The following is a 144,179-nucleotide window of genomic DNA, read 5'->3' as shown; positions in this document are numbered from 1 at the left end:
AGTAAAGGAGCATTTTTGTCTAAATGGGAATTTTCATTTTAAAAATCATGAATGGTAAATGAATATCTTGGGTGTTATATACTTCTTCCAATTTCCGTTCAAACCAGTTTTCAATCTATCCTTCAGATTTTGTAAATTATCAGGTATTACTTTTCGAAGTGCTTCTCTAATAGGAATGAAAATGGGTTTTGATATGACTGGGACAATATTGAAAATTGGGAAGTGGCCCGATGTATGAGACAGAATGATATTCGATTAATGGAGTTCTGGAGGTTTGACATTAGGAGGCCGGATTTAGGAGAAGGCTTGTATGTTGGATGCCAAAAGCTATAAGTACATTTGTTGGTGTTGTTGTGTTCTTTTTGTGTGTAAATATTATCATCTCCATGGACTGCACTATTCTATCTGCTGACTTAGTGACAGACATTTCGTGCATGGTCAATCATTGTAAAGCCGTTTAGTAAGACAAGACGCCCTCTGCGTTGGATAACTAATGCGCAAGCGCACTTTAATATTACTACCTGAAAAATGACGTCACACAATCTGAGAAATACTTAGTACACCGTAGTCAACTTTGCTTAGGTCGACCTCGCATAAGCGCAATAATCGCCTATAGACGTAGGTATTTTTAAGTCCTCTTCTCTTTATATTATGTTGATTTTAATCCCAAATAAATGGAATTTTCTCTAAGTCGAAGCTATTTCTTCAGTCCAGATTTCTAGATTCGACTTAGGCAAAGGTTGACTGTATATACCGGCATCATAAGCGAGAAAAATAAAAGATTAGAGACACGAATGCTGGAGAGGCCATTCGATTGATTGATGATATGATTTTTTTTCTTGCTTCTTTGTTTTTTTTTTTTTGTGTGTTTATTCTCTTTTAGTAGTCCACCGATCTATAGCTTATTTGGTTATATGTTTGGGGTTTTTTACGCGTTCAATTTCGTACGTCCGATAACGTTTGCTAAGGTTTTTAAGGGACGCTTCATTTTGTAACGCCCATTGATTATTTTGGAAACGTTTTCAAAAAAGCTGCATACTGTGCGCTAAATGCCAAGTCCGCTTTGGACGACAGATGTACCGAACAAAAAAAAAATGGAAGAAGAAAAAAAAAAAGAAAATGGGGGGATGGAGAAAACGTTCTGAAAGTATACCACATGCACAGAATTCCTTTCGTGCACTAAAATCTCTGCATTATTTTTATTCTGTGAATGCACAAATGTACAGTTTTGGCCAGTGATTCACAATATTAATGTCGAACGTAAAGCGAAGAAAAATCGATGCACTTCTCTCGACCAATGAGACTGTAGAAATTCCTGTACTCGTTTTGTATATTCTGATCTTTCTCCGTCTCCTGAATCCCTCCCACTCGTTTCACCTCTTTCTCTTTCTGACCATTGTCCCTTAGCCACATTTCCACCCTCCGGGAAATATGGCATGTCAGAACACGTCAAACAGGAACCATTATGTGAAACTATACAGCAATGTCTATGTAAATACCGTATCCAAGTATCTTCGTAGGTGTGTTATGAAAATAAAAATATCACGTAGGTGCGTGTGGGTTAATATACATTCGCACGACAGGTATTTCACACAAAAAGAGAAAAGGGCATGTATCCACAGTAGGCCCACTACAAGCAAGCAGACTAATACATAAAAATGCGATGTAATAATTCAAATAAAATGTGATTTTCATTGAAATTATATAAAATATCTAAATAATGTAAGAGTAATTGAGACATAAGATTAAAAAAAAAAACTGACATAGTAAATCGCATCATTTGCATGCGGTGAAAAAGACCCGCACGATCACGCACTGATGAATAATGGCGATGATTCACCTTCCTGGTATGAGCATGATGTGAGCTGCTGCCTGACCTTCGTCAAAATCAGGTAAGATTTTCAGTCACACTATTTCTTGAGACAAAAATAGTTGATGCGATTGCAGTATAGGAATGTAAATTTCGAGCACGCACAGGACTGCAGCTTTTCGTTACTCCCGTATACAGGGTGAATTACACACGCGTTGCAATGATTATACACAGCATCCTGTCGTCAATCGTCAATGCACGTACCACGTATACAGTCAATAACGGCAGCTGGAATATACTTCGGGACGGTTAGAAAGAGCGCGATTGCTGTTGGAGACATTTTGTGCCATTCTGCGTACATAAGCTACTCCTATTCGAAAATTTACGTGATCTTTTTTTTTTTTTTTTTTTTTTTGCGTATTAACATTTCTCGATCAAAATGACGGTGGGACGAAGTTTAACTCGCTTGAACTAACAATGTATTTTCGCTTCGGCACAAATCATGAATGTGTATGATTTTCCTATGGACGCCATAATTGATATTTTTATGAACACAGTGTCTGTCTTTGGTTTGGCTCATGCATTATAAAACTTATTTACTCTGTTAATATGATGAATATTGTTAGTGTCGTGCGGAGAGCCTCAGAGCGACATAAAACGAATGATATATACACGAGACCCTCCTCACGTTTTGCGGAATAAAAATATAAATTCCAACAAATTCATCCTTTTCAGCCGATATTTTATAAGTTGAAGAAAAAAAAAAATACCAAAAAGAGTTACAATCGAAAGTATAGAGAATGTGGAACAGGACCCCACTTCGACACACCCTGTATATATATTGTGCTCTTAAATTAATCGTGACCGGAGTGAAGGTAGTCCAAGTCCTTTCCGGATGGCAAGAGAGGACTATCTGAAAACGAACCTGCATGGTGCCCAGAAGTCACGTTGACAAAAATGGCATTGATACTCAACTGCATATGAACATGATAATATCACCACTGTTCCTTTTTATACATAAAATGAAGGGAGAAGATCAAACTAGCTAATGATGATGCATATTATTCAAAAGAGCCAGTGCCAGAGTTGGGGAGGGGGAAAGTTGTAACACCATGAAATCGCATTTACGGTCATGAGATTTTATGAATGATTCCTTCATCACTATTCGAGTCAACATCCGGGGTTGTCAACTATTGAGTGGCAGCGGCAGTCCAACGGGATGCCATAATGAGGAATTGGTACGTGGAGGGGTGTGGTCAGTGATCGAGGATCGGTGCCCGACTTTCTAAACCACTGCACTGGAATGTCATTGGGAGTGGGAGTTTAGAGGAAATTAGTGTAGGCCTATGTAAATATGCATATCCAATCACATTATATATATATATATATAATTATATATTATATATATATATATTATATATATTATATATTATATATATATATATATATTATATATATATATCATTATATATATATATTGTATATATATATATATATATATATTATAATATATATTATAATATATATATATATATAATATATATTATATATTATAGTATATATATTATATTTATATATATTATATTATATATAATATATAATATATATATATATATATTATATATATTATATATTGAAACAAGAGAAAGGAAAACTGACCAGAAACAATTGTAATAATAGATAGCGAAAACTTTGAGCAAAGAAAATGGGTTTTTCATCGATGAAAAACCCATTTTCTTTTGCTTCAAAGTTTTCGCTATATATATATATATATATAATATTATATACTAATATATATATATATAAATGGGAAAAAACGTACAGGCTTGTACCCGATTGAGCGTTGCACTAGCTTAGCTAAAGAGAGTGTCACGTGCAGCAGAAGAATATAATTATGTTTAATGATAGTTTAATGAGATGTAATGATGATAAGTGAATATAAAAAATAGTAACAGGTGCTATTACAGTATAGAGCAAAATAGTATCTTTCAGCCTACAGCACTGTAACAATTAAAAAAACCAACATATGGAATATATGATATTATTTATTTCACTAAAGATAGACTCAATTTTTGAACATGATTTCACAGCAGTTGTCAATTTGAAGCTCGCCCTGTCCCACGAGCACTAATGTGCACTGCTCATGAATTTCAGAAATACTTATTAACAAAGGAAGTGCACTGTTTCCTACATTCGAAATGGCTTACAGCTATATACGCCCTCCATCACAATCGTTGGAAATATATGTCACGCATTGTTCATGCATGGTTCCGTGTCTTATGGTGCTGACGTGTTCTTACCCGTAGGCTATACCATTGATCTGTACTCATTTAAGTTTGCCTTTGTCGAAGACCCTTTTAGAGAAATATATTTCCACTCCAAACAAAACCAGTGGAGGGACAAGGACGCGTGTTCACTTTGCTTCACGTTGCTTCACTTCAGAAAATTCCCTTGCAGTAAAAGCTGTTGGCATCGGACGGTATACTCAGTATAGAAAAGAAACCTCTTCACTGACATCATAAAAAGATTACAAGGGTTCCTTGAAGAGACTACCCTGTATTGTATACGACAGTTGCTCGTTGTCATTGTGTTTTTATGCTTTGATGTTTGTTGGGGAAAACCAGAGTCATGCGCGTTTCGTGGGTGAAACCGGCACTTATGAAACGCCATGTGTTGCAAAAGTCGGGAAACCCCTGATCGGTGAGTTTAAAATCTTAAGTTATGGAACACCATGATGAAAGAGTCAAGAAAACCCATGATCAGAGGTTCTTCAATACTCTCAGTGGAAAGTTAAAACTACTGATCAGAGATTTATTTATTTATTTTCTTTTTTGCTCGTTCAGTGTTGGAAACTTCTGATCAGTAGTCATTACTTTTCATGAGCATAGAAAAAAACCTCTGATCAATCCATGGTTTTGAACCTCTGATTAGCTGTTCTCCCGACTGTTGCAACACATGGCATGCCCTACAGGACGTTTTTACTCTGTGTGTGCAAAGTAAACACAACTGATCAGGGTTTCTAACGTATTTGAGCGAGCAATAATCTCTGATCAGTGGGTTACTCACTGCATGCACAGCGCAAAACATGACGTGTGATCAGTAGTTACAACCCTGCACAAATATCATGATTCAAATGATCCAAACTTTATTTTCACTTTTTTTTTTTTCGACAGAGCATACAAAGAAATATGTGAAATTTGACACGCGTGTCGTTGAAAATATACATAACCCGCCAGAGATAAAAGCATGTTCATATTCATGTCTATGTGATCAGTACAACAGAGACATAATGTATTTATACACTCTGCGAAAAAAAGGTTCAGGTACCCACTCCAAAGACTATAAAATTATGCTTGTATTTTGTGGGTACCTCTGAGGGAAGGGGGGGAAAGAGAAGTGAAGAGCTTACATCTACAAAAAGTGTGGGAAACTGAGGAAATAGGGAATAGAATATTTGTAAAAAAAAAAAGTGTAAAAAAGGGAACAGAAAATATGGAGAAGAGAGAGAGAGAAAGCCGAGATCAATTGTTTCTGTGGGCTTCGGCCTAGTTTGGTGTATGCCTTCAACTGATTTAGGTTGTTTCTTTTTCTCTCTCCCTCCTCTTCTCCCTATTTTCTGTTCCTTTTTTTCACACTTTTTCTTTCCCCGCCCCGATTTCCCCAGTTTCCCGCACTCTTTGTAGTTGTATATAAGCTTTTCACCCCCTCTTTCCCCCTCCCTCAGAGGTACCCGCATAATACAAACATACTAGTCTTTTGAGAGTGGGTACCTCCACTTTTTTTTTCCGCAGAGTGTATAAAAACGATTGTATGTCTCGTTTGTGTACTGATCATGTAGACATGAACATGCTATAGGACGTATGGCACTATCACAGCAGGGGAAAACAAATAAAATACAGTTTACGTGTACATATTTTGTTTTCTTTTTTATTTGCACCGAAGCACATTAGATTATGAAGCATGATTTTGATCCGAAAAAAAATCAAAACTATCTGGCTCGCCTTTATGTTTGTATTTCTTTCTTCTTCTTTTTTTACCACTGGTGAAATGCTTGCAATAATGTTCTGGTCTTTGAGCATACGAATCAATACTCCGAAAAACCCAAAACATATACACTGACGAAGAATGACACATGTATATATGAGGAAGTTCAGACATTCAATAATGTTAGTCATCGCCTTTACATCACTTGTGTAGAATACATTATGCATGCATGCTTTCTCCTTTTAAAATCGATATCCCATCAGACAAAAGGCGATACATACAATGCAAAAGGCGATATACATAATGCAAAGTGTATAAGCAAGAAGTAAAAAGAAGCAATCTTACGTAAAGCTGTATTATCATCATTTTTGTTCATTATTCATATAAATTCCTTAATGCAGTCACTTTTAATTTTAAAAAAACTCTGTACACATGTCCGGTTTCATACTCAAATTAAAAAGTCTGTTCAAAACCTTTCCTGACATGAAAAAAAAATTATAAGAATTGGCATTCCTAAAATCTGCAAGACAATAAAATATTCAAAGTGCAGTTATTGTTATCTGATGGCAAGCGCTGATCTAAAGCATGCTCATCAAGTTTTAACATCTTGAGAAGTGTGCCATATACAATATCTCACATCATGCAACATGATGATCCTTGTGTCAATCTTTGTAAATAAATGTCACATTGTTTTGCATACTTACAAACGACTTTTCTTTAGGTGTGAAATTTCAGTTAATATACATTTAAAAATGGAATTTGGAACATCGCAAGTGCTGATCTGTAATTAACCAACCTGTTAGAAAAAAGGAACCACGGGATTCGAACCTAGTGTCATCTACTGCTTTCATGCCACCAGACTATCCCTGCTCATGGTTGCCGGCAGGGACACGATGAACTCGGAGCAAACAAATATACCCAAGCTCCTAAATTCCGACATTGTTATTTTAGGTCCTCTAAGGCGGACAAGGCATTATTGAAAGCAAGATAATGTTAAGTAAGGGGGGGGGGGTATACAGGGGTCATCCCACTCGACCGACACCCACGAGTCGTACAGCTCACGAGTTCGACATTGAAAACGGGTCCATGAGTCATACAGATCTCGAGTCATGAAGCCCATTGAGTTCGACACTATAGGCAAATAAAACCTATGAGTTCGACACAAGGCGAATAAAGCTCATGAGTTCGACACTATAGGTAAAAACAGCTCACGAGTTCGACAGATACAACACGGGGCGTAATGTGTTGGCCTCGTGGGCCTTGTTAGCATAGTGCAGAACTTATGAGCTGTATATGGCCCATGGGCTGCATGAGTTGTGAGCGGTATGACTCGTGGGTGCCGCGGTCTGGTGACGTGCACCAGTTATAGGGCCTACTGCAGTATTGAACATTGGCGTTAGGAAGAGGGACATTAGTGAAGAACATTAGGACCATAGGAAGGAAACTAAAAAAATCAGACTGATCTGCATGCTGATAATGAATATATTTCACAGTCAGATACAAATTCATAAAGTTATGAACTCTGTAAGTTGTACATGTTTCTCACGTAACAGTGATCGTGCGATGGTGGTGACCGTCTTCAATTCAATTCAATTCAATAGTTTATTTATTTCCATCATCACAAAGAAAAGAAAAGAAAAAGTTGACATAATCCAAAGTGATACAATTTTTTTTTTCATTTCTCTTACACTCGTCCGATAAAGGATTTTTTTTTTCAATACAATATAAATTATACACGAATGATGTCGTAAAAAAGAAACAATGCACTTTGTCATGGCAACAAAAATAGTAAATAATCACAATGATGGAAAACAGTGTTCCACTAAAAAAGCCACGCTTGTAAAACGTGGAACACTGGAACAAAACAACAACAGCACCAATTTGTTATACCAATAAGACATATTCATTTTAAATTCTTCTATATACTATTGTACATTTTACTCATTGATATAATGATGTTGATACTATGAACAATACTTACTAGGATTTTAGGATGCAAACGTATAAACTATATAACATATCACATTTGTGGCACAGACACTATGGGGCCAGGTGTGCCAGGAAAATTGAACGGAAAGGAAGATATGCAATCGGCCACAAAAAAAAAACGTAACGACGACAACAACAACAACAACAATAACACAATACACAGAAACAACAGAATTTGAGGAAATGCACTCAGACAGATACTGGACAACGAAGAACGAGGAAAAAGGAGCAGGGAAGAATAGAGAAGGAAAAGGAGAGGGATGGAAAAGGTCTGTGGACACACTACAAAATCTCAAGGAAAAGTGAAACATGACGGGTTTTTTCATTGAACAGAATTAACTGGTATATTTAGAAAACAAATATTTTTTGAGTTTATACTTAAATATAATTAACTTCACAGATTCTTTTAGATCATTATCTAAGCTATTCCAAAATCTGGGTCCGGTATAAACAAATGTATTTTGAGTGTGTACAGTTCTAACTAAGGGAAGATGAAATTCTTTAGATTGTCTAGTGGGATAGTTATGTACGTGGCTGTTACGGTGAAATAAAGAATAAAATATTTTGGGTAGATGATTGCAGTTGTAATTAAACATAAATTGACCAAGTTGAAACAAATACAACTCTTTTATTTTCAGAATTTTGTGCTCAAGGAAAAGCTTGTCAGTATGTGCTCGGGTATGAAGGTTAAAAACGATTCTGAGCGCCATCTTTTGCAGAAGAAAAAGTTTATCTAACAATGTCGAATATGTATTCCCCCAAGCAAGAATTCCGTAATTCAAGTACGGCAATACCAAACTTGAATAAAGCGTAATCAAAGCCGAAGAAGGGAGATAATATTTCAATCTATTCATTATGCCTATGTTACGTGCAATTACTTTACAAATATTGTTTATGTGACACTTCCATGATAACTTATTATCAACACAAACACCTAGAAATTTAATAGACGAAACCTCTTCTAGGGGAGTAGTGTCAAATATAACATTACCTGGTAATCTATCTAAAGAATTACTGAAAAACATATACTTTGTCTTCTCAATATTCAGTGACAATTTATTTGCATATATCCATTGTGAGACATTCTTCAATTCATCATTCACTGTACTAATCAAAGTATTAGGGTCAGGGTGGGAATAAAAAAGATTGGAATCATCCGCGAATAATATGAAAGAGAGTTTATCTGAAGATCTATAAAAATCATTAATGTAAACTATAAATAACAGTGGGCCTAACAAACTTCCTTGCGGAACACCACATTTTATTTTCTTCATAGAAGAATCAAAACTGTTCACATGTACATATTGAAATCTGTCAGATAAATAACTCGTAAACCATTGCAAGGCTTTTCCGCGAATACCATAATGGGATAACTTAGAAAGAAGTATACCGTGATTAATCGTATCAAAAGCCTTTGAGAAGTCCAGGAAGATGCCTATTGTATGAGAAAATGTATCAAGTGCATGTGTAATCTTTTCCACAAAGGTAAGTAAAGCGTGGGTGGTGTTGTGATTTTCTCTGAATCCAAATTGAAAATTCGTAAATATATTACTCATATTGAAAAATTTTACAGTTCGGATATATACTATTCTTTCCAAAATTTTAGAAATTGAAGTTAATAACGATATTGGTCTGTAATTATTTACATCATTTTTCTCCCCTTTCTTATATATAGGTATAACTTTGGCAGTCTTCATTTGACTTGGTACAAGCCCAGTACTAAGTGATAGATTAATAATATATACTAAAGGATCTATTATTTGAAGAATTATATTTTTCAACAAATAATTATCGATTCCATCACAACCTGGGCTTTTCCCTTCTTTCAAATTATTAATAATATCAATAACTTCTTCATTATACGTAGGGTCCAAAAATATAGTTTTAGGATTAGGTATATCTAAAAAATCAGAAAACACTTTATTAGATGAAGGGATACTTTGTGATAAATTTTTCCCAATCGATGCAAAAAAAAATCATTAAAAATTTCGGCCATACCAGCAGGTACATTGCTTGAGGTATTACCCCATCGTACTTCTGAAATACTAGATGCATCATTAGATGTATTCATAACATCTTTTATTGTTTTCCAAGTATTCTTAATATCATTTTTATATTTCATTATCTGGTTGACATAAAATTTTCTCTTTTGTAAACGCAATAAATTAGTAAGCGTGTTTTTGTAAGTCACATATTTTTGTCTGTTTTTATCCGTAGGGTTACTCCTGTATTTATAAAACAAATTATTTTTTCTACTAATCGATCTTAAAAGTGATTGGGTTATCCACGGGAGTCTTGGAGTTCTTTTATAAGAACTTTTCCTTGTGCAAAACGGAATATGTTCATCAATTTTAGAAGTGATAGTTTTCATAAAATAATCATAACACAAATCAAGATCGGTATTGTTGTATACAAAAAACCAATCAATATCTTTTAAACTATTTTGCAAATTAATAAGATTATTGGCCGTAATCTTACGACGTCTCTGATAATTATTTTGCCTAGGAGATAACTTAATTGGCACTTGTGTAAAGATTGGATAATGATCAGAGATGTCAGATAAAACAATGCCAGACTCGGGAATTGGGAGAATATTACAAAAAATATTATCAATCAAAGTGGCAGATCGGTCAGTAACACGGGTTGGCTTAGAAATTAACGGTAATAAAGAAACAGACATTAAGGTTTCTACAAATTCTTGCGAAATATGTTGGGAGTTACATTTCATAAGATCAATATTGAAATCACCCATTAAATATACATGTTTATTTGTAAAGATAGAGTTCTGCATTAAATTTTGTACATACAACAAAAAATCATTCGGATTCGATCCAGGGGGTCTGTAAACAACTCCAATCAGTATGTTTTTCCCATTCGGGTTTACCATTTCAACAAAAAGAGATTCAACTACATCAGTCATGACATTCAATTCTTCGTGGATAGAATATTCAAATTTGTTGGGGATGTATAAACCCACGCCACCACCCATTCTTTCTTTTCTATTTCTGTACACGAAATCAAAGCCGGATATAGAAAATAAATGACTTATATTGGGAGTCAACCATGTTTCGGTCAGACCTATAACAGAACAGTTATTACCAGAGTTTTCTAAAAATAATCGCAACTTATCAAAATTTCTACTTATGCTTCGTATATTCAAATGAGCTAACAAAAGATTGTCATCATCACTATTCATAACATATTGTTCATACTGATTTACAGTCAGATAAACACATGATGAACTTTGCACAGGATCTTCAGGATCAAAATTATATTCAAATTCTTGTGCTGAAGCATTAAGTTTGTTCGATATGTATGCTTCATATAAGGTGGAAGTTTTGTTTTCCTGCGCGGACGTAAAAGAGCGCCCAACTGTATCATAAAATTCATCATCGTTCACAGAGTTGAAAACAAATGTTGGATTAGCCATAAGTATAAAGAAAATCACACCGGAATCGACAAAAGTTCCACTTAGACCTAGACCTGGAGATTGTAGTTATGTAGGAATGTACAGACCTGGAAGAAGAGAAAGAGAAACGCATATACACAAACATGAAACACATACAAGAAACACACACATGAAGCATAGACATGAGACACAGACAAGACACGAGAAACAACAAGGACGCAGACAAGACATAGCCGATGATATCAAATTGGGCACACACGTCCGTGGCCTGTGTCTGCTCTGCCAATACAAAACGAGGCATAAGCAATAATATCATCATGGATTTAACAACAGACTGCATTTGAGTGAGGGGGCTCCCTTGATATTCAAAAAATATCATTTTCATACGAGATATATTCACGTGCATAATTCAAACTATCAATATGAATTTTTATAGGTTATTTGGGGATCAGGAGAGAAGGAGAGAGACGAAGGGAGACACGAATAGAACTTTGATGTTTACTGTATGCACCTACACTGTAGTTTCTGATATTAACAGTAAGTGCCTATTGGCCATAATAAAACAATAAGTGTCATATCTTCACAAGTCATGATAGACAAACTACGATGTAGAAATCAATTCTGAATATTTGTTCGCTGGGAATGTCATGAAGGAGAAAAATGGAAAAGAAATCAGAGAAGAACAAAGAAAAACAAAAAACAAATACAGAACATCTCATAAGAGAGTTTAGACAATAAGCGTATAACTGATTGATACTATCAACTTTCCCGGATATCACCTCATCGTAAGCTTTCTTCAACCCCATCCCTACCATTACAACACATCAATTGAAGTTAAATTGAAGAGAATGAAACAAATAATTATCTGCTTAACGTAATAGAAGATTATTCCATATTATTATACATAAGTGTTTATTTTTTTTTTTATATTCATTTCAAGTTTGCAGAGAGAATGAGAGCGAGATGAGATCAGTGAAACAAAAAATGGTATTGACTTTTTTGCTCAATCATTGATCATCATAAGCAGCGTCCGCAGGATTGGGACGTCCCACTCGCCAAAGTCGCGAAGGGGGGGGGGGGGGGGGGGGGGGAACACGCAACAAAAACAAAAACGACACCATAGCGGGAAGCGCACCCACCAGGGAGGTGCACCTATCGTACAGAGCGCACAACGGGTCGAGTGCACAGAATACTAGTACATTGTGCTATGTTTTTGCTAAAATTCAGTTGAAATACAAAGATCATTGTATGCCCCATGGACTCCATACAGTATAGGAGCACAGCCGCCACAGTGGCATTGCCACTACTCCTCTTATACCCATCAGCAACCCCCAGCACGAGGCGATCACACCATCACAGAAAACCACGTAAGGGGGGGGGGGGGGAGCTGAAAAGGGATATTTTTTGTTTGTTAAATAAATTGAAAAATGAAAGTGAAGATGAAAACAAGGCAGCTGTGGCTTGAGAAGGAATGGGTATAACGTTAGTCGTGACCTGGATGAACCATACAGGCTACGCATGGAAATGAGGCCCTGAGGTGTCAACTCTTTTCTTGAATTGAATTGTACATGAAAAGAATGTTACAGCAACCAGCGTTATCAGACTGCCGGGAACCATGCAGTATATCACACCTGCTAAGTAAAGTATTTCAAAGTATAAGCGTGAGGGGATACAGAGACTTTCAAAATAAAAAATTAATAAAAAAAAAACACACACACACAAACAAAACAGCAATTTAACTTGCGGATTCAGATTCTTAGATACTAAAAAATTGAGACAACTGTTCATATCAGTGCAGGTGCAAATGAGAGGGCATGCTGCTCGTAAACAACATGCCAAACCTGTGGCCAGTCACCCCTCAAAATCTTTTATAGACGCATTTGACACAGATTATTATTCAGATTGAGAGACGGAATTCAGCATGCATATAGTTGATGTCATATCGGGCAAGGCTCAGGTAAAACGTACCCATCCAGCCCATGAACGACTATATCGCAGGACAGGCATTACATTAGCAAGGATAAAATATTGTGGGTAATTATACTGAGGCTCGCCAAAATCTATTATGGAATTACAGAGCCTTATACAAAGCGAATCATAGATGGGGTTCCAATAAACTACTTGAAACGCAACTCCAAATACTTATCACACCAAAATCATATTAATAGATTGGGTCATAAAACGATACTGAACGTTTTAGTGACATGAATGATCACTATCGTTTGCAGGGATAGTCAAATATGGGATAACCAGCGATTATTGGCTTGAGTGTAGCGTGAAAGAAAGAAGAAAAAAGCCCTCTGGTAATACAAAACCAGTAATAAATTTACCAAAAGCAGGGTTGCATAATCATTCTCAAATGTTTGAACTATCGGAAACACTCGATAGATGTGTTTTGATAGATGTCTTGTTGAGGCCTTAAATAACAGTTGCATGTATTTTGCTTTTCGTTAAAACTTCTAGATTTTTCTTCTTGTGGACTGTACTACTCAGTATTTGGTTCTGTGGTTCTATGGGCCCACTAAAGTGGCATGTACTGAGTATAATTCATTAGACCCATTCATTGTAAAAGAATGTTACAGCAACCAACATAATAAGACTGCCGAGAACCATGCAGTACACTACACCTGCTCAGCAACAATTTCAAAGTATTAGCGTGAGGGAATACAGTGTCTTTCACAATGAAAAAAAAACAAAAACAAAATCATTGATTTGACTTAGAGACTCAGATTCTTAGATACTAAAAAATTGGGACAACAGTTCATATCCGTGCAGGTGTAAATGAGAGGGCATGCTGCTCGTAAACAACATGCCAAACCTGTGGCCAGTCACCCCTCAAAATCTTTTATAGACGCATTTGACACAGACTATTATTCAGGTTGAGAGACGGAATTCAGCATGCATATAGTTGATGTCATATCGGGCAAGGCCCAGATAAATGTACCCATCCAGCCCATGAACGACTATATCGCAGGACAGGCATTACATTAGCAAAGATAAAATATTGTGGGTAATTATACTGAGGCTCGCCAAAATCTATTATGGAATTACAGAGCCTTATACAAAGCGAATCATAGATGGGGTTCCAATAAACTACTTGAAACGCAACTCCAAATACTTATCACACCAAAATCATATTAATAGATTGGGTCATAAAACGATACTGAACGTTTTAGTGACATGAATGATCACTATCGTTTGCAGGGATAGTCAAATATGGGATAACCAGCGATTATTGGCTTGAGTGTAGCGTGAAAGAAAGAAGAAAAAAACCCTCTGGTAATACAAAACCAGTAAAAAATTTACCAAAAGCAGGGTTGCATAATCATTCTCAAATGTTTGAACTATCGGAAACACTCGATAGATGTGTTTTGATAGATGTCTTGTTGAGGCCTATAATAACAGTTGCATGTATTTTGCTTTTCGTTAAAACTTCTAGATATTTCTTCTTGTGGACTGCACTACTCAACATTTGGTTCTATGGTTCTATGGTTCTATGGGCCCACTAAAGTGGCATGTACTGAGTATAATTCATTTGACCCATTCATTGTAAAAGAATGTTACAGCAACCAACATAATAAGACTGCCGGGAACCATGCAGTATACTACACCTGCTCAGCAACAATTTCAAAGTATTAGCGTGAGGGAATACAGTGTCTTTCACAATGAAAAAAAAACAAAAACAAAATCATTGATTTGACTTAGAGACTCAGATTCTTAGATACTAAAAAATTGGGACAACAGTTCATATCCGTGCAGGTGTAAATGAGAGGGCATGCTGCTCGTAAACAACATGCCAAACCTGTGGCCAGTCACCCCTCAAAATCCTTTAAGAACACATTTGACACAGACTATTATTCAGAATGAGAGACGGAATTCAGCATGCATATAGTTGGCGACACATAAAGCAAGGCCCAGGTAATGCCCTATGTCAGTTGTCACGAAAAGAAATGAAGAGGAAAAGAAAAAAAAAACTTCAGGAGAGGAGTAATGCATAAATCCGAATAATGTCTACCAATCGGGGTTTTTCAGTATTTTTTTTTTGTTTTGTGCGTTATAAGGTGAAAACGTACCCATGCAACCCATGCATGAGTATAACTCAGAACAAACATTACATTAAATAATATAAAATATTGCAGGTAATTATACTGTGGCTCGGCAAACTCTAGTATGGAATTACAGAACCTTATACAAAAGAAATCGTGGATGAGGTTTCAATAATTGTAGTTGAGGCTCTACTCCGAGTATTTATCACATCAAAATCATATCAATGAATTGGGTCACAAAACGATACTGAACATTTTAATGACATAAATAATCACTATCGTTTACAGGGATAGCCAAATCTGGAATAACTAACCATTATTAACTGCAGTGTCACATGAAGAAAGAAGAAGAAGATTTAAAAAAAAAAAAAAAAAAAAAAAAAAAAAAAAACCTCTGATAATATTCACTCAAACTGGTAAGGGGTTAACCAAAAGCAGGGTTGCGTAATCAATCTCAAATGTTAGAACTGCCGGAAACACTCGATAGATGTGTTGTGTTTTCTGATCTGCACTCAAACTATTTCTTTTTGAGGCCTTAAAGAGCAGTTGCATATCTTTTCCTTTTGGTTAAAACTTCTAGAAATTTCTTCTTATGGACAGCACTATGCCGGGTTCTATGGGCCCGCTAAAGTGGCATGCACTCAGTATAATATTAATTTGTTCCATTCAATGTAGATATATTTATACAAGATATTACATATGACACTGGTTCATTGAGTGATGGAACAACTAGAAACTACTAACATCCGTTACGAGAAGCAAGATGCACTAATGAAGTTTGTGGGGAGTTATTGAGTTTCTGAAAGAAGAGAAAAAAACCCCAAACAAACAATCAATCGAAACACATCTAGATTACCACAAATCTGAGTCATATCAGTGAATGTATTCAGTTGTTCAACAGGCAATAACAATCGTCATTGGAAATACGTGTAAAAAGTATGTAATATAAATCATGTATACATTACAAAATGAGAAGGAGGGTTGATTGTTCCTTACATTCTGATGGCTTGGATGGAGGTATCGGTTGCCTTCCAATTACCGCATGTCATGGTACTACTCGTAGACTGGATATGGAAGAATCTTGGTTGATAAGAGGTAGGGACTGAGCAGTTAGGTTACAACGGCTCCGTATGGCCGAGGCTCTCAGGCACATAGTTGCTAGATTTCTGGCGATGGAGATCGGTGGGGCATGCGGGGCTCTCACTCATCGTTGTGCAGAGTAGTCGATTTCAGGCGGTAAAAAGGGAAAAGGGAAAAAACAACAACAGAAAAAAAAAAGAGAACCGGATTTATTTATTTGACGCTTCCCTGGAGAGATGAATAGGATACTGGCATTTCTCACGATAACCAACGACAAAGCGGTCCCGGAAGTGTTGTATGAGCGGGCGCTGGAAACCTGGGAGGCAGGGCGGGTGGATGTTGCGGAGTCTGGAGCAGTGAACATCATTCCATGGACACCAGGAGGGTCAAGGCAGTTGAAATAATCGTATAATGATGAGCGGAGCTGATTTGGTTCTACTCTAGAGCGATCACTGGTGGGCCTTTGAATGGGGGTGGATGGGGGTGCTGCACGGGCGCTTAACAACTATCATGAGCAATAGGCCTCTGTTGTGGAATTAATTTTCCCAATTGATCCAGCTTGACAGGGGGGAACCATTTCGTGCCGGTTTTCGGGTCTGAAGAACGAGTTTGGTCCCATTAATGCGAATCCTGGTGGACAGTTGTTTTTCCTTGCGAACCGTCTTGATCGACCAATATCCTTTAGAATTATTATCCTGGTCACTACATCGCAACAATAATAAGACTCGGATGATAGTGTAATTAGCGCGCGTTAAACAGGACAATATCTTAGTGACGGTTTTGGTGCAGGTAATTGACATTCTTTTGAGGCGAAACGAATGCGGAGATTAGTACTATTTTATCAATACATGTGAAACTTTGAAATCCAACGATATTCTGAAATCACGTAAGGTTTTGATGGAGGTATATACTATACATATTTTCTGTTCTTTATAAAGAATCATTTTGCACCTTTAGAAAACGTCTCATACTACAAATATCACCCACGCGCTTTTTAGTCACTGGATTCCACAACTCCAATAACAGACTGAGATGACACACCGGCTTATGAAAATGAAGTTCACCCTGTTATTATTATCATTAGCTTTTACAGCACCGCCTACATTGCAAATATATTTTCAGTCCCTTATATAAAGATGGGAAAGCAGAAAAGACACACTCATTTGGTTCATAGCTGACCAGTATTATCATCAACGCGGCGTACCATATATCCCCGTAAGAATTTAAGGGTTTCCACTCAGTCAATTTAGAGTCTTTTCAGTGAGCATTTGTAATCGCCTAACGGGTAAGTATACCACTTAATTTTTTTTCCATTTATTATTTAGTCAGTACTCACAAACTTTGTTAAATCATAAGCCACTACTGATAATCATCGGCAGCTCTGACTTTCATTTAATTTGTTCTGAGTATAATTTTCATATATCATGCGTTGGGTTAGAAATTGCCTGATAATGTACGGGGAAGCAAGATACTGATCAACTATACTGTATATCTCTTTACGGCGTCAGTGCAAATAGATTTCGTACGAAATAAACGTAGGCACCTATATGCACACTGAACTTTGTACTATGTCACTACTATCACTACAGTATATCATATACTTCCGTGTTTACTGTGTATGAACTCCTTCCATAGTGTCACAGTCTGAAGATCACATGTGTACGTGTGTGTGTCTTCGTGTGTTTTTATATTGTAACAATATCTTCTTTTCTTCAAAGAGGTACTGAGAAAAAAACCGAGAATATTCGATAAAATAAATTTCACGCCAAGGTCAACTAAATATCTTTATGTATCAGTTTATATCACTTTCGTTGTACATGTACTTCTTCGCGACATGCATGATCACTATCTAACTTACTGCCACAACCCAGTCTGAGTCACCCTCGTTTGGACGTCGTATCAAATTGAAGTGTTGTAAAACTTTCTGTGAAGACAGAAACGACGAAAATTGCAAAAAATACAATAACAATTTGTAAAAATATTTTGTAATCTGGGCCAAAGGGCCAAAAGGGCCAAACTCTAATCGACGCAAGCTATTTTAAGGGGCCACAGGTTTTTATTACAGTGCACTCCCGTTACAACGAACACGGTTATGAAGAAATTTCGTTATAACGAAGTAAAACTTCTGGTCCCAAAATTATCCCCATTAAAGTCTAAATGGTGAAAAATTCGCTTATAACGAACACGGTTAGAGCGAAATTTTCGTTATAACGAAGTCTTTTCCGAGCGCCACTGACAAAGAAAAACAAAAGAAATATGTGCTCCGTTATAACGAAATGCGGATCGCTTTCGAAAATACGTAGCGGAACAAGCACTTATAGCGTCTTTGCATGGGCGGAACACTTCACATCACTGTGTGTTCGCTCTGTGTGTCACGTACAGTTTCCTACGGGAACTTGCGTTATTGTAATACAATAATCTGAAATTAAAGGTTCGTTTTATATTGGTCCGAAAGTTCTTTATAACAAAACAAACAGATTCTGATACACCTAATGTAACGGACACAAATGTCCGTTATAGTTCGGAAATGAGGGTTTGTTATTACGAACATTTTGGCGTTATTCCAAAGGTTCGTTATTAATAAGGTTCGTTAATCCGACAATGAATAATGGTTCTTATTACGACGGTTCGTCAGTCCGAAAATGATAGGAATTCCAAACGTTCTTTAATCAGAACTAAAAAAAAAGAAGTTTTGTTAATCCAAAAGTGAAAAAGGTAAGTCCACTACCAAAACTTCGGAATTACAAACATTACAATTGTCTTAAGATAACTGAACCTTCGAAATAATTAACCTTTCTCATTTCTTTTTTTTTTTTTTTGGGGGGGGGGGGTGGGAATTAACAAACCTTCGGAATAACGAACCTTATTTCATTTCCGAATCATAAGACCTTTAGAAAAACGAACCTTCGGAATAGTGAACATTTCTCATTTTTTTCTATTTACAAACCTTCGGAATGACTAACCTCATTTCATTTTCCTATCAACGAACCTTCGGAAAACGAACACTACAATTGTATATTTGTATCTAAATCATGAAGTTTAGGAATAACGAATCTTCGGAAAAGCAAAGCTTCAGATGAACAAACCTTCGGAATCCCGGGAATGGTGAAGCTTCGGAATAAGGAGCCTTCGGAGTAACAAACTTTAGTAAGAAACGAACCTTTGGAATAGCGAACTGTAACCGAATCCTAAACCATCATTTTCTCTATACGTGTGCAACATTACAAACAACTTTATGCTCTCTTTTAAATGACACATGTAATACATGTATTTAAACAAAATTAAAAAGGTACTATCCCATTTCACATAGCTTTCCAGTGTATAATGAGTATTCAACCAACAGAATATGGCATATGCACGAATTCCTTGTTTTCATTATATGATATATTGTTCGGTTATAACGAAATTTCGTTATAACGAAAGAAAACTACCGGTCCCGAGCATTTTGTTATAACAGGAGTGCAGTGTATCATTTTTGTCGAGCCCACCGGAGGTGAGGGGAGACAAAGGGATCGCCTGCGGCATCTGTCCGTCCGTCGTCCGTAACGCTACAAAAACTTCAATAAGTCTTAACTCTTCAATTAACTCTTTAATTGCAATCAAATTTCGAGGGAAGAGGGGTCATACAAAGTTTCACATTTTACCATGAATGAAGGTCACCTCAAAGTCAAAGCTCACAGGCAGGGGTCAATGAACTTTAGGGCCCAATGTTAAGTTTTTATGGCGCGTTTCTATTATGGGCAGTTATGGGTCATAACTTTTGATCCATAGGTCCGTTTGTGACCAAACTTGGATGGTAGATGTCCCTTGAAGCGTGGATAGTCACCACAAGGTCAAAGGTCATAGGAAGGGGCCAACGAACTTTAAGGGCCCAATGTAAATTTTTTATGGCACGTTTCTTATTTGCCATGAATTTTTACCCTTTTATATCTCTTTTTATCTGTTATATCTCTTTTTTTAAATCTGTTTTATCACATTCGCGTACAATTTCTTTTACGCGAATGGGCGAGACAATATTGCACTTGCCTTGTATTTTTTTTTTTGGGGGGGGGGTGGTGGGGGTGGGGGAGGGGAGGGGGAATGGTCAAGGGTCAGTGTATCAAAATGAACTATATTATATTGGATACCATGAATTAACCGTTATTAAAGGGGAAGGCTAGTAACTGATCAGTGGGAATCAGTGGAAATGCTGGGAGATGATTGTTCCAATCATTATGGGATTCATTCAAGAGTTCATTGTATATCTATTGTTGTGTGAAAATGATTTGCTTCAAAATGGTCTCATATTCAAGTAATGTGCAGTTTAATGCTTCCAGGTTAGCGTCCCTGGTCAGTGACGGAGCATTAATCTGCACATTACTTGAATATGAGACCGTTCTGAAGCAAATCATTTTCACACAACAATAGATATACAATGAACTCTTGAATGAATCCCATAAGGATTGGAACAATCATCTCCCAGCATTTCCACTGATTCCCACTGATCAGTTACTAGCCTTCCCCTTTAAGATCAGTGGGTGTTTTCTATTCCCTTCCCCTTTGCATTGCATGTACATGCAACTAAGAAAATGTTCAGCTGAAAATGTTCAGCTGTAAAGAGTCAATATCCAAACTGAAATCAATCACATGGTGACAATTAAGTTTCGATAAAATATATTTTGCCTATATTTATCTTTTTTAAACTTTGCGATACTGTACTATGCGCTGTAACCAGGAACAGAATCACCAGTATGTGCCTTATAAGCGGTATACAGGAGTCTTTGTTATCTTCAAACATTCTTTAACAAGATGAAAAGAACAGCAGTGCTATCAGATGATATCATAATTACGCTTTGTGCATGTGAAATATCAGGCTGCATGATAATAGGCCTACCCCTCGTACTTGGATTGGATTGCACGTAAATATAAAGGGCGTGCGACAAACGGCAGACGGCAGACTGCGATTTAGGCATAAAAGCCTGAACGTGCTGAGTCACTTAACGAATGTAAATGTATGACGAGATTCTGGCATGTCATGCATTATTGAATCTCCGCTACGGAACTCTGCATGTCTCACAGGTGTCCATTGTATATAAAATACATAGTATGCTCGTTGGTGCACAGTACACATTATACGTACATTGTATTTCACCGTAATACAATGTCGGCCTAATATGTATACTGCCACTCAACTGGACTTTGCCCTGGTTGCTTATAAATGCCGCCAACGCTGTAACAATAGATATACATCTCTCTAAAAAAAATCGAGTGAAAATTTTCACTCTAAAAAGAGTGAATACAAAAAAGAGTGAATTTCGAGTGAAATTGGAGTGAATTTTGAGTGAAAATGCTCATTTTCACTCATTTCGGAGTGACGTCGGGATCACTCGAAGATTTTGGAGTGATCCCTGACGTTACTCCAAAATGAGTGAAAATGAACATTTTCACTCAAAATTCACTCCAATTTCACTCGAAATTCACTCTTTTTTGTATTCACTCTTTTAAGAGTGAATATTTTCACTCGATTTTTTTTTAGAGAGAGACTTTACAAAACAAGAAGAAAAAAAACCCCATAAAACCCCAAAACAACAACAACAACAACAACAACAATAGCAGCAGCAACAACAAAACGTTTCAAAGGTTTGTAAGACAATGCGAGGTCGTGCAGGTATTCATTACATTAATCAATGCGATTAAAGGACAAGTGCACCTCAATAATAGAGATTGAAAGAAGGCAGCAAAATTATTTTCAATTTTCTCGCATAATGAAATATCACTTGAATCCTGGACTTGACTTGCCTCTTTCAAGAAGCCGGGGGTGTAATTAATATTACTCTAAACATACTTTAATATTTTTTTACTACATCACAAACTGTAGTACTCTTCTAATCGAGCAGAAATAAAAAAAAAGGCCGAAAGAGTTTTCAAATCGCTCCACCAAAGGTGATAAGATAAAGCAATTAAAGGGAGAACATAGGTTAACGCGACTTACATAACGCTTTAATGTCTCTTGATGAATCATCATTATTAGACGTTATCATTACAATTTTTATTCTTCATTTCAGTCGTTCGCTTCACAGTAATTTCGAGTCAACATTCGAACTGGAAACCAAGAAAAAATGGAGAGGTATATTGTAAGAAAATCAACTGGGATGCTAGGAGCAAAAAAAAAAAAAAAAAAAAGAGGTAACTTTGTTACCATAATATGCTCAGGAGGTTTCCTGCCTCATGGTCGATCTTCATTAATTCACAGAGTTAATTGTTCATTTACAAGTTCATTATTTCAAAACAAACAGATTTTCTGCTCCCAGTGGTTCGTCAATCCAAACATTGTTGGCGTTACTCCGAAGATTCGTCAACCCATTCATTCGTAATACTGAAAATGAGATACGGTTCAATATTCCGGAGACTCGTAATTAATCCGAAAATGAAATATGACTCTAAATATTTTTCGTTCGTAATATCGTTCGTTCATTCGAAAATTAGAGAAGTTTCGTTAACCTGTAGGTTCGTTTATCCAAAAACGAGATAATGTACGATATCCCGAAGCTTACTTTTTCATTTCAGACGTTTCTTCATAGAAATTTTGATTCTTTAACATATTGATAAACAAACATAAAAACAAGAAACCAAGAACAAATGGAAAAGGAGGCTGTTACAAAATTAACTGTAATATTAGGAGCCAAAAAGGAAAAAAGAAGGAAAGAAAGAAAGAAAGAAAGAAAGAAAAGGAATAGATAAACTTTGTTACCATATATGCCCGGTAGGACTTCTACATCATGTTGATGTTCGTTGATTCCAAGGTTCGTCAGTTCCCAATGAAATAAGGTTCGCTATTCCGAAACACAAAATTTTCCATATAGAGGTTCGTTAATTCAAACATGGTATGGCATTATTCCGAAGGTTCGTTATTACAGAGGTTTGTTTATATGAACATGTAAGAAAGTTCGTTATTTCAAATGGTTGTTTATCAGAACATGAGACAAAATTCGGTATTGCGAAGGTTTAATACAAATCCATAAATATCATTAAAAAAAGTTTATGTCATTATTTGAAAGGTTCGTTTATCCGAAAATGAAATAGAATTTGCGTTCCAAAGGTTCGTTAATCTGAAAATGACTTAAAAAGACTAGGGTCATTATTCTGAAGGTTTGATCATCCGAAAATCACAAATAAGTTCCTTATTCATTTGTCACGTTTTCTTCATAAAACATTTGATTCAACATATTCATAAACAGAAATAAAAACAAGACACAAAGGAAATGTGAAAGGGGACATTGTTAGAGAATCAACTGTGATGCCAGAAGTAAAAGAGGTAAACTTTGCTGCCATAGAAGCCGAGTGATTTCCGTTGATTCAGAAGGTTCGTTAATCTACAAATGAAATGAAGTTCATTGGTGATCATGTATTAGGGATAATTTTCAATCAAAAATACAAGAAAATTTTCCACATTTCGGGAATTATTAGGGAAGGGAAATTCTATATTTGCCCTCCCCACGTCGAAGCCGCTGCTGTAAGGACGAAATATATGAGTGCATCATAGGTTTAATCATTATGACGTTGTTACCCACTTCATTTGTAGTTACAAGGCCATTAAGTAAGCTTATATTTCGAGATTATACCCATGAAACACGCTTACTCTCAGTTCGGCATCCATCTCTTTATTCATCTATTTGTTTCTACCTCTCCCTTTCTTTCATGCAGGCACTGTAAACTGTTTTTACCATTTAATTATTGACGATATTTTGACATTTCTTCCAGGTTTCATTCGGACAGACCAAGGACAGAACATATTATAGCACCTACCCATCTATTCCAACGAGATTTTGATCAATCTTTGGCAACCAGTGCATCTTGTAGTTATTCGAACCGGCACAGAGAAGAAATGCAAATGTAACCAGAGACTGCGTGAAAATATTGAGGTAAATTTATAAACAAAAGGAATATTATATGTATATATGTATATATATATATATATATATATATATATATATATTTCATAACATTCAGAGGAAGCTGCAGCTAATCTGTGTGTATTTGTGTCTGTAGCGTGTGCGTGGGCGTATTGAAACAGGTGACTAAAAGTCTTTTGCATAAAAGTATACTTTGCGACGTGATACATCAGGAGTATACTAGTACCTGCTAAGCTGGGATGTGTATGGTGGTAACACGATGGACGCTGCCAGCAAGGATTTCTTTTTACGTAAGTCTGTTTATTCCCCGATATTCTAGACCATCATCAAAACTCCGAAACTAAAATGACGATAAAATGTCTAGAAATGTCAATAAGTCATAAACAGTCCACAAACTACACAATGTATGTCTAGTGTCTAGCTTGTGGGTTGTATGACATGTGAGCTGTATAAAGCCTTGGTTACATCGGAGCCGAATCAGCTGCGAATCCTCCCGAATACACGTATTCTGTTCTCCTTCCCCGAATGGGCAAAAATTCGGGAGGGATTGTGAAACATTCGTGGAGGGATTTTGCTCGTTTTGAAATGTTCATAACCAGCCGAATATCCTGCAAAATACTCCCGAATGTGGCCCCGTCAAATTTCATTCAATTTTTCGATTTACGCTTAGAAGATTTAGGCTTCGAATTTAGGCTATTTCGATTCAGGTTTAACGCGGCCTATAGGCCTACGACTGTGCAGTATGTAAAACCAGGGTTACACCAGAACCGAATTCTCCCTAGTAAAGTCGCACCATTTTGCCCGAATACGGCCTGAAACCAGCCGAATATCCTCCAAAATACTCCCGAATGTGGCCCCGAAAAAGACAAATTTCATTCGGGCCACATTTGGGATGTATTCGGATGGAATTCGCCTGGATTCGGGGAGGCATTCGGGGCATTCTGGGAAGAGTCGGACCCATTCGTATCATTACACTCTAAAAACAGATTGGTTGGAATAACCAATAAATTGGTTAAATTTAACCAATCTCGTTGGTAGATATGTGTCCAACCAATCTCTTGGTTACAGTAACCAATCTCGTTTGGTTCAATATCAACCAATCTACATTGGTTGCACATTTAACCAACATGGATTGGTTAGTTTAACCATAGATTGGTTAATCTAGTATGGGCTATATATGATGCAACCAATCCACATTGGTTGAAGGGACCAGTGATATTGGTTGGGATTTAACCACATTTCATGAATAAAAAATACGCCTGGTGAGTGCCACACGTCATATTTACGGCTAATTTCATATCGTACTCTTTAACTAGTCTAGACTATAGTGCACAATGAACCAATGTAATGTTAGCCTATTGAATATAAATGACCTATCCTACACACCCTAGTACACTAGAATCTATGTCTATGTCCTATTCCTAATTACAATCACAATGCAACCCATGGTTTATATACCCTCGAAAAATTGTAATGATTGAAGGCATGGTTACTGAACTATATTCCATTCTTATCAGGCCAGCTGAAATATGAAAATATTTCCTGAAACACAAGTTGAAATTTGAATAATGAATATCACAATAAAGTATAAAATTTTTCTACACATTTAAGATCGAAGTCAATATGAATACCTTATAGATTAATGTATTTACTTTTTGCCAATAGCTTTTGCATATCAGATCATCTCTCATGAATATTCATGATCGATATAGAAGCAAAACGTATGTCGACTTTTGACGACTTTATGGCGTCTTAAAGACGTCTTTATGACCAAAACACACATATTTAGACAAGCAAAATTTATGTCTTATGGAAACATGAAAGTTGAAAAAAAAATAGGCTTTGATATTCGATGTTTAAGTTATTTTGTACATTATACTCTCTAAATGAAAATGCATGATTGATATAATAAAAAAGACCCCGACAACAATCAAGCTCCAACTGGAATCACATTTTGTTATTTTTACATGGTCTCGTAATGGAGATGCATGATCGATATAAGAACCAACAGAAATTATGTTCAAACTGAAAAAAAAACGCCCTTTATTCCCGCACACAAATGCTCGCACACACACACACACACACACACACACACATACACAAGTTCATTTTATTCATTTAATTTCATTTTCGGCCTATAATTGTATTTTGTCAATGCAATCATGCATAATATGTAACTAATGCATTGTCTCATTATCCATCTGCACTAAATTCTCGTATGAATGAATTAAGTTCCAATTAAGTTGATATGTTTAACCATTTTTGAATAGTAGCGTCTTATTTTCACAACTTTCTTACAATTTTCTGTAAGAAAATCGAAGTAGTTCAAGTATGAAGCATCTTTTGATATCGCGCTCGTATAGGTTATTCAGGAATGGCCGACAGCATGGGTCCAGTCAGGTGACCCACTTCCTCACTTCCCGCGAGACAAAGCTTTATGCAAAACTTACTGAGAGTGTTGTTGTTGTTTTGTTGTTTTTTAACTGTGAGAGGCATAAACCGGCCTTATGGTTAAACTATTTAAAACAAACTCTGCAAAACAACAGGAAATGTCGCTTACAACAACAAAAAAAATAATAAAGAAATAAGATAACTGCATGACTGTGAGCGCGGCAACCAATGTGGATTGGTTACAGGCCCTATACCCGAATAGCTAGCCTAACCGATTACATTGGTTACTGATTGACCAACGAATTGGTTAGTTTATAACCAATATAATGGCTGAAACAACCAATATAGCCTAACCAATTACATTGGTTACTGGTTGACCAACGAATTGGTTGATTTTTTAACCAATCTGTTTTTAGAGTGTACGGGAGTAACGGCCCAATTTAGGCCAGATAGAATAGAGCCGAATCTGCCAAAGAATACCTCCCCGATTCTATCAGAATCGTTACCAGATAGAGAGCAGATATACAGGCGAGTGAACCGAATAGGCAAGAATACGGCCGAATAGCAGCCGAATAGGTCGATAACATATTGAGCGGCCAGAATGACCCGAATAGTCTCGCAAATATAGCCAGATCGGCGATTATGCTCTGATTTGGGACCTGTTCGGAACCTATTCGTCTCCGATTTGGGAAGCTCCCAAAATCACAGACAAATAAGTTCCGAATCCACCGAATCCATCCGATTCAGGCTATATTTGGGCAGAATCAGTCCAAGTTTATTCGGAAGAATTCGGCTCTGGTGTGACCCTGGCTTAACGCGGACCTTAGGCCTACGACTATAGGAAGTATGTAAAGCCAGGGTTACACCAGAACCGAATTCTCACGAATAAATTCGGACCGATTCTGCCCGAATACGGCCTGAATCGGATGGATTCGGTGGATTCGGTGGATTCGGAACCTATTCGTCTCTGATTTGGGGAGCTCCCCGAATCAGAGACGAATTAATAGGTTCCGAATAGGTTAGAGCAGAATCGCCAAAAAATTGACCCGAATCAATTTTTGGGCATCCCGAATAAAGCCGAATGTCAAACCAAATAGTGGCCAGACTCGAGAAAAATGTGGCCAGAATCGAGCCGATGTGGCCCTATTGCCCCGATTACAGAATACTCGATTACCGAAAAGAGTCAAATGACGACCCGAATTGGGACGAATATGGCCAGATTCGCCGAATACGAGGCCTCCCTTCACGCGTATAGCCAATCTGGCTATATTCGCGTGGCTATTCGTCCTTATCCTGGCCTATTTGGCTCACTCGGCTGTATTCTGCTCTGTATTCGGTTAACGATTCTGATGGATTCGGGTAGGTATTCGGGGCATTCTAGGCATATTCGGCTTTATTCGTGATATTCGGGTCTATTTGGCTAAACGATTCGGACCGTTACTAACCCCTAATGATACGAATAGGCCCGAATCTGCCCAGAATGCTCCGAATGCGTCCCCGATTCCAACCGAATTCCATCCGAATACATCCCGACTGTGGCCCGAATGAATTTTGTCGGAGCCACATTCGAGAGTATTTTGGAGGATATTCGGCTGGTTTAGAACATTTCAAAACGAGCCAAATCCTTTCAGTAATGTTCCAGAATCCTTCCCGAATTTTCGCCCATTCGGGGAAGGAGAACACAATGCTCCCGAATCGTGGGCTAGTGTATACCCGGTGACGTGTAATTGTTAATGCTTCAACGCTACAAGTGTAGTAAACACAATATGAAACTTAGCACCCTTAATACTTTGAAAACGTTACCTAGAAACATACTTTTTGCAATATCTGCAAATTAAAGGAATTGTCTAGTTTTGGTTGACATGGGGATTCAGCTTTTGACTTTTTGCAAGACAAATAAAAACCACTTATAAGATCAAAAGAAATTATACAATTTGATTTTATTTCATGAAAAGGCTTAATTTGATGGAAAGGTTCTGAAAAGGCTGAGATATCCAAAAACAAAGTAAAACAAAGCGATCCTAATAAAACTTGGGTCCCACATTAACAGAATCACTTTGTTTGGGATATTTCATCCATTTCAAAACAAATTTCCATCAAATAAACTTTATATTCCTCTTAAAATTGTATCCTCTTTAATGTTTCTCGATATCTCAAAAAGAAAATTCGAAACCATAAGCCTCACCTCAACCAAAACTACATCATTCCTTACAAATAGACAGTTACGAAAGCTTATTGAACGTTTGTCACTATACATGTACTAATTTTCAATCCGTAGAACACATTCATGCTGTTTTGTAGCGAAACGTCCTTATTTCATAAAGTAGTAGCCAAGTTGCTCTGAAACTAAAAAGTAGACCTAATGTAGAATTTGATTTATTTCTAGATTCACGCATATCGATATATTAACATAGTCAACGGTAAAACCAATCAATAATCAAACCAAAGTCAATCAATGCTATGAAGGCAAGGAATTAGGACGAGAGAGAAAAATGGCGAAAAGCAAAAATGTAGAATAACTATAGTGTTGATAATCAGCAAAACTTTGTAATGATGATCGTGATGAAAACTACAATGTATCATGATATACAGTAAGCAAAGTTCATAAACCTATAGAAACATGCTGGGCGCATTTAGACAATTGTTAATTAGCAATAATAAAACAGTTTACAAGCCAAGAGGTATATCGACGTCGGGGAAGTCATCACGTCCGCAGAAGATGTCCAAGGTTTTCTTCACTTCGGCTGTCGTTTCACTCAGATGGTGTGAATAATTGAACAGGTACGTAACTTTCTACATGCAACCTTTCCGACACCACACAGTGTCAATTTGCTAAAGCAAATAGAACAAGTTAATGAAAAAGAATAAGAATGACCATAAATACATGTAGACCACTCCTGTCCTCGTGATCGGCAGTTTTCTTTCGTTATATGAAAACTTCGTTGTAACCGAACAAATAGAATATAATTATGAAGAAAACACGCAAACGCTGCTAATGTCATGTGTTATTTATTGAACAATCATAAAGCTGTTTGTACTTTCATGCTCTGTTTGAAAATACATCTATGAATAGTGATGATTTAGGACTCGGTCACAGTTATTCCATGTGTCCGTTATTCCGATGATTTGTTATTTCAAAGGTTCGTGTGTTTTTTTTCAAAGAATTGCTGTAATATCACGAAGATTTGCTATTCCCAAGATTAGTTATTCCAGAGGTTCGTTAATCTGAAGTTTAATAAAAACGTTTGTTATTTTGAAGGGTTTTTTATTTTTTTTTTTTAATCAGAAATGTCCAGAAACATCTTGCACTTATCCGAAGGTTCGTTAATCCGAAACTGGAAAAAAAAAAAAAAACGTTACTCGGAAGATTCATTTCACAAAAAATGAAATAATGTTTGTTTCGAAAGGTCATTAATCCGGAAATGAAAAATGTTCGTCATTCCGAATATTTGTTATTCGAAAATGACATAAGGTTTTTAATTTCGAGTGTATGTTAGTAGGCCTATACTCACATTTCTTTTTAACTTTCGGATTGACTGAGTATGTTATTTAATTTTCCAATGAATGGACCTTAGGAATAAGGAATCTTAGCAACAACACCAGCCATGCTGTAATAACTAATTGTATTTCATGTCGGATTAAGGAACATCGTTAGGTATATACAATTTAAGTGTTTGAGAATAACGAACCTTCGAAATAACGAACTTTACTTTCTTTTGGATTAACATAATTATTGTAGAGGAAATTTTCCTCGGATATGGAGTGTGACACAGGAAACAAACGCAAATTTCTATTCACGATTTCTTTATAAGGGAATACTTTTCTTCTATATTTCTTTGTGGAATGAAAACACGCAAATCATGCATAATTATATTCTATGTTTTTTATATTAAAGACAGTTGTTTCGAATGTTTAGTTTGAAAGCGACTGTATGAAAAGTAACGGCCCGGTTAGAATGGTTTGTTCCGAAGGCCCACCTTTTCGAAGATTCGCTATTCAAAAGGTTTGTTTATCCGAAAGTTCTTAATTCAGAAAAATGAAATAAGGTTCTGTAATCTGATGATGAAATAATGTTTGTTATTCAGAAAATTCGCCTATCCGAAAATGAAAATGGAAACGAAGATCGTTATTCAGAAGGTTCATCGTTTCGAAATCGACTCGAAAATTTAAGGTAATTTGATATAGTTCGTTATTCTTAAGGTTAATCCCAAAATGAAAATAGGGTCGTCATTCCGAAGATTCATTATCAATCAGAGAATAAAGAAAAGTTTGATATTCCGTAAATTTGTTAATCAGAAGGTTCGATTGCAAATTCCTTTTCACGAAACCTTTTCATTCTCAGAATATCGAACCTTCTTTTTTTCTCCATTTTCCGATAAACAGACCTTCACAAAGAACAAACGTCGAAATTCATATTCAGATGAATAAACCTTGTCATAGCGAATCTTATTTCCTGATTTACAAACCCTAGAAATAATGCCACAAATGTTCGAATTAGCAAACCCCATTTCATTTGGATGCACGTCACGAAACTGACACCCTCGAATCATACAGCCCGCAAGTGATACGACCCATGAGTCGTAAGTCCTAAGAGTCGTACACTCCACGAGTCATACAGCCCACGAGTTAGGCACTATAAGCAAACAAGGCCTACGAGACGGACATATCAAACCACGTGTTGTAATGTCGAATTCATGGGCCTTCTTTGCCTAGGTTTAAACTCATGGGCTATACGACTCATGATGGACCTTTCTTTTAATGTAGAAATTGTGTGTTGGGTTGTATGACTCGTGGGTGTCCGTCCCATGGGGTGACCCATTTCATTTTATATTTGCGAATTAACTGCATGGGTAAATAGAGCACGTGTGTTTGTGGATTAACGAGATATCGTCAGAATAACGACGTCACCGTAGGATATCTCGCGTATTTCCTTCTCGCTTCTTGCTTTACTTCATATAAACCAATGAAAGGGATCGTACAGTTTTGGTTGAGACCTAATTTCAGGTTTCTAACATTTTTTGGTGAAATAATGAGAAACCTCTATGAAATATGAAAGAGCATGTAATTCTATAAGGAATTGAACGCTTATTTGATGAAAATTGGTTTTGAAATGGCTGAGATATAAAAAAAAGAGCAAATGTAATAAGGTGTGGGACCCACACTTTATTACGGTTTCTTTGTTTTACTCTGTTTTTGGATGTTTCAGTCATTCAAAACCCGATTTTCATCAAATAAACTTTGAATTCCTCTTAAAATGGTATTCTCGGTATTATCATAATAAATAGAAAATTTAAATGAGAACTTACCTGTTTGAAATTTAAATTGTATTTTATGAGGAAGGTGAAGGAAGAGACTACAGTCCCTCCTCTCCCACCCTTCTTCATAATTTCAGGTAGTTCTCAATAGCAGTAGGATGACTGTTTGATTGGTAGTCACATTTTTCGGAGCTACTAATATTGCTGGATGCTGAATGAAATAATGTTTGTTTCGAAAGGTCATTAATCCGGAAATGAAAAATGTTCGTCATTCCGAATATTTGTTATTCGAAAATGATATAAGGTTTTTAATTTCGAGTGTATGTTAGTAGGCCTATACTCACATTTCTTTTTCACTTTCGGATTGACTGAGTATGTTATTTAATTTTCCAATGAATGGACCTTAGGAATAAGGAATCTTAGCAACAACACCAGCCATGCTGTAATAACTAATTGTATTTCATGTCGGATTAAGGAACATCGTTAGGTATATACAATTTAAGTGTTTGAGAATAACGAACCTTCGAAATAACGAACTTTACTTTCTTTTGGATTAACATAATTATTGTAGAGGAAATTTTCCTCGGATATGGAGTGTGACACAGGAAACAAACGCAAATTTCTATTCACGATTTCTTTATAAGGGAATACTTTTCTTCTATATTTCTTTGTGGAATGAAAACACGCAAATCATGCATAATTATATTCTATGTTTTTTATATTAAAGACAGTTGTTTCGAATGTTTAGTTTGAAAGCGACTGTATGAAAAGTAACGGCCCGGTTAGAATGGTTTGTTCCGAAGGCCCACCTTTTCGAAGATTCGCTATTCAAAAGGTTTGTTTATCCGAAAGTTCTTAATTCAGAAAAATGAAATAAGGTTCTGTAATCTGATGATGAAATAATGTTTGTTATTCAGAAAATTCGCCTATCCGAAAATGAAAATGGAAACGAAGATCGTTATTCAGAAGGTTCATCGTTTCGAAATCGACTCGAAAATTTAAGGTAATTTGATATAGTTCGTTATTCTTAAGGTTAATCCCAAAATGAAAATAGGGTCGTCATTCCGAAGATTCATTATCAATCAGAGAATAAAGAAAAGTTTGATATTCCGTAAATTTGTTAATCAGAAGGTTCGATTGCAAACACCTTTTCACGAAACCTTTTCATTCTCAGAATATCGAACCTTCTTTTTTTCTCCATTTTCCGATAAACAGACCTTCACAAAGAACAAACGTCGAAATTCATATTCAGATGAATAAACCTTGTCATAGCGAATCTTATTTCCTGATTTACAAACCCTAGAAATAATGCCACAAATGTTCGAATTAGCAAACCCCATTTCATTTGGATGCACGTCACGAAACTGACACCCTCGAATCATACAGCCCGCAAGTGATACGACCCATGAGTCGTAAGTCCTAAGAGTCGTACACTCCACGAGTCATACAGCCCACGAGTTAGGCACTATAAGCAAACAAGGCCTACGAGACGGACATATCAAACCACGTGTTGTAATGTCGAATTCATGGGCCTTCTTTGCCTAGGTTTAAACTCATGGGCTATACGACTCATGATGGACCTTTCTTTTAATGTAGAAATTGTGTGTTGGGTTGTATGACTCGTGGGTGTCCGTCCCATGGGGTGACCCATTTCATTTTATATTTGCGAATTAACTGCATGGGTAAATAGAGCACGTGTGTTTGTGGATTAACGAGATATCGTCAGAATAACGACGTCACCGTAGGATATCTCGCGTATTTCCTTCTCGCTTCTTGCTTTACTTCATATAAACCAATGAAAGGGATCGTACAGTTTTGGTTGAGACCTAATTTCAGGTTTCTAACATTTTTTGGTGAAATAATGAGAAACCTCTATGAAATATGAAAGAGCATGTAATTCTATAAGGAATTGAACGCTTATTTGATGAAAATTGGTTTTGAAATGGCTGAGATATAAAAAAAAGAGCAAATGTAATAAGGTGTGGGACCCACACTTTATTACGGTTTCTTTGTTTTACTCTGTTTTTGGATGTTTCAGTCATTCAAAACCCGATTTTCATCAAATAAACTTTGAATTCCTCTTAAAATGGTATTCTCGGTATTATCATAATAAATAGAAAATTTAAATGAGAACTTACCTGTTTGAAATTTAAATTGTATTTTATGAGGAAGGTGAAGGAAGAGACTACGATGCATAATGAGTAATAATAGGAGAGCCCGCACGCGCGTCCAGCAATATTAGTAGCTCCGAAAAATGTGACTACCAATCAAACAGTCATCCTACTGCTATTGAGAACTACCTGAAATTATGAAGAAGGGTGGGAGAGGAGGGACTGTAGTCTCTTCCTTCACCTTCCTCATAAAATACAATTTAAATTTCAAACAGGTAAGTTCTCATTTAAATTTTCTATTTTATTTCGGAAGTCTCGAAAGAGACTACGATGCATAATGAGTAATAATAGGAGACTTTAAAGCCCGTAGTCACATTTTTTGGCCATACAGAACTGTACCAATGACCGTTTTTACCACTGAGGGGTAAGGCTTTACCTTTTACGATAACACTGCTTGGCTGAAACCCCCATTCTCATCCCTGAGGGGTTTCGCGTAATAAGTTTGAAATGTCTTCTCATTACTCCAGCCTGCCTGTGCCAAAATCTCATGTACAGGCAGATCTTTCCTCTGGGCAGCAGACGCTGCAGCTGCTCTTGTGGAGTGTGCCGAGAACAAGCTGGTGTCAATCCCAGCTTCTGCCATAACTGTCTTAATCCAACGAGACAAAGTTTGGGTAGAAACCCTGTGATAAGGTTTACGAAAACTTATTAACATATACTTTTGGTCCTTCCTAATAATCTGAGTCCTTCTCAGATACTCTCGAAGGTATCGTACAATGCAAACTCGTCTGTCTGGAGGGTACGCTCTTAGACTCACGACATGGCCTGTATTACCAGGTCTGTGATGTTTTAACAAGTCATCAATGTAGAATTTGACGGAATTGTCTTTGAACATCATCTTGTCTATTCTCAAAGCATTCAATGACTGTACCCGTTGTGCTGAGAGAAGCGCTAACAACATTGTCACTTTCAACGTTAGCTCTTTCAAGCCCAATTCGCCTGCAGGTGATTTCCTCCTCAAATAGTTGAGGACAGTTCTAACGTCCCACACCTCCGTGTAGCGAGGTCTGGGGGGTCGTAAGTGAAAAACTCCCTTCACAAATCTAGTTATTAGAGGATGTGCGCTTATGGAAAGCGAACTGTCTGTGAGAGTCAGAAAAGAAGCCAGTGCACTTCTAGCAGAGTTTATGGTACCGTAGCTGGCTCCCTTGTGAAACAAGTCTGAAAGAAATTCTAGTGCCCATTCTGATGATGTCTTGAGATAGTTAATGTTGTTGGCAGTGCAGAAAACTTTCCATTTGCTGATGAAGCTATGATATTGTTGTCGTGTAGATTTCCTCCAAGAAGCTACGATGACCTTGACGGTCCCTGCACTCAATCCCTGCGACCTGAAGGGTTGGCCGAAAGCCTGCAACAGAGCAAATCCAAATGTTTGTGTAAGGGGTGGGGCATTAAAGACACAGGTTGAACAAGAAGTTGTGCATGCCTGTCTACGTAGAACAAGTGGTTTTTCAGTCAGCATGTCCTGAAGTGCTGGGAACCATGATTGTGTAGGCCAGTTTGGTACTACTAACAACCCTGTGGCTTTATCTGCCCTTATCTAGCTTTTGCAGACATTTAGGGATAAGGCAGAAAGGAGGGAAAGCATAGAACCATAATGGACCCCAATCCACTGTAAATGCATCTACATTCTCTGCCGAAGGATCAGGCTGCCAAGTGATATACCTGGGTAGTTGTGCATTAAGTCTGGAAGCAAAAAGATCTAATTCAGGGAGGCCAAAATATTCTACGACTTCAGTGAATTGAACTTTGTTAAGCATCCACTCTGTTCGATCGTTAAACTTCCTTGACATGAAGTCTGCTGTGGTATTGAGCCGTCCTGGCAAGTAGGCGGCTGTGATCCAAATTTGTCTTTCAATGCACCATTCCCAAATGTCATGTGCCAATTTGTTGCAGTCCTGTGATCTGAAGCCCCCCATATTGTTGATATATGAGACTGCAGTAGTATTATCCAGTCTAATGAGAACATGAACATTTCTCAGGCTAGAACAAAAGGACTTCAATGCCAATCCTGCTGGAAGGGTTTCTAGATAATTGATCTCATTGTTAACAGCCTTTTCTCTTTCCACTTCATTCCATCGTCCCCCTGTGTTTGTGCACATGTCTGTTGCTCCCCAACCAGACCCACTCGCATCTGTACGCAATTCTATTGTGTGCCTAGGTCTATCGATAGGATTAGAGGTGTACTGTATGTGGTCAATCCACCACTTAAGTTCCTGTTTGGCTCTATTAGACAGGCTCATTTTCCTATCAAAGTGACCTTTATTGGCCTTTAATGCCAAAATCTTCTCTTTTTCCAAGAGTTTGTAGTAGAGGGGTCCATATTGGGCTGCGGGAAATGTAGCAATAAGCTTCCCTATTACTCTAGCCACTTCTCGAATAGAGGACTCTGTGGCATTCAACAGGTCTACGCACTCAGCAGTGATATCTTCCTTCTTAGATTCAGGGAGAGTAACTTTCATGTTCACAGAGTTAAGGACAAATCCCAAAAAAGTGATTTCTTTAGTGGGTTTTAACACTGATTTAGACTGATGGACAAGAAACCCCAAATCTTCGAAGAGATCAGTCGTAGCATCGACTGCTCTTTGAGTGCAAGCCTCATTCTTCCCAATAATGATAGTATCATCAAGGTATCCCACTACCATATGGCCTGCTCTTCTCAGATGAGCAAAAACTGGTTTGAGAAGCTTTGTGAACAGACGCGGTGCTGTACTAAGCCCGTTTGGCAGTGCACGATATTGCCAAAGTTGGCCCTGCCACACAAATCGCAGGTATTTCCTATCCTGCAGATCAACTGGTACTGAATAATAAGCATCCTGAAGGTCGACTGAGGCTAGAAAGCAATCTGGTGTAATGAATTGCATTGCTGTATGGATGGAATCCATTTTAAAATGCTGGTAGACTAGGCTTTTGTTCAACTCTGAGAGGTCAAGAATGACCCGAAGGCTGCCATTCTTCTTGGGGCGGGTAAAAATGTTAGAGATGAACCCTCCCGCTTCATGTGAACAAGGTTCAATAACATTCTTGGCTACCAGTGAATCAATTTCAGCTTGGATATTGGCCAAATCTTCATTCTTTACTTTGTACTGAACCAAAGGTTTCAGCCTTTCAGGTGGAAAACATTCAGGTTTGAAGTCAAGTTTATAGCCATTCACAGCTTGTAGTATTGTGGGATCTGAAGTTAACTTCTCCCAATTACATGCATGAAGCCTCAGTCGACCTCCAACTGGATGGTCATTTACACATGAAGTGGTAGGTCTAGATTCTATAGATCTAGTAAATCGAGGAGTAGATCTAGAAAACTGTTCTTCTAGACAAGATAGAAATGCATCATGGTCAGTTACTGACATGTCAAATGAGCAATCTGTTGAATCATTGTCTCCTACCTCTTCAGAGGAGGGCTGTTGGTTTACTTGTTGTGGGGAGCCTTGCTTCTGGCCTGTGGATGAGCTCTGCTCTGCGGCCGTTGCTGTGGGGGAGGTCGCGACTTCCCCTGGTAGCGCTGGTCTAAAAAAGGACGATTTGCCGTTCCATGCACGAAGCGTGAGGCTGCAGCACTACGTGCGCCCGTCCAGCCCGCATCGCGAGCCTGCGCGGCGAGCTCCGCTGTAGAAGGGTCGTCTGTACGGATGGAAAGAGCCGCTCGGGCGAGAAATGTGTTTCTGCTGGGTCCTCATGACCCCAGCAGAGGCCTTGTGTTGTTCTTTTAGATCTTTCATCTGTCTTGTGAGATCATCACCAAACAAGAGCTGCGTGACTGGTGTTGAGGGCTTACAGAGATGCACGTATTCCGAGTTGATGTCAGGTTTAATCAGATCTTTCCGCACGCAATTCAGTTCGAAATGCGCATTACTCAAAAGAGCAAGTGCGTCTTGCTGAGACTCGGAGATATCTCGCGCGTCGAGAGAGCGCAGAAGAGCCCCAATACCGCGAGTCAGACATTTCTGCACTCTCTGTAGTTTCAGATCACGGTTACGCGTGACGGATTGCAAGTGTTCCCAAATGGGAGCGTTCACTTTAGGTGTATCGAGGTGGGGGCAGTTGCTCGGAGGGGGGTATTTTCCAACCGTTTCCTCGATGGCTTTATCTTCCAGTTTGTTGCCAATGAAGTAATTCACCGATTTTGCGATTTCCTCGTCAACTGCCTCCCCTATTCCGATGGGGATAGCATACTTGGCTGCCAACGGGGGTAGCTGTGCAGCAGGGGGAACCTCTTCCACCCCTTCGTCAAAATCGAACGGTCCATCACGCTCTGTGTCGTCGGACGTATCAAAATCGTCCCCAACAAAATGGCGGACGTCAGCAGGCAAGCGGGAAAATTCCTCCGCAGTAGATCTAGATGTAGACGCGCCTGAATGTACCACAGCAGCACGGCTAGTGGTTTTATCATGCGATTGGGGAAGGTGTTTCACCACTTCGGCGAGGAGATTTTCAAGTTTGTCTAGACGAGAACTAACATCCCCGGAGGTAGACGCCCGATCCTCGCAAGGGGCTTTTGATACCGTATGAGGTGCTTTTTTAGGGATTTTCTTCATCGGCTTCTTCCCTGAATCTGGAGCCTTAGTCTTACCGATGCTCACATTCTTCTGTACGTGCGCCGTACCGGCATCGCCGGAGGGAGGCGCTGGTGGTGGTAACGTGGCACAGACCTCCTGTCCACGTGTAGCTCGTAAAGCGAGGGATGGATCGTGCTGCTCTTTAGAGCTCATATTTGTCGAACCACCGTCTAGTTTCCCTTACAAAAAATAACCATGAAATTTACGGTATTACCATGGTAAAACCTCAATTGCCATAGTAAAACCATGGTATCGATGGTATTACTACGAGTACCACAGAAAAACCATGGTGATGCATGGTGATACCACAGAAAAACCATGGTAAAACCTCAATTGCCATAGTAAAACCATGGTATCAATGGTATTGCTTCGAGTACCACAGAAAAACCATGGTGATGCACGGTGATATCACAGAAAAACCATGGTAAACTATCAATACCATGACACGACCATGGTACTGATACGTATACTATAGAATAACTGTGAAGTCTATGGTATTTCCATGGTTTTACCATAGGCGACACAAAATAACCATGGTAATATTATGTTATAATTTTTATACCATAGCACTACCATGGTATTACTACCAGTACCATGGAAAAACCATGCCATCTACTGTATTTGCCTGGTATAACTATACAGGTACAATAAAATAACTATGGTGATGCCGGGTTATGGCCATCATACCATGGCATCACCACGGTATTACCACTTGTACCATAAAATAACCATGGTATATAAGGAATTTCCCCAGTATCGCTGCACTAATTAACCATGGATATACCATGTAATAACCATCATACCATGGCACGGTTCTGGCACTACTAGGCCTACTTGTACCATAGAATAACCACGGAGATACCATATGATAACCATCATACCATGTACTACAACCACAGGGTCTTTAATCGTACCGCAGCATATATAACCATAGTCTTTTTGTCATCTTCTGTATTTCTAAGGGTACACAAAAATAGCCATGGTGATACCATGGTTCAACAACAACATATCAATTATGATATATTCTTATAGCTGAAAGGGACTGTACAGTAGGTACTGGTTGAGATGAGGATTCAGATCTACAACTTATTTTTTCTGTTACATGATAAACCTCTCATGAAATAAAGTGTATGAAAGAGCATATACAGCTGTAATTTCAAGAAGGATTCAACGTTTTGAAGAAAATTCGTCTTGAAATGGCTGAGATTACCAACCCCCCCCCCCAAAAAAAATGAAATTGACAGGCCCCATCTTTCATTAGGAGCTCTTTGTTTTAATTTGTTTTTAGATATCTCAGTCATTTCTCAGCCTGTTTTCATTAAATAAACGTTTGAGTCCTCTTCTGCTCTTTATCATTTCAAAGAGTGGTTTCTAAATATCTCGCAAAATGTTACAAGCTGAATCCTCATCTCATCCAGTACTGTATACTCCTTTTAAATGTCAAATAATGACGAAAAAAGGTACATTCTCTACTGGTATCACAAGGAAAAAATGGTCCCATTATAGCTATCCGTTTGACCCAACTTGTTCAAATAGTTGCAAACTGGAAGTAGGCCGATACTCGTTCACATTACCATGGTGTGAATTACCATACAATTTTAAGATGAAAATTAATACCAACTCACGCCATTCCAGCTGACACTAAATTGAATGAGCTGGCACACTCTGAAAAAAAAAACCCAATCAATTCCAGCTGAATATCATGGCCTGGCTCTAAATCATTGATTATGAAGTTTTATTTGTACCAACTGGAAAACATGTCGTTCAACTGGCAGACTCACTAGTTGACTCCACTTAGACAAGTTGACTCCAAACTAACATTTCATTCCAACTGACAGACTGAAACAAATGAAATAAACTAGGCAATTGTCTACCAATTAGAATTCATTGACATAACCTACAGATTCACCACTGGATTCCAATTGCAAGAAACGGAATAAAGTGTCATACTGAAATATCAACTACCCGATTCCTGTATAGATACAATAATTGTATTGAACTTGACTAGACACAACTGGCAGATTTACCAGTTGATTCCACTTGAAAGCGATGGAATGGACTGGTACACTGAGAAAACATAGATGACTCCAGTTTGAACAAATGGATCAAACTGTGATGAGTGAGTTACATGTGTGTAATAACAACATACCTAATAGTAGTAGCATAGTGGTACTGGTGATAATAATGATGATGATAATAATAATAATAATAATAATAATAATAATAATAATAATAATAATAATGATAATAATAATAATAATAATAATAATAATAATAATAAGGTCTTATCCAGGAGAGCCTCTCCAGTGTTGTCGCTGCTCTATACCACAGGGCCCTGCCATACCACTAACAGTTGAACTGTTCTAATGAAAATGACAGATTAAAAAAATTAGATCTATTGTGTAAACTGGAACATTAAAGCCTATTGGTTGATTCCAGTAGGAAGAAATAGACCAAAGTATGCCCTTAGACAAAGTGGGATCAACTGGACACAACAAGCAGATTTTTCAGTTGATGATCCACTTGAAAGAAATTGTGTGAAATGGCATACAACAACCAGTTGATTACAGTAGAAACAATGAGTGCACATTCGAGTTCGACACCCACAAATCATACAGCCAACAAATCAAACAACCCATGAATTTGACACCTAGCGAACAAGGCCCACATGACTGCGACACTAGGTAAATAAGGCCCACGACACTTTTACAATAAGCCCCATGATGCAATGTCGAGCTTGTGGGCCGTATGACTTGTGGGATGACCCCGAAAAAGTTGGACCAATTTGGTGCAGGTTGAATCGACTGGCCACAACTGGCAGATTTACCAGTAAGAACTGGCATACTAAAACATCAACTCCATGATTCCAGCAGATTCAACTTTTTTGAACCAGGCTCTTGTATACCTGTTGCAAATGACTTGACACAACTGATAGATTTATTCAACTTCAAAGCAATGCAGATTTAACCTACATGCACTTTGATAAAGTTTAGGCTGTAACAGTTAGTAGAACCCAGCCGGGTAATGTATCAAACTGGCATGACTGGGGAAGTTCATACCAGTTCATCAAATCTGGCAGTTTTACCAATTGATTCCACTTTTTAAACGATTATAAACGTACCAATACATTACAGTCAAAACTATTGGACCATTATGAGTATACTTGCAACGAATGGGAAAAATCAAAATATATATCAACCGATTCTAAAGGTAAACCCCTTAAACTCTAAGGGACGTGGCAGGAGAGGGAAGGGCGGAATCCACCCTCGATGTTTCGAGTCTGCGATGGAAGAGACCCTGTCATGAGACATTTTCCTGACTTTTTTTCAAGTTCAACTTCAAATTCATTGTTGTTTTTTCCACAGCAAAATAATCTATTTGGTGAACATAAATCTCGCTTTCTTCAATGAAAGTAGAATGCATGTAATTTGTACAGAGAAAGCAATAATTGAAAACCTAAAGTAGGGGTACAATGCAGTGGTTGCTGAGGTAACAAAAGTGAAATAAATGAAATATGCATTGTGTGAAAAAAGCAGGGACCCACTAAAAAGACAAAGCTTGTGAAGTACGGTCCCTTCTCCGATTGAAAAAAAAAATCGACGCAAAGATTGATTGAAAACAGCAACAAAGAAACTCTTTAAAAATCTGACTATTCTTTATCGGAGCAGATCCAGGAATTCCGTAAATGGGGTGGGGGTGGGGATGGGGGAGGGATCTGTCATGGTGCCACTTCCGCAATTAAAGGGGGGAGACACGCCCATTTTCATTTTGTTTTCTTTTTATTTATTTATTTTTATCTTATCAAAAATTAAAGAAGGGGCCCCCTGGAGCTATCACTGCTGTAACATTAATCACTGCGATTGATTGATCTTATGCTAATTATGGTATAAAAGTGGTCAATGAGAATCTCATAAGAAAACAAAGGAAACAATAAAAAACAAAGAAATACATTTTAAACTAAAAAAAAAATCATATACTAGTACATAATAAATTGGCTTTTGGAAGTCCTTTAATGTCTGATGCATGGTCTTTAAACATGTAAAAACAGACTTACAAATGATTAAGAAATAGACTCTTAATGCTTTTAATTAGGCTAAAATAAGATGATGGGCCTAATTTGCACAAATAATTAATTGATGAATTAAAATTAGAAATTGACAATTAAAAAAAAATATTATAAGATATATAACACATAATTTTGTAGATTACAATGTGGTTGTAACTTGGGCCAAATTTCGCTACGATCGTAATACTAATGGTCGAGATCTTGTGGAGGGGGGGGGGGGGGGGAGGCGAAATTCCCTCCCAAAATGCAATTTTTAGCATTTATAGCCAAATAAGCCTGGCCCGTTAAAGATAAGCAAAGTTTTGGAACTAATTCACATTGTGCGTTATCTCATACAAATTCCAAGTACGACCCAAAATATTATACCGGTATGTTCATGTAATAAATGTACTACAGCCTGTATTTAGTATATGTGTGAATGTGTGTAGTGTGTGTATGTGTGTGCTTGTGTGTGTGTGGGGGGGGGGGGGTGTGGGTGAGTGCAAACACCCGGTTAGTACTAATATATCCATGGTACCAAGAACTGACTTCTTCCCATGCAGTTTAAACCTCATTAACCCAACTGGAAAATGTAACACAAGTTGATTCAAGTTGCACGAACCATGTTTTGACTTGGTTTCTGTATCGCTCATGAATATTCATGAGAGAGCATCTAACATGCAAAAGTGAGAAAATAGATAAAAGACATAAAAACCCAAAGTATATATTCTGGGTTTAAACTTTGAAGTATGTTGGGAAATTTCTCTTTTGTTACCAACTATTTTAACTTGTGTTATAACAATGCATATTCATATTTTGATAGGACTAATATTATGCATGACATGTAGTTAGTAACCATGCCTTAAATCTTTTCAGATATCAGCCCATATATAAAGAACTGATACACTAGCAATGTATCTAGGAATAGGATGTATACTCTAAGTATACAGATAGGTAGACCTGTATAGATTAGGATGTAGGTCTTGTACAATAGTGTAGAAACAGGTGTATGTGAATCGAGGCCAGGTTATGTAGGTAACATACTAGTACTGCATGCTGTAAATACACGACCATTAGTGTTATTTTTCTTTTCAAATTGTAAATACCATGGTAATACCAGGGTAATACCATGGTAATACCATGGTAAAATCACCTCAGAAATACCATGGTATTGTACCATGGTACCGGTACCATGGTATTTGGTAAGCACAGTAATACCATGGTAATATACCATGGTACATGGTAAGAGCAGTAATACCATGGTATTTTGCCATGGTAATACCATGGTAATGTACCATGGTTTTACCAGGGCAAAATTACCAGGTTTCCATGGTTCATTACCATACCATGGTATTACCATGGTAAAACCATGGTTCTTTTTTGTAAGGGTTAGGCTCGAAAGATGCGTCTGACACTTCTCAAATGGTTTCCGATGACCGGCGAAGCAAATTTACCTCGCGAAAGGGTAAATTCCGGCGAAGAATATTACGAAAAGAAATCAACCGCGGAGCTAAGCAGGAGAACGTCCTGTCGGCTGGAACGAACGCGAACGTATTGCTGGACGCGCGTGCGGGCTCTCCTATTATTACTCATTATGCATCGTAGTCTCTTTCGAGACTTCCGAAATAAAATTAGTGTTTTCTTGGTATCTCGCAAAAAGTTAAAAGCCCAATTCTCATCTCCCCCAATACTGTACCATCCCTTTAAGCATTCAAGACACACCTGCACTTCACTGTACACAGACGGAATGGATACACTGTATAGCTGTCTCCTTGTTTGTTCATTTATCATCATTCACACGGTGAATAGCTCTTTTATTATAAAATACTGGTTTTCAAAGGAGTTCACATAGAAATATAAATATATAGATATCTATAAACAACACAACGGTACGAAATATAACATACTAAACGAATAAAGATACAAAATATGACATGACAGAAGAAGAAAACACATGTTCAATGGATGTAAGCATGGAAATCATCCTAGAAAATCGTAGAAAATTTATAAACCAGCTAATTCGGAAGATAGAACATAACCATTCCCTGGGAAAAACAAACAAATCCATATATCTTTTAAAACGCAGTCTAAAACATTTTACGTGTGTATATCTTCTAATATTCTGCTTAAAAGTACAAACTCTTGGCGAAATCGAATGCCGTATAACAGTTCTTAAATGATTTTGTACCAGAACATTAGAAAAGGAAATCTTTTCGTTTGAAATTTGTGTGTACATGGTTTTGGCAAATATATTTTTCATTGAGCTTTTCGAAGAGAAGATTGTTTGGTTTGCATGCATTTTCGATTGGCAAGATATTCACCTGCAATGTCGTGATTACTTCTTAAACGCACAATTTCCACGAGATTCATTCTTTTCCACATGGTTTGTCTACTTCCGAGGTTCGATTCCTGATTGATTGCATGATTCATATTACTCAAATTTATTCATGTTTTATTCACGAGAGTTACTTTCTCCCCAACCGCATGTATGTTGTCGAAAGACAATCCTACAGAGCCAATTGTTGATTTTATACATTGGCATCGATATTACTTTTTTGTTGTCCTTTTCTTTCGAGAAATCATTATTTGGAACAGAGATTGACTATGACAGCTCCCCCAAAAGATGAAACGAAAACTACAACTCTATTTGTAATCTTCTCGAAAGGGCCTCCCATAAATCTGTAGATACCGTCTATAGAATTTACCTGATTGGGTACAATGTTAGTATAAACACGAGTTGATTGTCCTTAAAGAAGATTAATCGAAACGTTTTTTGTTATGCTGTCCTGATAATATGAGCATGAAACGTTGCAGGCACATTTGAATCAAGATTCATGTACGTTTATGCCTATGTCTATTGATGTCTATTATGTCTCTGTCTTTGTCCCTGTCCTTACCTCGGTTTTGTATTTCTATTTACTGTGATACTGTATAAATATGGAATGTCACTCATGTTAAGGACACACTCGTCACAAGTCTTTGTATTACTAGAGATGTGCCCAGCATTTTCAAATTGATCGCATGTTACTTGTACTTGTATATATTTATTTATTCATTTATTCATTTGCCGGAAATATATCACTGAACCTGAAACCTGGTACAAGGAGACTCGGTTAGAGATACCAAATATCTCGTAGAAAAAGCTATCATATCCTGAGAAAAAGTGTTTGAAAACAATAAAGTGAATGGATTCTGAAGCAGCTTAAGAACGTAGGCCTATACATGTACCATGCCCGAGGAAGTCTTCGCAGGGTGACCACTTTCATCACAAATCGTGGATCGTTTAAAATGCACCGCTCTTTACTGTCCACCTTACCTAGTTTCTGCGGCTCGATCAGGACAGCTACTGTCAATGAGGATGAAGCAGCCGAAAGCTAAAAAACGAGAACTGGAGAACCAGAGATTGTACTCATAGAACATAGATCTAACGTCACAACTGCTCAACAACTCCAACTGAAAATTGTGTTAAAGTGTGTCCAGTATATGAGGATGAAGTTCTATCTACGTGTATAACGATCATATCAAAACCATGCATTCAAACGGTATACGCTATACAAGTAGATATGATTACCAACTCCCGGTAAAATATTGAAGGATTTCTCCTAACTTCTGGATGAAAATGCCCGTTTACCGTCATCACTTGGCTTTCCCGGGTAGGACCCATTATATTTGGTAGTTCTACGATGGAGCAGTCGCCAATTTTGGCCAAATCACAACATACCCAATGATAAGCTGGACTCTCGAGCTATTCTATGTATACGATGAGACGTCTTTCCTCTTGGTGAACCAACAAGTCAGGAGCAAAAGCCGCAATGTGCGTTATACTGCGACACTGGTGAGCAGATGATCGATGGCGGTAGCGATGAAGCGACGAGGACTATACAGCTCTAGTAGTGGTGACACTTGTCTGCTTGTGACAGATGAATAATTACTAATGCAACAGGAACCGTCAGGCATAATCACGTGCCTATATGATAATGTTATATCATCGTGAAGACTTAAGTCCAAAAAGACGACAATTGCCATCAAATCTTAATAGGCCTACCCGAAGAAGAGCAGACATGATGTACAAACTCCGCAGCGTTTGCTGCACATGGACTCTCTTACACGTTCGTTTCAAAAACTGTTTTCAACTCCGCATAAAGAAACTCATAATACTGTAGGTCCTATATAAGGACCACTCGGACAAAATTGTTGCAGTTTTTATGAAGTAGGGAGAATTGTGTGCTGTAAACGTAAAACCGCAAGCTTAATCCCGACCCGCGGAGGCTTTTGAAGCGTCCTCATCTTCACATGCATGTTATTTAAGTCTCTTGTGTCGATGTAGCGGTTCAAGGCACAATATCACGTACCAAAGAACAGACACACCAAACTTCCGCAACTCCCATACAGGGTAATCAAGAAGATTATGCGACACCGGCTGAACGAACTGGTCCCGTACCCGTATAACATTGTTATCGGTTAAGTCGTAAAGAGACATGAGGGAACTACCCAAGGAATCCCGAGTTGCCAAGGTTACTACAGGACAATCGCAGCCTATGCACCGCCACAAATCGTTAAACCGATTCTTCACCATCTGGAGAATTGCAGAACGTGCGTAATGCCGTCCGGAAAATGTTGCGCGAATTATGAAAATGACCAACCCATTGTCGGAGACAAACAGGCACAGGGATGATGTATACAGACATTTCGCGAATACAAGATTTACTCTTCCTGATGTTGCAGACGACATGATTAAAAAAAAAGAGTTCATGAGACACTTTACGATTGTACCATAATTCGGACGTGTTTGTTTATTTAATTAAGAAAATGTTGCTGGTTCTTACGGATCATGCAATATAAGCTTACTAATCTTAACTCATCTGTAACGCAATAATGCGACTGGGTGATTAAAAACCGGGGACATTATTTATTATACATTGTAAATGCGATGTCAGTTGTACATGACAGATAAATAAACTGCATCAAATCTCTCCATATCTTGTGTTCAAAAGTGTATCAGTATTGCTTGTCTCGATTTCCTGCGAAATCTACACCGAACAGAGACTCGGACATAATAATCATGTTCAATCACAAACCCCTTTCTTCCATTTTTTTTTCTATTTTAGGTTAATTTCAACCACTGAAACAGAGAAAGAGTACGAAATTTTCTTGTACTGTATTTTTATTTTTCAACACCAATCACAATTATTGCATGGGAGAATTATACATGTATTCATAATTGCACTGTAGATTCTAGATCTTTGCATTACACGCAATATGAATAGGATCCAAACATGCAAAGGGAAATTTACAATTGATAGTCAATAAGACCAAAAATCGTTCCTGTCCACGACGTTCCACAATAACTTATCTGAATCTTCCATTTATATGAATTTCTTTAATTGAAGAGCTTGCTTCCAAAAGGCGCTAAATCCATTGAAAATGATGGATTTAATGCCTTTTGGAAGCAAGCTCTTCAATTCTTAAATCCAATTGTCACGTTTTCTATGCAACAAAAGGGTCAAACAAAATACAAAGCATAAACACTACAGAAATGATTTTGTTTTAGCAATTGTAGGAAAGATACACTGCAGTGTGAGTCATAAAGTACATGTAGACCTGATAAGAAAATAAACATTAAGTAGAAACCAAAACTAGCAATGCATACGTTGCAACAGAAAACATCACAAGAGTAAGTAAAACGATTGAAAAGAGTGGTCCAACTGAAAAGTAAGGCTTGTAAAACGTGGATCACTCAATACATAATGATAATAACATTATATGAAGCCAGAATCTATTCATGTACATCTGAAATACGTTGATATCTTAAAAAGATTCCATCTCGTATAGACTGCGACAAGAAATCAACGTATTTTGTGCACCGTTATAAGATAGAATTCTTCACAGTTAGGTAATTATTCATAGATGTTTGCAATTCCATATAATCTTAATACAGGTGTCTTGTCGGTTAAATAAGTAAATGTTCAAAGAAATGCTTTTCCGCTTTTACGGAGATATTTATACACAACAAATAATCCGAGTTGCATTTGAACAACCTGAATTATTTATACAAATACTAAGTACAGAGTTTCAGAATTTATATAGTGATTAGGATGAGGAATAAGACTGTTTTCAAAATTTATAACAAATTGCATTGAACAAGGATGATGACATGGCAGCCTCAACTCAAGAATGCATGAGTTAAGAAGGCGTGCATAGGTTCTACACATGTGATCTTGTTACGCAAGCGGTATAAAGCAAGCAGTATTGTGATGGAATGACACCGCTACACTTTTGAAATACGTGAGGCTCCTCTATGCCATCAACACTGTTCAGTGTAATTTGTTTAAGATTTTCCGAGTATCCACTGCAAAAAGTCCGGTGTTAAATAGTGAACACCGAGCTGGTGTTAAATTTTCGGTGCTCATTTATGGTGTTAAATTAACACCTCCGGGTGTCATTTCCAAATTTTAAAATGTTTTTTGAAGAGTTTCTTAGTAACTGCACTTCTTGTTGATCTTTAATTTAAACAAGACGATCAAGAATTTTACATTAAAATACTAGATTTTTGAAAAAAATGTGAAAATAGATTTACAACAAAGTAACACCAGCTGGTGTGGTCTCTTATTGAAGCTGGACGGGTGTTAAACCATTGATATTAACACCAACAAATATCAAATCAACACCATGTGGTGTCATTTTTGAATTAACACCAGTACAGTGTCAAAATAACACCAGGTACAGTGTCAAATTAACACCACGAAGTGTCAAGTGAACACTTTTCAACACCATCACAGTGCATTTTTAACACCTGTGGGTGTGGTCCTTTATTGAAGTTTGATCGGTGTTAGATTTAATACCCGTGGTGTTAAATCTAACACCGATGTTTTTACAGTGTCGGTTTCCGTGTTCAAGGTCCACTTTACCAAATTTCAAGTATCTGTACATACAGGTGTTGATTTACCACATGATGTGAAATTATAAAAATCGTCTGGAATGCCCCTTTAAATGATAATGAGAAAGTATAATATACGAAGACAAGAATCGTTTCAGCGACAGATCAAGATGCAAGTTAGCCCATGATAATAAGGATCCTGCCGATATCCTTTGGTGTCTGCTCTTCCCATTTCGAGAGACTGTGTCACGATGCATGTTATGTTGCAAGTCGGGGAGGGGGGAGGGGGGCAAACAAACACAACCGTGAGTTTCCCGAGCTTCCTCATAGGATCCCGACGGAGGATTGCCATTGTGGCAACTGAAACCTTTGGAAGTGCCGCCCAGGCGCCGAAAGGCATTATCTATGAAATAGGAACATTATAGGGAATCAAGAATTCAAAGAACGAGGAGGAAGATGAGGTGAGGAAGAAGGACGAGGGGAAAGAAAGAAGAGGAATGAGATGAGATAGCCAAATATCAAAACATAACATGACGAAATACATACGGGATACGACATAAATGTCTCGTACAGTCAGTACTCTGTAGCAGTACACTGACAAAGGCATTTTGTACAGTGATGATTGTATCACAACACCCAGGTGTTTCGTTGTACTATTTTGACATCACATGCATTGTGTCAACATTATAGTTATGTTAAAATTGCAAAAGAACTCTTTGCACTATAGTAGTTCGAATATTGTTCCAATAGGTCAATATTCATGTAAAGTGGCAACTCATTTCCAACTGATTGACCCATGAATCAAGTGTTTTTGCAAAAAGAGTACATTCACATTGTACTGCAAAGTATGACTTGTACGAACATTATGAAATCAGTAAGGGAAAAGAATACCAAATAAGGTTACAGATATTCTTTTGTCCCACTTCAATATAATACACTCATGCATTCTTTGATAATGTAAGGGTATCAGAGACTGGGATTTTTTTTTCTTTTTTTTGCTCGATAGTCATGACTTTTCGTCTTCCTTCTTTCTGTTATCTCAAGAAAGGAGGTCAGAGCTAGGTCAACGAAATGGCTACCGAGAAAAGGCATCACATTCCCGATGAGACAAAATATGTCCAGAAATTAATCGGAGAAAGTTGCTCATGTCCCGGAGTAGCCAATCAACCACCTTGAAAGTCAAGGTAAGTCGATATAATTTGTATTTGTTTTTCATCTAGTTTAAAAAGGCAATTACTCCAATCACTGAATGTGAACTCGGCGAATGCAGAAAAGTCGGCTAAACTCATACAGTATAAACTGAGAGAAAATTTTGACATGCCGTATACTGTAAGAGTAACGAAGCTTTAAAACCTTAATAAACTCATGTGGACTATCATGACTATGCCGTCATTGCTGAATGGGAAGGCCAGACTGATTATACATGATGAATAAAAAAAAAAACAACAACAACTAAAAATCTACAATTTCCTCATAAAAATACACAGCCATTCCCTCGACTCGATACTGATACATCAACTGCAGATTATCCTCTGCTTTCAGGAGGTTAGTTAGGTGCTCTTTCATTTTTCTAAAAAGTTCCAAAAATTTGTGCCAGTACACGATTTATTGTAGCTTATCTTTCCAGCGATGTCGACACATTGATGTAGTAAAAATTTTTAAAATCCAGTGCTTCAGAACGGAAAGTCTACACTCTAAAAAATTCCGAGTCAGAACTGACCCGGAACTGGGTCCGTTGGGGGTCACACACCGTTCCGGATCAAAACTGACTTGGAATTTGGTCATGAAGACCCGGAATGGGGTCACCCTGACCCAATTCATGACTCTGGATGGGGTCATATCTGACCCCATTCCTTGTCATTTCTGACCCGGAACGGTGTGTGACCCCAACGGACCCAGTTCCGGGTCAGTTCTGACCCGGATTTTTTAGAGTGTAATTTTCATCAAGTGCACTGACGTGTTTGAGCAATATTTCTGCATTCAAAGAATCTACGAGTACATTTTCATTAAGAATAGATTTGCATTGTTTTTCGCTCACATAATCTGCAAAATTTCCGATGCAAGGATCCACCATATTAGAATAACGTACCTTTTTCATTTTATTTCTTGTGATGGCTAGGGAACGGAAAAAAAAAACTTTTTACCGTCAAGTCTTCGAACAATATTCGCAAAAGAGTTATGCTTGGAGTTAGAATAAGTTGCCCCCGACCTTTGAAATCATCTTTTTAAAGAAAATATAATTCATTTCTCGAGTTAAAAGGGACAAGTAAGTGAAAGCACCTCCTCCCCCTTGATCATACACCACTTCCTTCAGTGGCGACAGAATGAAACTTGTTCAGGATGAGGGTCATACTGGCACATCGTAATATTGCATGAATGATGTACAAATCGTACAAATCATTCAACTGAAAAGCATGAGCGTATTGTAAGCAAGTTTTCCAAATTCGTTTTATGTCAATCACTGTGACTATGCCAATAGCTGTAGTGTCTAGCATTTAGATCTGCACGTGCTGCTACCTCTCAAATTCCTTTCTTCCTTCTCTTCTATCCTTCTCCTTGTAATATGCCCCACCCCTTTATCTCATGTCGTTTGTCCTGTCTCCGTCTTGTTTCCTCCAAGTTTCCAGTGCCTGTGTGTGCGTTTTCGTTTCTATTTTTTGTTCTATTCTAATTCACTAAATTTTCATTGAGTAAACAAATCTCTACAAGCATTTCTTTTACATTGGCCTCTCTTTTCTAATAATACAATTATTATGAACAAAATGTTTCATAACCTGTATGCTTACTTATTGTTGTAACACATCGTTTGTTTGTTTTCTTTGAAATGGTATCGAACTGAAAGGGTAAAAGGACTCCTGTCGTCCTTTGAATGATTTGAAAGATATTCATGGAACAAAACATTTGGATTTCGTGATTTATTTCTCTCAAACTCATGTGAACAGGTGGGCGTACAGTGCGTCGCATCCAAATTCAGCGCTCCACTGTTCTGTTGGCTTTCAAGAATCGCTGAAATTACATACGGTGGTCGTGTTTTTTTTTTTTAATTCAATGATTTATTCATAAGGACAAGGGGCGTGCTTTAAACCTTGCCTTGCATTCCCCATTATACTTGCAAAACTATACACTCCTTCTGCCTCTCTTTTCTTTAAGGATCTGGTCATACCGTGGCCCTTATTTGTTTATTTGATTTTATTTCCTTAAACATAGTCTCATACAGAAATCAGATTTCTTTTCAGTAACATCACAGAAAATATCAATATACGGATTACAATGTAAATGATTGAAAAAGAAAATAAATGTATATATTAATTCCATTCATAAATTTATATTGTTTTGCCAAATTAGCATAATGAACTAAGAAATTATGCAGAAGGAGGACTGCCACTATTATGCTGTTGCTTGAACACATTTTAGCCCAGCAAACCTACCGGAGGGGGGGGGGGGACCTACACATACAGCTGTATAATTATATCATAAAAGCAAAAAAAAAAAAAACCACCAAACAACAAACGAACAAACAAACGAACAAACAAACAGGCAAACCATGTGAAATCAGAGGTACATGTAGTTTTAAAGGATGACCGGACCCGTCGCCTCTGTTGACAAATTCTGTTATTACCAATGACAATTTTTAGGCATCATGTGAACTGGATTTACAAAAAAGTGTGTAATACAGGTCCACAACATTAAAGCGCGACTTTTAAATAGGGAGAATAAAAACAATATACACATTGGCTACTATGATATAAAAAGCTGCCTACTTCAGCGTTACTCTTGTAATAAATCAGAAGCCAAAAAAAAACCAAAAAAAAAACCAACAACAACAACAACATAAAAAACGAACAAACACAACAACAAACAAAGCAAAAAACTAGAAATGTCGCTATGGCGACTGGTATGCCTCCGCCACAATGCATGGTTCTCCAATAGGTCTACGTCTAGACAATAGGAGAAAACGATTTCACATAAATGGCAAATATTAAAACAGGGAGGTGCAAGAAAAGGAGAGACAACTTGTTCGTAATTCATGCAAACACATGTTTCTAGTTTCTTCGTAATGCGCAAATCGAAATGAAATGAAAATTAGGCCTTCTTAAAAACCTAATTTTTTTCTATAATGCGCACATTTCCGCATGTTAGTTTTCTATCCTTTAATCTGGGATATTTTGATCTTTCAAATAAAGTACTCCGCTAAAGCGTGCTCCAGCGTGCTTTTAAAGGAGAAGTCCGGACGATTTTGAAAAAAATTAACCAAAATTTACATAAATAAAGGACCATAATGACTAAGTTTCATTGAAAAAGACCCTCCCAACTCGCCACAATCGATTTTTTAGCATCACTAATTTTGAATCGTAACCGTTCGATTTCTGTACGCCGGCGAGAAAGATCACGTGACAGCGTGACGTTTCCTCCTCACATTGCTTTTTGCTTGGAGCGTCAGCTGGCTCGGGGGAGCCCTGCTTGAGCAACGGTGATACGGGCCAAGCAAGCGGTAGTAGCGTACCGCTCAACAGTCTCTGACCACACAGCGGATGCACGCGGCATGATCTATTGCTTCATTAAAAAAATGCCGATGCGTCAAGTGTTAGGGTGTTGTCAATACTTCAACTTTACTAGTAAGTCTTCAAATTGAAGAAATATTTCGATTTTAAATTGATATCTATCCACGATACTACCTTTACATGATCCTGAATGCTACAACACGCAGCCCGATTACGCTGTGTGTATTGGGCTGCTGGTCGTAGTTACCGGCGCGGCGCGGCGGCGGTACCAAGCTGGCGCTGGCGTTTCTTCCTCGGTTCAAGTTACATGTAAACTGTCGTATTTTATCACCGTCAGACACACTTTTCAACAGTCTCGGACAACAAAAGAGGCAATAATTCTGACATTGACAGACTGATTTCAGATTGTTCACACTCAGAAGTCGAAAAAAACGATCGCGGATTGTGATAGCACTTGGCAGCAGCAGACGTAAATGTATGCCTGCACAGCCCGACAACAGCTAATGCATTGTAAGTGATGGGGTGGACACTAATAAGTACGGCAGTATTATAATACATACATATTTCAATTTAAACGAAAATGTTATAGCATTGCAACTATTTTACATTAATCTTTGAAGATTTTATATAGATATATAACGAAGATTATTTGAATAAAGGAATACAGCGTTTGGCAACAGCACTCCTAAATCGGTGTACGGTCTCCTGCAGTAGCGCCGACAAGGCACACCTATGCAGGCATGCAGATACCGCCCGCAGTCAACAGTGCAATGGGAGATCGATGCGTAGCTGGGCTTCGCTCGCGGTGCTCTCAGCTGAGGAAACTGCGCCCGATACGTCACGCGCAATGCATCCTGGGACAGATAGTACGAAGGGCAGCTCGCGACGGATTCGAACATGAAGAATTACCTTATTTAAAAAAAAAATCATAGTAAATGTATCTGATGGTCTTTTCTCGTCGGGAAAAGGGTAATAGGCTCATGAAATATTGTTCTTTACACACGAAACGGCTTATAATCGTCCGGACTTCCCCTTTAAACTATTTGCTGTTAAAATTGTCAGTTTTACACTGCATTTTGATTCGCTGCTCCAATTCAAGGTACACAAATTCAGTGTTGCCATCACATTGAAAGGGAGAGAGCGAAATGCAGTAGGGGCAAGTATTTCTAGATGTGAGAGCGCTAGTCCCGATTATTGATGCTCTCCTTTGTCAAAGCACCTGATTTCCACCTGTAGTTAAGCGCATAACTTCTCGGCGGTGCCGCGCATGCAGGAGTTGTCTCTCCTTTTCTTACACCTCCCTGATTAAAATGACACGTTTGTCGCAAATGTGTTCGGTGTTTAATTTCTTAGAAATACGCTTCTTTGGATGGATGGCTAAATTGTTTATAGAGAGCAGTTATTCGAGGATTTTAGCATTTTCACTTGACCTTTGACCCCATGGTCAACAATTCTTCAAATTTAATAGTCACTAACATACTGGCAACATCCATTTATATGGCAATTATTGAGACATGGGAAAAATTGTGACATTTAAACTTTCCCTTGACCTTTAACCAATGGCCAAAATCTTTCCCCACAAAATCATCGTGCAGTTAAGGCATGCAGATTATGCCTTATGCAATCTCCAAGGTATGGAGAAAAGTGTAATTTCAGCATTAAATAGTAAAATTGTAGCATTTTAACCTGACCTATGACCTTTGGTTCTATATATGACCCCCAAATTACCAACAACAAAAAAGAACAATTGTCTGGCAGTACATGCATAATTATGCACTAAATTTCATAATGGTATACCTTTAAGCCATTTCTGAGATATGGAGAAAAATGAAATTTTAGCATTTTCACTCGACCTTTGACCTTTAACCCCATGACCCAAAACTTTCTCAGATAATCTTTACCTGGTAGTACATGTATACACTACGTTTTAAGAAAATACCTTCAGGCTTTGCATGGATATGAGGGAAATAGTGAAATTATTGACCTTGTCCTTTGACCTTGAACTTCAGAACCATCCCCCCCCCCCCCCCCCGCTTGATTCCATAAATTTCAAGGGAATCACTGCCAGGCATGAAGATACCTTGAGCAATTTCCAAGATATGGAGGAAAGGTGGCATCTTATCATTTTCTTTTGACCATCAGTATGATGCATTATGTACTAATTTTCATTATGGTAACTTTAGCCGTTTTTGAGATATGGAGAAAGGATATGATTAATTTTTTTTTTTTTGCATTTTCACTTGTCCTTTGACCTTTAATCCCCATGGCCCAAAACTTTCCCTTTAGAGTCTTTTATACTGTAGTACATGTTAACACTAAGGTTCAAGAAAATACCTTCAGGCATTGCATAGATATGGCGGAAATGGTGAAATTTTGAGAATGTGACCTTGACCTCTGACCTCCAACGCCTGCATCCAAAAGTTGATAGGCACAACTGGGGTCACTCATATATATATATATACATATATATATATACATACATATATATATATACATATGTATATATATATATATATATATATATACATCAAGTTTCATTAGTTACATTGTCCACACAATTGATTACGGACGGACGGAGGAAAGGACGGACGGACGGAAGGACGGACGGACGGTTGAACAACCTGAAAACACATGCCTCCGGCGACACTTTGTGGCGGAGGTATAAAAACTGTATCCCTCGTGACATCCCCCGCAATAAACACAACAACTATACAGATAAAAAAAATATATATATAAAAAAATGTACAGAAATTTTTATACAGAACTATACCCTTGCAAGAAATAAGGCTTTTTTGTGATAAGATTTATTTTTGCGTGATGACAAAACCTCCGAACTTGCCGAAGTCTTCCTCAACATGCAAGGATCCACCCAGGACGCGAGCAGAATTACTGATTATCGATAAGGATGCACCTGCTTCGAATCTTCGGGTCTTTTTCCAAGTGAGTTCATGCATACTGTGTGCGATGTTCCACTGATGTAACTGCCAATACACATAAGATCAATCGAATAACCTTAAACTTGAAAAAAGATACAGCTGAGTATGCATGTATTTTTTTTTTAATCGGTGAGTCCGGTAATACCACCTTTAAATGACACAATTGAAGACTACTACGTTTGTTAGGGTAAAAAGAAAAAGAGTAAAAGTCTCCGTTTTAATCTGTCTGTTATACCATGTACGTGTCACCATATAGTTTTCAGATGTCTGTCCACTACCCGTTTGGTAACAGTTTACTCATCAGATTGGAAGTGAAATAGCTTTGACGCTATTCACACCTGTTCAAACTCATAAATGAATAGATACAATGCAATTCTAGTTTGATTTTGTCTTACGATCATATCGTATTGAAAAACAGTGGCAAACGTGGCATTTTCAGAGGATATTTCGTTGAATTCATAATGATGCTTCAGGTTTTCACACCTATAGAAAATGATTAGGGTCATTCGCTGCATTACCAAGTGTTGATACTGATTTATCTCAATGTATAAAGGATTTTTCACGCACTGATTTTGAACCTTTCAAAGACTATTTTTCTGATGCAATTCAAAGTCAATATGATCTGAAGATTTCATGAAGTATTTGAAGAGTTTGTTTGCAAAAACCGATACGTCCATATTTGCCAAATGGAGATATTTGCGATTAATGGCCATAACTTTAAAAATGTACCTCTATATGTAGTGACCGATATATCATTTAAAAGGTATTAGCCTATTTTGTACTTTATGACAGAGACCGTGCTTCAAAATCTTCAAAAATGGACTTATCGGTTTTTGCGAACAAACTCTTCATTTGCAGTCGATGAAGACAAGCAACAGTAAACACGTAGTGCTCCCATCATAAAGAAGACTTTCTCACTTTGCTTCACGATCATAACGATTAAAATGCTCGCGCATTTGTTTTGCTTTTGCTTTGCTTTTTGTTCTACAGGAATAAACGTTTTCTGGATGACAATGATAAGAAAGATTGCAAGGGTAACAGAGACGGCTTTAACAGAGGAAACATTTACCGGTACTATTTTGTTATTATTATTATTATTATTATTGTTATTATTATTATTATTATTATTATCATTATTATGATAATGATGATGAAGATGATGATTATTGTTATTATCGTTACTATCATTTTGGTAGTTAATTGTATTCTAATTATGAAAGTGCTCGACACTATCTTTTTTTTTTAAACCAGAAAATGAATAATGTACTGAAACGAAACAGAAAACACAACAATCTTTGCATAAAGTGGCCTAGACCATCGGGCCCCGCTTATGTTGAGCCCTGTATAATAAACAATGTCCGTATAAGTTTGTGTCTCTTTATGCTTTCATTGAATTCAAAGATCTGATTTATATATTGTAAGTTAATGTTTTGCCTCTTTTTTTTACAATTACTCTACATTGTTTAGTGATTGTGTTATTTCAATCATGTTAATTGTTGTAAATAGTGTGATTTTGTATAATTTTTCAACAAAACATAAATTCAAAAAAAAAAATGTATATTTGCATATACACAACACATGCCATAAAACATTTCTCAAATTGATATTGTTTTATGTTGACTCGCAAAATGTTAATGAAATTGCAATTATTATTTCGTATTTATTCTGACAGAAAGCTGTGTTTTATCGAGATACTAATATGCATTTCTGTCGACAGTAATATGATTTATCTTTGTGTATAAACTAGCATTGTTTGCGCGTTTCTTACATCATGGACACAGACTTTCACATCCACAATAAATTGAAATAGATCAAAGTGCATGAGATGAGAGGATATATCCTTGAATAAAGACACCAAAAAGAAAAGGGGAAAATAACCTTTGATAATGATACTCATGTTTTTAAGGTGGCACATACAATAGTACAAGAGACTTTTTTTTTCTTTAAAGAACTTGTATGTACGTGTATTCAACACGAAAACTTTTACCTTTTTTTTTTTGGGGGGGGGGGTGGTCGTAACACAAGGTAAAATGATGAAATGTATGGGATGCCTGGTGAAGCGCTTAAACAAAGTTAAGATGTGCGATGTAGTGCTTAGCGAGTAGATAATAGAACCTGAGTATTATGTTGTGGTACAAAAGGAGCTACAGAAGAGAATTTGACCACAAGAACAGGATCTTTCCGAATAAACACTCTTCTTCAGAACATAATTCTGAGCTTAGTTTTTTCACCATTTAAAAAAAAGAATGTTTAGTTGAGCTCACCCAGAAGGAATAGAGGATAATATAACCTAACACAAACTTAGCGGCAGTCAAGGGAAAGTTTTCTTTCGTTAAAACAGTAAAACATTAAAACGCTGTAAAAGCTTTCGTTTACTAACTTAGACTGCATCTACTACATGGTGTTTCAAAACGAAAACTCTCCCCCGAAAACTTTTCGTGCAATATCTACTCTACATTCCTGTTATCAAGAACTTGTTTCTTAAATCGAAGCCGAAACACAAAGTGCAACTGGATTTGAAGGGATATAATGTTCAGACAGCAAGTTGTTTACTATTGCGGCGTGGAGTTCACGGAGAGAGAGAGGAAAAAATGTGCCTTATTTGGCGGATTTTTGTGAATTCTCACAATTCATGTCAAATATTCGATGTTTTTTCCCTTTGTGTGTTTCCTTTTAACAGCATAGTCTACTACTGTGAAATCGTCAGTGTTCTTCCATCCCCCAGGGAGCGTTGCTATGACATGTAGGGCCCATCCGTGATGATTTTGCCAATGCTACGGGACAGAACAGTTACGGAAACGGCTGAAAGACTATCATCCGAAGAGCGGCGGCTTTTCTTTCTTTTTTTTTCAGCGTAACTACCCGTTTACTTGTTTGTTTTCGTTTTCCCTCTGTACAAGACAACATGGCTGGATAATATTCAGCCGTGCTATAGTTGGTCTTTCATGGGGTCCGTGCAGTTAGATTATGATGTATCCTTCATATAGGACAGGAGGATCAGTTCTCCCTGCTTGGGAAAGACATCTTCACCGAGATGATTATAATTACGCAACATGTTCTTTGCGATGAATGGATGCAGCGGAATTTACATGCAATGGACTACATAACTGGCTCTCCAGCACTGGCTCTCTATTTCATGTCCTCCCCGAGGAACACAGGATTTCGCTTCTAATACTTGACATGCTTGAGGTGTGTCATGTCACTCTTCGTAAAGAGTGCGCACCGATAAAAATCAGTGGTAGGCATGATCGAACCGAGCCCACTTGGCACCATGGTACCGAAGCAGCACGTACGCATTTAAAGATTTTGATCGCAAAACGAGTTAGGTGACAATATCAAAATTTAATATTTCAATATAGGTCCTAAGTCTAGCATCCGGTAGAGCAAAATTAAACCTTTCCAATGATATGTCACTCATAATAATATGTTGCACAACAACGAATATTCGTGAAGTTATGATTAAAAAAGCCAATTTCTTATCATTTTCTGTGTTGGTTATAGTAGATTTTTTTTTCTTTCAAATTTACAAAAATGGAGTTAACTCTTCTTTTTCCGCCAAACTTTCATTTTGTTGTGATGGCACTCCCTATAAAAGATTTTTTTTTTTCGTTTTTATCGCTTAGTCCATGTAGCAACCTCGAATTGTTAAGAGACCATATACGTAACCGTACCCAGTGCACTTCCTCATACAGAACATGGTAACCATGGTAACATCGAAATAAGCATTACAACGAAGTAAAAATTCAGGCCTCAAACTTATCCGCTTTCTATCTTCATGTATATAGGCCTTATACTGCTTGGCTATGACGAAATTCGTGACACAGCTAAGTAGAAATGCAGGTCTGACATTTATCAACTATATAGGGCCTATCTTTATACATGTATAAATATTTTATTGTTTGGCTATAACAAAATTTCGATGTAACAAAAAAAAAAGTCGGTTCCGAGGACTTTTCTCTAGTCGCCTGTAGAACACTAGCATACGGCGTGACAATAACGCCACGACCAAAATCTACACTGTTCTGTATTGACATTGAATACTAGTAGTACAGCGCATGGCATGTTATAATCATGAGATAAGAAAAAGTCCAAAGTAAATACTAGTACTACAAACCTAATCACTTGAATTCAGTTTTGGAATTTTCACATTTACAAACCTTAGGCCCATCACATCTGAAAAAAGGGTGTTATATACACGATCAAACAATCATATCAATCTTATTTTGCAGTTACGAAGCTGACTAAACTGAGGATTGTGTGCAATGATCATGATGACTGTGATATGTCTATGCAATATAGGCAGTTCATCGACGATCCAGATTGATATCAATTTTGTATTGATATGATATGTCACTACAGAACGCGTTGCATCATGGTAATGCGGAGAGCAATCAACAGTTCTTCTATATTTGGGTACCAACTGGAACTGAAACTGAAACTTTGAAGTAAGATCAAAGTTAAACATTCCGGAATCCAAGGTCAATGAATACATCGCTTCGGCATTAATACATTTTTTTAAAGTTCCAGTCAAATTTTATTTCCATTACCACATTTTTGTTTTCATTACAAATGAACGATGTAGATGCCTACTTTAATAATGTTAGATATACAATGGGTCATGTATAAAACTTATTGTTAAAAATAATTTTATCATTGGAAAAGAGAGGCCACGTACAAACTAAAATTGTAGAAATGTGTTGGCCACTCATTGAATTGAAGTTAGAATACATTAAAAAAAAAAACACCTAGAAACGTCAAAATGGCGACTGGTATACATCCATAATAATTAGGTTTTTTTTTTGTTTTTTTTTTTACATCTTGACAGTGTGAGACGGCAGCTGCTCTTCACAATCACAAAAATGACATTGCATGTTAAAAGTTTGATGACAAACCTCCGAATGGGTTTAATGTTTTACATTTCTCAATCCAAATTTCGTTGTCATGGCTAAAATAATTGTTTCACCGAGCAAGCATTCCCATCAGATACGAGCATTTTTCCTATATAGATCTTTGACCCTTGCCATTTGCCAAAGACTTGATGCCTTTAAGTTGTATGATGTGCATGTATATGCACACAGTCTCTTTTCAAACATGCTTATTCACAGATTTGTATCACCCCAATTCCTTTCTCCAAAGACATTCTTTTATTTATTTACAGTGGCGGATCCGTTAGGGGGCTCGCGCCCGGTGCGCCCCCTTTTTTGTTAAACAAGTTAAAAAATGGATGGGGGGGGGGGGGGAGCGTGCGCCCTCTTTAATTTTGGAAACGCACACCCCTTTACGGAATTTTTGGATCCGCCCCTTATTTACTCACTTTTTTGTTGTTGTTGTTGTAGTCTCCCAGTCCCCCTAGAATTCCTGTGTGGCGCTCTGACAGAGACGTTTGGGTCTAAATTCGTTTTCCGAAGATTTGTTGATCCGAAATGATTAAAGGGAATGGGATACTGATCAGTGGCGATCCACTGCACAGGCATGCTTCAATGGAAACATTGAACTGCACATTAGTTGAAAATAAGACCATTCTGAAGCAAATGATTTTCACACAACAATATAGATTGTACTCTTTAATGAATCCCACAAGGATTGGAACAGCCATCCCCCAGCATTCCTACTGATCAGTTACTAGCCATACCCTTTAAAGGGGCCCTGAAATCCAAATGTATGTTGATTTGTGTTGATTTATGTTACCCTCAACATCACTTTTGTGGTGAAATGAGTATCTGGAAACATTCCATCATACATTTTTAACGATTTTTCTTCTATTTTTCTTCAGATTACTTGGGAACGCCCATAAAAAAGTCCTTCCAAATCAATATTCTTGAGATGATCTCATCTGTCAATAATTGCTAAACTACTGAAATGTTTAACAAAAGACATTGGAATGCACCTTCCTCTCGAATCAGCATAACTTGCATGTTTCTGTGATATTAAATGTGACTAACAAAAGACATGGCGAGGGAACATGGAAGTTATGCTGAGTCGAGGGGAAGTTGCCTTCCAATGCCTTTTGTTAAACATTTGCAGTACTTTAGCAGTGATTGACAGATGAGGTTTTTGTGGGCGTTCCCAAATAATCAGAAGAAAATAGAAGAAAAAATAAATAAAAATATATGGAATGTTTCTAGATATTCGTTTCACCGCAAAAGTGATGTTGAGGGTATCATAAATCAACACAAATCAACATGCATTCGGATTTCAGGCCTGCTTTTTTCCCCAAGGTTCGTTATTCCGAAAATGAATAAAGATTTGTTATTCTCTTTAGGTTTGCAAATCCGAAAATGAGACAAGGTTCGTTAATCCGAAAAAAAAAAGAATTAGGTTCGTTGAAATCAAGGTTCGTTAATACGAAAATGAAATAAACTTGTGATATCAGAATACGGCGTTGTTTGGAGAGGTATAGCCATCCTCTCAAATCGGATAGTCCCTCCATAGATTTAGTATACTTTGGGGGAATAACAATTTCCTCCCCCCCCCCCACCGAACTTCCCTGAAAAAAAAAATGGCGTATTTAAATTTCCATTACCCCCCCTTTTTTTTTTCTTGCTGGAAAAACATTCTAAGTATTTAACCTAAAGTTTTCACCAGGTCGCTGCATGAATTTCAGGTCTGAAAATGCGAAATCACCCTCGTGTGGGAGGAGAAATATCCCTTTCCTACACCCTCGTTTTCATAATTTTGCCTGTTTGATTGCTTAACAGACAGCGTTCATGACGTACATTGTATACAAAGAATTAATAGCCCCCATGCATACAAGAAATTTACTTAAATTATAACATTTTATAGGCAAATAGTCCAGTAATCTACATCAAAATACTGCTTTAAACCTTATTTAGACCAGTGGGACTATTTTCAAGTCGTTTAAACACTAAAAAAAAAAAAGGAAAAAAGACAAAAAAAAAACAACACATGCGTACTCTCTAAAAAATTTCGAGTGAATAATTCACTCCTCGGAAGGAGTGAATAAAATTTCACTCAATTAAGAGTGACTTTCACTCGTTGTCGAGTGAATTTTACTCTTGTAACGAGTGAAATTTGTGTGAAACCCATTCGCCGAGTGAATTCCGAGTGAAAATTAAGCCGAGTGAATTCTGAGTGAATACATAATTAAACGCATTTGGCTAGGCCAATAGAAATTGAGAATTCCCCTGTCATGTGTTTACTCTAAGCCAATCACCAGCAGCAATTTCCCCTGGCTTGGGCGCGGGCAGGTTTACCTGAAGAGCGACGCGTCGCCTGTGCGTGGACTGTGTGCAATTGCGTGCTGTGTGCTACATGTAGCTGTGCGTGTATTATGCATAGGATCACAGATTTACGTGCGTGTAAGTGCAATCGTGAGAATCAGAGCCTGGATGTCGTGATGGACGGGAGAAAATGTCTGTCTTCAAATTGAGTGGGGCGGAGATATTATTCACATTTTTGAAGGTAAGCAATTAAACCATAGATCGATCTAATTATACCTCTCCGTAAACGACCATAAGTAAGTTACCTTTAGGGTTCTATACGAATAACCCCGGGCCAGTACTGGCGCTCCTTCGAACAATTAATGTACAGTGGTTTGTACACAGTTAGCTATATGGGGCTGGTCATACCATAGAACACCTACGAACAGCTAGAATCCGAGGCCGAAATTCAGCTGATGGTACACGCTAGGTGTTGGGATCTAATAATACGTTGAGTCTTTAGACAACACTTTAATTGTACACGTTGGGATCTAGGGCTTGAACTATTCCAAAAAAAAATGAGTGATGAATGAAACTTTGGTCGTTAGTCATTGAATTGACATTCGCAAGCATATCATCACACAGAGATTACTGTGGTCGAGTGTAGCGTTAGAGATCGAACTTATACTATAGGGTCCTAACTGTTACTAAGCTGTGCTAATTAAAGCAATAGATTAGAAGCGCCTATCTAGCGCCAGACACGTACTCTACATTGCTATTGTTGAGTTGACAGCCGAATCACTGACACTGGTCTGTGTTGCCAGATGAGATGGTGATCTCGATCAGTACGGTAATAAAGAATGGTGAAATTTGGTGATTTATGATTATTGTTCATTATATACACTGTATGTAGTAAAAAGGACTTTTATTTGCCGCTACATTTGAGCATCCAAACAGCTGGGAGAATACCACGTACACTAGCTCCCACGTCATGTGTCGTGATCATCTACTACTGTACTAGGTAAGAAGTATGATGCGTGTACTGTTCGTGTTAAGTGTTGGTCCACTGTGACATCACACTTCTAGCTGAAGATCAGCGTGCTCACACATCATGGAGATCGATCCCCCTTGTAGCAGACGATGACTGGTACTATTTTCAACATTGTTTTTTATGAAAGTTACAGGTGACCTTAGGTATGAAATTTGGCAGAGATCATCTTTGGGTCTTTAATTCTAACATTAAATATGCTGATGTACGGTAGCTAAAAAAGTAATTAGGCCTACTATAGCTTTTGTATTGGTGCTCACTTAGTATTTGTGTGGACAAAACAACTGCATATTGTCTTGTGGAAATGACTTCTAAATCCATTTCTGAACCTTGTGTTTACATACTTTCCTCCAGATAAGGACGTAGACATGACAGCTCTTCGGGAGTGATGGTGATTTAAAGGAACTCGGTGTAGGGGTCATCATTTGGAGAACAAAGACAGATATTGAGAGCTGTACAGTCTCTGTCACACGAAGGAGGGTGCAGATCACCAGATTGCAAAGTACCAGATGTGGCCATACAACGACTAGCCATTGAATTCAGGGTTGACGAATGCTGGAAACACCGGGCCAACATCAGCGAAGGAGCCTCTGAGATATGGACTTCCATTGCATTAACCCTGCTGTAAGCTATTCTGTTGTTTTCCACAATGATTAATGAAGGGAGACTAGTTTGAAATTGATTTATATTTATTTTACATTCTAGAGTCTTAGTAATTACATAAGAGGCTACATTAAGAGACTGAATGCTTGGTTGGTTTTATTTTGTTTGAAGAAATGATTTTCAAGATACTTCATGGAGCAGTTTTGGAGCTGTCCTTCCCTCTGACAATGAATGTCTTGACAGGTTAGTACTTGTATTTAAGAAAAATGTGTACCGTGTACTTGCTGTATCGACAGACGAAAGTGAAACCATGTTATGGTCAGTCTTTAGTTGTGTAAGTAGAGCTGTTGCTTATGTCAAATATGTATGTTCAATGATTTTGCTCTTCAAGTTTATAATGTAAACTTGAAGAACCTACTATCCTCATGCCATTTGTATTATTCATAAAACCATTAAATTTTACTTATTTGCCCAGGAATTCAACACACACATCACTTCAAGGGGGAAGAGATACTTCAAAAGCTGAGGGACGGAGTTCTGACTGGTCCGAAGAGACATCTGCACATCCAGATCATTGCAGCATATTTGTTGTTGAAAATGGAAGCAGAAAACTGTACAGCGTAAGTTCAATTAGTTAAAATATTATTATTATTCATATATTATTATTATAATTTGAAAATTGGTCTGGAATACCAGTTTCCCATTGTCATGTCTTGTACTACAATGTACATTTTCATCCAATATATAACCATGTAATTTGCCTGTTCATTTGGTTTTTTTTTTTTTTTTGTCTTCTCAAGTATAGAGAAAAGCAGACTAAAATTTACCCCCCCCCCCAAAAAAAAAAAAAAAAAAAAAGGAAAGGAAAGAAAGTAGAAGGGACCGGTAAGTATAACATTGTTAATGAAGTGATGGTTATAGATTTAAAAATAAAGACTGGTATACTTGTATGAAACATGTAAACAGAGTGTACGTACAAGACTCCACGCTGACTTATTTTCGTGGTAGCCCCATCGGGCCACAGGTATATTGATTTGATAATAGTCCTAATACTTATGATTTAATCATCACAATGATTAATAGAAAAGTGGGAGTTGATGTGCCATGAAGTTCAATGGATAATCACATCTTGTATAAATTTTTCTACTAACTGTGCACATTCACACTTAACCTATCTGCATGAAATTTTCATATGTATTAACTGATATCTGGCTCAAGTAGCATTAAATGTACATGAAACAGTGGTACTGAATAGCAATAGAAATTAATGCCAAGAACAAAAAAACATAAAGATAGTTCAGCCCCTTAAAAGATTAAAATGAGGGCCAAATTTTTGATGTTTGCGTCGTAGAATATGATTAACATTTTTCTTGCTTTCTTTTTAAATTCAGATACCAAGTAGTGAGCAAAGGATGTTGTAGCCAAGGCAGTTGCGATGCAGTACCCCACTTTGTGAGACACCACACAAGGTGCAAAAGGACATGTACGTTTATACTCGTAAGTTTATGTGATCTACAACCTTTTTTAGCCCTCTTTAGCAGAAAGATTAAGTGACATACATGGTATCTTATTCATCTAGCTTGCAAAAACTTCAACATTTTCAACTTTTCTCAAGAGCTAGTGGACAGAATTAAGCAACCAAACGAGGAGTTGATCATCCTTGTTTAGTTAGGGGACAAGGACCCAAAGTTTTTCAGATTATGGGCATGACCCCCCCCCCCCCCCCCCCCCCAAAAAAAAAAAGAAATGGCCTTTACAGGGAAATTGCATCTATTTCTTAATTAACTCATTGTGCAAATATACAGGCAATGTGGGGATTGTGATGTACCTCCTCATAGATGTCTAATAAAGTTGTGTGCAGATTGGCCTGATTCCATGACTTAGGTTCGATGAACGTTAACTTCAACGTAACGTAATGTTACTTAAGTTCCAACGTGCCAGTTGCGCCGTTCATTTATAATAAACCTATTCTCATTTTCTTCCATAAGAATGCCACTACATGTATTTCTACTGCTATCAGATCTTCATCAGTTACAGTCAACTCTGTGCCAAAGTCAAATTTGTTGAGACTCAAGAAAAAGCTTTGACTTACAATGCATTCTTATATTTCAGGAGTATATCTGTATGGCAAGGATCATGGATTCATTGAGTATCGTTTGAAGACCTTGAGGAGCTATGACACCACAAATCACCTCAGGCAGAGAGAGAGAGAGTAGTTGCAGCTCCCACCAAGCCCCTGACCGAGCACCATTCCAACGTTAGATTAGAAGCCCAATGAGAAGAGACAGCTACCATCGGTGTATAGGTCTAAATACCCTTGCTTTTTCCTCTTTTGAGATACAGCATATGCTCCTCTGACGTTGGAACTTACATTCTTGTTGAAGAGTCAGCCTCATCAGGCTCAGCGGTAGTTTAGCATGAAGCTGTTACCAGGATGTACTGCAGCACTTCAACATTAAAAGTAGAACAGGGCACGCCGATGAAAAGAGTTTGTTGCATAGAATGTGTGATTGTTAATGCTGTAAATTGTTGATTGTTGTATATACTAGTAACTGAAAATAGTTTTGACTTATATAGTCAAAAAAATCTCCTCTTCATGGCCACATGTTAATGAATACATTCATCTGTGAGGTGTTCCAAGCATATCAAAGAATGTTTGGCCACACACAGCTTGGCATTCCGCATGATACGAATCTGGCTGCGCTCATGATTAAGCACCCCCTTCTCTCCAGGCAATTCTGACTTGCTATAATAAAACCTTTTTATGGTCTAATATTCAAGAGAGAAAACTGTTGACAGACACTCGTATGTATTTTTTTTTTCTTTCCCTTATTTTTATTTTATTTTATTTTATTTTTTTTTTTTTTGGGGGGGGGGGGGAATGCTACAGATAGCAGGTAAATAGTAGAATCTTCCAATGGTCATCCATGCTCTTGGGATGAAGATCATGTCTCCATGTTGTGATTAAGTTACCACATACCTTTGTCACCCCTTTGATTAGCATTGATGCAGTACAATATGCATGTGCTCAAATTTATTGCATCCATCTTCTTTGGAGAAGGGGGAAAATCTTAAAAAAAATAAAACAAAAGTGATGGGAATCATTGATCCCTAGGGTTACGCGACCCAGAGTTATTTTGTACATTTTCACCTTTATGTAATTGATGTACTGTACTTTGAAAAACTTGTGGGTAGAAGCTCAATTGGTTCAACTTCTTTTTCCACGAAACATCTGCAGCCCATCATTGATAAATCCACGGCATTAGAGTAGATGGAGTTAAATAGATTAGTTCACTAATGTGCCAAGTCAAATTTATGGAGAATTCTTCCCTTGATCTCGTAACAAATTATTAAGATAACCTGCAACTGACAATGATATTTTGATATAGAGTGTTAGCAGTGATGTTACAATTGCCCACCATAAGGCTGCGTTCACATAGAAGTATACTATTTGGGTATTTGGGGCTCGTTTTCGAGGGCACGCGAATAGCTTGAATCGAACGATAGGATTTCCTAACACCGGTTCACATAAGAGGGCACTATTTGAATGTACCAAATAGCATAGAATAGTATAGCAAAGTGGAAATCGAGCTTTTTCGATTTTCTTGCAGCATATACCGTCTCTCGTTTATGAAATAATGACAATTTTGGTCTAGATTTGCCCTTTAGCAAAATTAAGCATGTAGACTGACATTCTGATGCATTTTAGAAATTGTTGATAAGATTTGCTGGGATGTAGGAGGAAGAAATCCTCACTGCATGGGATGGCGAGTTGACGGTGCGGGTGATGGTGTACTGGGTGCCCAAATAGCGAATAGCGAATAGCGAATACCGTATACTTCTATGTGAATGCAGCCTAATGAAGTCAATTGCCTAAACCGACTAGAAATCAAGACTGCATACAAAAGCTGCGGCAATGTTTACTTCAGGGAAACCTAAGGCAAAAGAACACCTTTGTTAGAGAGGCATGCATGAATGAATATTGATCGCCTTTGCTATACCATTATGGTGGCCAACATGACGTCACATGAAATCACTCTATAAGAAATTCAGTTTGCATGCATTAGTTGTTGCTACATCTGGCAAAACTCGGAAGGATTACAAGTGTTCAATATTGTACAATGATGCCTTATTTAGGTGAAGAAGATCAATGATATGATACATGTTGTGTCAACTGTAGTGATTGCAATTCTTTTTCCATAAATAGTAGGCCCGGTTAAGGGGGGGGGGGGGGCTACAAACCCTCCTCCCCTTTGACATTCCATGCCAAATTTCATGAAGGCATGATTATTTTGGGGGGTTATTGATTGTAATCAATAACAAATATTTTCATGCTGGACGTGTTGCTGACAAATTTCATTGAAAAGGCAATGAAAAAACAAAAAGTAAGAAACAAAGAAATACATGAGTAAATAGAAAAAAATAGATACTTCAGAATTTTTTGATGGCACAGTTTTTTCTCTTTCATTTGCTATGGACACTAGAAAGAATATTTACACAAAAAACAAAAAATGTGCCTTTTTGAAACTTTATTTATGGCAAATGGTCTGATTTCATGCTCAAATTAGCTTGATTTAGCCAATTGACTTTTTTTGTTGTTGAAAATCAACATTACCGTTGTATAGATTACGTCACAGGCAATTTGTGTGTGGATTTTGTAATGATCGCACGGTTGATGGCCGAGGTCTGGGGGGTTCCAGGGAGGCCCCCCTCTGGCTCTATCATCTACATAAATACCCCACCTAAAGCCTACTTAAAGTCAAGACCATGCTTCTCTGATCGAGTATGTTTAGGTATTTGTACAATGTACTTGTAGAGCATCACTGTGTTACATGACAGAGGATCCAAACTTGATTAACCATGCAGTATTGAAAATTTCTGTATTTTTGTCAATTTTTCGAAGCAATCACAATTCCTACTACATGTGTAATTGTTTTTGTATTATAATATAGATAATGGTGACTATACTTTGCAAGTCTTTTGTAGCTTATCATTGAACATGCAATAATTATATTCACTTGTAGTCGAAAATTAAACATGTTCAGGAAGGGTACTTGTAAAATTTTTCACTTTTGCACAAACTTTATGAATTGCGCATATTTTCGGGGAAATGTGTGATGTTAATATTTGAAGAGTTTGTTCGCAAAAACCAATATGTCCATTTTTGAAGATTTTGAAGTACGGTTTCTGTCATTAAGTACAAAATAATACCTTTTAAATTATATATTGGTCACTACATATAAAGGTACATTTTTGAAGTTATGATCAAAAGAAGCAAACATTTTCTTATTATTCTCTTTATTTTTCTTGACCTTTAATCGCAAATATGTCCATTTGGCACATATGGACTTTTAATAGCAGTTTTTGCAAACAAACTCTTCATTTGTAGAGCTTTGGGAATGACAGCTAGAATAGCATATTTACAGGGACCTTGTGATGATTATGGTGACAGTTGTTCTTAAATGATAAGAATATGTATAATTATTATTGGCCACATAATTCATGGAAAACCAGATACTCAGCACATGAAGACTGTTTGTAATGGTGTACTGCTCTGCAGTTGAAGTTTAGATATTTCAAGAGGTATATTCCTTTTTTTTAGATTTCAGGTGATCCAGTGGACATCACACATTTATTTGATATAGAGAATCAGCTCATAAAAAAAAAAAACCATAACATGCGTAGCATTTAGTACATTATCTTCTTATATCCCCCTCAATGCTACTTAAAGAAAAAATAAATTAATAAGAAAGAATGAAACAACAGCCATTTGGATTACTAGCTTATATTTATTCAGTTTCATGTATTGATCCAGCTCGGGTAGGAATTACTTTCAAACCTGGAACACAAAGTTGGCAATGCACTGGGCTACCAGTGGTGGATCGTTGGCTTCTAAATACATGCATTAATATTAACAAATATCTATATAATGAACGTTGCTTACTGTTTTTGTTTGTATTAGTTTGATTGGTATTCATTCCAAAAATGACTCCAGACCACCTAGATTATTCCCAAATTCATCACCATATTGTCACTTTTTCTTCCAGGGTTGAATAACTAGTGCACTGAGTGCTGTGATCAATGGTGATAGAGATGTGTGCTCATGTAGAGTGTAATTCCGTTTGGGATTGAAAAAAGATTGAAAAAGGATTGAAAAAAGAGTGAAAAAGGAGTTAAAAACCTCCGGAGTTAAAGAAGAGTGAATACAATAGGAGTGAATTGAGAGTAAGAAAGGAGTGAAAAACGACTGACAAAAGAGTGAAATACGTCAGGGGTGAATTTAGAGTGAGAAAGGAGTGAACATCCCACCAAAAACATTTCCGTCTTTTTTCACTCTCTTTTGGAGTGAAATTTCTGTTCACTCGAAATTCACTCCACTTCTAGTGATCCTTGACGTCACTACCAAGGGGAGTGAAAATAGAGTGAAAATTCACTCTTTCTTTTTTAGAGAGTAGGCCTAGTGATAATTGTACCATTTACAACATAAAAAACAACAACTCCTGGCTACGCCAGTGTCATGAGATAGATACATGCCACACACGGTCAACGCCAGATGTGTGCATGTACAAAAATTAGTAGGCCTGATGTACCTGCCTAGGCCTATGAGCACTAGAACTTCTCAGAAGGCCTAATTGAATAATGGAGCTGAGTGCAGATATTCAGGTACACCACTGTTTTGAAGGTAAGGGCCAATGCGATGGAAAGAGATTGAATAAAATAAAAATAATATTTATGACAATGTGATTTTCGCAGAACATAATATTTCAGACTATAGTTCCGATAATAAAATACTTGGTAGGTCTACTATAAGAGGCGACGTACTATAGCTGCGAGATCGGGTCAGGGTTCTGAGACAGGGTCGGCGTGAGGGGGGGGGGGGGGGGGAGGGGAGGGGTTCGCGGGGTCACCAGCCCCCACTTTTTCGCATAAGACATGACGATATATCGGATTGAACCATTCGCGGACCGCACTTTTTTTTTTTTTTTTTTTTTTTTTTTTTTTTTACCCCGGAAGTAACAACAGAAAAATATGGTTAAGCCTGTTCTGTTTTTCCACCCATTAACGCTGAAGTTGTTGCAGAAAATTGCCACAGAAGGCCCTTTTTTTTTTCTTGTCACCTGATGAAACCCGATAGTGGCACCAGAAATATAAAGTGCCCCCCCCCCCCCACACACACACTTTTAAACGCGTCGCGCCAGCTTCTACCTAGATGTCATCTCAGTTATGGTACGGTAGGCTATTAGGCCTATTATAGGTCATATTAGTTGAGGATGCCGGGGCATCAGGTTTTCAACGTGTTTTTTATAATATTTTTTTTTTTTGAGATGACGAGAAACTTCAAGTGAAATAATTCTGAAAGAGCATATAGGCTTACAAGACAAATTGGTGAAAGAAATATGGGGAAAATTGGTCAAACTGTGATGGAGAAAATTGGTTTTGAGATGGCTGAGATATCTGAACGAAGATACATACCCTAATAAAAAGTGGGATCCACCTTCTATTAGCTTTGTTTTACTTTGTTTTTGGATATAAACTATATCAACCATTTCAAAACCGCTTTTCATCGAATAGGGGCCTAAATTTTGAAAGTTTTCTAACCCGGGTTTCATATCTGGCAAAGAGTTAAATGCTGAATCCTCATCTCAACCAATCCGAGCATTCCTATATGAAGATACAGTGTTATGAAACCTCGTTATAACGAGGTCCGCGGGATCGGGAATACCTCGTTAACCGGTACCTCGTTATAACCGTAAGCATCAAAATCAAAGAAATACATAAGCACGACGTCATATACATATACCCATCAATGAAACTTAAGAACATCCTTTGCGTTGTTATTATGGATCATTTTTATTGGGAGAATAAAGGGAAATAATTTGTGAATTAGACGAAAAAGTATACAGGGGTTGAAATGAGTTAATTCTTTATTTTTCTTCCGAAAATCTCTTTGCATAATACTTGCACATTATGTTCTTGAGAAGTATAGGCATATAGGCCTATGTTATTTTCGTGATTCTTTCTACACCTATCTCTTTCTCTTGTGTTGAACCATTTTGAAAAAATATTTTTTTTTCGTTTGTGAAATACAGTGTAAAATGATAATGAACAAAATCAGATTGTATAAAATGCGTTTGTTAAGTTTTCTAAACACCAGCGCAAACAGAGTATATACATGCGTTCTTTATACCGTGACTTGCGAGGTATTTTTACGCTGTCGGTGCCCAGTGGGAATGCCATGATTTCATGAATCATTTCGGCTGTAATCTTATACAATGTATGATCGTTACGCCCGAAGGGATTAAAAATGCGTTCTTAATTTTCTTCCGAAAATCTCTTCGCGTTTTGTACATCTGTTCTTGAAAAATATGCGACAGGATTGAATTTGGAAGATTAAGATCCTTTTAACGCAAATCTACCTGGTAGACCATTCTGAAAGAAAGACAAATCTTCATTGTGAAATGCAGTGTTAAAATTGTGATGATGAACAAACCCAGATCTATTCAAACTAATAAATGCGTTTGTTCTTTTTCTGATTTAGGTTAACATGTGTTATTCAACTATTTTTACGTTATTGTCACCTGGCGAGATCGCGATGATTTCAGAGTGACATACATGCGTTGTTTACCGTTAACTTGCGAGGTATTTTACGCTGTTGGTGCCCAGCAGGAATTCGATGATTTCATGAATCATTTCGGCTGTAATTTTTGTAATGTATGATCGTTGCGCCCGAAGGGATTAAAGATGCGTTCTTTATTTTCTTCCGAAAATCTCTTTGTGTTTTGTACATCGACACTGTTCTTGAACTGTTAAAGATACGTTATATCGATTGAGTATAGGTTAACATGCGTTATTGAACTATTTTTACGCTACTGTCACCCGGCAAGATCGCGATGATTTTTTAAATTATTTTGGCTTTAATCATACGCACTCATATTTAAATTATCATTTTTTGTTAAATGATAATGGACAAATCCAGATCTATTCAAGCTAATAAATGTTACGTTGTTGGTGCCCAGCGGGAATTCGATGAGTTCATGAATCATTTCGGCTGTAATTCATACAATGTATGATCGTTGCGCCCGAAGGGTTCAAAAATGCGTTCTTTATTTTCTTCCGAAAATCTCTTCGCGTTTTGTACGTCCGTTCTTAGCTATTGAACTGTTAGATACCTTAAATTTGTTTCTTTTTCTGAACACCGATTATAAGTAGGCTAACATTCGCTTTTCAACTATTTTGACGCTTCTGTCACCCGGCGAGATTGCAAATGATTTCATTAATCATTTCGGCTTTAATCATCCACACCCATGCTAATCAGCAAAAGAACTGGAAGTCGGAATTAAAAATTGAAAGGGTATACTGATGAGTCGCACACGCATCCGACAATTGTCCATTTTTGGCCGCAATAATTGTCGCGCAACATGAACAGTTTTTGAATGCGTTATATTTTTTTTTCTCGTTGCGCTGTGGTCTGACCTAATAACTATTAGTATATAGGGTACCTAAGGGGGGGGGGGGGGGTCACCGTGCATCCCCCCCCCAGGACTCCTCGAAACTTACATTTTCAGGATCCTCATCACATACCAAAACAATCAGTCATAATCAAGATGTTAACAGGAACGAAAAGTGGCCGTTCTAGGTGAAATCTATTGTATTCTATTGTTTTTCATAATTTCTTATGTATTTCTTTGTTTTCCAACTTTTTCAACTTTTGATTTTTCTTTTTTTTTCTATCAGAAATTGTCACTGACCACTTTTCTACCATAATTAGCACAAAACTAATCAATGAAAGTGATTAATTGTAAAAATAATCAGGTTTTCATGACCTTCATGACAGAGCACCTGTTTTCCATAGGAAATGTACACAAAATCACAAAATTGTGCCCGTTTTGGGGGGACATTGCGTTACACGGGCGTGACTTCGCAAAAGTATACGCGGATGTTGCAAATTTGGTCTCAAAAGTTGTGCGAGACTTGAACAAACAAAGTCAAGAAGCCTCGCGACAGATTTATAGCGCGAAACTTGGGGGGGGGGGGGGCGGATCCCCCCCCCCCCGTCCTTAAAGGGTTAATGTTGCGTGAAAAAAAACACCCAATTTTCACATAATCTCACTTTTAAGGAGGTGGTATGCTTTACTAAGTATTTATCCGTATCTTTCTTTTTGATAAACCGACAGTCACTTAACTTCGTGGGTGCGTTCGACATAAATGTATTTCTTCTCTTTCCACGACAACGCAGGGTGTGCTATATATATATATATATATGTATGTATATATATATATATATATATATATATATATATATATATATAATGTATGTATGTGCTTATACATGTAGGGCCTACACAGTAGGGTACCTGGGGGGGGGGGGGGGGTCACTGTGCGCACCCCCCAGGACTCCTCGAAACTTACTTGAATTTGTTTTGTTCAAGTCTCATGCAACTTTCGAGACCAAATTTGCAACTTCCCCGCATACTTGTGCGAAGTCACGCCTATTTTTGTAGCGGAATGTCGTCCCAAAACGGGCACAATTTTGTGCTTTTGTGTACATTTCCTATGGAAAACAGGTGCTATGTCATGAAAATCATGAAAACCTGATTATTTTTACAATTAATCACTTTCATTGATTAGTGGTCAGTGACAATTTCTGATAGAAAAACAAAGAAAAATCAAAAGTTGAAAAAGTTGAAAAACAAGGAAATACATAAGAAATTATGAAAAACAATATAATACATTAAATTTCACCTAGAACAGCCACTTTTCGTTCCTGTTAACATCTTGATTATGTTTTGGTGTGTCATGAGGATCCTGAAAATGTACAAGTTTCGAGGAGTCCTGGGGGGGGGGGGATGCACGGTGACCCCCCTCCCCCCTAAAGTACCCGACTATATATCCCGCACGCATATCTCGCGAAAACGAAAATCGAATGATTATGTTCAATAATTTAGTAGGAACATTGGAAGGCATTGTGTCGCTATCGCGTTTAGAAGAAAACATGGAAGAAACAATTCTCTGCAAAACGGGAAAAAGACGTTGATAACGTGAATTAATTCGGTTTTCAATGTTTACGTTTGTCGCGTGTTTGAAAGCGGTAATTTACAAGAAATTAAACCTCGTATATTCGATCAAATTGCTTTATATGTTTTTCTATCACGACACCTAGCTGGTCCGAAATTGCCCTCGTTATCAACGGAATCTCGTTATAACCGAACTTGTTGTAACCGATTCGTTCTGCCATAGGTTTACACGGAAAGGAAAACGGGACCGCGACGCGATCACCTCGTTATAAGCGGTTCCTCGTTATAACCGAACTCGTTATAACGGAGTAGCACTGTATAGGAACTTACAGGACTGTTGTCTTTCATAATTATGATCGAGCGAGAGATTCTTGCTGAATCGCCCAATCGGTTGATGATGATTTTACCCCCCCCCCCCCCCCCAAAAAAAAAAAAAAAAAAAAAAATGTCCTCATATTAAAGGTGGATACTACTCTACTAGTGGACCTTACATGCAGGCCTACTCAGTGATAGGGCCTGTGCCTTGATATGAAATTGACTTCATGTAATTATGTAACATTGGCTATGGTGTACTTCCATTGTGGGTCACCTGCAGATTAGACGACTGCATGCATGCTAACCGCGACCGCAAAACAGCGACTCCAACACCGTACAGGAAGCCCAATCGAGAAAAAGTCAACGAGTCTTGCCAGACGACATTCACCACCGAAAGTCATTGATTTGAGAGTTCAAGAGAGGTAAAGCTTGACGATAGTGGGCAGGCCCAATATTGGAATAGATACTCTTGTGAAAGTAGATCATATTCTGATATTGGGTGATTTTGATTTTTCGTTTCCATGTATTGCAGTGTGAGTGTCAGCACAGTTGTGAACATGTCGGCAGTTTCGACGTGGACAGCCTGTGTATAAAGCCAACTAACGTTAGTACGCTCTTTGTTACAGCTCTGTGTACCAAGCCAGTACGGGGTTCCAGTTTGAGCATGAGCAGAAAAAGGTCATTTGTACCGAGAGACAGCTAGGTTGGTTTTTAATTTCACTGAGATAAGCATCTGTAATGCTATGATTATTCAGGGATCCTTATATAAATGGTGCCTGCCAGTACATCCACCTGACAGCAAGCCTGGTATTTGGCAATGTTAACAGAAAAAGGTTTCATTGCAACTGATTGACAATTTGCCCTACATCGACGGAAGAAATTCATGAATTTGAATAGAAAAAGGTTTGTTAAAGGGATGGACCTCCAGTATTGGTGCGGTTGAGATGAGAATTGGGCTTGTAACTTTTTGCGAGATATACCAAGAAAACACGATATATACATGTATTAGTACAGAGCTTACCATTTAAGAGGAATTCAAAGTTAATTTGATGAAAATCGGGTTTGGAATGACTGAAACATCCAAAAACAAAGTAAAACAAAGCGATCCTATTCCTAATATTTACCGTATGTGTGGGGTCCACACTTTATTAGAATTGCTCTTTTTTTGGATATCTCAGCCATTTCAAAACCAATTTTCATCAAATAAAAGTTGAATTCCTCATAGAATTACATGCTCTTTCATATTTCATTAGAGGTTTCTCATTATCTCACCAAAAATGTTAGAAACCTGAAATTAGGTCTCAACCAAAACTATAACTACGATCCCTTTAATGTATAATGTAAATGACCATGTATTCAAAACAGCACCATGAAATAGATGTTTCCCAGTGTTGATTGATGAAACATTCCGGTCACTTCATCTACATACACATGTAGGTTCATTCTTTGTCAGAATACGAGTTCCATAAATTGCTATGTTGGGCAAGCTGCTGAATTATGTCGCCTTGAAATGAGTGAAGTGCCTAACCAACTGAGAAAAATGAAGGTCATTTGTACCGTTAATGTGCACATGAGCTACTCCGAACTGGCTTACCGTACTCCGGTATACATATAATACGTAGTCCAGATAGGGTACCCGGTACTGGACGATTTTAATCGTCCGCATTCCCCACACTAACACGCGCATAGGGCTGTCTATACAATTGTACACGCATACACCCACGCAATGCGCAAAAAAAAAAAAGTAATTCAGAAAAAAAGTGCAGAAAACAAAAACAAAAACAATTTCTCACTGTGTTTTAAATGATTTCAAAGTTTCGACTAAAACTATTCTGAATAATAGAATTGCATGCTCTTTCATAAAACATAAAGAACTAAAGATTGACTTGATTGACTCGTACCTATTTTGAGTCCTCACAGAAAATGAGGTCCTCTGCCCTGTTGGTTTTGTAATGCACAGTCACATACATACTGGTAAATGTATGATGTTCATCACAGACATGTACTATGATGCTCGTCACAGACTGCAGATTAGTCGGCAACACTAATTCAGATAAAATTGACATCTAGTCAAAGTATAGTGCACTGTTCTTTGTTTGACAAAAGTACCGGTAAATGTAGTTGGGCATGTAAGCTGTACAGTAGGCCTATTCTTTCTCATAAGCCCGTTGTAATGGTGAAGAGGAAGAAAGTACATCGAATTATCTTTCCTCTCTTCTCTTGTGTAACCCAGTGAAGGTAGATCCACGTAGTCACATGGCCAGTGGGCCGGAATTCATGAAGGTGGTTTAACAGTGTTAGATTTAAACCATGGTTTACAAATTGTATGTAAATTTATTCTGCGTGAATATGATTGACAAAATGAGTATACATACCAACAGACCTCCGGTAACGAACACATGTTAATACACGTATAACAACGGTATTTCACATACTTATTGTAGACCATGGTACAAGTTTAAACCATGGTCTAAATCTAAACCTCCTTCCTGTGTTCAGGCCATTGTATTGTCAATGATCCTGTAATACAATTGTTATGCTTTGTGTTCAAAACATTTATCTGTGATGATTATGTTGACATTCCACATGGTGAACAATGTGTGAAAACAAAACAAAACAGTTAAAAGTTGACATTTCTTGTAAAATCAGTGTGTACAAGATTTCTGTGTACTTTATACAAGCTAGTGTATGTCATTCAATGAGAAAGCTGCAAAAGATGAAATGCAAGACATTATGTGTGAAGAAGAGTGTTTGTGATTGTCTGCACACATTTATGGTGTGGAGTGACTAATGTTGAGTGGCCTTTTCTAAATAGGCAATTGTCTTGCTAGTTTATTTTGTTGGTCTGTCTTTTTTTTTTTTCTTCTTTTTTTTTTTTTGGGGGGGGGGGGGGGCTTTATTCAGCTCAATTTAACAGTACCAGAGATAACATGAATTTTAATAGAACATTCTTTTTTTTTCCCTCAAATAACCATAAATTTGAATGTAGCATGCATTCCAATTCATTATTTTATGTTGTAATTGTGCTTGATGTTCCCAGTAACAACCACTATTGCAAGGTTCTCTTAAAATTTACTTGGTTACTAATTAAAGCATTAACCTGTTGAGGACGGGCTGATTTTGCTACAACACACATTTCCATAGACATCTACCTCAATGGGTTAAGGTTTAAATGTTAAAGGACAAGTTCACCTTCATAAACATAAGGGTTGAGTGAATGCAGCAATATTAGTGGAACACATCATTGAAAGTTTGAGGAAAATTGGACAATCCGTTCAAAAGTTATGAATTTTTTGAAGTTTTTGTGCAGTAACCGCTGGATGAGAAGACTACTGCAGTGTGTGAATAACTTAGATGTCACATGCATACAACAATATAAGGAAAATATAAAGAGAATTTCACAAAATTTCATCTTTTGAAAAAAGTACACATTCCCCTGACTCGTTACCGACAAATGTTATGGGTAATATTATTCCCCCTGCCTTTAGAAAGAGTCAAGTCAAGTGCTCTTTTATTATGCGAAAAAAGTGAAAATATGTTGAATTTTCTTTACATTTTCTTTATACTGTTGTACGCATATGACTCACAAGCTGTAGTAGTCTCCTCATCCAGCGGTTCCAACACAAAAATTTTAAAAATTCATAACTTTTGCATCGATTGTCCAATTTTCCTCAAACTTTCACTGATGTGTTCTACTAATATTGTTGCATTCTCTCAATCCTTATGTTTATGAAGGTGAACTTGTCCTTTAACAAGAATCGTAGTACATGTAGTATTCATTTTTTGTATGGAAACATTGCTTTTGTTTGATTTTGGGAATACTTACAAGTATAATAGAACTGATGCCTGCTATGTGCCACATTTTCAGTGTCCAAAAAGGATATTTTCATGTATGACGTACCACAGAAAAGAAAATTATTGAAGGTGGAAGCTCTTCTAGATATTAATGCACATTGCATTTGCTGTGCTGAATCCCTCTCCACTATTGTCAATATAAATATGATACATAACTTTATCATGCAATTAACGTGGTAATTGTGTATTTCGTTCGTCTTTTGAAGGTTCACAGTTCACAAATGGTTGGTGTTGACCTTGATCTTGAGATGGATTCCAACCGAAAAACTTCTGCCCAAGACGTCACCTGTCCACTGTGTAAACTCCCACACAGAGAACCCTTTTCTGGTGACTGCAAGCATGCATGCTGTAAAAGCTGCTGGGCTGTCTACTTGACAAAGTTAGTGTGATATCTGTTTGTGATGTGCAACCATCCATGATCTGCCATTTTTTCATGTTGCTTTCATCAAGTATAGTCCATAGCACTCTCTCTTTCCACTGTGTATTCTTTAATAAGTGGAAGGTGTTTAAGCTAAGAAAACTGCAAATTATGATGATCTGACCAGAGAACAAGAAATATAAGATTGTTGTTCAAAAGTAGACAGACTGATATTTTACTTCTCTCTTTTTTGCTTGTATGATTTGAAAAAAAAAAATGTGTAAAACTCAAGTTTTATAAAGCATGGTTATACTGTTAAAGTTTTTAAGTGAGCTATTGTGTTTGGATGCTCGATTTGCTTGCGAAACTTATCTACCCGTCCCAAAGTTCTTAGCTGTTTTATCTGAAATTTGTTATCTAGTGGCAGGTATTTTTGTTGTTGTTGTTCTTTACTACTTCCAACTTATTGTGGGCTCATAAAGTGAAGTTGGACAAATATTTATTTCTTCAATTGTTCTGCTGATGCTGTATTGAAGTAGTCTTTATTTCATTCATTGTCATACAGAATGTACCATTTCTAATTTTTATGGCAAATTCCTGTCCTTCAATTTTTTTTTTTGAAAATTAACACATCTTTTAATGAGTCATCTTTATGATGCCCAGAAGAAGAGTTTCCTTGCCTGCTCCCTCTGCAAAGAATGTATTTCATTTATTCCATACCCAACAAAAATGCAGTCACATTTTAGCAAAGATATGTAACCGAAAACATTGTGATAAAAGAAAGGACTGTGAATGGAAATGCAGTTAAATACGCTGTGACTGTTATGACTGTACTGTATGTATGTTATTGTTTCTTTTAAACAGAAATTTGCCAGCATTGGAACAGATAAAATGCCCAACATGTAGTGCTGCTCTGAAGCTGAGAGAGGTAGAATTTCTTCTCTTATTTCTTTAATATATATATATATACCGGGTGTCCCAAAAAAAGCGGAACGGTGGATTTTCAGTACCTTGCTGTCTAAAAGTTATATATCTGTTGACATCATTGGAAAGAACATCTTCCACAAAAAACAATGATACAAAAATCATTAAATTTGGTTCAGTATTTTTTATTCTACGCCAATTTCTGAAAATGCAGTCATTGCCAAATTTCGACGGATTTTTGCGACTTATGAGATAATAATTTGAGTGCGACACGCGATCCATACGGTGAATATTGTGTATGCTCGGTGATCCATGTCAACAAAAGATACAGCTTTCATATTGGGCACGGGCCAGGAAAAAAAAAAACAGTGTGTGTGTGTGTGTGTGTGTGTGTGCCGCCAACATGAAAGCGTTATCTTTTGCTGACATGGATCAACGAGCTTACACAATTAACCGTATGGAACGCGTGTCGCACCCAAATTATTATCTCATAAGTCGCTAAAAATTGAAAATGACTGCATTTACAGAAATTAGCGTAGAATAAAAAGTACAGAACCAAATTTAATGATTTTGGTATCATGGCCTTCTGCGGAAGATGCTCTTTCTAATGATGTCAAAAAATATATTACTTTCAGAACGCAAGGTACTGAATATCCACCGTTCCGCTTTTTTTTGGACACCCGGTATATATATATATATATATATATTATTTCTTTGATATATATATATTATTATTTCTTTGATATATATATATATATATATATATATTTATGTGACCCGCTACATCAAAATGATCCTAAAGTCGGGCGAGGTCGATTATTGTCCTTGCCGAACGAGTTCGAGCAGGGGACTATGAAACAGGCTCCGTACGTGTGTGTGTCTGTGTGTCCGTCCGTCCGTCCGTCCGTCTGTGCGTCCGTGTGTGATCAAAATGTTCAATTTGCTACTTCTCTGTCATTTATGAGCCAATTTTGATTCTGTTTGCTTTATATGATAGCACTACATGGGAGCTTTGAAATTTGTACACAGAACTTCAGTTGTGACCTTTGACCTTGACCTTTGACCTATATTGTACATTTTGCTTCAAAATGCTACTCCTTCGCCATTTCTAACCCGATTTTGATTCCGTTTGCTTTATGTGATGGCACTAGGTGAGGGCCTCAAAACTTCTACACAGAAATTTGACCTTTGACTTCTTTGACCTTTGACCTTGATTTTTGACCTATATTGTACATTGGCTACAAAATGCTACTCTGCCATTTCTAACCCGATTTCGATTCCGTTTGCTTTATGTGATGGCACTAGGTGAGGGCTTCAAAACTTCTACACAGAATTTTGACCTTTGACTTCTTTGACCTTTGACCTTGATTTTTGACCTATATTGTACATTATGCTACAAAATGCTACTCCTTTGCCATTTGTAACCCGATTTCAATTCCGTTTGCTTTAAGTGATGGCACTAGGTGAGGGCTTCAAAACTTCTACACAGAATTTTGACCTTTGACTTCTTTGACCTCTGACCTTGATTTTTGACCTGTATTGTACATTTTGCTACCAATCCGCCATTTCTAACCCGATTTCGATTCCGTTTGCTTTATGTGATGGCACTAGGTGAGGGCTTCAAAACTTTTACACAGAATTTTGACCTTTGACTTCTTTGACCTTTGACCTTGATTTTTGACCTATATTGTACATTGGCTACAAAATGCTACTGCTTCGCCATTTCTAACCCGATTTCGATTCCGTTTGCTTTATGTGATGGCACTAGGTGAGGGCTTCAAAACTTCTACACAGAATTTTGACCTTTGACTTCTTTGACCTTTGACCATGATCTTTTAACCTGTATTGTACATTTTGCTACTAAATGCTACTTCCGGCGAGGACATATATTACGCACCGCGTAATTTCTACTTTTCCTTGTTTGAAAATTGCATGATATAATCCCCCAATCTTTCTGCTTTAAATTGATATAACACATTTTATAAAAACAATCGGCTGCGGAGATATCGATGTTTAAAAGAGAGCATGTCAAGACGTCTGGAAAATCACTGTTTCGAGAAAAGCGCCCTAAAAGTCTTCCTTTCGACGCAATCGCGATCAAGGGACACGCAAGTCAGTTTTCACCTCTGGACAATAGAAGGTAAGCCCTAGCAACCCCCGTAGAGTTCATTCAAGCACATCAGCGTCAGCGGTCTCCTCACCAACCAATCAGTGACCAGGATGTGATAAGCGGCTGAGCATAGCGCATCCCGCCCGCACGCACCAGTCGACTGGGCAGTGCGCGAGCTTCACACTTCGGTTAGCAGCAAGCAGCAAACTGACCAATGAGATCACTCTGGTTGCTGTTAGGGGCGGAACCTGTCTGTGGCGCTCAATCCATATTTTCGAACCAGTTTCTGCGTCGTTGAAACGCCAAAAATCATGGCTCAGAAAGACGCTATTTTTTGGTCTTTGCTTTGTTCATTTTGCTTCAAAATTTCGACAGATGATAGAAGACATGTTCGACTCCAATAATATATCAAAATCAGAAAATCGTATGTTTTGACCAATTTTAATGCTCTGACTTCAAACTCGATTTTCACGGCTTCGATCGTGCGCGACTTTAGGACCTTTTTGTTGTAGCGGGTCACATATATGGGTAATTCCATGAAGTTGGGGCAGTGTCCATGTAGCATCGTGATATTCAAAAAATACATTTCAGCATAACTCAATATCAATTATGCTATACATTTATTGTTTGTAGGCTTTACATTTGCATTGAGGCCACACATTTTCCTGGAAATTTTGTGCCATTCAGACTCAATTTTGATGAAGTTATTAAACAATATGTAACAGTGTCCTGTAGCATCGTGACGTGTCCATGTAGCATCTTGATATTTTAGAATTTGGTCCTAAGAGACAAATTATGGCAATTAGCTTGACCAAAATTTGATGCAAATATGCATTTACAAGATATGAATGAGATAGCTAAATATCTCAAATTTCCTTTACACAGTTTTAATTTTAAAAGAAAATTACAAAATGTATCACGATGCTATGCGGTGTCCTTTTTTGTTACATTTGGTGGACACCGGGTAGCATAGTGACACGTTGTGTAATTTTCTTGTAAAAGTAAAACTGTGTAAAGGAAATTTGAGATATTTAGCTATCTCATTCATATCTTGTAAATGCATATTTGCATCAAATTTTGGTCAAGCTAATTGCATTAATTTGTCTTTTAGGACCAGATTTTAACTATCACGATGCTACATGGACACGTACGATGCTACAGGACACCATTACACATTGTTTTAATAACTTCATCAAAATTGAGTCTGAATGGCACAAAATTTCCAGGAAAATGTATGGTCTCAATACAAATGTAAAGCCTATAAACAATATAAATGTATAGCACAATTAGTATTGAGTTATGCTAAAGTGTAACACTTTGTGCCCCAACTTCACAGAATTACCCATATATATTATATAAACATGATATTTGTGGTGCTTTTGTTTCCTTTCTTTACTCAGAGTTTGTGTGCAAGCATGAATACATTGACTATGAGCACACCCCTGCCAAAGCTTCTTTTTTTTTCAGTAAATAAATGTTGACTGAATGAAATGATTTTGCAACAATACCAATTGAAACCAAATACCACTTCAATATATCAAAATAATGCATCAACTCATTTTGAATCAGAATATGTAATACAGATGAATTCGACTAACTGAAGATTTTCTGTGAAGAATGTGAGATTTCTAGAAAATTCATAACATTGCTCATTGTGCAGTCGTGATATAGGAAATGCCATTGAAGCAAGCTTTGTTAATTGTAATGATGCAACTTGAATTACAAGTGTGAATAGTGTTCGTAGGAATATGTGCAGTTATTTACCTCGTTGAGGATGGGTTGATTTTACTACAACATGCATTTCCCATCTAGACACTTGCCCGAGTACACTCGGGACTCGTCCTCAATGGGTTAAAGATGCACAGAATGTAGCGACTACCAAAAACCTTTGCTTGAATGTACACAAAACATTCACTACCCATTGATTTTAGGTTGATATTGATAGTGTCATGCTATGCTATGTCATTGTGTGTTTGTACAATTTGTTTTTGAAAATGAAGCAGAGCAAGACACCAAAAAGTAAGTCAGGTCTGTGTCACAAGGTGGCTAGCAATTTAAAATATTCTTATTACAGTTACCGGAGTAACCATCACAATACATGCAGCTCATTTACTGGCGTCCAGCTGCCAGCTTTGCTACTATCATGAAGCTTGTATTACTTGGAAATATCTTCATGAATTGCTGGCTGCATTTTTGTTTTTTAATTTTTCTTCTTTTCCTCTTTCTTAAAGCTTAAGCCTGATCAAACAGCACAGCGACGGCTTCAGAAATTTAAGAATGCCCGTTGTAAAAACTGCTCCTGGAGAGGATCTTATACTGATTATATTGAGGTATGAAAGATTTTTACTGATACCATGATATTATTTGATCTGTCAGAATTTAGAACCCTTTACATTTTTGCTTCACTTTCCATCCGAGCAGAAAGCTGGAAACCCCATATTCAGCTAATAGTACATTAGCTTGTCTTCCATGGGGTCCAGTTGATATGGGATAAATTTTGATAACTGTTGTACTGGTTATAATCAGGAGAGCTGCAAAGTAAGAAAATTTGCCTTAAGACATGTAATTTCTATCTGTTGAGATCTAGCAAATGTGATATCTGCACTTCCTCTTGTCCAAACTCGAATGATGAAAAATATGTTTAAGTTGGAAGCTTTTAAGTGTTTATGTAGCATCTGGTCATACCCTATATCGGTAAATGTCTGTAATGGTCTTATAACATATATATACCTCATCTCTGGATTTGATTGTTTGATTTTCAGCAATATCAAACATTCATAACCAATTTCGAGAGTCCATGACATGTAAAAACTATCAAAATCAAGTCGTCAAAAACAATTAATACTTAAGAATTATATTTAAAAGAAGATTTCTATCTTGAATCCTTGTCACCACTTTGCTGCTTTATGAAAAAGTAATATTCTGAAACAAGAAAAAACAATTTATCAACATTAAAATATTCCTAATAGGAAAGAATGCCTAAAGAATAGCACTCATGAGGTCATATCTGTAAGGATAAATAATAAGCTTGGAAACAGATGTTTATAGCAAGGTTTGGTTTGGCCAGAATGTCATTTGGGTATCTTAAAGTCAGGCACACTTTTGTTATTAAACAAATCCCTCTAGAAATTTTCTATACAGGGAAAATATGTTATGATGGAGGTTGCTTTGACCACCAGTTTGACCTCATTATGATTGATTACTTACTTTTAATAATCTTCTGCACAAGAGATTCCTCTTTGTTGGCAAACTTACATTGTATATTCCAGGTTCCCTGTACCATGTCACTTGTATTGAAAGAGATGGGAGAGAAAGAGAGAGAGAGACAGTTTGGTGTTTGATATTAAAAACAAAAATAACCAGTACAAAACTAAGGCTCGACACTATTTACCTTTTCTTTTAGTGGCCTCTGCGGGCCACCAAAAATCATTTAATTTTCTGTTTTGGTGGCCTGATAAGGAAATATGATGGCTGTAGAAAATACAGAAAAACACTGAACATGAAGTAATTTGGTGACACACGGCCACCAAAACTATTTCTGGTAGCCCTTGGCCACTGCTAATGTCGAGCCTTGCATAGGGTATGGGAAGCATCTTTAGACTTAATCTACAGATTAGGTTTGATTAAGGACTACAGTTAGACAGGGATACCATGTTGTATTATTTGATTGTATGATTTGGCAACATAGCACACAAATTTGAAGTTAGGTTTCAAATTTTCTTCAATTTTTAACACTTGAGCTTTATTTTGGGCAAATTATTCTTAAAGATGAGACATTATGCCAAAAAATGAAACAAACTCTCAAGTCTATACCTCAGTTTATTCTTTTTTGGACAGTTTACCATTATTTCCTACTGTTAGAATGCATCCGTATGATGTGTTTAACCTAAATATTTCAGAGCATTGTTAGGTACTTACTGTGTATGAAATTACTTGTCATTTCAAAGGAAGGTTTTAATATCATTATGTCTTGCCATATCATGCATCCACATGTCACAAGATTATGAAATCATATCCTGATGATAAGTTATGTTGCTTCTAAATGATATTAATCGAATGATAATATGGGATGAACTTGTATGTGATATCACAGAGTTGCCACTTTGTTTTCATTGAATACAACTGTAGAAACAAAATTGTAACTTTCTTTCCTGAACTTTTGCTCAAACTTTCAGTGTCCTGTTATGTTCTGGTTTTTTTTTTTTTTTTGGCTTCTATTCATGCAAACTAATATCAGTATGTCTTTCCAGACTCATGAACAGGAGATCCTAGGTTGATGTCCTGCCCAATGGATGGAACATCCATTGGTGAAATGTTTGATTTTTATTCAAAATGTTCACACCCCCCCCCCCCCCCCCCACCTTGCACTGTTGGGCAAGTAATATGATTGGAAACTTACCTGTTCACAATGTGGGGCCTTTGCCATTAGAAATCCTCATAATTTTGCAAGTCAGAGAAATTCATCTTGTAAAGCCCTGGCCTGCAATACTGGGGCAATAGTAGTGGAAGGGCTGTCTTAGAGAGCAATGCTCAAACACCACATCGTGTTTGGCTCTTCTTTCAGAACCATGAACGAGTGTGTGGAAAAGTTGTCCGCATCCAGTGCAAGGTGTTTGGCTGTGGCAAGTGGCTACCCAAGAACAGAGCCCTGGAGCTGCACAGAGCAGACGACTGGTGTCCCATGATCCTTTTAATGAAGACTCGCCTCACACAGGCCGAGATCCTTCACCTTAGCATGAGGGTGAGTACTGTCACTGCAAAATAAGTTCCACATTACATTAAATGAAACAAATCATTTGTTGAAAAATCTCTTAAAAGATCATACGCTGTACATCAGTTTTAAAACTTTGCATAGAGTGATAAATTAAGTTTTACATTACACATCCGAGAAGATTTCGAAAACTGCATGTAATGTATGTCTGAATATTTTTCCGTGTATCATTGAATCAGTACTATTTTCAAAATGAACTTTACAACTGGTTATAAAGAATGGATCCAACAGATCTTGCTGTAATTGGCCCAGTATGCAAGGGATTATCATTGACAGTATTTCATCCAAGGGGAATTATTACTGGTTCAGGTGAAACTCACTCTGGCAAAATGAGTTAAAATGAGGTACTGCAAGTGGCAAGGTGAAGTTTACATGCTGTTTTAAGGCAGCATAATCATACTTGTAACAAACATTTGGCCAGATTAAAATGCTATTTTGCATAAGTACCATAAATCTTACTACATTAGCCGGTCAAAGGAAATCATTGAGCATGGTAGATTCCCATGTCACAAGAAAATTGTAATTGATATCACAAGAAAACTAATTAAACTGTCTCTTTTTCTCATTGAAGTTCTCCCCCACTTCTTGGCTATTGTCATTTGCTTGCCAGATTTGCAATAGCTCGCTTAGCCCAAGCAACCAACACCACGGGGGACAGAAACATATTACACTAAAAACAAACAGGAATTTTTAGGTTTGTTAGGATAATGTACGTCCTTTGATGATTTGTCTTGAGCAAGATTACTATTAGTGAGTGATCACATGACAAATGAAGTTAAATTCACACTCAAAACAAAAGTGCAACATCAATTGATTTAGCGTAAGCAGTTCCAGTGTGATGCAATCTGGCTTGCAATAGTAATGCTAGCACTTGTCATGCAGAAAAGATGATGTAATTGTAAATATTGACTCTGGATACTACATCGCACAGATGATTTAAACCACTTTTAATAGAAGCTCATTTTCTTAAAATGATTCAAATCCACAGGAGACTTGGGATTGGACGTGTGGACTGGTTCTTCGCAGCGAGAAAGCTGAGGTTAGGTTGTACATTGAAAGGTTAGTTTTGGTATTTAGTGTCTTGGACCCCAAAATGCCAACTGCTCTAGAAAATGACGAGTACGGGGCTACTGCTCAGATCACAGAAGACATGTGTGATGGAGATGTGTCGGCTTCGAGAGGTGCATCTCAATGGACAGACAATTCTTCTCAGAAGAAGTTGTCACGTGAAGAAAATAGTGGAAGCAGTGCTAGTAGGAATGAACCTGATGGCCACTCCCGGATTGGTCTTAGCCGCGAGAACAGTATGGTTGGGTCAGCAGCACTAAATGGTACCTACTCAGATTTGAGCCCATCAGCTGAGGTTGTGAGGACTGTGTTCCAAAGACGGACGTCTGCCGATGAGAAAGGTTCTGACACAAATGCAGATTTGGAGACCTTGAAACAGAAAGTGTCCAAGCTAAGCCAAGAAGCTGACAAACACATCAGTCACTTTGATGACTTGCAAAAGTTGACTAGAGCATTTGCAGCAATGAATGATAAACATTCCGTGCTGGAGGGGATTGTATCTACCCTGCATCATGAAGTTATTGCAGGAAGTAGCAAGATAGACAGTCTGCAAGCTTCAAGTGATTTTGGATCACCTAGAAAGTTAGAAAAAGTTTATAAAAGTATTGACAAGCTACAGCAAGAGATAGATTCACTTTTTCAGTCCTTGCAGAAGCAGGAAATTAGAATACTAGAGTTAGAATACTCCTACAGTGGAGTCTTTCTCTGGAAGATTGAAAGCTACTCCCAGAGGAAGAAAGAGGCAGCAACAACCAATGTGAAGTCTATCTACTCTAAGCCCTTCTTCACCAGCCAGTATGGCTACAAGCTGTGCGGTCGAGTGTTTTTGATGGGAGATGGAGTTGGCAAGGGAACCCACATCTCTCTCTTTCTAACCATCATGCGAGGGCAGTATGATGCAGTGTTGCCTTGGCCTTTCAAGCAGAAGATCACCTTCCAGCTGGTGAACCAGGCTGACCCCCTCAACAAGAGCATCGTCGAAGCGTTTCGGCCGGACCCAACGAGCTCCTCGTTCAAGCGACCGACCTCCGACAGAAACATTGGAGCTGGATGTCCACTCTTTGCAAAGATACAGCTGGTAGAAGATCCCAATCAAGGCTTTCTGAAGGATGACACCCTCTACTTGAAGATTATTTCTCAGACATCTGACGTACCAGAACTTAAGTAATTTTGGGATGGCATGACCAAATGTGGTTCTGGTACTTTGTTATATTTGTAATTGATGATGAGTGGCAGAAATGTTTTTTATTACCTGTGTTTCTTCTTCAGTTTGTTTGTGGGGACCACGGCTAGTGCATTCCCGTTGCGGTCCCTGTTATGGTCTAGAGTTTGTTTGTTTCATGAGCTTGCCCTGCATTGTGTGGTCTCCCAGTCACAAGTCACTCATCAAAATCTCATCACTACTTGCAATCAGAAACTTCCCACAAATTTTAGCCACACTCAACTTCATCAAAACTTGTTGCATGCACAGAAAACCATCATTGTCAAGCTTCTAAACGTGTGAGTGTCACACATTAATGCATGTGGTATCTCATCGAGCAGGATTGGAACACTGTATCCCAAGCTGATAGAAATCTTCAGGAAAGAGAGTGCATAGAAGAAACGGGAAAGCATTTGATTAGTGAGGATTACTGAGGCATGTCAAGTCATTGGATTAACGATAATGAAGACCTGAAAAGTGTCAGGAAAAGACCTGAAAAGTGTAAGGAAAAGAGTCAGGCTGCTTTTGGTTCTGTTACTTTGTGTACTGTCACAAACAGTTTGGGAAGGAGACCATCTGAATGTGCTTCATTTGATATGTAATGAGCAGAACTGACATACATGTATTTTTACATGTGAAATAGGTTTAAAACACGGAAAGAAGGAAAAGTGTTTGGAAATGCATCAGTGAAATGTCATGGAGTCTTGGAACAATGAAAGTCGTGCGGAACATTCAGACTCACAGATCAACCAAATCTAGCCGTCGAACTATTGACGTTTGAGTGAGAAAGCTTATGACTGATATACCACATGTTAGAGGGGGAAGCATAAAAGTGCTTCCCTCAAATCCAGCATAATTGCCTTTTGTCTTTCCATAATGAAGTGGCTCAAAATATACAAATGTGTGTGCATTGCTCAGAGGCAAAATTCCTGAAAACTATGTACTCCCTGAGCTTGTAAGTAAAATGTACTTGTTTTTGCAGTGTTATTGAGTAATTGCAGAATGCTTTTAACATCATTTGAATGAATGGATTTACAATTGTTGTTTGTACATACCATCTGGCACATTATTTCATGCTCGTCTGTATTTACATGAAAAATTGCATGAAAAGTCCACAGTAGAGGGGAGAAAAACAAGAGAAAGCTTTACACCTACATTTCTGTTTACACTTCATTTCATTAGAGTTCAGTCGATTGGTGATACTCATGGCTACTTACAAATGTGTATCATTGGTGATGAAACTTTAAGTTGCACAGAATGATTTGTTGTTGTTGTTTGTGTGTGTGTGTGTGTGTGTGTGTGTGTGTGTGTATGCTGTAATGTTAAATGTAGAATGTAAGTTCTGATGCATCTTTGAAGATCGTCAGAGCAGCTTGTTAAGACCATCTTAAAGCAATTTCCTTCATATGTACATGTACTGTATAATATTAAAAAGTGAACATTGTATGCTTTTCATTATATGTTCTTGCTGTCCAAAGGTACCACTAATGAACAAGAGGGATAGCAGTATGAGTATAAACAATTTGCATTCAATTACAATTACTAGATAGATATCAAAGGGTAATGGAATGTGTTTAAATGTTATATTTTGGTCTTGTCACCAGGGAAGGTTGGTGACAATGTGTGACATGTGGTACAATGCATATTTTATGAATGATTATATTTTGGAATACTAGCTTTGCTACAAACAGCCTCTTAGTCTCCTGGAGTAAAAAAGTTATTCCTCAGGGTCAATGGTGGACATCAGTCAACTTTACTTCATATATTAGTAGTTATTTGACTTCATGTATTAGTATACTAGTTTAAATATTTTACTCATGAAAGCAACTCTTTTATATAACAATGTACATTTGTTGCTCCTGCCAATCTATTCCATTATCTTAAGCCATGACTGGCAAATTATGCTTGCTGTGTTCTCGACTAATTTCAAAGGAAAGATTGATTTCTGAATTATATAGTTCAGTTAAGTAAGTAGTTCAAAGTCATTTAGTAAGGAGCATTTAATGTAAAATCCATTTCATTTTCCAAACATGGCAGATAATGATTGATGTATTTTGAAAATGTATAATAAAGAAATTAGGTTTGCTGATACTGTAGTTCAGTCTAAGTAGTTCATAGTAATTTTGTAAGGGGAATTTAGTTGTACAATCCATTCATTTCCAAAATGTGACAGGAATTAATTTTGAAAATGTATGATGAAGAAATTACGTTTGCTGAAATACATTGTAGAGCAGAGTTTAAATAGTGTCTGAATGTCAAGTGTGTTTCATTAGTTACGTTATACTATTTTTTTTTTGTGATGTGATTGGAGCAACGTTGATGTTCTGCCTTTCAAATAAGATAAGATTTTAACATACATGCAGTGCAATGTAATCAAGCCTGCTTACTGATAATGCCATGTACAAGAAGAAGTCAATGAAAAGTTGAATTTGAAGATTGACAGTGTGCTATTTAATTCATTTCTTTGTGGTCAATATTCTGATGAAAAAGGACAGTGTATCATGCTTTTTTTTGGGGGGGGGGGGGAGGGGGGATGGCAAAGGTGTTTTGGCAATATATTCCGTTTTAAATACCAAAAAAAAAAAAAAAAAAGAGAGAGACAAAAGTACAAGAAGACATGCACACATACATTGTAGTTGGTATGTTAGTGTTACCTATGTTTGATTCTCTATAATACTTCACAAAACACTCAATTATGTACAGAGATTTTTAAAATTGATATTGTCATATTCCTAATGCCCAAGGTTTTATACTGTAGCAATTCATTTGGGAAAACAAGTATGTATAATACAGATGCAGTCAGCGTTGGATGCAGTACCCCCACTTAAATAGGAATGCATCATTTCAGGTAGTGATAGTTAACTACATTGTATTGTGGATGTTTTATAAGCTGTCAGGATTTTATTCTTCATTATATCTTTGAGGTAGAACATGATATAGGTGTTATCATGAAAAGTGTTTCAGAAAATACTGCAGATAGTCCAGAAGTGGTGGAATATGATAAATTGTAGATATGGATATCATCATCAAAATGTAGAACATTTTCAGTTTATTTTTATGATTATGGTAAATCTTCTGAAAAGTGTTGGTTTGAAGTGATTCGATTGGTTGTACTCATACTATTTAGACTGGGAAGTTATTTAGTAGTATCTGCAGTATACACTGTATTTAAACTTGCATTTTAATAGCCAGTCCTAACTTTGTTTTCAAGGCAGTGGCATAAATGATACGAAATACATAGTGTGACACTATGTACTTTGTTATGGATTCTCTAACTAGACTAACCATGATGAGTCGGATCTTGTACAGTGATTGTACTATTATATATATATATATATATATATATATATATTTTTTTTTTTTTTTTTTACACTGCATAAATTAGAAAGAGAAAACTAAATTGGATGGAGTGAGAGATAAAACTACATTGTATAATCGAATCCCGTCAGATTAAAGATGATCACATCAATACAATTAGCTTTATATATATTGCCACAAGGAGTGCTATTAATGACTTGCAGCTTTCAGAGTCCCAACACTGTATATACCACATTTCTTTTGGTGGGGGGGGGGGGATCAAAAGCCTTGGGGCAATTATGTAGAGAAAATCATTGATAGAACTGGCCTAAAAAGGCAGAAAACATAAGCAATATCACATATGGGAGTTGTTCAAAGTAAACGATTAGAAACTAAAATTTTACAAGGTCAATATGAGTGTCAGTATGGTAGTGATTCCAGATGCAGAAAACTATCAGAACATGATAAGTTATTTTTTCACTTAAATCAGCGGGAGCAGTAGCCTACATTGTATTGTGAGAACATTTTTTCTAAAGCAGCCTTTCGGAGCACATTGTGTCGATATAGTATTTGCAATCCCTGAAAGTCATAGTAAATATCTAAAAATAACTTCCTTGATTTTTGGTGAAGATAAAAGTATAAAATATATGTATGTCAATGGCAATAGTGTCATTACACCCCTCCAATTTAACCCATTGAGGACGAGTCCCGAGTATACTTGGGCAGGTGTTTAAGGGAAATGTGTGTTGTAGTAAAATGAGTTTGCAGTTAGTTTGATTTTTTATGCCTCCGCCACGAAGTGGTGCCAGAGTCATTATGTTTTCGGATTGTCCGTCCGTACCTACGTCCGTCCGTCCACATTTGTTTACGCGATAACTTGAGTAATATTGACTGGAATTTTACCAGACTTGGTCCAAGTATTCCAAGTATAAAGTATGATTGGGCAATTACTTGATTAGATTTTGGGTGAAGTCGGCTAAAGGTCAAAGGTCAAAAATATGGAAATTGTATCTGTTAACGCGATAACTCAAGATTGCATCAAGCAAATTTCACCAAACTCTGAGGATGGTGTATGACAGGACAATTACTTGATTAGTTTTTGAGTCAATCGGACAGAGGTCAAAGGTCAAAGATCAAGGTCAAATCCTAAAATATATCTGTTTATGTGATAACTCAAAACTGGATGAAGCAACTTTTGCCAAACATGGTCCAAGGATGACGTATGATGGGGCAATTAGTTGAATAGTTTTTAGTGAAATTGGAAAGAGGTCAAAAGGTCAATGTCAAATGCTAAAAATGTTGCTATTTCCCCCATATCTATGCAATGCCCAAAGGTATTTTCTTGAAACCTAGTGTACACATGTCATACTGCATAAAGATTCTCCAGAGAGAGTTTCATGTCACAAGGTGAAAGGTCAAAAGGTCAAAGGTCAGGGGAAAATGTTACAATGTCACTTTTCTAGCATATGGTTCAATGTATCCTCATGGAACTTGGTACATACGCATATACTGACTGGCAAGGATTATCTGGGGAGTTTAGGGTTCATGGGTCAATAGTCGGGGGTCAAGGTCAACTCCTCAAAATTTCGTAATTTCCCTCATATACTAGTATATGCAATGCTTGCAGGATTATTTCTAAAACTTAATATGATATTTATACATGTATTACCTAATGGAGATTCTCTGAAAAAATCCCTGCCAGAATGTCAAAGGTCAAAGGTTAAGGGTCAAAGGCCAGGCTAAAGTGCAAATAAATCTATTTCATTCTGTAATTACAGTTTTTCTTCATACCTTGAAAATTACTTAATGCATAAAAAAAAAACTTATAAAAGGGTCGGTCAAAAGTCAGGTAAAAATTCCCCAAATACATGTACCTGCACTCTTAGACAATTATAGCAAACCTAGTTCAAGGAAAGTGAACATTCAAGACATTTCTGACAAACCTGTCCTTTCAGTATATTGCCAGTTATGTGAAACTGTCATCACACATTGTGAAGACACTGTACTATACACCTATGGCAGAGGCATACCAGTCGCCATAGCGACATTTCTAGTTATTTCTCTCTTTCGAAGTAGAAAAAAACCCCGAAAGCTTTAGTTACAAAACCTATTTATAATGGATTGCACAAGCTAAAAACAGAAAGAAAAAGAGTAAAGAAAGAATGTAAGAAAAAAAGGACAAAAACTAATGATTTGACTGCCCAATTTATTGGCGAGATATATATGGATAAGAGAAAAATAATATGCCCAAGCATGAAGTGTTATTCAACTTTTGATATTCTGTGTACGAAATATCTTTGCAGTACATCAGGATTATACCAGCATGTCTATTGTTCTGTGTATGATGTAACCTTGTAATTTTCCCGGATGCTGTCTCTACTAAAGAGACAACTATCACCTGGGATAGGAAAGGCAAGATGAAGTCATCCAGAGCATATATACAAGCTTGTATAGTTTTATTTATCATTATCATTGTTGTTATAACAATATAATCAGTATACTCAGTAGAGATATACCAACGCAAAGTTCTTGTGCAGATTCCATTATATTGACCTAACGATATAATCAGTATACAGTGTACTCGGTAAAAATTTGCGAACGCAAAGTTCTGGTGCAGATTCATATATTGACCTAACTACATTGTATACATGCCTTGTATACCTATTTTAGCCTCTTGTGTTCCACGGCATGAATAGAAATAATTTTGGAGTGGTGCCATCTTAATCAGGACGACTTTACCGGTACTGAATTTGTATTGTCTAAGTTTCTTGCACAGAGTTTGAAAATCACAAGAAGCAGTTGTCAGCTTTAAAAGGGAGTGTACAAAAGAACATTGATGTGATTAGACTCCTTGCCATTGGGGAATATCTTATATTTTAAATTTCCTGACTACAGTGTATGCATATAATCCTAGATTTTTGTTGTTGTATTTGACATTAGCATTACATTGCTTACCAATGCTCTCATTTATTAAAAAAGAAACAAGCAAAACAAACCCACCCCAAACCCCATAAAATCATGATTTTGGTCAATGACCTACATGCAACTACAACTCCTTCCATGTCAAGAGACATCATTACTGAGTTGTAACAGTATGTATGCAAGTTACATTCTATTTTATCTGAAACTTCTACCGTTCTCTTCAATTTTATTCTGTGAGTTGCACATACTGTATGAGTGGCTTTTCAGATGAATAGTTGATGAATGACACGTTGAGATGTATTTCATTCTCAGCATTTCTCGGGGTATATGAGCATGTTTAAAGAATATTTGAGTGTAGAGATGCAAAAGGTGTTTTAACGATATAATGCTGATACGACACCAATATGTTCCTTCTCTTTTGCGACTTGTTCTTTCTTTAATTCTGGTCTGTTTAGATCAATATTTCATAACTACATGCCTATGCTGTAAATACGCTTTCAGCCATAGATATAGTGTGATAGATTCAAGTGGTTTAAAGGAATGATATTGTTCTGGTAGAGATGGGGATTAAGTTATAACTTTTTGTGAGATAATTAGAAACCATGTATGTGAAATATTAAAGAACATACAATTAAGAGAGGAACAAATGTTTATTTGATGAAAATCGGTTTTGAAATGGCTGAGATATCCAAATACAAAATGGTCCTGATCAAAGGTGGCTCCCACCTTTTATTAGGACCACTTGGTTTCACTTTGTTTCTTGATATCCCTGCCATTACAAATCCAATTTATTCAAATAGCTTTTGAATTGCTCTTAAAATCACATGCTCTTTAATATTCTTATAAGTAATTACATTGTATCTCAAAAAGTTAAGATGTGAATCTCCATCTCAACCAAGACTTTACCACTCCTTTAAGTACTGCAGTGGTTTAGAAAATAGCTAAGCATTGATTACGTTATGTTAATTGGTATGTTATGCAATATACTGCAAATCGTAAAATATTACCCTTGTGTCTTTAGTGACCTTTATCACTTACTGTATAACATTAATTGTGTAAGCAAATAAAACAGTGTTTGGTTGATTGAAAAGAATATTGAGTCTTTTTTGTCACAAAGTCCCCATTCTCATTTTGTTCATTGTTTTCCTATTCCCTTTTCAGATTGTGGCAACCAACTTGTCTTCTGAGTCTCTTAAACTCCTAAAGGGTAAATGCCAGCTCTAGAGGTGGGGTCGTTGCATGGTCTGTGGACATTCCAGGGGTGTATATAAAATGTCTCTGTTGATACAGGGCTGCTAACTATCGTCAAAATCAAGGAGGTCCTTAGGCGGCACGTGCATGAAATGGGGATATTTAATTTCCATATCAGAAAAAGACTGGTATTGTCTTGTCAAGTCATGAAAAGATATCTGGGTTTTCAGGAAGCCTCCTGCAGAAAGACAGAGAATTGGCAGATCTTGTTGACAACGTGGTTTTCATGGAGAGATTATTCAGGGTGCATTCAGTCATCGGTATGAATTCGCCACCTGGTACCCAATCACCTGTCGTTGCCTTCAGGGGATTTTCACAACTTTATTCAAACTTTGTATAGAGCTTGCATCTTCCATGCAGGTAGCTCATTTGCAGAATATTTATGTCACAATGGTCAAGACTTGGGATTGTGGCAGAACTCTTATGTTTTTGCATTTGGTTGTGTATGTGCACCAAGCGTATGAAGCCCTGTAATTGCAAACTCAAAGCGCAGGTAGTTGTCCCAGTTCCGTGACCGAAGTGACTTTGTCGCAGGAATCTGTGAGGGAAGGTGCTGTCTTGAAAGATGGTTGGAGATTCTGCTTTGATAGCCGACATTCTTTATCAGGATTAGCACACTCCCAACAAATTGCTAGATAAGTCATAGCCTTTGGATATGACTTACCCAGTAGTCTGAAATCTGAACAATTCGTCTGACCTTACAAATAAGTCTTGTACAGTGCCGAGTAGGTTCCTCATCCTCGCTGTGTAATCTCCAAGCAACTTTTCTCAGTCTACTGGAATATCCTTGGTGATTTTCTATATCTTGAACTTCCACCATTGACTTCGTTAACAGTCTGAGCATTGTACCCAAATGTTGGTCAACAATTATTATAGCTTGCTTCTTCCTGGCTTTCCATATGGGCTTGTTTCCATGTTAAGACTTTCTTCAAAGAGTGTTGTTAATCTCGCTGAGCTCTTACGCACTTTCGACTTCGAAGTCTCCGCATCCAGTCACGTTTGCATTTGTTCCTGCACTTGCTTTTCCGCAGTGGCACAGTTTTGGAACGAAAGGGTCAGGATGTATCCATATCAACAAGTCACGAGAACACTTTGTCAACGAATCGCACAGCGAGTATTTTCTACGTATCCCAAGATTGTTTTCATATTTGTATTTTGAAGACAACACCTTAGATGGTTCCCATGAAATACAACAAAAAAAAAAGAGAAAAAAATTTCACCGTCGCTGCTATTTGATGCTTCAAAGATTATTACGATCATCTTCGTTAAGATGTCACTCATCATCGCTTCCACGTTATTGACTAGTTTGATGTTGGCTTTCATTGCTAGTCCATAGTATCACAAACTCAGTTTCACCATAGACTGTTTCATCAGTAAAATATCGCTCATCAGCGGCATTGGATTGTAGCATCCGGTGACCACACCCACACCTGTTGCAACATCGGACGCTTTCTCTCGGCTAACCCAAAAATTTTCTGTTGATTTCGTCACCTAACTTGTATTTAATGATTACCAACTTTCTTAATAATTTTTTTTCTTTTCTCAGTTCGTCCTTCGTTTTGCTTGTATATATTTTTAGTTGTCCTCTTTCTCTCTTGCACATAACACCGATCGTTCTGTTCAGATCTATAGGCCTTACGGATCTTTTCCGGTACATGACCCGCGTCCGCGAGGTAGCTCGTAGAATGGAAGTCTAACCTTGTTTAGGTCCTATCCATTTACTCTCACAGCAGCATTAAGACGATATCGTCCCAAATCTGTAGCTTTTAATGCTCTTGATTTCGTGTTCAACAGGGCTGGTCAGCCTTTGCGAAGTGGCGTTTAGCTGCATCCGGATATGGCTCAAAGGACTCTTCCCCTCTTATTTCCTGGGGCCCGTTGCATAAAACTCCAACCGGATTTTTTTCCGGTTGAAATCACAAAATTCCGGTTGGAAGCTCCCAACCAGAGTTTTTATGCAACGGATTTTACATTCTTAGATTAGCAACCTCAAAAAATTCAGGTTGGGCAAATCCCAACCTGAATTTTCTAAGGTTGCTAAAAAGGTTTTATGCAACGGGACCCAGGTGTATACGCCAAGTTTTCTCCATTATTTGAAGGCATTAATATACTTTATACAACAAGAAACATTAATATTGACGCCAAGCAGGCATCACCTTAAACGTCGGGGACTCTTACCATCTGCAGAAACTTTGTCTATAGTGTCAAGCATTTTTGGCTCAGCTAACCTATATTTTTTATCCACGTTGAAGCGGAACTCGTCCACTTCTGGCACGATATTGATGGTTTAGTCGTTTGCTTTCTATATTCGCTGAAAACAGGTTGAAAGTCACGTGAGATGAGAGAAAACAGTATTCCTACAGCTCTTTTCGTGAGTTTGCTCTTCCCTATTATAGGACTCTTTATCAGTGTCCAAGAGTTTAGGCTTTACACAGTCATGTATTGGAAGAATCCTGTGTCACAGTGTAGAAAAACTGAGGCCTGCCATAAAGTATCCATTGCATCAATGTTTCTCCGACACGTCACTTTTACTGAGAACTCCGTGTACAAGCCAAGGTGATGTGATTTCGGAAATAAGTTGAGACGCTTCATTTTCTTTCTCTTAATTTTCTTCTTTCACTAGTTTGGAGTCCCCGGAGCCGAAGGTTCTATCCATCGAAACGCATGGAAATTCTGATACTTGCAACATTTGATTTTACCCATTTTCTAGTGCCATATGATGTGCGTACAGTGTGACGGCATATAATGTTATCAATAACTCAAATTAAGTATCATTGTTTACACCCATTAACAGTCTTTTTGCTTTCACTTCCAGGGTTATATATGGAAGTATACGTATAGGTAGATCTTGCAGAAAGACGTATGTATGACCAGCAGGCTAGTTGTAATCAAGGGAGTCCTGGACATTCGTGGAGCCATGGGAGATAGAAGGATTCAAGTAGGAACCTTTCCTCGATGGAAGTCATTCCCTGGAAAGTGCAGTCTCCTAGCTCAACACTCGTCTTATACCTGTCTACTTATAGTCTGAGGTTCTGCTGAGCACCCATCATCCGACTACTAATGAAAATAACAAATTGGCCCGATGTGACGGACACTCCATAAGCTCCTCACGTGAAGCGGACGCTGCACACCTCTTCGTAGAAGTGGTATTCTTCTTTATGTCTGTCCTTCAAAGCAGTTTCAACTGATCTGTTTGCGCTCAATTAACCAATCTTTAAGTCCGTCTGTTTCAACACATCATGAAGACCGCTCCATTCTGGCATAGCTACAGGATTTCTCGATACCAGAAATCACAGAGTTGGCTGCATGAACGGTTTTATTCGAACATGGGATATGATTGCACCTGTCGGGCAGTGATGGCATATAGAAGATCTTGTACCGTTCGCACTTGCCAACCATTGAAGATTGAGATGATACAACCGATATTACCATTCCGGACCAAGAACATTCGAGTACACGCTGATCATCGATGACGAAGAGAGGTCTTTTGTCGGACGCACAGTTTTCTTAGGAACGCGACAGCCAATAGCTCTAAATCATCTCTTTTTCAATAATTCCACCAAGATATCGAGATGACCCATGTAAAATTGGTCATTGCAACCCATATTACTAATCAACTGGAATGGAAAGCGCAGAGAAAGGCTCACAAGACATCTTCGATGACGAAGAGAGGTCTTTTGTCGGATGCACAGTTTTCTTAGGAACGCGACAGAAAATCATCTATTTTTCGACAATTCCACCAAGATATCAAGATGACCCATGTAAGATTGGTCATTGCAACCCACATTACTAATCAACGGGAATGGAAAGCGCAGAGAAAGGCTCACAAGACAGCCTTCAACAGCCTGTAATGCAGATATCAAGGGGAATTCAGCTCCTGCATGGAATTGTTTGAGCACGGGACAGTGCATGCAGGATGGCGCGGCTACAACTTCGTTGTCGCCCTGAGACTTGATATCATATTGATACACACTCTGCCCGCACAAACACCTTGGGAATCTCACCAACTTTTAAATTTGGTATCCCCTGTGACACTTCACCATAATAGAAATGTCTTCATCCCATCGTTTAAGCACAGCAAACAGAAGGAAGATGTGCACATACAGTGTATATCTTACGTCCAAAAACACACGCTTACGCAGGTTATATGACCTGCAAACATATAAGTAGAGGGCAACAATCTCGAGCATATTATGCTACGTTTGCTCTAATTTATATCGTATCACCTGTCGATTCAGTAGTACAGTGTATAAACTGACCGTGCAAGACCAGGTCCAAGAGAATGTAGTTGTACTTGCATTCCCTCCATGCGCGACAGGCGAAGTTCCCTATGCTGATCTCTCTCTATTCAGTCTTCAGTGTCATTTTCAAGTAAGGCATACGATGTGATTACCGTTGTTGGACACAGTGGACACTCTCTAATATGATAGGGTCTCATTTAAATTAAAAACCTATATAAAATATCACCTTACTTTTCTTTTGCCTCAAATGGAAGAGATTCTTTGGCAGCTGTATTGTCTGCTCTTTTTGATATAAAATTATGTTTGCTATAATCTCCCAAGACTTCTCTCTATGCCGAATTTTTCTCAGTTTCGGTTGTTATTCCATCGCACGTTAAGGGCAATGTATAAGGGGGCAACCAACCTAATGGTAGACCACAGATCAAAGGTCAAGATGAGAATCAACTAAACTACCTATGTCAACCTCCGGAAGCTTGTAATTTAACATTTTTCATGGAGCACAACAGAACAAAGATAAAGCTTGACAGGGTAATTGACTGATGAAAATTCGGAGAAAACATAGTTTGGATCGAAATAACTTTATAACTGCTCGTTAGTCAAGATACGACTACGCTTTTTTATGCCTCCGCCACGAAGTGGTGCCGGAGGCATTATGTTTTCAGGTTGTCCGTCCGTCCGTACGTACGTCCGTCCGCTTTCGTTTACGCGATAACTTGAGTAATATTTACTGGAATTTTACCAAACTTGGTCCAAGTATGAAGTATGATGGGGCAATTCTATTTTGGGTGAAATCGGCTAAAGGTCAAAGGTCAAGGTCAAATCATGAAATTGTATCCGTTTACGCGATAACTCAAGACTGGATGGAGCAAATTTCACCAAACTTTGTTGGAGGATGATGTATGATGGGACAATTACTTGATTAGTTTTTCAGTGAAATCGGACAGAGGTCAAAGGTCAAAGAAAAGGTCAAATCCTAAAATTTATCTGTTTACGTGATAACTCAAAACTGGATGAAGCAGCTTTCACCAAACGTGGTCCAAGGATGATGTATGATGGGACAATTAGTTGAGTAGATTTTAGTGACATTGGCAAGAGGTCAAAGGTCAAAAGGTCAAGGTCAAATGCTACAAATGTTGCAATTTTTCCCCATATCTATGCAATGCCCAAAGGTATTTTCTTGAAAATGTGGACATGTACTACTGCGTAAAGATTCTCCAGAGAGAGTTTCATGTCATAAGGTCAAAGGTCAGAATGTCAAAGTTTAGGTGAAAATGTTGCAATATCACTTTTTTCGCAAATGGTTCAATGTATCTTCGTGGAACTTGGTACATACGCATGTACTGTCTGGCAGGGATTATCTAGGGAATTTAGGGGTCATGGGTCAATAGTCAAAGGTCAAGGTCAGCTCATCAAAATTTACTATTTCCCTCATATACTAGTATATGCAATGCTTGCATTATTAGTTTCAAAACTGCATGCATTACCTAATGGAGATTCTCCGGGAAATTTCCAGCCAGAAGGTCAAAGGTTAAGGGTCAAAGGCCAGGTTTCAATGCCCCCCCCCCCCAAAAAAAAAAAAAAAAAAAAACTATTTTGTACCGTCATCACACTCTTTCTTCTACCTTGGAAATTACTCAATGCATAAACTTCCCAAAAATTCCCCAAATGTGTACCTACACTCTTAGAAAATTATAGCAAACCCAGTTCAAGACATTTCTGACAAACCTGTCATTTCAATATTTTGCCAGTTATGTGAAACTCTCATGGATCACATATTGTGAAGACATGAAGAGTTTGTTTTCAAAAATCGATAAGTCCATATTTGCCAAATGGAGATATTTGCGTTTAAAGGTCAAGAAAAATAAAGAGAATAATAAGAAAAATTTTGCTTCTTTTGACCATAACTTCAAAAATATACCTTTATATGTAGTGACCAATATATCATTTAAAGGTAGGGGATACCTGTTACAGACCTCCCAAAATGCAGCAAAACATTAAATATGAACCTCAGGGGACTTGTTTAGGCCACTGCTGAGAAATATGGAAGTCAACAGTTATCTACAATTTGAATAATGCACAAATCTCAACTACTCAGTAGTTCTGTGTGTCAGCCACACTTAAGTCTTTTTGTTGCAGTCTTCTGTATCTTTTATCTATAAACACAAATCTAAAAGTATAAGAGCTGATGTAATAACATATAGAGTGTGTGGCAAGAATGTATATAGAAATCTTTGTAAGTTTTGATGAACTTTCTTCACAAAATATACATGATGGACACACATGCAGTGCATGGGTCTGCAAAGGTAGCCTATAATGTACTGGAATTTACGGTGAGCCCCGAAAAAATTCAATTCAAAATCTAACGGTCAATAAAAATATACTAAATGTTACCTTCCACTTTCAATACTTTATGGGAGTTTCTAAAATGATACTCTCTTCAACATACCACTGTATTTGGCATGCAAATGGGATTCCCTGCCTTTAAAAGGTATTATTTTGTACTTTACGACAGAGGCCGTACTTCAAAATCTTCAAAAATGGACTTATCGGTTTTTGCAAACAAACTCTTCACATTGTACTATACGCCTATTGGGAGAATCATGCATTATGGCGGAGGCATCAGTCGCTAAAGCGACATTTCTAGTTTTTTTTTTCTGTGCGTGTATGTAACGAGGTTTTCAACATTCATGGATGTTGGCGTACCTTTCACGCATCATTCACCTGCACACACACCGGCAAGTCGTTGAAAATCAAAGTCCCATTCCACACAAGTCGTATGTGAACCTTGGTGTCCGCTGGACTTTTATTCAGCCGAAAAATGATGTGTACAGTTGGAATGAAATGATTCTTCGCTCAATGAGCTACTTGAAGATGTCGAGTTGTAACTGACTATTTTGGGGTCTTGCACCCTGGTTTTGTTTCAGGCTCTCAAGCTTCATGCATATGATTATTTTACTGAGTCCGCCCCTCTTGGAAACTAATTTAAAATGTAACATTAAATATGGCACATAGATGTCCCTCCCCTTGCCGACACAATTAACCAATCATATAGATGACCATTGGTCATCTGATGAATAATTATGAAGTGGACACTCTACAAGGCACTGTCAGCAAAATAAAGACTAGTGTCAGCACAATAAAGACTAGTGTCAGCACCTAGGGACTAATGTCAGCACATTACCCCCTTGTCAACTTACAGCTAGTACTCATGGGGCAGATAAAACTGTCACTCCTCATCTTGTTTTGACCAGTGTCGGACTTCCACCAGTTATACCTTTTCTTTACAACTGGTATTCCCTTGTCTGATTCCAGGTGCCTACAGCTGACCATTAAAACACGTGTGATCCCTGTCATCGGATTCAGGATACCTTATGTAACGTACAAAGAAGGGTCATAGCAGCACTTTGAGACACTTTCTTATTCTGTACATTGTCTACCAGGAACACTTTGTTATTATGTACATTGTCTCCCAAAATGAAGCTTCTCAGCAATTTCAGCATTTCTCATTTTCGAGAAAGACACTCATTAGCAATTTGGCTTCTCTTCTACTTTGGATGGTCTGCCTGGACCGATCTGCAGCTCTATGTCCAAGCACAATAATGTGCAACACTGTAACACGTCACTGTAGGTTACAATAGATGTGAATATGTTATTAGTCATATTCATTATAGGTCTTATATCACTGTATGCTTCGTCACAGTGTACGCCAGCATTGTTATTCTTTTTCTGTCTTTTTTTTTGAGGGGGGGGGGGGTGAGGGTCGGTGGTTTTGAAAGAGAACCATAAAGAATTCACCACTGTAAAGATTTAGCATCTGTTTTGATATCACTTTTTTTTTCGGGGGTGGGGGGACGAGGGGGTAACCTACTAGGACTATAGCTACAATTCGCACTCGAAATAGTCATGGTCAATATTCATTAAATCCAACGGAGAAATTAAAGGGGCCTGCTAAACGTGCCTTGCATAATCACCCCTCCTTCATGCTTCTCGACCATTTCATTTACTCCGATCCAACCCTCTTCTATACCGTTACTTTACAGTAACATCAACAATTTTGTACATCAGTGATAATTGTACGCGTAAAAAACTAGTAGTCATATTCCTGTCAAAACCCGGGAAAACCCTCTGTATTTGGGTATTCGTTCCCAGTTCATCGTGTCGCTGGGATGAAGTGGTGGTGTGCTTTTTATGCCTCCGCCATGAAGTGACATTGGAGGTATATTCGGGTTGTTCCAGCACCTTCCGTCCGTAATCGATTTTATGGACAGCGTGACTTAAGTACTGTTTAAGTTATCCAACCCTGAAGCCTGGCATATGTGAGTGGACGAAGCTGTGCTCATTACCTTTTTGGTGCACATACTCGAGTTCAAAGGTCGAAAGTCTATAGGTCAAAATTAATGCTTGTCAGGGTATTGGAGTAGGATAATGTCGGAGTAATTGCCTGCTGGCATAGGTAGAATTTGGCAAAAGTTATCGCGACAACACTCGAGCTGTAGTCTGCGGGGAGCTCTTTATGGATGCAGAGACTTCAACCCCAAGCACCTTCTGATCTGGAGATTCTCCCGCCCGAAACCCCTAGGAAATGGGGGACTCCAAGTTTATGTGTGCGAAGCGCGAAGTTCCTAGGATTCTAGATGTTCTCTGGTGCTATCTTAGGCTTATTTTTTCAACATACGATAGAAATACGTAAGAAATCCTTTCCACCGGGAGACACAGAGCCAGGGCGGGAGAATTTAATCTCAAACGGGAGCACGGGACATTGTGCAAAAATGGGCTTTCGGCGGGAGATCTCCCGTCGAAAATGGGAGAGTTGGAGTCTCTGTGGATGTCTCCGCGAGGGAGCACAATCAAGACTGATGAATGTCTGCACAAGGGAGCTTATAATGGCAATTATTGTCCCCATTGGCCGTACTTAACTATGCAGCGGCCGTGGAACGCTACGGGTCTTTGGACCCTTCGGAAAATACTGGTGTTTTTATCTGAGACATGAAATAGTGTATGTATGTGTGTGTGTGTTTGTGTGTGCGTCTTTGCGTCTCTTTGTGCTTTTGATATTATTATTGTTTATATATATATATATATATATATATATATATATTTATATATGTAATTATATAATTTATATGTGTATATATGTATAAGTATATATTTACAGTCGTAAAAAAATACAGTCGTAAAACTTCCGAAAGTTGTTTTTTTTTTTCATCCGAAAATGAAATAAGGTTTGTTAATGAAAAAAAAATGAGAAAGGTTAGTTATTTCGAAGTGTCAGTTATCTTAACTGGCGATTATAAAGTTTGCAAAGATCTTGTAGTTGACTTCCAGCTGTTCTAGATGGTCTGCTCTCGAACCAATCAAGAATTGTATCACTTATAGTGCATGCACACCCGATACAACGAACACGGTTGTAACGAAATTTCGTTATAACGAAGTAAAACTTCTGATCCCAAAATTATCGCCATTAAAGTCTATGGTACCAAATTCGCTTATAACGAACAAGGTAATAGCGAAATTTTCGTTATAACGAAATCTTTCCGAGCGCCACTGACAAAGAAAAACAAAAGAAATGTAATCCGTCATGACGAAATGCGAATCGCTCTCTAAAACGCGTAGCGGAACAAGCATTACTATAGCGTCTCTGAATGGGCGAAAGCTTCACATCACTGTGTGTTCGTTCCGTGTGTCAAGCACAGTTTCCAAAGCGAACTTGCGTTATTGTTATATACAATAATCTGAAATTGAACAATGTTCGTTTTATTGTTCCGAAGGTTCTTCATTACAAAACAAACAGATTCTTATACACCTAAATGTCCGTCATACGAATAGTTCGTAAATGAAATAACAGTTTTTGATACGAACATTTTTGGCATTATTCCAAAGGTTCGTTATTAATAAGGTTCGTTAATCCGACAATGAAATATGGTTCTTATTACAACGATTCGTTAGTCCGAAAATGATAGGAATTCCAAACGTTCGTTGATCGGAACATAGAAAAAAAAAGTTTCGTTAATCCAAAAGTGAAAAAGGTTAGTCCACTAACAAAACTTAGGAATTCCAAACCTTATAACCATCTTAATGATAACCGAAATAACTAACCTTTCTCAGGTTTTTGATTAACAAACCTTCTTCCGAATTATGAAACTTAATATGTTTCATTTTCGGTTAAAAAAAAAAACCTTCGGAATAATAAACCTTCGGAATAGAAAACCTTTCTCAGTTTTTGATTTACGAACCTTCGGAATGACAACATTAGTTTCTTTTCCGATCAACGAACCTTCGGAAATGAACAATATTATGTTTTATCTAAATTATGAACTTTTGGTATAATGAATCATCGGAATAGCGAAGATTCAGACAAACGTTTGTCAGATGAACAAACATTCGGAATCCAGGGAATGGCGAAACTTTGGAATAAGTAACTACACGTATACACGAGCCCAGTAACTGTCTGAGCGCGTGCTTCGCACGGCATCTGATCGGGCTAAGGAAGGAGCCTTTGGAATACCGACCTTTATAGTAAGAAACGAACCTTCATTGGAATAGCGAACTGTAACCGAATCCTAAATCACCATTTCTATTTATGTGTGACAATACAAACAACTTTACATGCTTTCTTTTATAACATGTAATATTTAAAAGAAACTAAAAAGGAATACATTTCACATAGGCCTAGCTTTCCAGTGTATGATTATAGTATTCAACAAACAATTATGAATATGCATGGTTTCCCTATATTTGTTCGGTTTTAACAAAGTTTCGTTATACTAAACGACAGAAAACTGCCGGTCCCGAGCATTTTGTTATATATATATCGGGAATGCACTATAAGATTGTCACAGGACTTCATGAATTATGAGGCCTATTCCTTTTCAAAATAGACTGATGGGAAACCGAAAGAAACCAATAAATAACAACAGAACCCAACATAAAACTTAAGAGAAATTAAAACCCGTCAGTCTGTATAATCAACAGTTGAAACTCTTTTATCCGGCGTACCTTTATCCGGATCTCTCTATTATACAGACGCAATCTCGCCGTGATTTTTTTTTTTTTTTTTTTTTATAATTACGGGAGGAAAGGGGGATTCCCAACTCCTTGAGAACTCCTATACAAACACACATGAATTACATACTACTTCCAACATGATTAACATACATTACATCAAATTTCCTTCCAAATTCTTGCAAACACGAACCTCTATTTTGGGTTCTGTTACTGAGTGTAACAATGAAAAGGTTGCAGTGTACACATTACTACATGTGGTACTACAATGGGCTACATCAGTATATGTATGTATAAAGTATTGAGTCTCCCGTATCCGGCTAAATCCCTTATCCGGATGAGCCCCGGTCCCGACTTGTCCGGATACGAGAGGTTTTTGTATATAGATTCCGCTTTTTAAGGGTTCCAAGAAGAATGCAATACAAAAGGACGAAAAGGATACCGTGCTCTCTAAAATAATCGAGTGAAAATTTTCACTTTTGAAGGAGTGAATAAAAAAAAGAGTGAATTTGGAGTAAAAGTGTAGTAAATTTTGAGTGAAAATGTTCATTTTCACTCATTTTGAAGTGACTTCAGGGATCACTCGAAAATTTTGGAGTGATCCCTGAGATCACCCTAAAATGAATGAAAATGAAAATGTTCACTCCATCAAATTCACTCTTTTTTGTATTCACTCCTCGAGTGAATATTTTAGAGAGGTTTTTTTTTAGAGAGTAGCTGATGGCTCGCATTCTTGAAGATATTATAGGCCTACTGAATGAGCTGTAGGCCTATAACATCGTGTAATAACACTGTACCTCATATAGGAACATCTGGGCCAGCCAGTTCAGCTGTAGGACGTGTATATAAAAACACATGCAAAACCATGACATTTTAGGACCACAAACAAAACCATTAAAAATCATTCGAAATTTCATATTCGGGTTACCCCATATTATTACCATGGGTCTCAAATGATCATGGGACTTTTATAGTACTATCCGATGCGATGTAAATTACCGGTATTGTTTCTGTTGCCCTGCCAAACTGCTATACACCTAATTGGGTCCTATTGGAATATCTGTTTAGTTTCTGTTGGACTTGTCATAGTCACTGATATGGATGGATCGAATGAAACTCGGAAGTGACGGGAGCTAGCTGTTGTGCAGTTTGTCAGCTGATTAAACCCGGAAGCGAGTGTCACCAGAAATATTTTGCCCCCCCCCCCCCCCCCCCCCATCCACCCCTACCAATCTATAGACACGATAAGAAACCAAATCAACTGAATGCTTTTCTACAATAATTAGGCCTCTTGATTGTACCATATCGGATTTTAGAGCTGGGTTTTTCAATCATTCCCCCGGGAGGTACATTGTGTTATATGGTACGTGGTATTCATTAGGTGATCCGAGAATCCTCTCGGATCACCTATTGTATCTGTACGGATTCTTTCTTTCTTTCTTTCTTTTTAGGTGATCCGAGAATCCTCTCGGATCACCTTCTGTATCTGTACGGATTCTTTATTCTTCTTCTTTATTTCTGGACAAAAGTTGTGCAGAGGTTAGCTCAGAAAGTCCACTTCCTATCAATGTCAAAATTATACCATATATGTATCATGTCCCAAAAACGACGGGTCAAGTAAAATCGTAGTGATCAGTCGACCGTGACGTCACTATGACGTCATTATATGAAAACACATTTTCAGTCATATCTCATTAATGGAATGGAATTTTTCAATAAAATTTACGTCACATTAATTTCACTTCAAGGGAATTCTACTCATATTTTCAAAATTCATCGCATTGTTAAAACGTGCGCGTACGCGCGCGTTGAAATATTTGTATGCTCAAATCGAGCTCAAAATTTTTTTGCACACGTTTCAGACCATTTGGAGCATTTTTTGAAAAATTGAAAAAATCGGACGGACGCGTACGCGCGCGCGCATATACGCACGCACAGCTCATATGCAATAGAAATTTCCCGTTTTTTCACTTTGATCGGATGTCTAAAATGTCAAGAAATATTTCTACCAAGTTTCAAGTCAATCCGACTCAAAATGACGTCATACGGGCCCGTCAAAGTTGAAATTCCGCGCGCGCGTCAATGGCGATATACAGTGCAACAATACCAAAAAACTGCCAATTTTAAATCCGATTTTACTCGTCAGGATGGACGGTGACCCCCCATTTTCTTTACATATTCTGAAAGCTGATGAGTTGTACATGTCATTTCATGGGTTGGCGATGCTGAAAAAATGATTAAAAGGCATCAAATTTCTTAATAAAGTAAAAAAAGTAAATTTTCAAAATGACGTCATCAAATTTCAAGTTCACTCAGGCATATCTCACTTAATCTTTTGTTGATTTCGTCCAAATTTCAATATGTTGTAGCCTAATAAATGGTCTTTCAGTCATATAATAACAACGTTTTGATTGGATGACGGCATCACCTCGTAAAAGGGGATTAAAAGTAACATTGTTAAATTTGACCAGTTTACGTGTTATGTCTATGGGAGTGCAGTTTTTCTGGAAATGAAAATTGACATGACTATCTTTATCGAGCACTAGCTCACTTATGCTTCGGTGAATTTCTCCCAGATTTGAATATGTTGTAGCTGAGACTTTGGGCTATCGTTATGTGCCCTTCATTTTTTCATACAATGTCAGCATTACGTCGAAAAACTTGGTTGAAATTAAAACTTATCTTCGATGTATTGAGATATTTCTTTCTTATTGCAACTTTCTTTGCAATAACTCAAGAAAAACAGCCTCTATCACCCCCATATTTTGCACATGTTTAGTTCGTGTCACGTACATTATTTCATAAAATAACAGCTACTTGATCGGGCACCATCTTGGGTATGTAAATTAGGGTCAAAGTTCATATATGTTTAATCCTGTATCTTGGTGAATACATGTCTTATCTTTACCATATTTTGCACACGCAAAGGCCATGTTACAAGAATCATTTCACAAAATGATCACTTTTTGCTCAGATGCCATCTTGTCTGTGCAAAGTGGGGTCAAAGGTCATATGTACTTTTTTTCTGTATCTTCGTTATGACGTGTTATCTATATGGGAGGGAATTTTTCTAGATGTGAAAATTGACACGATTGTCTTTATCGAGCACTAGCTTACCCTTTGGTGAATTTCTCCCAGATTTTAATATGTTGTAGCTTATTATTTGCTCTTTCTGTTTTGTTCAATCATAATTTTGATTGGGTGACGTCATTACCTCGTAAAAATGGATTGAAAGTAACCTTGTCAAATTTGACCAATTTACGTGTTATCTCTATTGGAGTGGAGTTTATCTGGAAATGAAAATTGACATGACTGTCTGTATCGAGCACTAGCTCACTTACCCTTCGGTAAATTTCTCCCAGATTTTAATAGGTTGTAGCTGAGACTTTGGGCTATCGTCATGTACCCTTAGTTCTTTCATACAATGTCGGGATCATGTTAAAAAACTTGGTTGAAATTAAAGCTTATCTACGATGTATTGAGATATTTCTTTCTTTCTGCAACTTTCTTTGCAATAACTCAAGAAAAACAGCCTCTATCACCCCCATATTTTGCACATGTTTAGTTCGTGTCACGTACATTATTTCATAAAATAACAGCTACTTGATCGGGCACCATCTTGGGTATGTAAATTAGGGTCAAAGTTCATATATGTTTAATCCTGTATCTTGGTGAATACATGTCTTATCTTTACCATATTTTGCACACGCAAAGGCCATGTTACAAGAATCATTTCACAAAATGATCACTTTTTGCTCAGATGCCATCTTGTCTGTGCAAAGTGGGGTCAAAGGTCATATGTACTTTTTTTCTGTATCTTCGTTATGACGTGTTATCTATATGGGAGGGAATTTTTCTAGATGTGAAAATTGACACGATTGTCTTTATCGAGCACTAGCTTACTTACCCTTCGGTGAATTTCTCCCAGATTTTAATATGTTGTAGCTTATTATTTGCTCTTTCTGTTTTGTTCAATCATAATTTTGATTGGGTGACGTCATTACCTCGTAAAAATGGATTGAAAGTAACCTTGTCAAATTTGACCAATTTACGTGTTATCTCTATTGGAGTGGAGTTTATCTGGAAATGAAAATTGACATGACTGTCTGTATCGAGCACTAGCTCACTTACCCTTCGGTAAATTTCTCCCAGATTTTAATAGGTTGTAGCTGAGACTTTGGGCTATCGTCATGTACCCTTAGTTCTTTCATACAATGTCGGGATCATGTTAAAAAACTTGGTTGAAATTAAAGCTTATCTACGATGTATTGAGATATTTCTTTCTTTCTGCAACTTTCTTTGCAATAACTCAAGAAAAACAGCCTCTATCACCCCCATATTTTGCACATGTTTAGTTTGTATTACGTACATTATTTCATAAAATAACAGCTACTTGATCAGACACCATCTTGGGTATGTAAATTAGGGTCAAAGGTCATAAATGTTTAATCCTGTATCTTGGTGAATACATGTCCTATCTTTCCCATATTTTGCACACGCAAAGACCATGTTATAAGAATCATTTCAAAAAATAACCAATTTTTGCTCAGATGCCATCTTGTCTGTGCAAAGTGGGGTCAAAGGTCAAATATACTTCATTCTGTATCTTCGTTAGTGTATACGGAATTCGGTACCAAAGATGGCAGGTCTTACTCCCTTTTCTAAATGAGAATCCAAACATCACACGGCCAATGTCCCCTAAACGCAGATGAAACATTTATGGTCATGCCTATTGGGATCAGGACGTAAATCATTGATTTCCGAATAGATCGGATCACCTAATTTGTCAGTGTTGACAAATTCCAAGTCTAGTTAGGTGATCCGAGTATCCTTCGGATCACCTATTGTATCTGTACTGATTCTTTATTTCTGGACAAAAGTTGTGCAGAGATTAACTCAGAAAGTCCTCTGCCTATCAATTTCAAAATTATACCATATATGTATCATGTCACAAAGACGACAGATTTTGTAAAATCATTGTGATCAATGGACCGTGACGTCACTATGACGTCATTATATGAAAACACATTTTCATTAATATCTCATTAATGGAAAGGAATTTTTCCATGAAATTTACGTCACATATAGTTCAAATCAAGCGTATTCTACACATTTTCTCACATTTCAGTTTACACTCAAACCGTGCGCGTACGCGCGCGTTAAAATGTTGACATGCTCCAATCGAGCTCAAATTTTTTTTGCACACGTTTCAGGTCATTTGGAGCATTTTTTGAAAAATTGAAAAAAATGGACGGACGCGTACGCGCGCGCACATATACGCACGCACAGCTCATATGCAATACAAATTTCCCGTTTTTTCACACTTATCGGCTGTCTGAGATGTCAAGGAATATTTCTACCAAGTTTCAAGTCAATCCGACTCAATATGACGTCATACGGGCCCGTCAAAGTTGAAATTCCGCGCGCGCGTCAATGGCGATATACAGTGCAACTATGCCAAAAAACTGCCAATTTTAAATCCGATTTTACTCGTCAGGATGGACGGTGACCCCCCATTTTCTGTACATATTTTGAAAGCTGATGAGTTGTACATGTCATTTCATGGGGTGGCAATGCTGACAAAATGATTAAAAGATAGCAAATTTCTTAATAAAGTAAAAAAAGTAAATTTTCAAAATGACGTCATCAAATTTCAAGTTCATTCGAGCGTATCTCACTAGTCCTTTGTCAATTTTCACCCAGATTTCAGTATGATGTAGCTTATTTAATGTTCTTTCAAACATAAAATTACAAAATTTTGATTGGATAACGGTATCACCTTGTAAAAATGGATTGAAAGTAATCTTGTCAAATTTGACCAGTTTACGTGTTATCTCTATGGGAGTGCAGTTTTTCTGGAAATGAAAATTGACATTACTATCTTTATCGAGCATTAGCTCACTTAAGCTTCGGTAAATTTCTCCCAGATTTTAATATGTTGTAGCTGAGACTTTACGCTACCGTAAGTGTGCCCTTTGTTTTTTCATACGATGTCAGAATCACGTCAAAAAATTGGGTTGAAATTCAGGCTTATCTTCGATGTATTGAGATATTTCTTTCTTTCTGCAACTTTCTTTGCAATAAGTCAAGAAAAACGGCCTCTATCACTTCCATATTTTGCACATGTTTAGTTCATGTCACGTGAATTATTTCATGAAATAACAACTACTTGATCGGACACCATCTTGGGTATGTAAATTAGGGTCAAAGGTCATAAGTGTTTCACCCTGTATCTTAGTGAATACATGTCCCATCTTTCCCATATTTTGCACACGCAAAGACCATGTTACAAGGATCATTACACAAAATAACCACTTTTTACTCAGATTCCATCTTGTCTGTGCAAATTGAGGTCAAAGGTCATATGTACTTCTTTTTGTATCTTCGTTATGACGTGTTATCTCTATGGGAGGGAATTTTTTTAAATGTGAAAATTGACATGATTGTCTTTATCGAGCACTAGCTCACTTACCCTTCGGTGAAGTTCTCCCAGATTTTAATATGTTGTAGCTGAGACTTTGCGCTATCGTTATGTGCCATTCGTTTTTTCATACGATGTCGGAATTACGATAAAAAAACTTGGTTGAAATTAAAGCTTATCTTCTATGTATTGAGATATTTCTTTCTTTCTGCAACTTTCTTTGCAATAACTCAAGAAAAACACGCCCTATCACCCCCATATTTTGCACATGTTTAGTTCATGGCTCGTACATTATTTCGTAAAATAACAACTACTAGATCGGACAACATCTTGGGTATGTAAATTAGGGTCAAAGGTCATAAATGTTTCATCTTGTATCTTAGTGAATACCTGTCCTATCTTTTCCATATTTTTCACACGTATAGACGATGTCGCGAGAATCATTTCACAAAATAACCACTATTTCATCAGATGCAATCTTAGGAGTGCAAAGGTGGGTCAACGGTCATATGTACTTGTTGCTGTTTCTTCGTTATAGTGTATACAGAATTTGGTACCTAACATGGCAGATATGACTCCCTTTGCTAAATGAGAATGCAAACATCACACGGCCAATGTCTCTAAACACAGATGAAACTTGTATGGTCATGCCTATTGCGATCAGGACTCGAATCATTGATAAAAAAAAAATCGGATCACCTTAATTTGTCAGTGATGACAAATTACAATCTCTAGTTAGGTGATCCGAGTATCCTCTCGGATCACCTATTGTATCTGTACTGAATCTTTCTTCTTTATTTCTTTCTCCTCAAATGTTGTGCAGCGATTAACTCAAAAAGTCATTCACCTATGACTTTTAAACTTATACCATATATGTATCACGTCATAAGAACGACAGATCTAATGTATCATTGTGATCAGTCAACCATGACGTCACTATGACGTCATTATCTGAAATCACGTTCACATTCGTATCTCATTAATGAAATGGAATTTCTCAATGAAATTTACATATTATATAGTTCAAGTCAAGTTCTATCGATATATTTTATAAAATTTCATCGCGACCCTGGTAAACGAGCGCGTACGCGCGCGTTGAAATTTTAATATGCTCCAATCGAGCTCAAAATTGCTTTGCACACGTTTCAGGTCATTTGGAGTATTTCAGAAAAAATCGACGGACGCGTACGCGCGCGCGCATATACGCACGCAAAGCTCATATGCGATGAAAATATCCCGTTTTTTTACACGGATCGGATGTCTAAAATGTCATGGTATATTTCTACCAAGTTTCAAGTCAATCCGACTCAATATGACGTCATACGGGCCCGTCAAAGTTGAAATTCCGCGCGCGCGTCAATGGCGATATACAGTGCAACTATACCAAAAAAACGCTAATTTCAAATCCGATTTTACTCGTCAGGATGGACGGTGACCCCCCATTTTCTTTACATATTTTGAAAGCTGATGAGTTGTACATGTCGTTTCATGGGTTGGCGATGCTGGCAAAATGATTAAAAGGTATCAAATTTCTTAATAAAATAAAAAATGTAAATTTTCAAAATGACGTCATCAAATTTCAAGTTCATTCGAGCGCATCTCACTAATCCTTTGCCAATTTTCACCCAGATTTCAGTATTTTGTAGCTTATTTAATGCTTTTTCAGAAATATTCTAACACAATTTTGATTGGAGGACGGTTTCACCTCGTAAAAAGGGATTAAATGTAATCTTGTCAAATTTGACCAGTTTACGTGTTATCTCTATGGGAGTGCAGTTTTTCTGGAAATGAAAATTGACATGACTATCTTTATCGAGCACTAGCTCACTTATGCTTCGGTGAATTTCTCCCAGATTTAAGTATATTGTAGCTGAGACTTTTTGCTATCGTAATTGTGCCCTTCATTTCTTCATACGATGTCGGAATTACGTCGAAAAACTTGGTTGAAATTAAAGCTTATCTTCGATGTATTGAGATATTTCTTTCTTTCTGCAACTTTCTTTGCAATAACTCAAGAAAAACAGCCCCTATCACCCCCATATTTTGCACATGTTTAGTTCATGTCATGTACATTATTTCATAAAATGACAACTACTTGATCTGACACCGTCTTGGGTATGTAAATTAGGGTCAAAGGTCATAAATGTTTCATCCTGTATCTTTGTGAATACATGTCCTATCTTTTCCATATTTTTCACACGCAAAAACCATCTTACATGCATCATTTCACAAAATAATCACTTTTTGCTCAGATGCCATCTTGTCTGTGCAAATTGGGGTCAAAGATCATATGTACTTCTTTCTGTATCTTCGTTATGACGTGTTATCTCTATGGGAGGGAATTTTTTTAAATGTGAAAATTGACATGATTGTCTTCATCGAGCACTAGCTCACTTACCCTTCGGTGAATTTCGCCCAGATTTTAATATGTTGTAGCTTAGACTTTGCGCTATCGCTTTAAAGCCTTTCGGTTTTTTTCATATGGTGTCGGGATCACGTCAAAAAACTTGGTTGAAATTTAAGCTTATCTTCGATGTATTGAGATATTTCTTTCTTTCTGCAACTTTCTTTGCAATAACTCAAGAGAAACAGCCCCTATCACCCCCATATTTTGCACATGTTTGGTTCATGTCACGTACATTATTTCATAAAATAACAACTACTTGATCGGACACCATCTTGGGTATGTAAATTAGGGTTAAAGGTCATAAATGTTGCATCCTGTAGCTTGGTGAATACCTGTCCTATCTTTCCCATATTTTGCACACTTGTAGACGATATCGGAACAATCATTTCACAAAATAACCACTTTTTCCTCAGATGCCATCTTGGGAGTGTAAAGGTGGGTCAAAGGTCATATATATTTGTTGCTGTATCTTCGTTATTCAGTGTATACAGAATTTGGTACCAAAGATGGCAGATATGACTCCCTTTTGTAAATGAGAATCCAAACATCACACGGCCAATGTCTCTAAACACAGATGAAACTTGTATGGTCATGCCTATTGCGATCAGGACTCGAATCATTGATTAAAAAAAATCGGATCACCTTAATTTGTCAGTGATGACAAATTACAATCTCTAGTTAGGTGATCCGAGTATCCTTCGGATCACCTATTGTATCTGTACGGATTCTTTATTTATTTCTGGACAAAAGTTGTGCAGCGATTAGCTCAGAAGGTGCTGCTCCTATCAATTTCAAAATTATACCATATATGTATCATGTCACAAAGACGACAGATCTAATAAAATCATAGTGATCAGTCGACCGTGACGTCACTATGACGTCATTATATGAAAACACATTCTCATTCATATCTCATTAATGGACTAGAATTTTTCAATGAAATTTACGTCACATATATTTCAAGTCAAGCGGATTTTACCCATATTCTCAAAAATCATCTATACCCTAAGACGTGCGCGTACGCGCGCGTTGAAATATTTGTATGCTCCAATCGAGCTCAAATTTTATTTGCATCCGTTTCAGACCATTTGCAGCATTTTTTGAAAAATTGAAAAAATTGGACGGACGCGTACGCGCGCGCGCATATACGCAAGCACAGCTCATATGCAATATAAATTTCCCGGTTTTTCACACGGATCGGATGTTTGAAATGTCAAGGAATAATTCTACCAAGTTTCAAGTCAATCTGACTCAATATGACGTCATACGGGCCCGTCAAAGTTGAAATTCCGCGCGCGCGTCAATAGCGATATACAGTGCAACTATGCCAAAAAACCGCCAATTTTAAATCCGATTTTACTCGTCAGGATGGACGGTGACCCCCCATTTTCTTTACATATTCTGAAAGCTGATGAGTTGTACATGTCATTTCATGCTGTGGCAATGCTGGCAAAATGATTAAAATATATCAAATTTCTTAATAAAGTAAACAAAGCAAATTTTCAAAATGACGTCATCAAATTTCAAGTTCATTCGAGCATATCTCACTAATCCTTTGCAAATTTTCACCCAAATTTCAGTATGTTGTAGCTTATTTAATGTTCTTTCAAACGTAAAATTACAAAATTTTGATTGGATGACGGCATCACCTCGTAAAAATGGATTGAAAGTAATCTTGTCAAATTTGACCAGTTTACGTGTTATCTCTATGGGAATGCAGTTTTTCTGGAAATGAAAATTGACATGACTATCTTTATCGAGCACTAGCTCCCTTACCCTTCGGTAAATTTCTTCCAGATTTTAAGATGTTGTAGCTGAGACTTAACGCTACCGTAAGTGTGCCCTTCGTTGTTTCATACGATATCAGGTTCACGTCAAAAATTTTGGGTGAAATTAAAGCTTATCTTCGATGTATTGAGATATTTCTTTCTTTCTGCAACTTTCTTTGCAATAACTCAAGAAAAACAGCCTCTATCACCCCCATATTTTGCACATGTTTAGTTCATGTCACGTTCATTATTTCCTAAAATAACAACTACTTGATCGGACACCATCTTGGGTATGTAAATAAGGGTCGAACGTCATAGATGTTTCATCATGTATCTTGTTGAATACATGTCCTATCGTTCCCATATTTTGCACACGCAAAGACCAAGTTACAAGGATCATTTCACAAAATAACTACTTTTTGCTCAGATGCCATCTTGTCTGTGCAAATTGGGGTCAAACGTCATATGTACTTCTTTCTGTATCTTCGTTATGACGTGTTATCTATATGGGAGGGAATTTTTTTAAATGTGAAAATTGACATGGTTGTCTTTATCGAGCACTAGCTCACTTACCCTTCGGTGAATTTCTCCCAGATTTTAGTATGTTGTAGCTAAGACTTTGCGCTATCGCCAGTGTGCCTTCGTTTCTTCATACAATGTCGGGATCACGTTAAAAAACTTGGTTGAAATTAAAGCTTATCTTCTATGTATTTAGATATTTCTTTCATTCTGCAACTTTCTTTGCAATAACTTAAGAAAAACAGCCCCTATCACCCCCATATTTTGCACATGTTAAGTTCATGTCACGTACATTATTTCGTAAAATAACAACTACTTGATCGGACACCATCTTGGTTATGTAATTTAGGGTCAAAGGTCATAAATGTTTCATCTTGTATCTTGGTGAATACCTGTCCTATCTTTCCCATATTTTGCACACGTATAGACGATGTCGCGAGAATCATTTCACAAAATAACCACTTTTTCCTCAGATGCCATTTTGGGAGTGTAAAGGTGGGTCAAAGGTCATATGTATTTGTTGCTGTATCATCGTTATCTAGTGTATACAGAATTAGTACCAAAGATGGCAGACATGACTCACTTTTCTAAATGAGAATCCAAATATCACACGGCCAATGTCTCTAATCACAAATGAAACCTGTATGGCCATGCCTATTGCGATCAGGACTCGAATCATTGATTTTAAAAAAAAATCGGATCACCTTAATTTGTCAGTAATGACAAATTACAATCTCTAGTTAGGTGATCCGAGTATCCTCTCGGATCACCTTCTGTATCTGTACGGAATCTTTCTTTCTTTGTTTCTGGACAAAATTTGTGCAGAGGTTAGCTCAGAAAGTGCATTGCCTTTCAATGTCAAACTTATACCATATATGTATCGTCTCCCAAAGACGGCAATCGAACTAAAATCATGGTGATCAGTCGACCGTGACGTCACTATGACGTCATTATATGAAAACACATTCTCAATCATATCTCATTAATGGAATGGATTTTTTCAATGAAATTTACGTCACATATATTTCAGGTCAGGTGCATTCTACTCATATTCTCAAAATTCATCTATACCTTAAAACGTGCGCGTACGCGCGCGTTGAAATATTTGTATGCTCAAATCGAGCTCAAATTTTTTTTGCACACGTTTCAGACCATTTGGAGCATTTTTTGAAAAATTGAAAAATTTGGACGGACGCGTACGCGCGCGCTCATATACGCACGCACAGCTCATATGCAATAGAAATTTCCCGTTTTTTCACACTTATCGGCTGCCTGAAATGTCAAGGAATATGTCTACCAAGTTTCAAGTCAATCCGACTCAATATGACGTCATACGGGGCCGTCAAAGTTGAAATTCCGCGCGCGCGTCAATGGCGATATACAGTGCAACTATGCCAAAAAAATGACAATCTTAAATCCGATTTTACTCGTCAGGATGGACGGTGACCCCCCATTTTCTGTACATATTTTGAAAGCTGATGAGTTGTACATGTCATTTCATGGGGTGGCAATGCTGACAAAATGATTAAAAGATATCAAATTTCTTAATAAAGTAAAAAAAGTAAATTTTCAAAATGACGTCATCAAATTTCAAGTTCATTCGAGCGTATCTCACTAGTCCTTTGTCAATTTTCACCCAGATTTCAGTATGAGGTAGCTTATTTAATGTTCTTTGAAACATGAAATTACAATAATTTGATTGGATAACGGTATCACCTCGTAAAAATGGATTGAAAGTAATCTTGTCAAATTTGACCAGTTTACGTGTTATCTCTATGGGAGTGCAGTTTTTCTGGAAATGAAAATTGACATGACTATCTTTATCGAGCACTAGCTCACTTAAGCTTCGGTAAATTTCTCCCAGATTTTAATATGTTGTAGCTGAGACTTTACGCTACCGTAAGTGTGCCCTTTGTTTTTTCATACGATGTCAGAATCACGTCAAAAAATTGGGTTGAAATTCAGGCTTATCTTCGATGTATTGAGATATTTCTTTCTTTCTGCAACTTTCTTTGCAATAACTCAAGAAAAACAGCCTCTATCACTTCTATATTTTGCACATGTTTAGTTCATGTCACGTGAATTATTTCATAAAATAACAACTACTTGATCAGACACCATCTTGGGTATGTAAATTAGGGTCAAAGGTCATAAGTGTTTCATCCTGTATCTTAGTAAATACATGTCCTATCTGTCCCATATTTTGCACATGCAAAGACCATGTTACAAGGATCATTTCACAAAATAACTACTTTTTACTCAGATGCCATCTTGTCTGTGCAAATTGAGGTCAAAGGTTATATGTACTTCTTTTTGTATCTTCGTGATGACGTGTTATCTCTATGGGAGGGAATTTTCTTTAATATGAAAATTGACATGATTGTCTTTATCGAGCACTAGCTCACTTACCCTTCCGTGAATTTCTCCCAGATTTTAATATGTTGTAGCTGAGACTTTGCGCTATCGTTTTGTTGCCTTCGTTTTTTCATACGATGTCGGGATTACGATAAAAAATTGGTTGAATTTAAAGCTTATCTTCTATGTATTGAGATATTTCTTTCTTTCTGCAACTTTCTTTGCAATAACTCAAGAAAAACACGCCCTATCACCCCCATATTTTGCACATGTTTAGTTCATGTCTCGTACATTATTTCATAAAATAACAACTACTAGATCGGACAACATCTTGGGTATGTAAATTAGGGTCAAAGGTCATAAATGTTTCATCTTGTATCTGAGTGAATACCTGTCCTATCTTTCCCTTATTTTTCACACGTATAGACGATGTCGCGAGAATCATTTCACAAAATAACCACTATTTCATCAGATGCAATCTGGGAGTGCAAAGGTGGGTCAAAGGTCATATGTATTTGTTGCTGTATCTTCGTTATCTAGTGTATACAGAATTTGGTACCAAAGATGGCAGATATGACTCCCTTTTCTAAATGAGACTCCAAACATCACACGGCCAACGTCTGTAAACAGAGTTGAAACCTGTATGGTCATGCTTATTGCGATCAGGACTCGAATCATTGATTAAAAAAAATCGGATCACCTTAATTTGTCAGTAATGACAAATTACAATCTCTAGTTAGGTGATCCGAGTATCCTTCGGATCACCTATTGTATCTGTACTGATTCTTTATTTCTGGACAAAAGTTGTGCAGAGATTAACTCAGAAAGTCCTCTGCCTATCAATTTCAAAATTATACCATATATGTATCATGTCACAAAGACGACAGATTTTGTAAAATCATTGTGATCAATGGACCGTGACGTCACTATGACGTCATTATATGAAAACACATTTTCATTAATATCTCATTAATGGAAAGGAATTTTTCAATGAAATTTATGTCACATATAGTTCAAATCAAGCGTATCCTACACATTCTCTCACATTTCAGTTTACACTCAAACCGTGCGCGTACGCGCACGTTAAAATGTTGACATGCTCCAATCGAGCTCAAATTTTTTTTGCACACGTTTCAGATCATTTGGAGCATTTATTGAAAAATTGAAAAAATTGGACGGACGCGTACGCGCGCGCACATATACGCACGCACAGCTCATATGCAATAGAAATTTCCCGTTTTTTCACACTTATCGGCTGCCTGAAATGTCAAGGAATATTTCTACGAAGTTTCAAGTCAATCCGACTCAATATGACGTCATACGGGCCCGTCAAAGTTGAAATTCCGCGCGCGCGTCAATGGCGATATACAGTGCAACTATGCCAAAAACCGCCAATTTTAAATCCGATTTTACTCGTCAGGATGGACGGTGACCCCCCATTTTCTGTACATATTTTGAAAGCTTATGAGATGTACATGTCATTTCATGGGGTGGCAATGCTGACAAAATGATTAAAAGATATCAAATTTCTTAATAAAGTAAAAAAAGTAAATTTTCAAAATGACGTCATCAAATTTCAAGTTCATTCGAGCGTAACTCACTAGTCCTTTGTCAATTTTCACCCAGATTTCAGTATGATGTAGCTTATTTAATGTTCTTTCAAACATAACATAATTAAATTTTGATTGGATAACGGTATCACCTCGTAAAAATTGATTGAAAGTAATATTGTCAAATTTGACCAGTTTACGTGTTATCTCTATGGGAGTGCAGTTTTTCTGGAAATGAAAATTGACATGACTATCTTTATCGAGCACTAGCTCACTTAAGCTTCGGTAAATTTCTCCCAGATTTTGATATGTTGTAGCTGAGACTTTACGCTACCGTAAGTGTGCCCTTTGTTTTTTCATACGACGTCAGAATCACGTCAAAAAATTGGGTTGAAATTCAGGCTTATCTTCGATGTATTGAGATATTTCTTTCTTTCTGCAACTTTCTTTGCAATAACTCAAGAAAAACGGACTCTATCACTTCCATATTTTGCACATGTTTAGTTCATGTCACGTGAATTATTTCATAAAATAACAACTACTTAATCGGACACCATCTTGGGTATGTAAATTAGGGTCAAAGGTCATAAGTGTTTCACCCTGAATCTTAGTGAATACATGTCCTATCTTTCCCATATTTTGCACACGCAAAGACTATGTTACAAGGATCATTTCAGAGAATAACTACTTTTTACTCAGATGCCATCTTGGGTGTGCAAATTGAGGTCAAATGTCATATGTACTTCTTTTTGTATCTTCGTTATGACGTGTTATCTCTATGGGAGGGATTTTTTTTTAATGTGAAAATTGACATGATTGTCTTTATCGAGCACTAGCTCACTTACCCTTCGGTGAATTTCTCCCAGATTTTAATATGTTGTAGCTGAGACTTTGCGCTATCGTTTTGTTACCTTCGTTTTTTCATACAATGTCGGGATTACGATAAAAAACTTGGTTGAAATTAAAGCTTATCTTCTATGTATTGAGATATTTCTTTCTTTCTGCAACTTTCTTTGCAATAACTCAAGAAAAACACGCCCTATCACCCCCATATTTTGCACATGTTTAGTTCATGTCTCGTACATTATTTCATAAAATAACAACTACTAGATCGGACAACATCTTGGGTATGTAAATTAGGGTCAAAGGTCATAAATGTTTCATCTTGTATCTTTCATAGTGAATACCTGTCCTATCTTTCCCATATTTTTCACACGTATAGACGATGTCGCGAGAATCATTTCACAAAATAACCACTATTTCATCAGATGCAATCTTGGGAGTGCAAAGGTGGTTCAAAGGTCATATGTACTTGTTGCTGTTTTTTCGTTATAGTGTATACAGAATTTTGTACCTAACATGGCAGATATGACTCCCTTGGCTAAATGAGAATGAAAAACATCACACGGCCAATGTCTCTAAACACAGATGAAACTTGTATGTTCATGCCTGTTGCGATCAGGACTCGAATCATAGATTAAAAAAATCGGATCACCTTAATTTGTCAGTGATGACAAATTACAATCTCTAGTTAGGTGATCCGAGTATCCTTCGGATCACCTATTGTATCTGTACTGATTCTTTATTTCTGGACAAAAGTTGTGCAGAGATTAACTCAGAAAGTCCTCTGCCTATCAATTTCAAAATTATACCATATATGTATCATGTCACAAAGACGACAGATTTTGTAAAATCATTGTGATCAATGGACCGTGACGTCACTATGACGTCATTATATGAAAACACATTTTCATTAATATCTCATTAATGGAAAGGAATTTTTCAATGAAATTTACGTCACATATAGTTCAAATCAAGCGTATTCTACACATTCTCTCACATTTCAGTTTACACTCAAACCGTGCGCGTACGCGCACGTTAAAATGTTGACATGCTCCAATCGAGCTCAAATTTTTTTTGCATACGTTTCAGATCATTTGGAGCATTTATTGAAAAATTGAAAAAATTGGACGGACGCGTACGCGCGCGCACATATACGCACGCACAGCTCATATGCAATAGAAATTTCCCGTTTTTTCACACTTATCGGCTGCCTGAAATGTCAAGGAATATTTCTACGAAGTTTCAAGTCAATCCGACTCAATATGACGTCATACGGGCCCGTCAAAGTTGAAATTCCGCGCGCGCGTCAATGGCGATATACAGTGCAACTATGCCAAAAAACCGCCAATTTTAAATCCGATTTTACTCGTCAGGATGGACGGTGACCCCCCATTTTCTGTACATATTTTGAAAGCTTATGAGTTGTACATGTCATTTCATGGGGTGGCAATGCTGACAAAATGATTAAAAGATATCAAATTTCTTAATAAAGTCAAAAAAGTAAATTTTCAAAATGACGTCATCAAATTTCAAGTTCATTCGAGCGTAACTCACTAGTCCTTTGTCAATTTTCACCCAGATTTCAGTATGATGTAGCTTATTTAATGTTCTTTCAAACATAAAATAACAATATTTTGATTGGATAACGGTATCACCTCGTAAAAATGGATTGAAAGTAATATTGTCAAATTTGACCAGTTTACGTGTTATCTCTATGGGAGTGCAGTTTTTCTGGAAATGAAAATTGACATGACTATCTTTATCGAGCACTAGCTCACTTAAGCTTCGGTAAATTTCTCCCAGATTTTCATATGTTGTAGCTGAGACTTTACGCTACCGTAAGTGTGCCCTTTGTTTTTTCATACGATGTCAGAATCACGTCAAAAAATTGGGTTGAAATTCAGGCTTATCTTCGATGTATTGAGATATTTCTTTCTTTATGCAACTTTCTTTGCAATAACTCAAGAAAAACGGACTCTATCACTTCCATATTTTGCACATGTTTAGTTCATGTCACGTGAATTATTTCATAAAATTACAACTACTTGATCGAACACCACCTTGGGTATGTAAATTAGGGTCAAAGGTCATAAGTGTTTCACCCTGTATCTTAGTGAATACATGTCCTATCTTTCCCATATTTTGCATACGCAAAGACTATGTTACAAGGATCATTTCACAAAATAACTACTTTTTACTCAGATGCCATCTTGGGTGTGCAAATTGAGGTCAAAGGTCATATGTACTTCTTTTTGTATCTTCGTTATGACGTGTTATCTCTATGGGAGGGATTTTTTTTAATGTGAAAATTGACATGATTGTCTTTATCGAGCACTAGCTCACTTACCCTTCGGTGAATTTCTCCCAGATTTTAATATGTTGTAGCTGAGACGTTGCGCTATCGTTTTGTTACCTTTGTTTTTTCATACAATGTCGGGATTACGATAAAAAACTTGGTTGAAATTAAAGCTTATCTTCTATGTATTGAGATATTTCTTTCTTTTTGCAACTTTCTTTGCAATAACTCAAGAAAAACACGCCCTATCACCCCCATATTTTGTACATGTTTAGTTCATGTCTCGTACATTATTTCATAAAACAACAACTACTAGATCGGACAACATCTTGGGTATGTAAATTAGGGTCAAAGGTCATAAATGTTTCATCTTGTATCTTTCATAGTGAATACCTGTCCTATCTTTCCCATATTTTTCACACGTATAGACGATGTCGCGAGAATCATTTCACAAAATAACCACTATTTCATCAGATGCAATCTTGGGAGTGCAAAGGTGGGTCAAAGGTCATATGTACTTGTTGCTGTTTTTTCGTTATAGTGTATACAGAATTTTGTACCTAACATGGCAGATATGACTCCCTTGGTTAAATGAGAATGCAAACATCACACGGCCAATGTCTCTAAACACAGATGAAACTTGTATGGTCATGCCTGTTGCGATCAGGACTCGAATCATAGATAAAAAAAAATCGGATCACCTTAATTTGTCAGTGATGACAAATTACAATCTCTAGTTAGGTGATCCGAGTATCCTTCGGATCACCTTCTGTATCTGTACGGATTCTTTCTTCTTCTTTCTTTCTTTATTTCTCCGCAAAAGTTGTGCAGAGGTTAGCTCAGAAAGTCCGCTGCCTATCAATTTCAAAATCATACCATGTATGCATCATGTCCCAAAGACGACAAATCTAATGTATCAATGTGATCAGTTGACCGTGACGTCACTATGACGTCATTATATGAAAACACATTCTCAATCATATCTCATTAATGGAATAAAAATTTTCAATGAAATTTACGTCACATATATTTGAAGTTATGCGCATTTTACTCATGTTCTCAAAATTCATATTTTCTCTTAAAACGTGCGCGTACGCGCGCGTTAAAATATTTGTATGCTCCAATCGAGCTCAAATTTTTTTTGCACACGTTTCAGACCATTTGGAGCATTTTTTGAAAAATTGAAAAAATCGGACGGACGCGTACGCGCGCGCGCATATACGCACGCACAGCTCATATGCAATTGAAATTTCCCGTTTTTTTCACTTTGATCGGATGTCTGAAATGTCAAGGAATATTTCTACCAAGTTTCAACTCAATCCAACTCAATATGACGTCATACGGGCCCGTCAAAGTTGAAATTCCGCGCGCACGTCAATGGCGATGTACAGTGCAACTATGCCAAAAAACCACCAATTTTAAATCCGATTTTACTCGTCAGGATGGACGGTGACCCCCCATTTTCTTTACATATTTTGAAAGCTGATGAGTTGTACGTGTCATTTCATAGGGTGGCAATGTTGACAAAATGATTAAAAGATATCAAATTTCTTAATAAAGTAAAAAAAGTAAATTTTCAAAATGACGTCATCAAATTTCAAGTTTATTCGAGCGTATCTCACTAGTCCTTTGTCAATTTTCACCCATATTTCAGTATGTTGTAGCTTATTTAATGTTCTTTCAAACATAAAATTACAAAATTTTGACTGGATAACGGTATCACCTCGTAAAAATGGGTTGAAAGTAATCTTGTCAAATTTGACCAGTTTACGTGTTATCTCTATGGGAGTGCAGTTTTTTTGGAAATGAAAATTGACATGACTATCTTTATCGAGCACTAGCTCACTTACCCTTCGGTAAATTTCTCCCAGATTTAAATATGTTGTAGCTGAGACTTTACGCTACCGTAAGTGTGCCCTTCGTTTTTTCATACGTTGTCGGGATCACGTCAACAATTTTGGTTGAAATTCAGGCTTATCTTCTATGTATTGAGATATTTCTTTCTTTCTGCAACTTTCTTTGCAATAACTCAAGAAAAACGGCCTCTATCACTTCCATATTTTGCACATGTTTAGTTCATGTCACGTAAATTATTTCATAAAATAACGACTACTTGATCGGACACCATTTTGGGTATGTAAATGAGGGTCAAAGGTCATAAGTGTTTCATCCTGTATCTTAGTGAATGCATGTCCTATCTTTGCCATATTTTGCACACGCAAAGACCATGTTACAAGGATCATTTCACAAAATAACTACTTTTTACTCAGATGCCATCTTGTCTGTGCAAATTTTGGTCAAAGGTCATATGTACTTCTTTTTGTGTCTTGGTTATGACGTGTTATCTCTATGGGAGGGATTTTTTTTAATGTGAAAATTGACATGGTTGTCTTTATCCAGCACTAGCTCACTTACCCTTCGGTGAATTTCTCCCAGATTTTAATATGTTGTAGCTGAGACTTTGCGTTATCGTCAAGTTGCCCTTCGTTTTTTCATACGATGTCGGAATCACGATGAAAAAACTTGGTTGAAATTAAAGCTTATCTTCTATGTATTGAGATATTTCTGTTTTCTGCAACTTTCTTTGCAATAACTCAAGAAAAACACGCCCTATCACCCCCATATTTTGCACATGTTTAGTTCATGTCACGTACATTATTTCATAAAATAACAACTACTAGATCGGACAACATCTTGGGTATGCAAATTAGGGTCAAAGGTCATTTATGTTTCATCCTGTATCTTGGTGAATACATGTCCTATCTTTCTCATATTTTGCACACGTAAAGACCATGTTACAAGGATCACTTCATAAAATAATCACTTTTTGCTCAGATGCCATCTTGTCTGTGCAAAGTGGGGTCAAAGGTCATATGTACTTGTTTCTGTATCTTCGTTATGACGTGTTATCTCTATGGGAGAGAATTTTTCTAGATGTGAAAATTGACATGATTGTCTTTATCGAACACTAGCTCACTTACCCTTCAGTGAATTTCCCCCAGATTTGAATATGTTGTAGCTGAGACTTTGGGCTATCGATAATGTTCGCTCTGTTTTTTCATACGACGTCGTCATCACGTCAAAAAACTTGGTTGAAATTAATGCTTATCTTCGATGTATTGAGATATTTCTTTCTTTCTGCAACTTTCTTTGCAATAACTCAAGAAAAACAGCCCCAGGTGTCAAAGGTCACATGTACTTCTTTGTGTGTCTTCGTTATGACGTGTTATCTCATGGGAGGGAATATTTCTAGATGTGAAAATTGACATGATTGTCTTTATCGAGCACTAGCTCACTTATGCTTCCGTGAATTTCTCCCAGATTTTAATATGTTATAGCTGAGACTTTGGGCTATCGTAATGTGCCCTTTGTTTTTTTATGCGATGTCAGGATCACGTCAAAATACTTGGTTGAAAATAAAGCTTATCTTAGACGTTTTGAGATATTTCTTTTTTTCTGCAACTTTCTTTGCAATAACTCAAGAAAAACAGCTCCTATCATCCCCATATTTTGCACATATTTAGTTCATGTCACGTACATTATTTCATAAAATAACAACTACTTGATCAGACACCATCTTGGGCATGTAAATTGGGTCAAAGGTCATCAATGTTTCATCCTGTGTCTTGGTGAATACTAGACAGAAAGATCCGTCTGTCCGGAGGACTCTTTTATGTTTTGCCATTAACGCTGTCGGAGGGGATCCGTGAAGCCAGACGCAGTCTCCGCGGAACATTCCCCGACGGACAGATACAGACCGATCTTTCGGTCAAGGTGAATACATGTCCTACCTCTTCCATATTTTGCACACGCAAAGACCATGTTACAGGGATCACTTCACAAAATAATCACTTTTTGCTTAGATGCCATCTTGTCTGTGCGAAGTGGGGTCAAAGGTCATATGTACTTCTTTGTGTATCTTCGTTGTGCCGTGTTATTTCTGTGGGAGGGAATTTTTCTAGATGTGAAAATTGACATGATTGTCTTAAATATCGAGCACTAGCTCACTTACCATTCGGAGATTTTCTCCTTGATTTTAATATGTTGTAATCGTATGTGTTCCCTTTGGTTTGTCATACGATGTCGGGATCACGTTAAAAAATTTGGCTGAAATTAAAGCTTATCTTCGATGTTTTGAGTTATTTCTTTCTTTCTGCAACTTTCTTTGCAATGACTCAAAACACCCTCATATTTTGCACATGTTTAATTCATGTCACGTACATCATTTCATAAAATAACAGCTATTTGATCGGACATCATCTTGGATATGCAAATTAGGGTCAAAGGTCATAAATGTTTCATCCTGTATCTTGGTGAATACCGGTCCTATCTTTCCCATATTTTGCACACGTATAGACGATGTCGCAAGAATCATTTCACAAAACAACCACTTTTTGCTCAGATGCCATCTAGGGAGTATGAAGGTGGGTCAAAGGTCATATGTGCTTGTTGCTGTATCTTCGTTATAGTGTATGCAGAATTTGGCACCAAAGATGACAGATATGACTCCATTTTTCTAAATGAGAATCCAAACATCACACGGCCAATGTCTCTAAACACAGATGAAGTCTGTATGGTCATGCCTATTACGATCAAGACTCGAATCACTGATTTGTATTTAAAAAAAAAAAATGTTTTAATACTGTAGAAGAATTTTGCTCCACAAGCTAAGGTTCTGGACAATTGTGATTACCAAAGCAACATCTTTTGTGACAAACACACATACACACAGACACAGACACACACACAGACACACACACACACAGACACACACGTTTGAAAAAACCCCAAAAGCAACTTGCCTTGCATATCTACGCCTCTGAATAGCTTAGGAAGAAAGTAGATTCTTATCATATTTTGATTGTTGTGATATGTTTCTTTATTGCATTCTTAAAAGATTCACCAAGGGTCAGCTACTCTGGTTACTCTCATGGTCATGGTCATGGTTAATTCCATCTGCGTACACATAGGTGAACAACAGAAATATTCATATTCCATAAATAATGTTGCTTTCGTGTTACACAGTTTCTGTTGTGTGCATATTCTTTTAACACTTGCCTGTTAAACAATGTATAGCTCATACAACTGTACTTTGCTATTGCATATACAGTGTATTCCTTTTTATCCACCCACATACCTGTAGTTAGCACAATCACCATTGTGTGCTTAATGCATGCTCTTATGAATGATATTGAACCGGCTACTCTTATCATCTGAAAATTATCTTACTATTCCTATTTGATACACCAGATATTTGTTGTCACATGAAAAAAGCATAGTTTACTTTGTAACCACACATTCAACCTCTTATGTGCATACGTGTGTAAGCTTTTTTGCTCTTACTCTTGATGAATGCATGCTCTGACTCATTAAAATGATTGTGCAATAAAGTTTTATTCGAGACCTAATTTCAGGCTTTCTAACATTTTTTTTTTGGTAAGATAATGAGAAACCTTTTATGAAATATGAAAGAACATGTAAATCCATGAAAAATTCAAGTTTCAGTCATTCCAAACCTGATTTTCTTCAATTAAACTTTGAATTCCTCTTCAAATGGTGTGCTACATACTACTTCATAAGTTACTAGGTATCCTGCGAAAAGTTAAAAGCACGATCCTCATCTCCACCAATACTGTGCCATCCCTTTACACTGTCACATACAATGGTTGGGGATTAACAGCCAATGCACTTTTTGTATGTATTGCTGTATCTCTACGTCAAAGTGGCACATGTACAGGTATATTTTACTCCGCTGTTATATCACTACCTGCCTTGCATGCAATGAACAAAATGAACTAATCAAGTATTTGATCTCAAGACTTAAAATATTGGTTACAGCTTGTTATTGTGTAGGTTCGTTATTTCGAAGGCTCTTTAGTCAAAAGATTTGGTATTTCGAAGGTTCATTGTTCCGAATTTCATTTCGGATTAATGAATCTTTGGAATAACAAACCTTAGGAATAACGCCACAAATGTTCGGATAATGAACCCTTTTTCATTTTCGGATTAACGAACCTTTCGGTGCAGGAAATTTCTGTGTTTCGGATTAACGACCCTTCAGAATAGCGAACCTTGGGAATAATTTTAACAAACAAGCACCCAAAATATCAACACTAAATACATAATTTATGCACTGTGTCTGTTCTCAAATCATGAAACTAATCCAATTTTTATTGAAATAAGGCTGCAAGTACACAATTACACTGTACGGTAGCTGCAACTTTTGCATACATGTGCCGGTATTAATAATTTTACCACATTCTGAAGTGCATGTCAGCTTCAAACTGATTCATAGTTTGTGTGTTACAGTTCCGTTGACATAACACCTTCAGTCTTGCTCCAAGGGAAATATCTATCCATAATTTTCACCACTGTATGAATAAGCGTAGAACTCTGAAATCTGAACTAAACTGACACAATACAGCTGCATCAACTACAACAGAGCTTTAAATTGATTTCTGCAATTATTCTCAACTCTCATCAACTCATTCATTATTTATGGCTGCATCACAGGAAGTCTCATTTTTTCCATTTCCATGTCTACAAAACATGCAATGTTCATGCCCTAATTTCTGTGCCATGTGACTTAACTTTCTTTCATGTCAGTTGCAAACTTGGTCAATTTGCTTCAACCCAACTTTGACATTTATGTTTACATGTGCAATTTCCAGCAATTATGGGTTTATACATGAGTCTTTATACCCTGTATGTAACATGAAATTGTACTTTAAATTGCAATTGCATGGCCAAATAAATAAATGAATAAATAAATAAGTAAATGAATGAAACAAATAAATATAACAAAAATAGTAACAATAACAATAATAATACCTGTGCAATTACAGTCTAAGCACATTCACTGACAGACATTTTTAGAATGGCATGTTTTGCTCACACAACATTCCATTGTTGCATACCTCATAATTCGCATCTGTGCAATTCTACATGTAACATTTACATACCAATATCAAACAAAAGACCCTTGATTTATCACTTCCATTTGCATATTTGGGGGATTTCCTTCTGTGACATGAACTTTCAACTGACACACATCCATCATACTCATCTGTTGAGAATGAGAAGGGCATTAAGTTGTCTTGAACATTATAGATTCAGTGGCACCTTAAAGCCCTTATCATTCTCAACTGACAATATGTGGCAGATTCCTGTAAAAAAAGGCTGAAAAAAAAAAATCAGCTTTCCCAGACAACAACACTCGATGTTTTCCAATGAGGTATACAATTTTGCCCAATTAACATTAACCTCTGTTGTATCTTTCAATATAAAGTGAAAAACACAGCAAATAGTAACAAGAAAATTATGACACCCTTCCAGTTTTGCTCAGCCAAGAAGCCTCAATTTCATGATGTATCCCTATTTCCATAAAGATTGCTTCAAAACTGTAAGAATTCTCTACGCAACATTTGCAACAGACAGTCCAACTGGTCACACACTGATTTCTACTGTATAATACCCTGTTAATACACTTCATGTGATCTTCTCATTACCAAAATAACTGTACGTGAAAATACTAGCTTAAATACGGATGTAGAGCTAGGCAAATTTGACTTTGACAAAAATGGTGACCATTATGAAAATGGCTATATATCTTTATTAGCAAGTTTTTGATATTAGAGATTAAATACATTGTTGGGTGCAAATGTTTTCCTGTGGTATTTTCAGTCAAACATCAGTAATTTTACTGTGTGCATAACATCTCAGATTTGACCTGTGACAAAAATAGCTACCTTTCAAGATGCTTGCCAGCACCCTTTTTTTTTTTGTGGGTTTGAAACTCAGGCCAATTCCCCCTGCACAAAAAAAAAAAAAAAAAAAAATCAAAACAAAACAAAACAAAACAAAACAAACAACAAAACACAACAACAACAACAACAACAACAAATAAGGAGCTGCACACTGCAAAGTCACATTCTGGCATTGTCAACTTTAACACTCTGCATCTATTCTTTTCTTTCAGCGACACTCCAACAAACTACAAATTGCTCCATTGAGCTGCATCTACTCCTCAATAGTATGTAAGTCTGCATAGCATAGAAGGCGCTGAATACGGTTGTGATTTGTTCATAGGTAGTCCAGGTACCCACGCAATCTTTCTGCCTTGTTACAAAAACAAGACGCTAAGCCACAGCCACTAAAAACATGAAACATTGGCATGGCAACACATCAGCCAAGTTTTGGTGATCCCATAAAGAAGCTATGAACCTGAAGTTCTTCCCAGCTCCAAAGGCAATCCACTGTTCATGGATATTCCGGTGATGGCTGCTGCTAGGACAAGCTCAAAGGGTGCAACACTTGTATGAACAGTGCATATTGGCACGTTGCTAATCTGCGAATGTACGGCATCCTATAGGTGCACAAGTATATGATGTACCAGTGTCTGCCTCCTCACACGTGCACGGTGCTATCATCTGACATGTCCGGACAATCGCAGCAAAGAATGTCACTACCTTGTGTGGTGATGAGATCTTTGTTGGTGCTAATGTCTCTTCCATTAGAGACCAAGAAGTACAGCAGAGTCGTCTGGTTTTAATTATGTTATGCAAAAAATGTTGCCATTTTAGTAACCACAGTTGATAGCTCAAATTGTCTCCTGCTCAGTTTGCTCTCATGCTGCAAGAATCTGTCTGCAACCTATCTGCTTCTTCTTCTTCTTCTTCTCGAGTCACCACACAAGTCCTGCCCAGTGCAGAGTGCAGGATCCGGCTTTGGTGTTGAAAGTCTCCAGATCATTGACAGTGCATGGCTCTGGTAGGAGGGGGCAGACCAAAAGATGTTGCATTGTCTGATCCTGCCCACAGTTGCAAGCAGTTTCTCCATCCCTATTGTAGTCCCATTTCTGCATGAGGACTTTGCATCGTCCTGTTCTTGTCCGTAGGCGATTCAGGCATGACCAGGTGGGCCATGCCTCACTTGAACCCGGAGGGAGTGATTCACTTGGTCCATAGGAGAGCTTATTCGTCACAGACTGGAGGTGGTTGGACCATAGGGTAATCCTTCGACCGTGGGCGGTGCCATCAAGGGATTCGGTTGAATGGAGAAAACTGCGTCTGGATTTGAGTCTCTTTTTAGCAAGTTCGCGATTGTAGAGTGGGTGGCGAGGGTTAACTTCTTGCTTGGTTTTCTCCATCTGTGCTGAGACCTCTCGCCTGATGTGTGGTGGGGCAATACCACACAGTTAATAAAGGTCATCTACTCTTGTTGGTCGCAGACATCCAGAGATAGCTCTGCAAACTGCATTCAGGACTGGGTTGATCCTATCTGCTGCAATGTGTGTTTAGATCTGACACAATGTGATATGAGTCAGGATATCCTCAAAACGCATCGTCAACCAAAAATCACTATGGAATAATCCCTGGAATATAACTTCTAGGGCTGCTCCATTGGACCCCCTTTGCCATAGTGTAGAGTGCTTGATTACATGTAAGGACTGGAATCTGACCGGGGTTCAGGACATCAACTACAGTCTTCATGATGTCCATTACTTGGCGCATCATGGCTTTAAAAATTGACTTGTCACAATATTGACTCAATTATTTGCCACTTTAACTAAAACATGGACAATGAAATTCCTGATTTATACACACACACACACACACACACACACACACACTCACACATACAAATAGTTCCAATCCTTAAATTGATTTGACAATGTCAAAGAATTTCAAATAAACAATGGCAATCATTATGACAATGGCAGCCTTTTTTGACACTAACCAATGCTCAGCTGAATATAAAAACAGTAGAAACTGCTGATCTGTGATTTATAATACAAAAGAGAAACATTTCTTCCCTTCAACTTTAAACCTTTATAAACAATATCAAAAAACATCAATTAACAATGGCAGCTTTCTTGAAGAAAGCAAGCAGCTACAAAAATGGCACCACTTTTGTCACAGGTCATATCTGATATGTAGGCAATAAATATCTATTAAAACATATAACTAAAACATCAATACTGCTGGAATTGATTACACTTACAATGAAACAAAATATTGAATAAGCAATGAGAGCTACTTTCAACATGGCCATCATTTTCTTTCAAGTCACATTGACAATATGTTATATGGGACACTAAATTTCCTAATGCACAATTTATAACACAAAAGATTTTTCCATCATTTGATTCAATTCAAATGACAATATTCAACAATTCTAAATATGACAAAGCAACCTCTTCAAATATATTTTTCCCCAGAAAAATGCAGCATCTAGAATTACCACTGAAACATATTCTACACACAAATTCCATTCTTGTTTCATGAAAACCCTCAAATGGTTTAAAATTTTACTTTATCTGCACTTGGTGAATGTAAGGTATTATGGGTCAATTTTTTGTTTTTCGCATGATGCATCAGAAATAACTGAGTGTCTTGCAGAAAATTTGTGTCATGCCATTGCAATTAATCCTCTGGAAAAATTCGAGGTAGCTACATGTAGTGCTTACTTGCTACTCCCACACAGAGAAGCAGTGTAAGTTTTGAAACTCTCTTTAAAAAACATGTTTTTGTTTTTTGTTTTGTTTTTTACTATCCAACATAAATCAAATGGACTTCTTTTTTTTAGTTTCATATCTCAGAAGTATTTAAAAGTATGAAGTGATTACACGCATTATATTTAGTAAAATGTGCTAGACTTTATGGCATAAATTTATGAAGATGGTAAAATTGAAATCATGGACTATTTGAATAGAGCCTTAAATATTGCATGGCCTATTTCATTACAAAATCAGTCACTTTGTAATGTTTCAAAATGTTGAATGAAATGAACATTTTTTAAAGAAATGGTCATTACGTTGACAAATGACTAATTTCCTAACAAAATAGGCCACACCACGCCTAGTGCTCCATACAAATTGTCCATGGTCTCAACTATGTTTTCAATTGTACCATGGACATGAATGCAGGTCTTTAGGGCAAGTTGAGCCATAGCTCAATTTGCCACATAGACCCTGTTTACGATGCGAGGCTTGGCCGCAGTTCAACGATAGCCCAGCCAACCTCCATTTCAGTGTAAACGTGCAAAAGGCCAAATGCAAGGCCAAAGTTGGCCTTGCATTTGGCCTCGCTCTGGAGGTGGCTAAGCCGCGGCTGAGCCTGGCCTTTTTCTCTGTGTAAACGCAAATGGGGCCAAATGCGCTGCCAATTTTATTCTGGTTTCCAAACCCCGTACTTGTACTATTTCACTATTCAGGATATTAACCCCCTCAACATCGAAAACTAGCATAGTTTAATGTGATCTTGTCCTGCAAAGGATCTTTCCCTTCAGAAAAGGCCTTTGCCCGAACGGTGATTTCGTTGCCATGAAATTCAGTTGGCAAAGGGTCTGAAAACCAGACAACACCGAATTGTGTTTGTTTACAAGTAGAGCGCCACTATGACAAAATATTAAAAGGTTTGAAATAAAAGCGCGGCCGAGCCCAGTAGTGTAAAGGAACAAAATTGCGGGGCTTGGCCTCGCAATTGAGGTTATGCTCAACCACGGCTTGGCCGCAGCATGGTGCAGCCCCACACTGTAAACAGGGTCATAGAGTCTTCCTCAACTAACCCCACACCTAGAGCATTACTGAAGGTTTACATATATGTGCATACACAAAATATATGCATCAATTACAGACCAAGTCTCTCATTATGGTGAGACTCATGCATTTAGGGTCTGTCTCACGATTTCACACATAGTACCCATTTTTCTCAGACATCAAGTGAAATTGCAACTTGAACCAAAAATGAGGAGTGTAGCTAAAAGGATTGAAGTGATGCTTGCAATTGAAGGTGTATTTCCCTTCATCATGCCAAATTAGCAAACAATAGTCACTTAATTATGCACCAGATCCTTTATTAACAGCTACAAATTTAAAAAAGGCTCCTTACTGTGGGAGGGGGAATACCCTTCTCGTTTGCGCGAGCGCAAAGACACTAAGTCATGAAAATCTTGTTGTTAATTTTTTTTAAACTTTGCATCTTTGCAATTATTCAAAGGATAAAACAGAAAAAAAGACCCACACTTGCTTCTCACAATCATCATCTAATATCTAAGTCATAGCTTTGATCCATAATGGAAAAATGTAAAAATACTGCACATTTGCATTTCACATACTTCTAGTTTTATGGTCTACATTTTGGTTTTGCCCTTAATCAAAGACGTTTCTGTGTCAATCACGAAAACAATATGGTGGTGTAAATGATTATGCTATGGGTCATTAACACGTTACCACTTGAGTGTCTCCAGGGACGGTGGCTTAACATGCCACTATGGCTAACTTACCGTACCTTCCAATACTACACATGATCTGATTACCACCACATAAACATAAAATTAATAATTATTGAGGTATTTTATGTTGCGTAAATCATTCCACAATACTTCAATTACATTTATACCCTTTGCTTTTGCATTTATCATGCATACTGTTCACTGTGCTTAGAATTATTGTAGATGGAAGAGAGTGGAAGTCCTGAGAAACTATTACGTTGCTCATCTGTTATCATCTGATATGAAGTGCTTGCATGTCAACCAAGTTTGATCCAAGATTGACAGCTGTCCACACAGTTGAAATAGATGAGATCCACACCTGGTCCAATGGACTGGTTTTGAGCCTTTAACCAGTAGAGTTCTACTCCCTGTGCTACACCAACGCTGCAAAGCAAAGCTGGCTTGTTCTCTCTGTTGGTCAAGACCCTGCTTTAAAATACATAAACAACATACTGTTACAAATGAAGTACACTGCTTATCTTTTAACATCGATAAAATGAAAGAACTGAAATATGTGTTGTTAGAATGGGAGAACATAAATATCATTATCACAAATGTTACGAAGAAAGTTACATTATGTTTTACATATTTTAGACAGATACAACCAATTTCTTGTAGTCATAACTTGCGAACACAACTGTACTGAAACATTCACAACTTCACATAACATCACATCACCTTTTATGTTAACCTTTCTTTTCATGAATACATACACCTATTTCTCTTACAGGAGTACAGCATATACATCATAGTTCTCTGGATGTATATCATGTTTAGCTACGATGTAAATTGGACAGAACAAAACTACACTTGTACAGTCACATTTATAAGAATAAGGAATATGTGAATAACATTTCATAAATGTAATATGGAATTAACAAACTGTTTCAGATCACAGACTTTAGATGATAGAACATATATTACAAACATTTCAGGGGAAAAAAAAATAATTCTGAAGAAACACCTGTGTATGCATAATTCTACAGGTTATGCTAATACAGCTTAAAAACACACCTGGAGAGATTATTGTGAGAATTTAATTTGAACACTGAGTATGATTGAGCCTGATTTTGTCAAAAAGTTGTGTGAAAAGTTAAATGCATACAAATCTGACAAAAAGTAGGGGGAAAAAAAAGCAAAAAAGAAATAAAACTCACCGGTGGAAACACTTGGGTACAAGGCTGGACATGATTGCGGCACAAGCACAGACCAGTTCATCATTCACCAGGCAAATGTAAAGACATAAAGATGTTAGCCATAAACACCTAGATGAAATACACCTAATTGATGCTTTTTTCATTTTGGCCAGTGCTTTATTCTCACTACCATGGGTGCTAAAGAGAAACAATGACATCAATCAATGAAAGCAAATGTTTGAGAAACAGGGGTTTGAAAACTCAAAACATTTTTCATAAATTTGCATGAAATCAATCAAAACTTGTGCTATGTAGCTCATAATGTTTACGTAATAAATACAATTCTTGCACCACATACATGATCACTCATGGATTTCACTCTATCTTCTCTGGTGAAATATTCATTTCTATCAATTACAACATATGCCTATTGATCAGGTTTTGCACATATAAATGCAACTCCTACTTTTTCCATTTATTTCAAAGCACTTTCATCAGCATTTACAATTTGATTTTCCTCAGCTCTAAACGCTCATCAAATAGTAACACAAACTTATCATTATCAGCATTTAATTCTCTGAAAAAAAATATTTTTCAAAATGATTATTATGCCAAAATCTACCTTTCTGCACTGTCATTTTCTGGGCTATGTTTTATTTCTGTTGTGCCTGTTCTATTTTTATTCTTTGTCTATTCTATTTCAATTCCATTTTCTGTCTTTTGTTTTATTTCTGTTCCATACTGAACTTGTATCTTCCTTTTATAGTTACATTTCCAACAATGATATTTAGAGAAGAGCAACTACCAGCTCAGCTACTGCTTTGTGAAAAGGGTTGATAATTCTCACCTAGATTCAGCATTACCACTTCATAAATTTTTAATATCACCACTATTGCTGACATACATGTAACATTATAATTACAGTCCTTTAAATCATTTTTGCAATTACACAATTTATGTGTTTTTCCTTCTTCTTGACATGCAAGCCCACATTTCTTTCAACAAGCAATCAAAGATCATTGTTTCTGTTGCATGCTCTTGTCGTTGTCTATTTATTTTTTCTTTATAATGTCAATGTGTTATGTAGTACTTTTATTGTTGCCCAAGTTTTGTTTCCTGTGCACAATCAAGGTCGCTTCAGTGGATCTCTCCACCCTTTGCACACTTTGCTCATGGCACACTGTTTTCCTCACTTCAATCACTTCAGTATTCATTACAATTTAATATTATCATAAGGTTTCACTACTGTTGAACATTCTGTTCATTTCATTCATCATATTTCATCTATTCTCCATAACATCATAAAAATATGTATGATGAAAGATGAAAATATATTTCATTTGATTTCAGCATTGTGAAAAAAACCTTGAATAAACATCTAATGTTATTAGTAAAAACAAGTTCAGTGAAACAGTATTCAAATAGCTTCATGGTAACTGTAGTAAAGGCGAATAACTTCAATGGTGAGATCATTAATACCTATACTACATACATGACCGATAAATGTGCCACCTTCTGTTGTAGCATCAACTTCATGTTGTTGATATTCATAAGAACACATCAAATTATGCCAAGCAAATCACTTGAACCTTGTCTGAGAATTTCATTAAATTCACCAATAACTATGCTTTTTGTGCTTATTTGGTGCAATTCAACAACTAATTTCCATAATTTCTCACATTATTTTTGGGTCATATTTAGGAAGTCTATAATCACTGAATTGTCACTTTCTGTCTCATAATGTCGCTGTTTTCTGTAGTACTAGTAGTCATACTTTTGTTGAAGTCTTGTTTCATATTCACAAGCATAATCTTCCCAGTGGAACCCTCCATACTTCACATGTTTTACTCATTGCAATTTTTTTTTTTAACTTCAAACACCTCAGTATTGATCATAAGTATCACTTCTACTCATTTGTTTTTGAATTGCTGTATGCTCTGTCCTATTCACACTTTTTTATTTTCCTCATTCTGTATTACAAAAGGAAATATGATGACAAAAGAAAATAAATATCAATTGATTTGAATATATGTGCCACATTACTTTGCGTAAACTCAAGACATCACTCATCAGAACTGTATTCTGATAGCCTCATGGTAACTGTAGTAAAGTGGAATAACTTCAACATGAAGTGAGTCTATACCTGTGCTATATACATGATCAATCAATGTATTACCTTCTGTTGTAGCATCAAGTACATGTTGTTGATATCCGTAAGAATACATCAATTTATGCACACATGAATCACTTGAACCTTGTCTGAGATTTTCATTGAAGTCACCAATAACTATGCGTTTCGTACTTCTCTGCTGCAATTCTACGAGTAGTCTCTTCAGTTTCTCACAAAATTGTTTCTTATCATATCTGGGAGGTCTATATATCACAGAAATGAGACATGAAGGACAAGTTACTGCAAATGTAATATATTCTAGATTATTGACATGTAAATCCAGCCTACTAATAGATTTGATTTTACTGTACACTGCAACTCCACCATGTGCTTGATTTTTCAGTGCCGAAAATAAG

The 144,179-nt window shown here is 37.2% G+C and overlaps 1 protein-coding gene and 1 long non-coding RNA gene across 2 annotated transcripts; both read left to right on the top strand.

The window, feature by feature from the left end:
• The first annotated feature begins 32,110 nt into the window (after positions 1–32,110).
• On the top strand, positions 32,111–93,911 carry LOC139723429 (TNF receptor-associated factor 3-like). Its single transcript, XM_071634674.1, has 11 exons — positions 32,111–38,756; positions 44,016–50,689; positions 52,448–56,947; positions 57,934–58,014; positions 59,624–59,797; positions 77,365–77,506; positions 81,146–81,318; positions 82,162–82,225; positions 86,563–86,661; positions 88,896–89,072; positions 90,091–93,911. Exons 7-11 carry the CDS (start codon positions 81,161–81,163, stop codon positions 91,336–91,338), a joined length of 1,746 nt encoding a protein of 581 aa, XP_071490775.1. The 5' UTR covers positions 32,111–38,756; positions 44,016–50,689; positions 52,448–56,947; positions 57,934–58,014; positions 59,624–59,797; positions 77,365–77,506; positions 81,146–81,160; the 3' UTR covers positions 91,339–93,911.
• Positions 65,634–68,231, top strand: LOC139723428 (uncharacterized). The gene is made up of 4 exons (XR_011710353.1): positions 65,634–65,775; positions 66,230–66,374; positions 67,146–67,237; positions 67,867–68,231. It is a non-coding gene; the product is annotated as an uncharacterized lncRNA (long non-coding RNA).
• Positions 93,912–144,179: the final 50,268 nt, after the last annotated feature.

This window comes from Diadema antillarum, unplaced genomic scaffold (assembly GCF_040938485.1).
Source record: "Diadema antillarum isolate AM-2024a unplaced genomic scaffold, OU_Dant_1.0 scf00000190, whole genome shotgun sequence".
NCBI classification, from domain to species: domain Eukaryota; kingdom Metazoa; phylum Echinodermata; class Echinoidea; order Diadematoida; family Diadematidae; genus Diadema; species Diadema antillarum.
The sequence above is the reverse complement of the archived record's forward strand: the minus strand, read 5'-3'. Positions and strand labels throughout refer to the sequence as shown.

What these genes read in the sequence shown, in the direction of transcription:
- LOC139723429 (XM_071634674.1), top strand. Translation starts at nt 81,161, where the DNA reads ATGGTTGGTGTTGACCTTGATCTTGAGATGGATTCCAACCGAAAAACT. An exon ending in CTGCTCTGAAGCTGAGAGAG is followed by an intron (nt 82,226 to 86,562) that starts GTAGAATTTCTT and finishes TCTTTCTTAAAG; the next exon opens with CTTAAGCCTGATCAAACAGC. An exon ending in CTTATACTGATTATATTGAG is followed by an intron (nt 86,662 to 88,895) that starts GTATGAAAGATT and finishes CTCTTCTTTCAG; the next exon opens with AACCATGAACGAGTGTGTGG.